The sequence below is a fragment of the Melopsittacus undulatus genome, chromosome 1 (genome assembly GCF_012275295.1).
Source record: "Melopsittacus undulatus isolate bMelUnd1 chromosome 1, bMelUnd1.mat.Z, whole genome shotgun sequence".
NCBI lineage: Eukaryota > Metazoa > Chordata > Aves > Psittaciformes > Psittaculidae > Melopsittacus > Melopsittacus undulatus.
In genome coordinates this window covers 85,523,636-85,656,112 of record NC_047527.1, presented here as the reverse complement: position 1 = coordinate 85,656,112, position 132,477 = coordinate 85,523,636, and the positions used below count along the sequence as shown (strand labels likewise).

General features: G+C 40.0%; 1 long non-coding RNA gene across 1 annotated transcript; it reads right to left on the bottom strand.

Annotated features, from left to right (window-relative positions):
- Nucleotides 1-30,989: 30,989 nt before the first annotated feature.
- LOC115946638 (uncharacterized) lies at nt 30,990-91,926 on the bottom strand. The gene is made up of 3 exons (XR_004080687.2): nt 91,817-91,926; nt 43,813-43,975; nt 30,990-33,462 (listed from the first exon to the last, which is right to left on the bottom strand). It is a non-coding gene; the product is annotated as an uncharacterized lncRNA (long non-coding RNA).
- Nucleotides 91,927-132,477: the final 40,551 nt, after the last annotated feature.

The window sequence follows — 132,477 nt, the reverse complement described above, 5'->3', positions numbered from 1 at the left end:
AGGTTCCTTCCACAAGGAGAGATTGCCAAAACACTAACCCCTTCCTGTGCTGAGAGCCTTCCCTGGTTATGGTTGCTCCCTAATATCCCAGTACTTCTTGCTCTATGTTTTTTTCTAACTTATCTGAAGATCTCAGATCTGTTTGTAGTGACTACTCTTCCCCTGCTCAGTTCAAGCACTTGCCTTCAGTAATGGTTGATAGCCTCCACTGAATGAGTTCGGTCAGTCCACCACAACCACTTACATCTACTCCTATGTACTCTACGGCTCAGATCCATCCAGAATTACACCCACCGTAATACTGTGAGTTGGGTGAAAGCCACCAACAAATAACTGATGGTGGTCTATGCTTTTGTGGAGCACAGCCACTAGTGCTCCACAAAACAGATGTTGGAAATGATGTGATAAATCATTCTTTATGTCTGGAACCTAGTTTATTTATTGCCCCTTATCTTGAATGGGTGATAATATTAAATTTAGTAAAAATTACTAACTTGCATGTCATCCATCAATATACAAGAGACAGGATTTTCGTATCTTTTAGATGAAAGGTTTAATTATTAGCCTATTTCTAAATGCCATAATGTTTATTCTTTAATTACCTGAATTAAATCTGCAAGATTTTTAATGTATTCCTAAAAGTATATATCCTGTACATGCTCATAAAACTTATGCAAGGATTTTCTGACTTGTCCAAAAAAATGGGCTTTTAAAATACCCCTCCTCCTGTTTTTTAAAGTGTCAGTGCTGACTTTTTTTTATGACTGGTAAGGAATATTTAAAAACCATGATGGGCTCACAGCACAGAAGAATGCATGTGCTTTTGTTGTACGGTGTGGCAAAGCATGGCCAAATCTTATCCTCTGTATGTACTGCATTCAATGACATTAGCTGAGACTGGTGCAAGTACAGGCCAGAATGTTATCTGATGTGAAGCACAATAGTGAATTTTTAACCCATGAGATGCTTCCCTTTCTCTGACTGGCTTGGAGATTTTTTCTCCTCAAAAAAAATGTTCAGAGGAGACACAAATAAAGTACAGATATTTGTGGGGGGTTTGTGCCTTTCTAGATCAGCTAGTACACTTCCAGTTCCCCTGCAGCTTGTGCAAACATAAACAGTCCTAAAAGAGGAAAGGGAGAGAAAAGAAGAAACAGAAGTTCAAGCTAAGCTTTGTTTTGCTCTCAATACCTGACTTCCACATGTGGGAAGTGAGTAAGCTGCATCATTTCTTCTTTAGCCTGTAAGTCCCCTACCAGTTACACAGCAGAATGAAATAACATGATGGAAAACACCAAACAGCATCAGAAATTAGAGGCAGTACAAACCATTTTCTCTTCAGGGAACTCTAGCACTTGGATCACTAGGGAAGGGCACCCAGAATCCATAACCTGCTAAGGCACAGAGGGACTGAGGGTCATTTCATGCTTTGCAACTGTAAAGGACCAGTTGTTTGCCAATGATGAAAGTGCACAGTCTGTCCAAATTTTCTGCCGCCTTCACTGAAGATGGTTCTTTCTTTAATGACTCTGGACAGCCCTTTTGCGCTCTGCAGCTGGTAGGACTGAGACTTTTCTTGCATACAGGAGTGTACCTCATTGCTACTTGCTAGACCAAGATAAAGGAATGTAAATGGAAGAAAGCAGAGTTTAGGATGGGTAATTCAGTAAGATGGGAGACATTTTAATGGAGGGGGTGGGTTTGGGGCTTTTTCATTATTTAGGATTTCTCTCCTGCTCCTTAAAGCAGAGCGTATCTGGGATATGACGCTCTGTGCTAAGTGCTCCATCCAGCTGCAATATAAACAGAGCTTTTCTTTGCACATTCTAAAGCTGTAACATTAAGGAGAATAATGGACGATGCCTTTTGATATCTTTGTGTAAACGAAGAATTTTATTACAGTGAATTACCATGTTAATTTATGAAAAGTAAACAAAACCAAGTGCAAAACTGATTCAGTGTATAACCTAACTTTCCTGGTGCCTAATGAGGTGACAGTGATTGAATCAAAACAAATATCTTTATGTTTCATAAATGTAAGGAAAAATACTTCTGTGTTTAATCACTGCCTGAGTCACTGACAATGCTAGCACAACAACACCACAGGTTTAAAAGTAAATAAAAGTCACTTTGTCTAGTGGCCAAGGATACAGGCAAACTCACTGTGGACCACCATGACTTGTAAGATAACAAGGATGGAGGGAAACAGCAGATAAGGCTCAGAAACATTTGCACCAGTCTACACTTAGGTAACATATCTTACCCTATCATTATTTCCCCATTCATCTATAAACTACTGCAGAAACAAAAGAGTGCAAAATACTTCATATTGAGCATCTTGCTTTGGCCCAAACTTTCCTTTGGCTAAAAATTTCCATTAGCTTGCAGGGTATTTTTTTCTGGAAGAAGGCATTGAAACCTGGGCCTGTGAATGACAAAGTGCTATCACTACCCCTGAGACATTATTCCTCTTGATTTGGCAAATTTCTTCCCTTGATGGTATGAACTATGTGCAGGTTCCCCAATATGTAAGTCTTTGTCCTGTGTTCAGCAGTAGCATTCATTTTTTTCTCCTTCTTAGTAGCTGGTGCAGTGCTGCGGTTTTGACTTTCAGCTTGGGAACAGCACAGATAACACCTATGTTTTTAGTTACTGCTTAGTGGTGTTTACTCTGACCAAGGACTTTCTGAATCTCATGCTATGCCAAGGAGGAGGGGAAGCCAGGAGGAAGCAGAGACAGGACACCTGACCCAGACTAACCAAAGAGGTATTCCATATCACAGCACATCGTGCGCAGTATATAAACTGGGGACAGTTACCCTGAAGGGCTAGATCACTGCTTGGGTCAAGCTGGGTATCAGTCGCCGGGTGGTGAGCGGTTGTATTCTCTTCCCTTGTTATTTCCCTTATCATTATTATTATCAGTTTTGTGTTATACCTTAGTTACTGGACTGTTCTTATCTCATCCCTTGGCAGTTATGTTCTTGCGATTCTCCTCCCCATCCCTCTGGGAGCAGGGGGGGAAAGAGGGGAAGTGAGAGAGAGACTGTGTGATTCTGATTGATTCTGATTTACGGCTGGGCTTAAACCATAACAGTCTTCCAGAAAACTATGTGATTACAAGAAAGCTTCTAACCCAGGATTAATCTTTGAACATTGTCCAGACTTATCTGGGACAATTTGGATGGATCCCTGCCCATGGCAGGGGGGTTGGACTAGATGATAGTTTCCTTTCCAACCCAAATCATTCTATGACTATGATCTGTTGCTCTTCACGTGTATTCTTTCAGACACACAAGAGGAGTATGCATATTTGCTGTTTACATAGAGTTGGGGTTTAAATGTCTGCAATAGTGTAATTGACAGGTTATTCCATGCTGGTGTATCCCCTGTTAGAGGGCCAGAGGAGTATTTTTCACCACAACTGCATGCTCAAGAGTGATTCTGTGTACAGGTAGGAACTGGCAAATTCAGTTCTGCCCTGTCGGTGCCAGTCAAGTCACACATATGCAGTGCAGGAGGAAGAGTAAGATCATACCAATTGATAAACTACTGCTGACTGAGTTTATTATGGGTCTGAGAGACATGACATGAAGTTGGTTTAGTTTTTGTGTCTGTGGATTGGACCTTTACGTTCTTCAAAACTGTCTAGAGATCATTTTTGTCCCCTACCTCTAATGAGCTCGTCCTGGGATAAAGGACAGAAGGCACAGTATCCATTAGAAATTCTCTTTTTATCTTTCTTATTCACAATAGAAACAATTGCAGTGAAAGTAAGTAACATTTTTTTATATGGAAACATAAGAGAGAAGCTTGGGGATCCCTGGCAGATTCAAAGGGGTATAGCAATTCAAATAGCCCTCTAGATGGTCAAAGATAAATAATGTACTGAAAGCTGTCAATTGACAACAATGATGAAGTTAAGGCTGGGAAAGAGTCCACTTGTCACTGTCCATACATTTCTTAAACTGATTAGGAATTCAGGATGTTGGCTAGATGCTAATAAACAGTCAGGCCCTTGGACTTGACCTCTTCTGGTGCTGCCAATTCATAATCACTCTAACATGCTGGACAGCCTAACCCTGCTTCCTCTTTAATAAGCTCCCATTTAGGAAACCATTTATAGATATATATATAAAAAAGGAAAAAAAGGAAAATTATTGTGCTCATTTCGTGTTTCTGAAGAAGTTAAAAGCAAAGTAAATTAAGTCCAATTTGCATGGACTTCTTAACATGCACAGATCTGGATATAAGCTATGGAGCAGACATAGAATTTTCTAGCTTTTATAGTCAATATTTTATTAAATTTTTCCTTGTAAATTTTGCTGTGTCTTTATTGCATTCATTCAATAATAGGACAGCTTTCCTGTAGCTAATTCTATGCCTTGAAATTTCCCTTCTTGTTAACCTGTGGCGGCAGTCTGATGGATAGAGTGTCTGCCATGCAATACAATAAGGATAGATTCAAGTACCAAGGTGACTGTATTTTTTATTAAAATACCCTTTTATATGCTCAGTTTCAAACTGATGACTGCATTTGCAGCACCTAATTGCCACCACTATCCACAAATATTTTGCATTTAATGACAATATCAAACCAAGTTCCTCCGGTTGAAGCAGCAGGTTGTATTACGCAGTGTAAAATCCCATTTTATGAAATGTCATAGAAATACAGATATAACTTTTCACTCTCCCTTCTTGCTTGAACTTTACGCTCTTTATATTGCAGGGCTTTATTAATTTTTTTTTCATTGTAAGTCTCAAAATATTTCTGTTGCATCAGGGAACTAAGCAGCCCCATTGTGGCTAATTTAACACCTGTAAATTGCCATGGCTACCAACAAAACACTTCCTAGCTTTATAAGGTAGTGCATCCATTTCATATTTAAAAAAAGTGGTGGGTTTAGTTCCTGTGGTTGTATCTTATATTAAAAATTCTATTCACTTTATTCATCAACACCATCAGGGAGCACACAATTTCTCACACTTTTTAAGGCCAGGAGGGAATCACCTCAGCCAGCCAAGACAGACCTTCAAACTGTACTGCATAGATCCTCACCTAATAATGGCTGAATTGGATTTTTTTAAAGATCCAAGACACCTTTGCTGCTTACAAGAGTAAATAAGAAAAAATAGTTGTGCTATTTGAAGACTTGGTTAAAACAAGTTGCAGAAAGAAACGCGTCATCTTTGGTTCTGCCCTTCACTTTTGTCAGAGCACAGATTTTTGGTAAAAGCCAACAAGGACCTGAAGGTCATCTTATGTGCAGTCTCATCCTCTACTGCTCATCTATGCTGCTAATGAAGCCTTCTCTGCATCAGGTATGATAGATTTTAGCTTGCATTATAGAGCAAAATCAAATATTAACAACACAATACATAGCAATAAAAATTGAAGATCATAATTCTTCATACTCAAAGGACAGGCAGATGCCATAAACCCAGATTTTTTAGTGGCCAAAGATATCCTTTATATCTGTGATGTGTTGTAAGTGATGTTTGGGATAAGAACCTACCCACGTTACAGGGATCAAGCTGGAACTTACCAGCTGGGAGACCTGGCAGAGAGAACCCAAAAGGTTACAGCTTCGTCCTTATTCAGTACAAATTATACCGCAATAAGACTATAAAGCTCCATAACTTGCAGGAGCTGAGAGTCTGCCTCCATCTCTTAAGCAAACAATTAAGAAACTAAAGTTAAGAAAGAAATTGGGTAATGTTGGTGCTGTGGTTCTAAAACCATTAGAAGTTTCATATGAATTAAAAACCAGAGATTTTGCAAATAGCCCACTAGGAGAAGGTTGTAACATAGCCAGATATGTTCACTTCACCCTGCTGATTTAGTGGGAATTGGTCAGAAAGGTCTCATGAAAAATATACAACACTTTGAGACTGGAAATAAAAAAGGAAAAGAGCTTGGAATACATTGAAAGCAGAAATAAGAATGTGGGAATACAACTGCACTGTGCTCTTTGATCATGAATCCAGTAGGAATGTTACTTATCTTTGTACTTGTGACAAGATTGTGGGATTTCCTTTTCAGCAAGTCTTTCCAAAAGCGAAGGGAGACTGCAACAGTGCAAATTCAGATGAGGAAGGCTTCAGCATATGTACTGCATGTATCTTGGCAATCCTGAATGGAAATAAAGAAATGGAATGGGGAGATGCTATTTGCAGGACACACAGCATGCAAGTCCACCGTTATTCCTCTGGCTTTAGTTTAGTCCTACAGCTTTTCTGTGTTAAAACCCAAACTAAAAGACCTAATTCTCCTTTCATTTATACACACATCATGCAAGTTTTATGGCAAATATACTGAAACTAGTGAATGCAAGATTAAACCCAAGCATTAAATGCACAAGATATATTCAAGTCCCAGCTATCAAAGCAGGACTGGATCTACAAGCACTTGTATATCACCACTCTACATCACCAAGTGTAAATCACTCCTGACAGACAAAAAAAGAACAGAATTAATTTGGGGTTATTTTTTATTTTTGCTCAGAATACCTCCTTAGAACAAATCTTGGTATCAAGGAGCATTAATCGTCTCACTTCATTCTACCTGGTGCTCTGCCTCCTCCTTTTCATGGGAACCAATTGTCTGTCTGATTTAAGGAACTTGCAGTGATTTGGACTTCTTAAAAATCAGTTTCTTTCTTTTGACAAATTTCCACTGAGAGATTTCCTTTGTGTGCATCAAAAGACCAAACTCAATATGTGTAGGAAAATCAAAAAAAGCTTTTGTTTTGGAGAGTCAAAAAGGTCAGGTGTTCTGAAAAGGAACCAATACTTGGTTTGGCTGTTTTCAAAGAGAACCTGAAGGAAGGCTGTGATGGAGTTTATGTAATAGGAACTCTTAAGAACAGACATGTAATTACACATGACACAGTTTAGAGATGCTATTTTTTTTTTTTTAGTTTTAATTCTTTTTCTTTGCATAGATAGAAACTATTTTTAATTATTTTTTAAAGCATTAAAATAAAATTAATGAATGCCTTCCATTAGGACAACAAGAAGCTGCGCGAGCATTCCAAGCCGTCTTTCTGGAAGCGGAAGCCCGATATCTAGATTGCGTTAAGGTGATGGAGGGAGAGAAGCAGGAGGGAGGCGAGTGCGCCGCCCTTACCGCCAGGGGGCAGGCGAGGCCTCTCCAAAAGGCCGCCGTCGGGTTGGCTCCGCGGCCCAACGCACGGTGAGGGACACCGGGCTGGCCGGAGCGGCTCTCGTAACCCGTTTGAAAACTTTGTAAGCGTTTCTGACACAGTCAAGGGGCACGAACGCATCCTTTCGATTCCCTCTCGCATTCATGTGGCAATTAATGAGCTGAGCATATCCACTCACCATGGTTTCAGTTTGTGCTCAGCATAATCACAACCTGATGCAAAAAGCTCTGCAAGTTTTGCTTTCTATCTCCAAACACCCAAGAGAGATGCATTTCAGGCTATTTCTTTGGGATGAGTGGGGACTGAAGCAAACCCACCAGCCAGTCAGAAACTTTATTGTGTGAGTAATGTGTCTCTGACAAAAAAAAGCCCCAAACTTCGGAAAATTATGGATATCCAGAAATTATGCATACAGTGGGTCCAAAACTTTATCCAGTGGAACCAGGCAACAGATCTGAGCCTCTTTTAATTCAGTTCACATTCAGCTCACTTTGTTTCAGATCAAATGCTTCAGTGAACTAAAACTAAAAAAGAAACACAGCTAGCCAAACAGCCCGAGATCACAACCCTACAATAACAACCCAGGACACTCACACAATAGAAAAGAAAAGCTTCTACAGCAGCAAGGAAACAGACTTCAGCCTTAAGCTTCCAGGGGGGTTAAAACAACAGTGAGTTAAACGTGCAACTTTGCATAATATGAAAATATCTTGGTCTTGCATTCACTGAGTGAGGAACTGCAGAATTGGAATACAGAAATTGTGTATTGTAATTGAACCTGCATTACGAACCTTGGGTTTCTTTGCATGTGGAGACAAGATTTCTCCAATGCTAATTCAAGGAGAGGATCTGAAATTGGGAAGAATGCTTATGCACACACACCAGAACCCAGGAAAGTCCCTGAGACCGTAAAAAATAAACCTGCATGTATTCAAACACTCCTGAACCAGGGCCAGTGTTTGTGGTAATAATTAGAACACGTTAATAATCAGGATATTTTCATTAATATCCAGCTGGTTTTCTTTTTCATGTAAAGAAAATATATGCTTATAAACATAGCCCCGCATGTATTTTTTATGCCTTACATAAACAACTTTTTTAAGGAGAGATTTCTCTCCTAACGAGGTTTTCTTTTATCGGAACAATGAATACAGTAATATGGTTAATGCTGGTGATAGTGCAGCAAATTGGAAAAATAAATCAAATGCAACAACAACAACAAAAAGATTTTTCTAATTTTCTGACCAGCCCTAGGATTGCTTGCCTTTGGACAAAACAATTTTCTTGCACATTTTACTGTAAGTTAGAACATTTATATATTCCCTCCTGCTGCGATACAAACTGTTCTTCTTATTAAATACAACAGCACTCAAATATAATAAGACATTTGTAATATAATGAACTTTTCCACATTCAACCATTTTTCCTGCTCTCAGTTATAACTGCTTCCTCTGAAGGTAACATTACTCGCTATACAGCCTGTTTGCACAGGATGAAGCAATATCATATCTATCTAAAACATAGTTATGCTTTATTCTGTCTCAATTAGAAAGCCAGTCATATAATTTTTGCAGAACTATTTAATTCAATGTTGGAGATAACAAAAGATGACCTCCAGAAGTTTTGTCTTTGTTTGTGAGAACTCATAAAATGGCTGCAATTCAGAAATGTTTTTGCCTCTTCCCCAGGAGCAATGGTTGTGATCTAAGCTCTATTTAGCCCATGCTATTTCCAGTATTGCTCAACATGCAGAAGACTGGAGAAAAATTCAGAGCCATAGTTCTATCAACATAGCAATCGCCAATATGAAGATAGGGTTGGTTTGATCAGACACTCACCTGCCGAAATTGGGCATAGATTTAAAGGTAATGACACTAAGTAGATTAAAGAGTGGAGTGATACTACTTGTTAAAGTTACATCCAGCTCACTGTAATATTTTCAAACTCAAACTTCAACAGCCCTTCCCTGTTTGATGTGTCTATATATGTATACATGTGGATGTTTACGTACTACATGGCTACAGAAGGCAGTAAATACCTTCTTCTTGAAATGCGGAAGAACCAGGCATTTAGGTTTCTTGACCCCTGAAGAAAATTTGAGCATCACATGCCCTAGCAGGCAAGACTTTGAAACACTGCTCCATGTCTCTAATATCCTTAGAGCACTGCTGCAAATCTTTGATTCTAGGAGCAACTGTGAGGAACTAAGTTCTATGTTGTATTTTCCACAAAGAGGCTAAGCCAGTTCAGTGGAGCTGTGCTGATTAATACTAGCACGTGGGTTGGCTCAAATATGTTACCAATCATACTGGTATTTTTTATACAGCCATAGCCTTTTTCCATCAAAGGCAACGGACAAGACCAGAATACTTTTAGAAGGATGTGTTTCATGGGAAGTTTGAAAACTTTATTGGGAATCACTGTTTGCATAAGAAATTGCTCAAAATTGAGGAACTTTTCAAATAAAATTAAGCAGACTTTATATTTTGGAGGACTGGAGCCAGAGTAGAAACTTGTGTCAGAGCGAGATTTCAACAAGGCTGCTGCTCACAGGGCTTGTAACAGGGCTCAGAGGCAGCTGAATGGTTGAAGATGGAAGTTTGTTTTTCTTATTTTAACTGCTTGGTCACAGCAGCACTGCGAGGGCAGAGCACGTCCTATCTGCTGCCTGCCATGTGCCGGTATTCCAAACACGGTACAAGACATGTCAGTTGTTACTGGCAAACATTATGAGAGTTTTCTTCTACTGGAGAAGTCAGCTGGCTCTTCACACTGCTCTGCTTCCAGCTCCCTTGCACCTTCCCTCTCAGACCTCAGCTTCCTTAACTCTTTGTTCCACACCTAGCACTGTTCCTTGTAATATTCTCCTGCTGTTACAGCTTGTTGTACACAGGAGATGGAAAGGAAAAAGAGGCTGCAAATGCACCTCTGCAGCTTTCAGAGAGAAAAATCCAGTCAACGTCTGAAGTGGAAAATTTCAGCCGATTCTATTCTCTTTTGTTTTGCTCAAGGCAACAGTACAGGTGACCCAAAGCCTTCAGGAGGCCAGAGAAGTGCACAGTTAGCTGCCAGCAATGCATGCACACACAAATATATAATACAAAATACATATATAATATATATATATATAAATGTGTAATATAAAATACATTCATACATGTGCATGTATTTGAAAAAGACTGCTGGCTTATTCCCCTTCCTTCCTTTGCTGCTGTCAGTGCTCCTATCTGCACTCCTTGGACAAGCCCTCTTTCAGATTAACCTCTGCTTCCCAGTATCCCAACAAATAAACCCTCCCTCTGTGGCTGCTTGAGGCTGGGGTAAGGAGCTCTGCCTTTGTCCAGGCAACTTAGACACCAGGGCACTGGTGTTTGAATAGGCCATTGATAGGAGCAAAGCATAAGTTCCTACCAAAGAGGACACTGTAGCATGTATGTGGTGACTGCACGTGTGTTTTTTGCATTACAGCTGCTGTCCAAGAATCCTGATGAGAGATCTGTGCTCCTACGGAGAACTAGAAAATGACCAAGAGCTAAGCTATGAGGATCAAAGACAAACAGCATCCATGTGAGCGTAGTTGCTCAGACAGACCAAGAATAGCAAAGCTGTGCTGCTACTGGAGCATGAAGAAACTCCAAGGGATTTAACAGCTGTCAGTGCAGCAGGCTAGGAGGTTCTGCCAGGCAGCCAGATGTTGTTGGAGAAACATAACCCATACAGCTCAGAATTTGGGACCCATGATTACCACTGAAATGGAGGAAAGCACTGGGATATGGCGGACAAAAGGCTTTCAGAGCTGTACCCCACTCTTTTTTAAACTAATTGAGAAACATTCTTGGAAAGCTGGGGTGCTAGAAAGGGCAAGTCTTAAAACACAACTGAAGAATAACTTAAGTATGTTATTTATATATTTACAAAACATGTGTCTCTTATTAAGGCTTTTTATTCTTACTTCTTATGAGACCATTGTTTGAGAGCTGGGAAATATATACTGAAATTAAACCATTCACTAATATTTATAATATATTTATAGTATGATGTATACATGTATGTGTGAGTTTTCCTATTGGTGATAAGTCCATGCCTGAACCTGCTCCCTGTTAAATCCAGGCAAAACTCCCACTGACTTTAATAGGAGAAGAATCTGGCCTGGTTAGGGTCACTAAGACTTCCCCTGAGCTCAGCAGGCCCTGAGTCAAGTCCAAAGAATGACTGGGCTCATGGAAGCTCATTCAAATCCACTTTGCCTGAATATGCTGATAAAACACTTGCTATCCTAAGTTAGCTTCAGGGAAACTTGTATTCTCTCATGCTTATTTGTGCCCAGCTGAAATCAGAGATGGTGTTGGTATGTTAGAAGTGGAATTTGCTAGATTTCTTTTTTCCAGTTTCTGTTCTATACATTAAAGACAGGAGCTTTCAGAAATGCCAGCTTTTTTTTTTTTCTTTTTTTTGGGGGGGAGGATGTTCTGGAAAATATACAACTTTCAAAAGCATTCTGTTTGCTGTTCTTATTGAATCTTCCTGCAAGGAGGAGTGCTGAGCAGCTCTAAAAGGCTCTCAGGCTCAAACTGACGAACAAAGTGGGAAGCATGTGCGTGCTTCTCTTATTAGGAGGAACCAACACAAACAAAAACATAGCAAACAACAACCTGATTCAGACAAAGTCCATAACCACGCCTTCAATCTTAATAATCCCTCCCTGTTCACGCAAGTGCTTCGACACATTCTGAAGAGTTTTGTTGGGAATTGGATGTGCCTAATGCTAAGTACATCTCATGGTGCTTTGGAGATGGATGCTCAAGCTGAGCTCCCAGAAAGTGGAGCCCATCTCTCCAAGGCAGGAGAGTATCATGTCTAGCTTCCCAGCCTCAGTCTCTGAATGATGTTGCAAAGACCACTAAACTAGCAAATGGGCTTTCCAGCTTTTCACCCTGAATTTATAGGGAACTATATGAACCCAGACAATCTTAAACTGTACCAAAATGCCCTCTTGTCCTCAGATTTGCATTTTGAATAGCTATCTGTGATAGTGCCAAAACCATTATTAACAGAAACATGAATGAATGCTGCTGTGCTGGCATTTCCGATGCTTTCCTACAGGTAGGTCATTATGGCACAGTGTGCAAAAGCTTGTGTCAACAGCAACAAACACAGATCTGCTGGGGAAAAGGAAAAGGGAAGGAGGAAAAAAACCTCTGCCCTGTTTAAGTGGAGCCAGCCAGAGCAAAGTTCACACCATATGATGCAGTTGCCTGCCCAGCCCCTGTAACAATGGGAAACCAGAGACTGCAAGTGCCACTGCTAGGAGTTCTGAAGCACAGGAATGGAGCAGCAAGTTTTTTTGCCCTGCAACAGTTTAATCTTGTATTAACCTCAACAAAATAGGGCTTTATGTAAAATTAAATAAATTAAGACTATGTGAGGGTAGAAAAAAGTCAGGGGTTTATTTTAATTTTACCCAGGACAGCTTGGATTAATTCAAACAGCTTGGTTCTTTATTGAGAGCTGAAATGATATTGGGCATCAAAGGGTTAATATCTTAAACAGGAAACGGGAAAAAAAGCACTAAAGTGTTGACTAAGATATTTGCCATGAATATTGAGACAGTCAGCAGGTCATAGACCATGGACAGCTAGAAATTTTTGCTGGTAGAAATAGAGAACACTTAGTCCTGCTGTCCTTGAAATTTTGTTATAGCCCCTGCATGGCTGGGTTTTTAAGAAGCACCATGGGTTCCAAGAGGTATTCTAGGATAAAACATTGGTATTTCATGAAGAGAAGCCCTTAATGCTAAGGTTGGACTAGAAACTACCACATAGGATGCATATTTAGTCTGTACTGCTCTGGGCATGGTGGAGTCTGAGATGCATACTCCTTTACAACTGCAACTAGAGACACGTACAGTCTAATCATAATTATAAATAATAATAATAATAATTTAAAACCCCAATAATATGTTCCACTCATTATTACAACATTTTTCTTAAACTGGCACATTGAAAACTCCGTCTCATATCTTACTGAAGCTAGCAGTATGCTTTATGTGGCCATGCTTCCAGATCCTATGATTACACTTCCAGACTCTCAAAAATTACTCTTCTGAGTCATATCAGTGTCAAGGAAAGCCTGAGTGGCAAGAAGAAGGAATTTTAAATAGTGTCCTTTAGTGACATTCAAATATTTTAGAACTATAAAAAAGGGCAGTTTCTTCTTCCAAGTTATGCCTCTCAACCTTGATACATTTCAGCCCCTCAGATGGTTTCTACACAAACTTTATCAAGATTACAAATTATTAGAATCTGAATTGAGAGCAACTTTAAAGTGTAGTGTGTAATAGGCTCAGTAAAGTAGGTTAGCCTTCTTTTTTTAACCCAGAATATTTTGGCCTCAATAAACTGTGCTTGGAAAACATTTTGGGCAAGACACAGTTGGCTCCCTCCATAGCCACGTATCACAGAAGCAGACATCACACTTACAAGCCAGCCGTGTATAACCAGAACTCGTAATAGTCTTCAGCTTTCAAAACACTAACCTCAACCCAGGGACCAAAAGGAACCACCTTCCTTTCATAGAAGGAACCTAACATAAACACTCAGGAATAGCTTTGATACTTTCCAGTTTATGGACACTTAACAGCACAGATGAAAAATTGCACAACGGACCTCTGATTCTGGGATCCTTTTTGATGAGGATAGGAGGCAGTATATGTATTTTTGCTTTGCTTTTTGGGAAAGGAGAATCAACAATAAAGTCCAATTTTTTTAAAATGGGGGAATAGCACTCTTGCTCTGTAGGAGTGCTGCTTAGGTTATAACCTCATGATGTTTAAATTCCAACATAGGCTTATTTTTTGACCCATAGTCATTCAGAGGAAACCCTGAGTATGTATATTATTAACTGAGTATCTGGCCTTGGATTACACCTACACCTTCCATCAGCTGAGGATATATATGAGGACAAGCAAAAGAAATACTGCTTTTAATTCCTATTTTCAAACACTTGCAAGGGGTCCAAACACACAACAACAGGATCATAGAGGCACCAGGATGAATGCATGAGGGGACAGACTAAAACAAACCATAAAACCGGGCAATGCTTTCAGGACAAGCTTTGTTCATGTGGGCGGTAGTCCTTATTCCAGAGGTTTTGTTTAAGAAGCAACATAAGCAAAGCAATGGAGTTGGTATAGCACTTTCTATTTTGAAGTATCACAGAACATCCTCCAAAATAAGCAGCCCTTGGACTGCTGACAGGTAACTCAACAGAGTATGACAGCCAGTTCTGACCAAAGGCAGAAAGGTTAGACCTGTTACAGAAAACAGCCACTGCTTAAAGATTAGCCCATCAGAAACTCTCACTGTTGACCTAATTCTGCTTCCACTGAAGCCTTTGGGAGTCTTTGGTGGGCTTCAAAGTCGCTAGAATAAAGCTAAACATAATTTTATGCTCTGGAAATACCATTCATTGTGACCACATTTCACAAACAGGATTTTGCTCTTTATGCCGAGGCATCTGCACAGAGCTTAGGGAATCCAATACTGGACAAGCTGAAACACATTTATTTTATTTATATTACATCTACTACACAACATCTGGGCTTAATGTAAGAGTACATCATAGCAGGATGAAACACTGCAATCACAAAACGGCCCCTAATCTAACCTAGCACCTTCGCTACACAGAAAGAAATTCACAAAAAGGCCAGGTTGGAGGAATGAGTGCAAATGTCCTAGGTTGCATTTCTCAAGCTGAAGCTTTTCAAGGCTCTGAAAACTTGCGGCCAGAAGGCAATAGGATGATCATCCACAGTGCCTTCCTGAAAAGCACCAACCCTAGGATTTCACTCCACAGTTTTTGTAGGAAATGCAGTATCTTGCACTGTTAGAATCATAGAATATGTCAAAAATAATATTTGTTTGTCTTGAAACGAAGCTGTAAAGCATCACTGATTACGAAGAATCTTAATGGTCTCTTCTTTTTTCAACATGAAACTTGTGTTAAATATTGACCAGGTCAGAAAGTGACAAATAACACACCTGCTGTACCAGATAATATTGAAAGATCTCTCTGAAAGATGTACAAACTGTTTCTACCCGCTCTTCTTCAATGTTCGTATTTGAAAGGAAAAAACAAACTGGAAAATAGCTTGCCATTCTACTTCTCATTTCAAAAATGTCCTGTCTCCAAGATATTTTGGAGAGAAATTAATTTTCCTGTACATTTTCTCTGACAGAAAAATAACATCTGATTAATATATTCCACAGATGTTAAACTCCGATTCCTAATATGGTTAACTGTAAAATTACAGATTGTGATAGAATCCTTTTATGCGAAAGACATTGGCATTGAACTGATTTAGAGTAAAAAAAACCAAAACAAATCAAAACCAACAACCAACCAAAATAACTAAACAAAGCAACAACCACCAAAAAACCAGACAAACCAGCCAACAACCCAAACCCCCCTCTGCTGTGCTTTTCTGAACTGATGTGCCTGTTTTGGGGTTGTGGGTTTTTTTTTAACAAATTAATAGAAACAACAAATAAGTTTAAATAAACAAATAGAATTAGTATACATATAATGGAAATTTACACACTGAGTCAAAGCTGGCAGGTTTGTCTTCAGAGATAACTTGGATACCCATGATTTCAAACAGATTTCAAGACTGAATTCCATAGAACTGACATTTTTGGTGATAAGGCCCAGAATTTCACTTACTTTTATTCCCTTGTAAATTGCTACAACTGATTAAAGTATATTTTGAGCCTCCCAAAACTTTCCATTATTGTTTTCATGAAGGGCTATTTAAGGGAATGCCAAACCTCAAACTATACAGTGAATCAGCTGGATCAAGCAGCTTTTTAACATTTCTTTGGGCTCAGGTCTGTGAAGTCCTCAGCATTTATCTCACTCGGAAGCTTCGTTAACCACTTGTTAGGGGCACCAAAAGATTAAACAGTCAAACCCATGTTTCTGGTACAGCAGTGGAACAGAAGGCAAGCTTTAAACAGCAAATGGTGAAAACATGTTTTGGGAAGCTACAAGACTATTTTGGGCAAAAGGATGAGGAAATTCTGTAACACCAGCACAATTTTACAAAGTCCCATTGGACCGTGCAACCTTTTTGGCTTCTAAGAACAAACATCCAGAAAAGAATATCAATTATCTTCAGATGCATACAAGCAACTCACTGGTTCCAGTAAGTAGCAAGCCTGGGCATGTGCTTTTGAGTACAGTATTTATTAATATACTACCAGACTAAGATGCTGGCAGATTTACATGCTGGATACAGTTCTACCTTTTAGTAGGAGGTGAAGATGAGCATCTCCCATCTTGGAAACAGCAGCTATTTTGTAAGCACAGGAACAGCTTTTCTCAAGATGCATTTTGGACAATAAAAGGAAACCTCAGATCCACAACACTCCTGGTTTTCTATTATAAGACATGCATTCATTGCAACCTGTAAATCAATGGCACGACAGCTATGCTTTGCTTGAATGGCGAAAGAAGATATTTCTAAATTAAGTGTTATAGTGAAATTGCTATAGGCTTTCTTGAGCCTTTAATTTATTTCTAAACTGAGATCTTAAAGACATACTGGTAATGCCAGGAAAAAATTATAGAGAAACTTAAAAATAATTTCAATATTTTATCATTCCAGCTCATGGAATATTAAATTTGATTCTTTGTTATTACTTAAACGTTTGGAAAATACTAATAAAATATCTAATATTGAATAAAAGATAGCAAGAACTTAACAATGAAACTGTGACAAAAATTACATTGTGTGGTTGAAGAGAAAAGGATGTTAATCATTGTTTTACATTAACTCTGGCTCATTTTCCCCAGATTTCTTGTCTGCTGGCATGATGCAGAGGGATTTTAAAAACCTAAAGAAATCAGGTAAGTAAGAGGGTTTTCTACTACAGTAAAATTTTAAAATGGGAAAAACTTCTTCATGCTGGATTCTAAGGCAGTGTCCAGACTGCTAAATAAATCAGGTTCAAAGATTATTCCTGGTCTGGAGGCCAGTCTGACTCTATCTACAGTATTTGGTCTTGGTCATTCCCACCACCCCACCTTTATCCTTTACAATTGCGATGGGGGCCCTAAGACATAGTTACAGTTTTGGTGTGTTTCTTCAGTTCAGTGTGCCTGAAGTAATGTGTGCGTCCACCAGAATGATACTTACATCTTATGAGTCTGACATGTATTGTACAAGGACACATTGTGTTGACAGGTACAAAGCCTGAGGTCTGTCCTGGCAAGAGGCTTCTAAACTTGGCTCAGTCTTACCTATATGCCCTACCAGAAATAGTTTCTGCTTCATGCTTTCACTGAGCCAAGCCTAGGCATTGCCTTAGAGATCAGCACTTGGCAAAGGCTAAACCAGCCATGGAACATACTCAAAATTAAGCAGCAAAGATGCTCAGCAATTTGTGCTCAAACACACTCCTTAGGCCAGTTCTATTCAGCAACAGATACACAGCCCAAATGGGTAAAGGAGCTTTACCACACTCACAAGAATGAAGGTCGAAATACCATTTATAGACTGCAATTTTGTTAATGTTATGGCCCACCTCCAAGGAAGACACAATCAGTTGTGTGTGAAGGAGGCCACATGCTCAGGGACAACAGGATGGAAAGGTGCTTTCCACCCTGCCCCGATCTGTGCCTACCTTACACAGCTTTTGCTACAATTCCTCCACCTGTACATGCAGGTGATGATTCTCTCTAAAGAGATTGGAGAAAGGGTTAGGACTGTTTCATTGAAAAATAACATGATAAAAAAGGAAGCTCTAGCAGTTTTAACATTAAAATGGCATTTGCTGTCAGGGATTAAATTAAAATGCTAATTTGCTTTCCACAAGCACTGTAGTTAGGAGTCTTGCCTTTTGCATTCATGTACGAAGCAGCCTTACATCTCTTGAGGAAGGCACACCTTCTAGTGATGCTATTTTGTATGTACATATCTCTCTTGTAACATTCAAACCTTACCTCTTTTTTTGTATGCCTGGTAAGCCAGTATTGCTTCACCTAAAAAGTCATTCTTTGCTTTCTGTAATACCCCTTCAAAGTTAAAATGCCTGCTTAGTCACCACTTAGTGTTTAAGTGTTAAGAGAAAAGTTTGAGAGCTGAGGTGGGAAGAGAAACCAATAGAAGAAAATGACCCAGGGCTATCCTCAAGTTTGATTCTGACTGTGCAACTTGAAACATGCCACACTGGTTAAAAGCTTTGAAAGGTATTTAAACACCATTTTCTTCTGAATGTGGACTGGATAACACCTCCACTCTACCTTCACCTTTGTGTGCCTGGAGTGGTTTGTCCACCAGATTTTCTGGGATTCCAAATGCCAGACTTCCTGATATTCTCCAATGGAAGCAGTAATGGAGGCACCATAAATATTTCACAACACACATTCTGGGAACTTTCACCACAAGGCACCCTGTTAGAGGGATTCAGACACATCTCTCCACTTCTGATCACTGAGTGGGCAGGACAGTGAAGACCTGTGGAGTCAGAACAAGCTGCTGCAGGTAGACCTTTTCCCTCTTTTTACCTGAATGTTCTGCATTTTCTAGGAGAATCTTTCTGACCACCACAGGAGCTGGAGCGTGAGACAGAGTGGCCTCTTTGGGCACTGTCAGTGCTGTGTTTAGTGTTTGTGGGACCACAAACCTGCCTGTCCTTGGGTTGCCCCTTGGTGCAGTTTGGGCACATTCTGCCAACTTACAGGCTAGTGGGGGCTTCCATACACAGGACACTAATGATGTATGTCATGCTTTAGCCCCAGCTGATGAGGGCTTTCGCAGTGAGCCTCACTCATCACCTTCTTCCCAGCTACCCGGTGGTGGAACAGCCCCTCCCTCCACCAGATTTATCCGTAATGATCATGGGCTTCCTTCAAAGAAATTGTTGCTTTTCCACCATCTGAGCAGCTCAACAGATAATGTCTGACTCATAACTTACCCAACCCATTTATTTTGCTTTTAAGTGGTGTGACCAGCCCTAAGAGTACAACCAATCTGTCTCTAAATTCAATGGGAAGACGGTTTATTAGGGCTGCATTTTATTTTAAAGAACAACAGAGAGTCTTCCAACAGTTCAAACATCTTGCCTTTCAAGCCTGTGAATTGTTCTCTGATTCTGCTGTTGCGAATGACCAAACAGGGGCACTAGATTTAATTTCTTTCTACCTCTTGTTGTTTCATATAACTTCAACTGCTCCCTTCTTAAATGGAGAGATAATCGTTTCACTATCCCTTCTCATGGGAAAGGTAAGTTAGATCTCAGAATATTTTGGCAGTATCAGGGGTTGCCCACATACAGAAGTCCTGAGGAGAGATGTGGTGGAACATGTTCTGCAATAGAGTGGGGAATTTTTGCTACTGTGCTGAGCTAAACCAGAAAAAGATAAATAAACCCCTCATTCATAGCTGTGTATCACAGGACAGCTGTTCCAAAATCTGGTGTCCTTTAACATTCTGTTTTATTCTGGGATAACATCCATATTTAGTTAAATCCTACTTCTCATTTGCATCTTCATCATCTTAAGGTACAAGATATTCCTTTGTTGACATGCAGCTTACTTATGGCATTATGATAGTGAGGGTATTCCTTTTGTGGCAGATTTCTTTAATCCTTAGACAAAAGCTAGTAATTAAAATACATACTGTCTTCCCACTCTGGTAAATTGAAAATAAACAAATCATTCACGTTTACACGTCTGACTTTTTATAACCATATTTAAAATAGCAGTGTTGGTTCCTTTAATTTCAGCATAAATTTCTACATGTTTCCCTGTGTAACTAAAATTCTGATCAAGAGAACCAAACCTTTAATATAGGCATTCAGTAACATTCCTGAGTAGCCAAGGCTGTTAGTTTAGGCACTTTTTAAAAGGATATATTCCAAGGAATGACCAACGATGAAGAATTACATGCAGAAAAAACATGCTGCATTTCGTGTTTCCTTAATTTCAGAGTTTTACTCTAGTTCCTGGTTCTGCATGTTACTAAATTTACAATAGTGATAATAATATTAAAAAACATTTTTAAACTCCCTAGATACATCTCACGCAGAGGAAGCATTTTCTTTTGGACTGGTAAACATCTGAATGTAAGCTGGTTTTTAGAGACAGCACTTCAAAAGAAAAAAAACAACATATGTTGTGGCTGGCCTTTGTTATCCAGTTAATGAAGAAACTAATTCATTGTTTGGATAGGCCATTGAGTGAAAAGTGGCTGGATTTTTTGGGGGAAGATCAAGTACTTAATACAACACATGATTTGTATCAGCTTTGATTTGTAGGAAACATAGTGAATCCAAAATAATTTCAAAGTAAATATATTAGGAAGCTTATGGAGATTGTCAGAAGAGATTTTTGAAATAGATTGCATAGCTACTGTTGCTCCCAAACATTACATGAAATATTTTGCTACTTCAAGCACACAAAATGTTGAAAGTAAGAATGTTCTTTATGGAAGAAAGCGTAGTAAATTCTATAAAGACCTAGAGACTGTGAAATTGAGTACAGAGGTTGAAGTTTTATTGTTCGTTTGCACAGAACTGTGTTTTATTTAAGACAAAGTTCAACTGTGTAGTGAGTCAGAAATAAAAAAGCAACCCATTTAACATGTACACGTGTATGAGAAAAGATGGAAGCCTAGGTTCAGCAAAGAGGACTGGTACTGGGTAGTGAGATGCACAGCATGGGGGGAGACTGCATTGTACCTAGGGAAGGGTTGTGGGACTGTGCCAGCTTTTGCTTCAAGGAGCTGGCTTAGACTGGCCTCTGTTAAGAATGAATCCCAGATTCACGCTCAGAAACCTCTCCTAGCTTTGCCAGGGGGCTTGTGCCTCCCATGCTCTTTGGGTTAGACTTCCCAACCTAGGGAAGAGGCGAGTATGGTGGTGCCTTCAATTCTCAGCCCAGCCACTCCTCTGGGCTGGAATTGTAATGTTTACCTTCTGTTGGACCTCTAGCTATTGTGAGTGGAGGCTTAGCACCCTCAGACAGTTCTCAGCCCCTCCAGCAAGCACCACCAGGACTCATAGGGACAGAGAACATAAAAAAGTAGCCTTGCTTGGTAGGCTAGTGACCAGGATAGGAGTGGATTTTGTCCCAGCACATTTAACAAGTCTCAGCAAAAAAAAAAAAACAAAACAAAACAATGTGCAGAAAACAATGATCAGTAATTTCTTTATAAGTAGTAAAGCAAACTATGAAGATGCATTTTTGGAAAATAAGAAGCATTGCTAATTTGTGAAAGCAGCATAAGCAGTGACAGGAAATAAATGCACACAAAATCTTCAGTTTTGGATAGCTGGGTGTCAGAAGCCAGAGATGACAGAAAACAGTTTAAATTCTAAAATAGTAATTTCTTTTCAGAAATAATACTTTTGGGGGCCATAACTGGTTAACCTCCAAAGCAACAGTGGTGCTTATAATTTCCAAAGCAAAAAAACTACTTGCAGATCATCAGCAAATGAGTAACCAATTGCTCCAATATAGGCATCACAATTCCTGAAAATGACATTTGTACCATGAAACCAAAAAAAAAAAAATCGACAAATTCAAAACACATTTTCTGTACCCATTTACAGGAATTCACCGAGAAAGTCAAAGACATGTACAACCTTTATTTTTCTCCATCAGAATTTGGGAACGCTGGTGGAATTGGGGCTGGTGCCCTGCTTCATAACTGGAAAAGAAATGTTCCCAAACAACAATATCCACCAGAGAGCATGGAATTCCCCAGGCAGAGCTGCTACCAGCCAGATTAGCTGACCTATGCTGTAGAGGGAAATCTGAATCAGCTTTCCAGGATATCTAAGTTTATAAAGGAACTAGGAAATTACTTTAATTGACATGTGGCAAAATTGAAGCTCAAACTCAAAAAAAAACATACCAACCAGCCCAAGAAGAACCAAGGAAAAGAATAGCAGAAAAGCTATTGCACAAGGCATAGAAGCAGTAATTTAAAATACAAACTAACAAATCCGAGTTACTACAGTCAGATTCACCACCAGTAGTCAATATTGGTATGTCACAGCTCTTGACAGCATTGTGTGTTTGGCTAAAACTGTAATTGTTCTCAGATGAGGAAACCTAAAGTGAGGATGAATGAGACTATGAAATCTGCAGAATGCTTTCAAGAGATGCCAAACAGATCAATGTCATAAAGAGAGATTGATTTAGACAACAAGATTAACACCCAGAATTATGAAGCACTATATCTCATATCCAAATAAAGAAATGAAAGATTTAGTAAAACAAATAACTAGAGAAATCGGCACTTACTGACCAAGTTAATGTATACAAGCAAAGATAATTGATATAAGCAAAGTTTTATACCAAGATTCAATTTACCAATTAAAGAAATGTAGCACAGACCCTATTGTCAAACTAGGATGCCTTCTCTCATTGCTCTTGTTCAGCTTTGCCATCAATGTCACTATAAAGACAAAGTGCAGATGAACACAACACACATGCCACACGATTCGACAATATTACGCCAGGAGACACACAGAAGTAGTGAGTGTAATAATACATTGCTCATGTACTTGACAACTTGGTGTACATGCATGTACAAAGATTCTGGACAGGGGTGCAAAAAAGAATCAAACATTTTTTTGGAAAATAAATTTTCTGCTATAATCTCCACATCCCCCACCCCAAAATAATCTAACAAGAACCTTAGCAGACCTCAACTCCAGCCTATGTGAGAATTTTGAATGGATGAATCTTGAAGTATGGAACATATCTCTATATGGAATGAAATTTAATGACACAAAAGGTAACAACTGAGTTTACCACAGTAAACTAGATTTGTTCATCATAAGTCTGTACCTTAAAAAATAAGCTACAGATTTTCAGCTTGGTTGTTATTTCTTTGTGATATATGAATGTGAAAGCTGGAAATGCAGTGAGAAAAAGAGGTGTACTGTGCTTCTGGAAACAAAAGGTAGGCATCTAGTGGAACAAACCTCTGGCAAGTGTCAGGATGAATCTGATAGCTTCACAACCAAAAGCCATCCAGAAAAGCAGGAGGACTTTTCTGGGGTATGTGTTAAGAATGAGGACAGAGCATCTGCTGTGATAGGGATATGTAGAGGAGCAAGGACAAAACCCACTACTCAGCACAAGAAAAATGCATGGGATTTCTTAACACAGAGAACAAGCAGGGAGCAGCCAGAAAGAGATGGGAATGGCAGGGGACTTGCTCAAGCCTGTAGCCCATCTAATAGGAATGGTTTACCTGTGATGTAGGCTGAGCTGAACTCTGACTGGACTGAAATCTAGTGCTCTGCTGACACATTTGCTTCTAATGGAAGGAAAAGGTAAAAGGGAGATAATGAGACTGTGTCTGTAATTGAAGCCCTTATGACTTTACTGACAAGTGTTGCTAATTTCTTCTTCTACCTTAACTCGTAACCAGGGGTAACTCTGGATTCCAAAGTCTCCATTCACTGAGAACTTCATCTCTTGCATATATCCAGCCCTTCATCTGCAGCTCTTGCTGTCTCTACCTGAGTCACACATACGCAAACCTGGGAACAGGCAGTGGGAAACTTCCTCTTCACTACCATCCTCAGAGGGAGTAGAGAGACATATGAATGAGTAATAAGCCAAACAGCTGTATCACTCATTAACTATACTGTTTGTTAGCAATAGCCCCTCCCAGTGCATCATTTTACTTGCATGCAAATTGTCACTGGCTAACAAGAAGACATTTCCAAGCAAAAATGATTAACGCAATCTGACCACCCTTGGCAGTTATTCTTGCAGGACCTTTCTGGTGAAGCAGGAAGGAAAAGTATGTTTGTTTGCAATCCTCTTTGGTAAAGCAGCTCCAGCTCTACTTCCTCATAGCATAATGGAAGGAGCAAACTCTCATAGACTTATTGCCTCCCAGGCTGTGCTTCATGCACTGACTACTGCTGCCCAGGAGCGTCCTACATTTGTGACTCTTGACTTCAGCTTCATTCTAACCATCTATCATAATACACTGGTGCGATTACATAAAACATACCCTGGAGTTCCCCAAGGCAACAGAGATGACAAACCTCCTCTATTCTACCTATCTGAAAGAGAGTGATTGCAACAGATGAAGCAATTAGATGTTTCAGCTAATCTCTAAAATTATGCCTAGAGATTGTATTTTTGTTTGAGTGACTACTCCCTCATTTACATGAAAATTCAGGACAACTAAAAGCAAATGAGATTTTAAAACATACTAACAGCTCATCACTATGAGAGTACCTTGCCAATATCATTGCAAAAGAATAAACTGCCATAATTTGTCCTTCAAGGATCTACACCCTTGTTCTGGTTATGGTCTGAAAACTAAGATAACCAAGACAAAACTAATGCATGGATTGTCTGTCAGTTTGAAAGGATACCCTCCTCCCCTCAATGTAATAGAGAAAGTCTCTCCCCATGGGTACTTTGTAGATTCATACCCATGTTCTTTACATGTTAAACTGGGATTATTGCTTCCACACTCATATATTGAGGGACCAAGTAAATCCCTCACGATCTTATTTTTACCGGGGCTGACCTCCAAACAGAACAGGAAATCTCTTTGTAAGCAAATTCCCATAGCCAGTCCCCTTGCTGTTTAGTCTGCATTGGATTAAGCAGTGACTTTCTTGCTTCTTTGATTGGCAACTATAGTACTATAAAAACAAATGTACAGAGCAAGTCTCACCAGAAAAACCTCCCAATCTGCGGACTCTTTCAGCTTTATTTGGACTGAAACTTGATGATAGCTCCACTAGACAGGAAACACTCACCCCTCCTTTCTAATATGGCACTACCAGGAAGACACATTTTCTCACAGACCAAGTAGCAGAGCGGTGACGGGGAGGGAGAGAGCAGGAACACCAGAGACCTTCTGTAATACATGTCTTGAATTCAAACTTTTGTAAGAGGCAGAAGCTGACAACACTATTTATTTATCCTAAAGTTAATTCTTTGATTGAGAAAAAAACATGGCTTATACCATTCTTGAAACTGGGTGATATATGGAAAAAGCAGAGCATCCAGGATATTTTAAGCCCACTATACTGTAGAATCTGGAAGGACTGGACACTTAAGCAGTGAAGTATTTTGCTTGTATTCTTACTGGATACAGCACACTATTTGTGAATGACCCTTTCCAACACTGTAGCGCCAGGAAGCCCTCCAGGTGGTTAGTGCTTTGCCTTTGCAGGTGCTGTAGGAATTCACAGACATGCAGAAGGGTCTGTACAGCATCCACCACTAGCAGAAAATCTCAAGCTAAGCATACAAGAGACAGAAAAGGAGTCAGATGCATTATCCTGCTGTTTAGCAGCACAGCTGTTAAGAGCTGATAGCCATGTTAGGGGACCACAGTCTGAAAAGTTAATAAAAATTAAATGTTTCTTTTGAGACCAAGTCAGAAACTTCACCCAGTTGTGCCAGCATTAAACAAAGGAGCCACCAGCAGACACCTTCCTTACACTTGCATCTTGTGCATATGGCACTGCTGTCTAGCTTAAATCTCATTGGTGATGGCAGACAATTGCCCTGGCTGCTTACCCAAACATCATCTCTGCTACATACTTGATATTGGACTACCCATTGGGAAAGGATGGATTCACCTCCTATTGCTGCTGTTCAATTAGGGAACTATAAACTATACAGGCAACTACTTATATGTGCACAATTCGTCCAAGACTAGTTGGAAATAGGCAATATTTCTCCCTCTGTTTTGTCACCAAGGTAAAAGATGGATCAATAATAGGTTTAAAACTGTGCAACCACCTACCTGTGTGCAACCTGTCCCCAAAGAGCCATTTGAGAGCGGGGAATGTCAGCTCCATCTGTGAGTCAGCGAGGCGTTTGCACTTCACCTGGGCACGCTAAATGGTGGTGCCCAGGACAGATAAGGTTCAAACTGAGATCTTCACCCTAAAAGCTCAATATGAAGGACATAGATAAAACTTCTGTGAGATTCTCAGGACTTTTTAACTAGGGAAGTGTAGGTGGCCACTTACTGCAAAGCAGTAGGGTGTTGAATCCAGGAAGCACCTGGAGAGCCATCAAAACTCCCTTCTCCCTCCCAGCCCTAGCTGTGCTGACTCCATCTCGCTTTTCTTCTCCTGGGTGTTTACCTATTGTTGATCTCCAAGATTTCATTTGACAAGTGAAAGGCAAGAAGGAGAAAATGCCTTCATCACATTCACATGATTCATATTACTCTGAAGCACAATTGCCACACCTGCTTTCGTACAAGTCACCTGAAGGCATTTAAAGATTCTAGAAGTACCTTGCTGGCAAATAGATTAGCTGTCTCATGTTGACCTACACCTTTCTTTGGTGCAGGGTACCTCTGTTAGCCCCTTCTCACAAACATCAGCTTCTGTGTAAGATAATCACAGACTGGTTTTGCAGATCTACTGAACTGCTTCTGTGAAAAATAAAGAAGAAGAAGTCAGATTTCTTACTTTCTTGGGATGTCTGAAGAAGACCTTTGATGGAGTTGGTAGCAGCTGATTGCCACTAGCAAGGCTGCTCCCACCACTTTCTCCCAACAAGTTCTAAGGGTGGCTGGATCCCTTCAGAGGATGACATAACTCATAAACCTGCAGAAAGCTATACCTACCAACAGCTTTCTGACATTTTAGGAAGTTCAGTTGCCTTGGCAGAGGCCAGCAATGCCAGAACTGCCACAAGAGTGGGCAGGGCTCATGACTGTGGGGTGAAGGAGCAGAGCTTCCCCTTTTTGGCAGCAGAGAGGGACTGTGCTGCTTTGGCTGCCCCTGGAAGCATAGCCTGAACCTCGTGCCAAATGCCTGGATTACCAGGTAGGAGGCAGGCAGGGCTTTGTTGCTCCCAGGCCCTCCCTGTTGAAGCTGGTGCTGTGCCTGGCATCCCAGGGTGTTCCACAGGGCAGTGCACAGGGACATTCTCCAACTGGGGCAGAGCTCCAGGCATGTCTGCTCACCCTCACCCATCTAAGGGAGGCAGCTCTACAGCCTGCAACGGAGCCTTGTCTGGGGAGCCCTCATGATGCCCTGGACTAGATGAAGATCCTTTCCTTCAGCTTGGAGCACAGCAATGAGGAGGGATGTACATTCTCTGACAGGCAGAGGACCTGAAGCTGGGGCTTCTGAAAGGAAGTGCCTCACAGCTCTCATTCATGGATGCCATCAGGGGTTAAATATGAGCGGGGTGTCTACTTACTGAGGTCAGGAAGAGAAGAGTGAAAAAAAAGGCAGAAAGAAAAACCAGAGGCAGTCCCAGGCATGCCCAGGAGCAGACCTTTGGGCACCTCAGGAATTTCACTGGCAGGAATGTAGGCACTTGCAGACTTCAGACGCCTCCAGGGTTAGGCAGTAGCTGAAGAGGGGTTTTGAGGATCTAAATATTGGCCGCAAATGCCTATGAGGCAGTTAGGCAGAGCTTACATGCCTAAACCTTTTTTGTGGCTCTAGCCCTAAACTAATATTATGGAAAATACCAGCAATTATTAGGGACTTCTTATCAGATTGGATACATATTCCTTTTGCATAACTTTACCATGGCCTCATTCATGTGGTGCTTAGAGAGGATGAATACCTGTTCTGCATGAGTAATTATGCCAAAGGCTCATGTGAGGGAGGTAGTTTATGACAGCTGAATAAGGCCAGCTATGTTTACCTACACAGCTTCATCATTTAAAGTAAAAATTAGTCTTGCTGCTAAATCTCCCTTGCCGCTTCGTTTGCCTGATTGCAAACAGATCCCAGAATAAGCAGTTGCACTAAGATGATTGATGCCAAGATGCTGCACTGAAAAGGAAATATTCTTTTAAGTGTTATCACGTACACAAGCATAAGCAAAGTCATGTCACGTGATGAAATGTAAATAGAGCATTTCTTAGAAAAGTCATTTATTTGCCTCCGTGATTTATTATTCAGTGACATGTTGGCTATTTTTTCTTTGTTACTGGCACTCATGTTCATAATAACAAGGTACTTGACTTGAAGGTATTTGGCCAATCTTTCCAAAGTGCTATGTAAGCAGTAATCAGAGAGAGCTGGGTTCGTGAGTCAACAAATTGCTCTCCCATGCTGATCAAACAGTCTTGGCATCTCTATAAAAAATACAAAACCAGATTTTGGACTAGCCTCCCCAGTTCTCTCTCTAAAATTATTTTTTATATTTGCATTTGGGAGAGTACAGGCTTAAAATAACCAAAGGTGCCAGTTGTTTTATTAATAAAATCTCACATGTGACTTTCATTTATGTTTAGAAGGATAAATGAGACAGCCGGTTAGCCTCCAAAAGTTTTGTTGTCATAAACTGGGTTTCATTTGCTCAACCTAGGGACAAATACTTTTGTTTTACACCATACCTCCACAGCTTGCAGTAGAAAGCAGTCTAATACTTGGGTCAAAGCTCGTCAGGTCAGTAGAGCTGAAGTTTATTGTGGAAAGCTTTCATTGTAACCCACACCGAGTTGTTACTATTAAAGCAAGTAAAAATCAGAAACACTGCACAAGCTGCTGGATTTACCAGTAGGAGGAAATCAAATCTAAATGAGATTTGTACTCAGTTTCTATCATCATGCCCTTTGTATCTGCTCACAAATCCAGGCCCTGAATCTGAAACATATATTCCCATGCTTTGTCTCACTACTCCACTGTGTAAGTGAATGCCTTAAAGTGGAATATATGTAGTGGTGTATCATCTTACTGCTGCTGTGTGCAAAGTGAGTAGGGCTGTATGAATAATTGCGTTTATTTTCAGCATGACTGTTAAATTGCAAATATTTTGGAAGCTTGGAATAAACTGATGTAACACACCCCCCTTTTTTTTACATTAAATGAAAAAAGATAAAACCTCGTTTTGCATTGAAAAGCTCCTTCTGACCCCCGAAATTAAAAACTTAATTTCTCTACATGTAGTAAAAACATAGGAAATGAAAAAGCTAGATTTCACACAGCAAGGAGTGTTATTCTCCCCCTTTTTATTCAGTAGCCAGGATGCAAGAGATAAATCCTTTGTCTTCCTGAGGTGTTTGAAGCCACTCTCTCTTCTCCCTGGGGATCCCCAATCACCACCATCCCTTGTGTTAAGGCAGACAACCAGATGACGGCTTTCCATGCAGCCCACCAGCTGTGCAGCTTTCCTCCATGCTTCCTGTTTTGTGCTGTCCCAAACATGGTAGCGATGCGTAAGAAAATGAGCTGAGGTGAGAGCCCAGAGCCTAAACCAGCTGCCTTCAAAGTAGCACATTATTCTGCCACAGGCGAGATGCTCTGCTGAGGTAACAGTGCTGGGTGTGGAAGTGCTTCCAAGCACCCTTCTGTTGGTCCTATTTTGGATTGTCTATATAATTAGATGTTCCCTGAACCTAGGGGTTGCTTATTCTTAGGGAGGGATCCTTCCCGCCAGGCTACAAAGTTATGCTGCTTTTTAACCAAAGGGTTACTTCAGCATTTGGTTTCTACCAAAGGGCTGTTAAAATAGTTTCAGTTATTGCAGGACCACAAACATCTGTTAATTATGCGTCCAGGGTTTATTTATTTATTTATATATTTTAATAGCTAGGTCTTATTGACCTTCACTTAAGCACTTTTGAATATTTTACCCCACATAAAGACCGCTGTGTTGAAAAGTGCTAACAATTGCCATCATGGGAGTCTTGAATTCAAGGACAGTTTGCAGACCTCATTAAGCCAACGAGCTTGCCAAGTCCACTCTTTTCAGTTCAGTGGAAGCAACTCTTAAGTTCCTTCATATAGCAAAATAGCTGCTAGTAATGGAAGCTGCCATACATGGGCAGAGAGATCTAAACTCACCCAGAAGGACTTGTCTGTTTGAGTACCAGAGGATAGTAGCTCACACTGGAAACAAAGGGAGCTATGAGAAGACTCACAAAAAGCACAAGGACAAGCTGGGGTTTTTTTTTGACATAGGACTGATCAGTGAACCAGAGTCAACTTCTCCAAGCTAGAAAAAAAGTCTCCTAGTTGTCTTGTGTCCCAGGAAACATGACTTCTGTATAGTCTCTGTCAAGAAAAATATTGCAGTGATAAATTTTGACCCATGCAAAGCAAGACTGGCAAGGTCTTCCAAGTCAGCTAGCAATGGGATAGCATACTAGAAAGTCTGTGTTATACCATTTAGAAGTCTTGTCTTGTATGTAGGGAAAAGAGGATTTTGAGAAGTATCAAGAAAGTAAGATAGCAGAACCAACTCTTCAAAGAGTGGTAAGATGTTCTAGGCTTTCAACAGATTCAAAAGTCAGGCTACATATTTGCAATCAAAATATCAAAATATGGAGGTAGGAAAATGCCTCAGGTTAGACAACAGTGCGTCTACAAACGCAACACTTTTCATCTGGTTGTGTGAAGTTTACACTACAGGCACCCAACTACATTATTTTGAGCAGAGCAGATCAGTCTTACATTGTCACAGAAGTATGCCCAAACCAAGAGTGGTTTAGAACCTTTCAGTCTAAAGCTGGACACATGGATCATAATGGTGGCATTGGTATTTTATCAGGGAACTGAAAAATAAGAAGGCATCATACAGATTCACAAAACAGTCGAGGCTACTGAATTGAGCACTATTTAGGTACTCTTTATCTCTGAGGGAAAGAAAAAGCTGTGAAAATTCATGACAGGTATACTGATTCCCAGGCCAGTGCTGTCCATAAAGTCCATTCTTCCTCTCAGTTGTATTATCTTCAGCACAGGATGTTTTCAAATGAGTATTTTCAATGGGCAAGTCCCCTTTCTACTCGCAGTAAAGTTACAAAGATGACCTTCATGTTAACTCAGGGTTTGTTTAGCCAAAACCACTTTATTATATTTTGGATTCTCCCTACATTTGTATGCAACCATACAACCTTGCAAGCACTAATCCAATATAAAATCCAGAAGTTGCCCAAACACAATCCCTAAGAAGTGCGACGTTAAGTGAATACCTCACTGTGGTATGGCCATTAATAATGGTTATAGAAAAAAAGAAAATGAAACAAGATTTGCTCTGGAACACAAATGCATGATATAATCCCTTAGTAAACACTTTTGGGACATTGTTTTTACATTTAATTTACAGTTTCCAAGTATTTATCTTTTCAGGTGGGATTTTACATATTGACTATAGGTAGAACACACCCCATTTTATAATTACCTTATCTTACTTAAATAGGAGACAGATAGTGACTTCTATACATGCTTACACCTTGCTAATAGGAAACACTGATGTATTGAAAATTTCCTTATCACCTTCAGATCCCACACAGGTGTTCTTGGTGATAAACTAGTGAATGATATAAACAGTGATTTCAGGTGAAAAAGTAACAATTGGTCATTAGGAAAGAAACAACAAGCACAAATTAAACCACATTTCCTGAGTAGTATTTGGAACTGAAAGTACTTGAATATGGGAGCATAAGTGTGAATTTTGTCACTGTGAAGTACAGTCACAAGGACTTCTCTTTAGTAACGCTGGCTCTCACCTCTCACAACCTACAGGCATCTTCTCTTGCATTTTGAGATCTGGATTGTGATGGGAGACTCACAGATATGATGAGTAACTGTACGATATTCAGATATGATGAGTAACTGAATTATATTCCCCCTGGTTTTAGCCAACAATATGGAAATAGAAAAAAAATAGTCATCTGTCCAGTGGCAGGTTTACCTCTGGGGTATTATCTTAGTACAGCTGTTCTGCAGCTATTGCTGAACAACTGTCCTGACCAAGTGGCAGGAGAGTGATTCTGGAATAAGAAAAATTTGTTCTGAGTTACCTCTATCCATTTTCAGACAAACTGTTAGTTTTCCTGTGGTGGTTCTTTGAGATGTAATAGGGAGCTTTTAAACATATTTTAACCTGCTTGCCTATGTTGCTGCCATTGTGTAATGAGTATATCAAATCACCTCAGAAATGCAGAAAATTGTAAGAATTTATGTTCTACATTGCCTTTGAGTATTTTGATTTTTGTATTCTGAGGAAATTTTGTATTCTTTAGCTGTTACTAATTTCTTCCAAACAGACCACTAGAGGTCTTAAAACCCCCCAAATGCACACCTGCTGTTGTAAAAGTACATGGCCAAGTCTCTGCTCCTGCAAAGGCAACAGCTTTCTGGACAGTGTCTTTAGGGACAAAACCAGAAATCCCAGCATGTGATGATGCTTGTGAAACTCCAGCCTCTGGCAATTTTCCACCATCTGCATTTATTATCTAATAATGGGATCAACTAAGATTAGTAATACATAAAATCTTTTGTGAAATGTAGGGAAATGGGTATCACTTTAACAGTAGCAGGAATTCATGCATACATTTAATTTCACAAGAAACACTCTGAGATTGTCTCTAGAGCTTTTTCTGAAAGAACACAGCCTTGTGCTCCCTACCAGGACAGGGCTCGCTTTGAATTTATTCATGTGGCACTAAGAGGCTTCAGTGGCTGCACTCAGCCAGTCAGGCATTACCATAACTGGACAAGAGTACCAAATTCCTTAATCTAAAGGACAGTACTGCCATTCTCTTATCAATTCCCTGTAAAGCTTCTGCCAACTTGTCAGGAATAAAAGGTACTTCCAAAAACTGGTCATTTTGCTTGGGGGAAAAAGGAGGTATTTTTGTCCCTTCAATAGTTTATAGGTTATTTCTCTAGAACTAGCTGGTAATTGACTCCTATTGAGTAGGGAAATCCATCTTTCTTTAATTTTGGAGGATCTTTTTGTGTTTAAAAACTTTAACAATATCCACCCTCTCATACAAGGTTCTTCACTCAAGATGGATGGGAGTAGAAGTTTAGGCCAAGAGCACCCTTGGCAGAACAGCTATTCCAAGTGCAACTGTAGAGAGTACTAAATATCTTTCAGTTATCCCAAGCTTTCTCTATAAACATCAGATATGCTTAACACTTCTCAGGAAATCTTTTCATAGGTACAGACCCCACATGTATAATTTAACATGCATTAGCCAAAACAGAATCAAGCTCTTGAAGTGTCTTTGCATTCTTGAGATCAATTGCATTATTTTCATTTGGCGTAGCCACAAGCAACCATGCAAGTATTTTTATTCTTGCTGTGGTTCTTGTACCATGAGTGCTAGCTGTGGATTATGTCTTGCGCTCCAGCAGCACCAGTACTGTCTCACATCATTGGCTCTTTGCTCAGTCAGGGTCCAGTTGGATGCCACCATCTGGCAGAGTCCACAAGGAGGCACAGGATTTCAGAGTGGATTCTCATGAGAAAGACAGCAATGTGAACAGGAAATGTCCCATCAGGAATCCTTTCTTTGGACAGGCTCCTGTGGAAAAGAACAAACCCTCATTGTCATTATTGCAGTTTTAACTTTATATTCTTGTGCTCATCCTTTGATTCATTCTCTCTCCCCCCACTCTATTCCCATCCAACGGGTGGGAAACAGGATATTTTGTGAAATTCTTTCCTTCCTGTGTGGGTCTACATGACATCTTTAATTAGCAACTCTCTGCAATGGAAGTGAAGAAATAAAAAGCACAACTGTCCTGCTGGGGAGATCATAATAAAGTTGCTTTTTGAACAGGTATTTAAGGAATCACTTTCTGTCAGTTACAAAGATCATTGATGTTGATATTTAAAAATAGCACACACATACAGACATTTAGAACACTTCCCTGCAAAAGGGGTGGTCGGGAAGAGCTTTACAAACATTGTCCCTCTTTCTACCCCACTGGAGAAGCTGGGATGCAAAAGAGTGATGGGAGGGAGACCTCTGCCTGTTTCCTGGGGCAGAGCTCCAGACAGCTGCTACCTGCCACTTCACCTGGAATGAGTGTGAACACTTGTTTCATAAATAACTTCTGCCTGGGAACTGATCAGAAAGGGGTAGCCTTCTACAGACAACCACAGTGGTTGCAGGGACTTTTCTGAGGGTGGGATTTGATACTATGGTGCTGCCTTGGAAGGAGATCAAAGAAGAGACAAGCCTGGCAAGCTCAAGAGAACCTGGACCTGATCCTGATCCTTGATTTGCTTTGAAGGATGGCAGGTGTAAAATGTCATTAAGTCTTATCTGGCAGGACTGTCCTTAAACACCAGCAGTCCAAGTGATAGCCCTCGACTTCTGGATGTCCTGCAGGCAGGCCAAGCCTGTTCTCCTCTCCCAGACCCACTGAGCTGAAATTTCCTTTTCCTGCTGGTATGGATGTACATCCCCAGAGGACATTAAGATGATCCTCCTTTCTCATTTTCATTCTTCTTTTTTAGTAGTTTGATTCTCTGATGTTTTACCCAGCACCTGGGAAAACTCATTTGCAGCACTACAGAGCAGCATGCACTCATTCTGTGAAAACAAACAGTAACCACACAAGAAGCTAGATAGCAGGAAAAACAGATTATCTGTGCTAGTATGGCATTCCTTCAGTGCTGAAAATGCAAGGCTATGAAGTGAGAAAGCTGCAGGACAAAGTACAGGGTTGTGCTATCAACAAAATATCTGTCATATCCCAAAGGTGTGTCATATCCCAAAGGTGTCTGAAGGCTGGTGTGCAAAACCATCTAGGATCTCACCAGGCTGTATGTCATGTCTGAGTCTCACAGAAAGAAATAAAAGGGACTTTTCATTAGGGACTGTAGTGCTAGGACAAGGGGTAATGGGTTCAAACCTAAACAGGAGAAGTTCAGGTTGGATATAAGGAAGAAGTTCCTTACTGTGAGGGTGGTGAGGCACTGGAGTTGGTTGCCCAAAAAGGTAGTAAATGCTCCATCCCTGGCAGTGTTCAAGGCCAGCTTGGACAGAGCCTCGGATCACATGGTCTAGGGTAAGGCATCCCTACCTATGGCAGGGGAGTTGGAAATAGATGATCTTAAGGTCCTTTCCAACTCAAACTATTCTATGATTAGATGACATTATTTTTCATACTAAGCTTGTGCACAAAATCTCTTAACTGCTATCTGACATTATTACAGCAACAGGTTTGTCCACAGCTACTTCATAATATAAAGCAACTGGAGGCACTGCCTCCTAATTTTCATACAGATCTAATCATGAAACAAGAATGTGCCTGGTCATAATTGTACTGGGACTGCATGTCCAAAGTGAAGTTTGCACACCCCGATATATTGGCTTAACAGCAGAAAATAGAAACTGCTGCTGGTAATGACTGAACTTGTAACTCTGTGCAAAGATTACTACTACTGTGTGAATATAGCTAATGGCATTAATTGTCTTTATCACATCTTGTAAAGTGTTATCAATCAAACTACAGGTGTTAAGCAGGTAAAAGCTATAGCTTGAAGCAACAGATAAGAACTTTTGCCTTGCATTTTAAACACTGTTCCCTACTAGAGCTTTCCTTAAAGAAAGTGTCAGGATATCAAAGGGGAAAAGAAAGATACTTTTCTTAGGCCCTGGGGCAGAAGACGGAGGGGATTTTGTAGACAGTTTTAGGAGAAGCATTATAAACCTTTCAGAATGACTTCCAACACCAATCTCCTCCCCAGTCACAACCAGGTGTTGCTTATATTTACAAAAGAATCTGCCTTTTTTTTTTTTTTTTTTTTAGCAAGAATTTGCTGGTATTATTTAGAGTTGTGGCTTGTGACCTTGTGAAATATATGTGGAAAGAGGAGCTTACCATATACCATAAACACACAAAATAAATGGGTGACAACATTACACTGAGACTTGTTTGCAGTACTGGATCTAATGCACATCACTTGGCTTGCTCTAGCCCTGTACTGCAGCAAGTGTTATGCATATTTAATATATAGAAGGTAAAGAAATTACTTTCAAGGCTATAATTGAAAGCCACTATAAAATTCCACTATTACTGCTGTTCTGTAAATTACATATATTACTGATTCCTCCGTCATCTTTTACAAGTGAAGTGACTTGGTGAGCTGGGGCCTCAGCCTTTTATCTGCATTCAGACCCTTCCTGACAAATCTGATGGCCTTACCCTAAGCCTCCATTTGGGGATGTTATAACCCCCCAGCATGCTCAAGGCTTCTGCAAAAGTGGGCTCTGCAGAGAGGACTGAGGTACCTCCACAGAGCCACACAAAGAAATTCTCATAATGGGGCCCATGCTATCTTCTAAAAAGCATATAATCTCTGAAAGGGCAGAAACAGCAAGGAAAAAGAAGACACCTACTCCTGGCTCTAGTATGAACCACGACTTTGTATTTTGGAGAGCTGAAAATCTGTAATTCAGAAGATCCAGTTTGGTGTTTGGTTTTCTTTTAATTTTTTTTTTCTTAAACAATTTCAAACTTGCTTGTTACTCCAAGAAAGAGAGGGTAACTGAGAGGGTAACTTTTCCAAAAGGAAAGATTGGCATAAGAAGTACAGGTCATAAACAGCTTAAAAATGGGAAAAGTAAAAAGCCCTTTTCCCTTCTGTAGTCAGTCAAAAGCTTCAACTCATTTTTAAGACAGAAAAATGCTTTGACAGTGGTTTCACAGTCTGGGAAGAGAGGCAGGGACATACCCAGGGACCTTATTTGAGGCAGGCACCGGAAAGCAGGAGCCAGAAACTTGTCCCCACATTTCCAGTCCTGAGTTCCACCTACTGAACCTGAACCCTAAACCATGGGAACTGCAAGCCAAAACCAATCATGAAAAGGGGAAAAATACGCTTTGCTAGGAAAAAGCTCTGTGTAATTCTGTACATACAAACTGGTATCAGAAGTATCCTCTTCCTAATACAAACCATTGCAGGTGAAAGAAAGCCAAGCTCCTTGTACACGGGTGCATTTTTAAATGAGCTGATCTTGTCAGGATTTCAGTCAGCACCTGAGTGTACTGCAGATTCAGTCAAAACATTTTTAATAGCTACCTCCTATCACCGCGAACATCTCGTATGGTCCCTCAGCTATCACAATGAGTGTTATGGTAATTGTTTATCTAATGGCATAACTCTACTCTCAAAGGCAATGCCCCTGGAAAGAATTCTTTTGTGCCCAGACTACAGTGGGTCAAAACTCCAATCCTGACCCTGATCGCTTTGGACGCTGGAGATGATAGCCCTGGACTTGTGAATCCAGACTATAGCTATGCATGTTGTGGTCTAGACATAGAGGTGCTAGCCTTCCAGTTGCTTAGCCACAGCATTAAGTAATACATGCCAGTTAATTTACCCCATTTACTACCCTAATCTAATAGTAGTAGATCAACCCCTGATCTGAAAAGCCCAATCTCAGTTACCAAGATTAACTGATTGGAATAATCAAAGTGATCTTACTTAATGTTTGCCTTAAATGATCTGGCAGGCTGATTCAGATAAGATTTCAAACAGTCTCTGTGCTTTTGATCTCAAATTAACTTCAGGATTAACTCAAGCTTGGTGCAGACACAGTGAAAAATCCCTCAAGTATATATCCTGTGCTGTAACCATGCTCAAGTCCCCTCCTGATTCCACCAGCCTAATGAAATCTCATCTCAACCCAGTACATCTGTATTGAAAAGTTGTGGTAGGGGTGGTCTGAACTGTAGGAAAGTTCTGGAAAACTTTGGGGAACAGCAAGACAGCTCTTTCAAAAACTCTTGCGGCTGAAAAGTGGAGACAGGAAGGAGAGACTCCTCTTAGCCTCTTTCTTTTAAATGCTGTAAAATTTGATGGATGCTTTCTTGTCTCTCTGGTACCCAAAGTGCCCGTGAGCAGTTAGATCAAGAGCCAACATGTCCTTTCAGCACAAGTGACACTAAATTAATTTATACAAGACACCAGTCAAAAAACATTTCTATGGCTGAAAGCTCAAAGAGAGCCTGAGCCTTTAAGGAGCTTTCCTTCTTGCCTCCTGTTCACTTCACAGGACTGCTTCAGACAGAAAAGCTTCTAACATTCTGAAGGCACACTAAACAAGACATACGTTTTCTTTTAACATAAAAAGACCTGGTTTGTTATGAGCATTTGCTTTTAACAGCTCCATTCCTTTGTGCATTCCTTTCCCAGGTACAGTACAGGTGCTTCAGGGCAACTCTAAAGACAATTTTCAACAGTGACTTAGGAGCCTAACTTGTAAGTGGGGAGTGCTTAGCACACTGGTTTTCTAAACAACATGCCAGCCAAGCAGACAGACAGATGCCTCTTAAGACAGTTCAAGTCACTTCTGTAACTAACCTCATATAAAATAAACTTTTCCAGGCTGTTTATTTACAACCCAAGGTAACAATATACCTTTGAAAATTGTTTTCTAAAGGTGTTCTGGCTCACATTGCTCTGTTCATGCTTAGGCTTTGTGGTGTTAATTCCCATTTTTAAAAGTGAGGGAGGTGCTGAAGCTCAAGCTTTTAGAAGTACATAGGTGTAAATAGCTGCAGATGTGCACTCAGGTACCACAAGCTTACCAAAATCCATACCAATAATCTGCAGCTCTTTTTATCATTTACCCTTTGCTAACATTGAAAGGAGCAACGCATAAACACTTTGAAAAAACTGCTCCAGCAAAGTACTTCAGAAGGTGAGTTTGAGGTTCTTAATTCCCTTTAGAAATGCTCCACTTATTTTTACCTCAGGTCTGCAGAAGTGTTTGTGTATCACTTAAAACCACAAAGCCTGATTTTGATTAGGCTGTGGGTACCACTGGTAGTTACTACTCTAAGACAGCACCGTGGAAAAACTTCAGTTATAACTTAATTAATTTAAAAACTATCATTACTTTAGAATGGAAACATTTTATCCAAGCAAAGGATCACACCTGAATGATTCTATTTGCACTGCAGAATAACAACAGCTCTAGGGTTCAGCTAAAGTCTGCAATCAAAGTTATTGTATTAACACTTATGTTATACTGCTGCCTACAGGTCCATATTTAAAATTAAGGTGTTATGCTAACTTATATTTAAATGACTATCCCAAAACTTAGAAAACAAGCAAGATAACAAAAGGTATGAGAGAAGTTTAACTTTCCATGGCTATATTTGTGCATGTAATTGAATGCATTTCTTCCACCGCATTAAAGCCACTACAGGCCTGGTTTTGCAGTAGAGCTACATATAGAAAAGTAACTTAAAAGGAAGAAAGGGATAACAGTGAAGTACCTTGAAAGGCAGCCCTCCACACAATAGGCAGGTAGGTATCTGTTGATATTTGCTATGGCATTTTCATAAACTGTGATATGTACTTGCAGACAACTGCAAACAAAGATGTATTTTGAGGTTGTGCAGAGAATATATGGACTATCTTTTTCTAATTCATAGTTTATAGGTCCCTTACAAGTAGCATATGAATCCCAAGGGCTTCTCATGTTGCATCTCACTATTATATTGGAAAAAACCCTCAACAGTGACACATGACACACATTTCATCAAAAATAGAAACATCATTCTTGCAGAGAATGAAGTGGAGAGAGGTAGTTTTCCTCTGCAGTTTTTCTGTACCTAGTTTTTCTTGTGGTAACTGACTCTAATTGCTGCAAACATATTTTGGATTCAAAAGCATTTTCTGAATATGGGAAGAAGAGATTCCAACTTAGTGCCTGTAGAAGAGCCAGGCACTTCTGCAGGCTCTTCCTCTCCTCCATACAGAACTGATTGATTTTGGCAATCCAGGACACTGCTGATTTCAGCTAAACCTAACAGCAGCTGAAATGGTGTTCTGCCATGCACCACAAACCAGTCTTTCTTCTTTCTTTTTTTTTCTTTTCAAAAAGAGATTCTTTTATTTGAGCAATTAGCAAACTGCCATACTCTAACAGCATGTAAATGAATAGAAATATTAGTATTTAGCACTCAACATCCTCTGCACCCAAAAGGCTGGATAAGGTATTGATAATCTATAATTAAAGTTGTCTGGGGCTAGGCAGTCCCCAGTGACTGCCACAATACAGTTTTCTATGTAATAATTGGTCAATTTGTTGCAGAATTGCTGAACTATTAGTTATAACTGCAGAGTCAATAGCAGTGTCACAGCAAGGGTAAGTAAACACTACAAATTATGAGGGATGGGAATACCTTTCTAACAGTTACATCGTATTAGTAATATAGAGACCACCCACTGTTAACAGCTAGGCACAATGATAAATTCTTACTTTGAGAAGGTGGAGTTGGATATTTTCTCATCAGTGGACCTCCATCACCTTGGTGACATCCCCTGTAAGCCCCTCTCTGGTTTCTGCCTACCAGCTCCAGAGCATGTGTGTTAGGCGGTTTAAACTAGGTAAAAACTATACAACCTGTCAGACTAAATTTTACAGCCACCACTGTCAAACTGTTTGCACAGACCATCCCCAGGGATGCACCTTTCAATGGTCTACAAGAGGAATCTCCCAAAGGTCTGCAGCCCACTTTCTTATGGCACTTGAGTCACTACAAGTCCCATTTTCAGAAGTAGTCTGAGGGATCAGGAACCCACCCTCTCATAGCCTGTCAGACACAGACAGACACCAATGCTTTGTTCTCCAAGGGCTACCTCTTCAAGCGGTATTTATAGATATTTGATTCCTGATATGGTTGGAAGGTTATGAACTCTTGGAGAATTCAGCCCTTATGTATTTCTGAGAATGTCAATGCAAGGTCCTTTATAGAAAAGAGTCTCCAGATCAAGTCTAGGACCTCCAGGGAATCCAAGGAAAAATACATTTCTGAGAAGGTATTTCAGGTTTTACTCTAAGATCAAGGTGTATTGGGAAATGGCCTAAGGGTTCAGTGAGCAGAGACATGACCAATAAAGTTCAGCATATACTGCAAGAAGCAAAGTCTAATTAGGGGAGTTGGTCAGGCTTTTAGCTTATCTACCTAATTTCCAGTCATGGCCTCAAAGGTTGAAAATGTGACTCCATTTGTTTAAACCAAGAAAAAGATCATTAAAATTCAGGCTATACAACTAACATTGCACCCATTTAACAAAACAAGAGTTCAAAACAAAAGAAATTTAACTCCACATCAGAGACATTTCTAGAAACCGCAGACTTAACAACCTACCTTCCCTCCACGGGTTTTAAATGAAACAGGCACGGAGACTTTCTTTGGCACAGCCTAACCCTGCTCAACTGGGTGTGGGTTTCAATTAAGTCACCCCTGTGCAGGAATTTGAAGTCAAACGTTTATAAACCCTTTTGGTTGTGCTTTTGTGACAGCCACAGTGGGTCACACAGTCGAAACCAGCGAGGACAGCTGCAATAGAAACCCAGAGCTAACAAGCCGAGCCACAGCTCTGGCTGGGCACACGCTTGTGGTCTGCTCTGACTGCCCATAGCTTGCTTCAGCAGAACAGTGGAAGTGACAGGTGACTTCTGAGGAAAAAAGCTGCAGCTGTAGCCTTACACCCTTTTCTGGAAATCTGGCACAGCATTTGTGCGAGAGAAAGCCTCAATCAGTGCTGGCTGGGTGACAGGGAATAAATCCCTTCCAAAGCTGTGCAGGTTTTCCAAGGTTGGTTCGGTATTTTCTGTATGGTCTTGAAATGAAAACAGAAACTTTTCAAATGGAAGGGTGTGGAATTGTGTTGAAACATCTATTTCTGAGTTAGCGAGATCAAGCTTTCAATCAGGCTTTCAGATCAGACATAACCAGAGACCTCATCCTGGGATACAAAAAACTCCCCATTCATCAACACCAGCTCCTCTGCAAAATGTTTTTGGTGTCCAAGCAGCAGCATATTTTAGTTACAATATATTTCATCAAACATGTTCTGACCAATTCCAATCTTGAGATAACATTGTGTCACCAGTTCATGGAAAGATCAGTATTTAAAAAAAATTCATAAAAATAGAGGACTGGAAACTGGGGAATAGCCAGTCACTCAAAAGACATTCGTCAGCAAAATTAAATAGAAGTTCAGGCATATTCTGTTTCATCACATACTGTTCCTTTTAGGGGTGAGGCACTTAGAGTCATTTCTCTATTTTGGAATGAGACTGCAAGACAAACTGTTTATCTTCAGCTTGGCAAAAGAAAGTTACATTAATGTCTATCAAGATGAAAATGGCGTGAAATAGAATATTTTATAATTTAAATAATGACTCTTTTCTTCAGCTGTGTGTAAAAACTATTCTTCTCACAGGATGCAATCAAATGTTGGTGTCTTAACACAAAGGTTCCCAGGAATCTGGAAAACACAAACCCATGTACTTTATACACACACACATATACTTAATATACAGTACCTATATATATGTTTGTGTGTACACACACAGACACAAACCACATCTGGAGTTCCATTAAAATATTTCTCCTGCCTCCTCAGTAACCACAGTTGCAGTAATCAGTTTCCCTAGAAGGAACAGAGTGGGTCTAAGGGCAGCAGTCCTTGATCACCAGTGTTTGTACAAAGCGATCTTATGTTTCATTTGCACTAGGGGTGAATATCATTAGAATTTTTCCTCATGAGAATTTGTACCAAAAATAATGATTTGGAAGGTTGAAAGATTTTCCCAGAGGAACATTCAGGGAATAAATGGGAGCTTATTTATCTTTTGCAAGATTTTTGCAAGTTGGAAAGCAGGTAGAAAATTATTAACCTTGCTTCTCACATCATTGTGTAATCACATGCACAAGAAAGTCCATATTGTATTCCTTCTGATGAAGTTTAAATTGTAACAAAAAAATCAGAGAAAGCATAGTATGTAAAACCCCCTTTTCAGTAAAATCATTCTCATTTTTCATTTTAAGAGTCATACCATCTTTTCATGAAGAAGATGAACTGAAACGTGATGTACATTTTTCATCGGTTTTGAAACAATATTTTAAATGCATCTGCCTTTCCATGAGAGTTCATGGCTTTTTTTGTTGTTGTTGTTGTTGTTTATTTTTTCACAAATAAATAACATGGTTTTATTGAAACAGATTTCAGCTGATTGTAGTTTGCATTTTGGATTCTCTCAAAACTCAAATTCAAAACTTCAAAGCAAGCCATCTCCACAACCATTACTTTTGTAGGATTTTGATCAAAGCCATGGAAATTCCTGGTTCCACCCCGGAATAATGAACTGGTCCAGGTTTCATTTGAAATCCAGCTCTGAGGAGCTGACTTACCTATCTGGCTTGTAAGAATCTCACTGTCTTCACCTGACCCAAGAGAATCCCCTCATAGCAAAGCTCTCCTCCAACTGGAACGCATCCATGCAACACAGTCCCCACCACTTCTATGGGGGGGGGCACCAACATTTTGCTGTCAACCTCCAGTTTACCAACATTCTCCAAGTTCAGAAAGCTCCTTCTTTCTGTGTCTTGAAGATCAAGGTTTTTTAGCAACTCACTAGATAGCTGTGTTTGCCTAAAGAGACCCTCCCACTGCTCTTCTATCCTCTGAAGGCGGGCCAATTTTCAGCTACAGCCTGATGGTTGCCTGGGTTAACCTCTGCCTTGTTTCATGAGGCTTAGAAACCCCAATACACCTTTCAAACAGCGTGTCTGATCACACTCCCTTGGCAGATAAGCAGAAAATTGGAATGAGCTTCTCCAGGTAAGTGCCAGGATGAAGCTGTTGTCATCTTCCAGGGGGGAATCCCCTGCAGGCAAGCAGGCAAGCGGGCAGGGTAGGATACAATGGGGACACAGAAAAGGCAGCTCTGTAATAGCACGGTTTCAATGCATCTGCAAGGCAAGGCTGTGGCATTGCATAAATGCAACTTTTCCTTCTACAAGGACTTTGAGACAAACATTTTGACAGCCCATTTTAGCCTTTAAATACTGTAAGACATTTAGTTGGTTATTCAAAATGAAGACACCCCTACCTTGTTCTACATAGCTTATATTCAAGTGTTCTAGGTTTGAATCTTCACGTTTCAGTTCAAGGTCTTTTGTCCTGCGGGTCGTCCTCTTATTTGTAGTGTCTTTTTCCACCATGCTGGTAGCCTTCTCCTCCTCTCATACCAACAGTGACCACATGCTGAAGCCCTGTGTAACATGAGCAACAAAACGTGATTTAATTTAACTTATTTTTCGGTTTCCAGCCTTCCTGTTTGTCCAGGTCCAAATGCAAACTTCACTGCACAGGAAAATTCAGGTCTCCCAGCTTGTCCAGACTATAATCAACAGCTAGATTGTCCTTCAGTGAGTGGTTGTAACCTGCAGCAACCATCTGAGGTCCTCAAGCTGACTCAGTCAGTCTTCTGGACACTCAGCATTCTTGAGGCACAAGTTATCCTTCCTAAACCTGAATGTGTCCAGAACATCTGATTCAGTGTTTTAAGTGATTTCTTTTTTTAATTAAGAAAACACAGGAGTTCAGAATTCACCACCAAATCCCCACCCCTTAGGACCCCATTCTCTCCCGTGCTTTTCACCGCTTTCCCTCAAACCCCAAGCATACATTTAACCATCCCCTGATGAGGTCAATCAGATTTAGGCAGATTCATGCCCCCGCCACATGCAGAAACCCAGCTCCCCTGCACTGACAGCACCTCAGCTGTTCGGATTTGTTCCACAGCACAGCCTACAAAAGAAATTGTTTCAAGGTGTGCAAAGGATTTGCTGCCTGCTGCTGCTGGCAGAGTAAGAGTACTGAGGAACTGTTGCCAGGGCAAGGAAAAAACAGAATCTCCGGGGGGGAAAAGGAACACACAGGAAGAGAAGGAGGAGCAGGGTGGGAGGTGTGCAGTCCCCCCTCTGACCCAGCCCTCATTTTGATATAAGCTGCGCTCACTGTGGGCATGGGGTTTGGCAGAGCTTGCTGATCCCTCTGTGTACACACGTACATCCCTGTACATGGATGGCTCTCACACTCTGAGGGTTGTTCCTTGCTGTTTTGAGCCTGTGGTGTGAGACATTGCAAAGGTCTTTTACGAGCAGTGGCTCTTACTCCCTGGCAACTAGCTGCCCAATGGCATGTCAAGAGAGGCCACCCAAAGCCCTTCAGCCTTCAGAAACACATGTGCAGAAGCACAGCCCTCCTGCAGACACCTGCATGTCTAGGGGAAGAGGCAGAGGTGTGCCCCCCATTCCTAACTTGAAAAGCACTCAAGTGCTTTCTCACCCACATTGATTTGTTGATATCCATTTATGGTGCAAGAAATTGGACTACAGACCTTGAGGCAGTAATGTTAAAATCCCTAACAGCCCCCCACCCTATGCAGCCAATGCAGCCTGGAGGGCACTGCAACAGTTGTGAAAGGGAAGGAAGCCAGGCAGGGGTAGCAAGCTGTGAGATGGAGACCAAAAGCTACTGGAAAGGCCTAGAGCCTGATAATCCTTCCCTCGATCCTGAGTCTCAAATTTTGTGTTGTATTATACTGCTTCTCCAGAACCGTTTTCTCTGGTTGACACAGCAGGTATACTCATGCTTTCAGATTACAGTAACAGGAATCAAATCACAATCCAAATACAAGAGCATTAAAAACTAAAGCAATAAAATGGCTAGATACACAATCCTATTTATCTTCATTAATTTTGGGGTCATGCATATATGAAACTTCCTCTTCGATAACTTTTTTCATAGTCTCCAATGGAGCCGTCCTCCAGATAACCTCAGCAGTAACAAAACAACGTTGTCCTTCCTGAATGACAGCATCAATTTTTGTCACTCCTTGGAGTGGGGTGCCTGTAACTGGCACTTTGTCTCTCAATTAATCTTTTTCTCATCACTCTCTGAAAACACATTGCATCTTCTGAAGAATGGGACTGAGCATCAAAAAGATATTCCCTAACAGAAGATTTTACAATTCATTTCATTATACCATGAATTAAAAAAAAACAAAACAAAACATAGTTTTTCTTATGCACCTTATCACACAAAATTTTTCAAACTATTTCAATGAACAGGGCAGCTGTTAGATCCAAATCTAAGTTTTATGCAATAAAGTTCACTAGAAGACAGGAAAACAAATTACATTAAGGGTTGGTTGGTTTACACACTAGGCATATTTTCCAATTTAGCTCTCTTTCATCCATTAATGTAATGGTTTGTTTCGAAGCAAGTTCTCCTACTACTCCTCAAAGTATGTTCCCCAGTGTCACAGAGAGCATATTTTTCAAATATGAATTCACAGCATTTATTTTACAGAGGTTGAAAGGAAGTTCAGATAAAGTTGCTGCATTGTGGCAATATATGAAATGAATTGTTTTAATAGGGAAGAGGTTTGAGATAATCTCTCAGCCTTGTTTCCTTTACTGGTTAAACCCCTTTGGTCACATCTGTGAGAGCAATGGGGCCACTTTTGTTTATTTTTCTTTAATTGAGAATTTTTAACCCTGGAAGTGAAGTTGAAAATGAAGAAGCTAGTCCAAGGGGCATCATGCTACACCAGTGTCTGTCCTTTTCCAATTGCAGGTGCCTCAGTAAGCAAGTGAAGTGAAGATTTTTGCTTAACTCCCTGAATTTCTTTGTTCTATTTGTCATAGCCACCATCTGCAAAGAACAGCTTGGTATTGCCATGTGTCAACTCCCAATATGACAGGGAGCTGCATTACAAGTGGATCTAACTGTAGCACACCAGGAAAACTGTAAAGGTGGTGGAGCTAGGACAGGCTCTGAGAAGCAAAGAGGAACTCCTTAGAGGTGTCTTATTGTCAGGTAGAAAACTAGATGTGAAGAAATACAGCGCAAGTACAATACTAACTTCATAAACCATGACATAAAGCTTAGGGTTTTGATGGTGAAGTCTGAGCAGAGGTCTGAAATCCAGAGGCTGCTCTCAAGAAACATTTCTGTAGCCTATGAACTTATGCAGACAAGAAGAGATTTCCCATTCCTGGCTGACTGCCAAAATCATCCCTCTGCTCTGGTTTCTTTTTTTTCCAGCAGAGTGGGCTAGACAATTAGATATATAGTTACTTATGAATTTTTTCAAATAACTGAAATTATGAGGGGGCTAGGCAGACAAAACAAAGTCTCTACTGCTCCCTTATCTAACAGACCCTGGACTGGTAGAAATCAGGGACTATTTCCAGCAGTGTTGCTTATGTTTGTCGAGATCTTACCTGTCTCAGGTCCAGTATAAAGGCCTTGACCAAAGGTCCCCTTGTACCACACAAGTGCTCTACCAAACAAGGCAGACAAGTCTGAGAACAAGCCTTGCTAATGCAGAAGCACTGCATATGCGGCCTGAGGAAGCCAGATCAGCAGGCTTGGAGCTCACCCAGGTGCTTCTAGGTCAATGCTTGGTGCAGACATGTTACCAGTATGCCCTACATCCACCTCTACAGAAAGGTTCTAGTAACATGTGCACAACTGTGCCCAGTTACAATGGGTCACCCCCTGATTCATTTGAGATTCGTGCCTAGCATAAGGACTTCCACAGGCACTTAGACCATGTATGGGCCAACACCTCTCTTCAGAGGCTATCTCAGGCAGCAAAACATTATTAGCTCAGCTGCAGGTCGACAAACCTGACTCAAAGGCTTTCTGCCAGTTTGCCTGCAATTGGCAGCCTCTGCCAGACCACTCACAAAGACATCCATCAACCACAAAGTGTACAAGTTATGCTGCACTTGAGCATAGCAGAGGTGTTACAACGCGGATTTAGTTATGTCCATCAGACTCACAAGGAACACTTTGAGACTTCAATGGTCTCTTAAAGCTTTACAGTAATACAAAGCAACAAACAAAAAAACCACAGCTCCATTTCCCAGTATCAAAGGGAGAATTTGCCAAGAGCACAGGAGCAAGCCACTCAACTGACAGTGAGGAAACAAGCTTATTTCTGCACAGCTTGTATCTTGGATGACTTTTGTGCAGGTGCTTAACTTTGATCATTGATAAATTAAAATGTTGGCTGGTAGTTTCTTTTTATGCTGCTTCTGGAAATCCTGCACATTGAAAATTTCATGAGCTGACCTGTTTTATAAATGTTGACATTTAGTTCACTGTTACTGTTCTTATATAACCCAAGTTATTTTTCTTAAGACCACAGTCATGTCCATCCAGTTCTGTAACAGAATTTACTTTAACATAAGACATTATGGTGTTAAGATAGGACCGTGAACTAGATGCTCTCGTTTGCCAAGCAAAAGGACACTTTATGTGTCCAAACCTGAGAGTGGCTGTTCTATGGTGCCTTGTCCTCAAAATACATAAGTGTGAAAGAAGATACCTCAATTGTGTTAGCCTGCATAGAAAGGCAGCTGCCAGGGATGCACAATACCTATGCTGCATTAGTTCATTCATTAGCACCTTCCCAGCTCATTTCTGAGAGCACTGTAGAAACAAAGCAAGGCAGACAGACTTTCCATGCCAAAGGATACTTCTGTGAAGGTACAACTTCCACAACTTCCTTGTTCAGATTATCTGAGCAGTGGCAGGTGGGTGGATCCCCTTAATAATTTGCTTTTCTCTGTTATTACTGAAATGAAATGTCTATAATATCTAAAGGTGTTGGAAGGGAGGTCACTCTTATTGCATTCCTTTGCAGGCAGCGTTGCTCTTGCAGGGACACCTGTCTGCACAAAACTCTGTAAACGCTTTTTAACAGGTCCCCAGGTAGCAGAAAGAACACAGCTGCTAAAGAGCGTTAATGGCAGGACAGCTGCTTGGCTGACAGAATTGGAACCAGCATGGTGCATGTGCTGGGACTGTAAACAGGAATGAATTTTCCTAAAAGCTTTATAAGTAAAAATGTTTATTTTTGGAATATTAGCAAAATAAAAGGAGTTACAGTGTTCCTTTAATTTTAAGTCAAAACATAACGACATGCAGCTTTTAAGAAGGTTTATTTTATAGCAAAATCTCAAATTGAAACAAGGTGGCTTAGAAACAACTTCAGAAATATCAGGGGTTTCTTCTAGATGCATATATAAAACACACTTGGGCATTTTCTTGCCCTTAATGTGTAGTAAAATTGGTCATGAAATCCTTCTTTCCATAAACCACACATCAGGTACTGGGGAATGCTTTTTTGGCTGCCAAGCCTGCCATTGATGGCAAATGCTTGGTGTGTGATGCACAAAAGTATTACAGGATAAGCAGAACAGGTTATTCACATGCTAAAAGAGATGAGACCTTATGCTTCAAGGACAGGCACTGGAATGAAGACACCCGATTCCTAGCCTTTACTCAGTCACACTGAACTTCACTTCCTAAGTCAGAGCGAGTGACAGGAAAGTGCCCCGTGTTGGTGGACACAACCCCAACACAGGCTTACATCTGGAATTTTGAACCCGGATGAATACCAGTATTAGGCTGGTTGTAAACAACTGTCATCTTTTTGGGGCTATTGGTAAAGAACCATATTCTTTTTTAACAGTTCACCTCAGGATAGCAAAACACAAACCCTTTGCTACTTCTCTTGCAGCTCTCCAGCATGGATGACATGAGCAGTACTTGCCTTATCCTCTTGAAATGCCATCACTACCTGTTTGGGATCTACAGAGACCTTTTAAAATCTACCAAAACTTCACAATGTTTCTCAAAGTCTCTCAAAGGTATTTTCCACCATCCTAACTACACCACCACGAAACAATCAGTGTGCCGCATCAAGGGCTGAAAACAGCAGGCCTATTACCTGTACATAGCTCTTCACAGCTTCTCATCCTGAGCCTGAAGCTGGGCTTGGTTTAAAGATATTAATTGCCTTTTTCACAGCTGGCACCAGCAGCCTTGCATGTTGACTCAAAGTGTGATGTGATAATTAGGCAGGGTGAGGAATCTTTGCTAAGTTTTGTTCTTTGGCAGTATTTTGCCTTTGATCTTCCCTGCTCTCCTTTCCAGGAGAGTTACAGCATTCCAGCAGAAGCCAAGGGTGGGCCTTTCATCAACCTGGGGGGAAAGCTTCATCCTGTGCCCCACGGCACTCCACTCTCAGTCTTAAACTTCCTATGCAGCTGTGTGCTAGCTGGAGTGCCTATGAGGTGCCTATAGTCAGAAAAGCACACACAGTGCATCTTCCACCAAAACAGATCAAATCAACACATTAAAAGAGAAGCAGGTACAAAGTTCAGCAACAAAATAAGCAGGCTTCTAATAGTGCCTTTTCTGCATTCACTTGATTTAAACCTTGTATTTTGTGCTGCAGGTTAGGAAGACTGGTGGCACAATAAATACAACATCCTGCAGAAACCTATGGCCATTTCTCACTTGGGTTCCAAAGCTGCCCGTATTCCAGAGTCATGCAGGCAGTTAACTTACTCATTCTGCTGATATTTATTGGCAAATTACAAACCACTTAACAGATGGTGTAGAAATAGTTTTATAAACTAAGGAATAAGTCCTACAGCATTTATATTTTTATGAATGAATTGTTTTCCCAAAGTGTTCCTTCTTGGGCTTTTGTCACTTACCACTCCTTCCAGATCTGGCCTTTCTGTTTGTCACACTCTATCCAGACCTGGGCCAACATGAAATGTAGAGAGACAGCATGCAGGTCTGAATCTCATGAATTGTGTCCCTGCTGTATTGTTCACTACACTTGGCTTTTAGCAACACAGCAATGCAAGCCAAAGAAAAGTATCTGCCCCAGGAGGCCTAATTGGTGGGAGTTTTGCAATATGCACAGAGTAAACGAGTTAAAGAAGACTTTAAGTAGCTATTTTCTTTTTCCACCCTGGGAAGGAAATAGAGTTTTATGCTGATTAAGAAATGAAACATCAAGATATGATTGCTTGTTACACTGTGATGTGTGTTGAAGTAAACCCCAGAGCTGCTTTGGTACTAGAAATTAGGCATGGATGAGATGCCTGCAAGACTGGTATGTAACTATTCACATGACAATTAAGTTAATGTCAAAGTGTATGTATGGGAAGAAATGAACAACTGTAATGATGTGTCATACATAAGGAGTAATTCTTTAAAGCTGCATTCCCCAAGCTACTGTCCTTAAAATCTCTTATCCTTCCAAACCATGGAGACTGTGAATATGACAGCCTGTTAGCAGGTTTTGCTTGCTGCCACAGCTGTTTTAACTGTGGTAATCAACAAAGCGTGTGCACATCATCTTCAGTTCCTTCTGTGCAAATGTGCAAAAATTCCAGTAGATTTCATGTGATTGCTCGGAGGCTGATGCTGGTGCGGGAACAGATATCTGGCTGCTCGATCTCTTATCTGATGGCTAGCATGTTGCTGCTCTTACTTCAGAGGTAGCTCAAAAGAGTTATTCCATTTATGGTATGAGATATCCCTTTCACACACAACAGGCTGAGCAATGGCACTTTCTGCCCTCTCATACCAGTGTGCCTTCCACCACTTCCCACTTCCATGCTGTGCTCCTAGCTGTAGCCCGCCAGGGCTGAATCTCAGCAGCAGGGACTCAAAGCGGCATCTCAGCAGCAACTCACAGATTGTTGTTAAACAGCCACAGCAACAGAAACATAGGTGGGAAAGAAGCAAAGAAAATCCCTTTCTTCTCCTCAGTGCCTAAGGATTATGCAGGATACACAATCTACAGGGCATTTATTCTGTAGATTGGATCAAAGAGGTAGCCCAGTCCCAAGATGCAAAGAAGGCAACATGGTGCTACATCACAGAAATATTGGACTGTCCACAGACTGTAGCAAGTCAGTACTTCCTGTCCCTTCCTGGATTAAACTTTGCAGGAACTTTTAAATTTGACATACACATCTAAGGATGCTTCTTACAGCGTCCCACACGGGGACAGGAAGCTGTCATGGAAGTGGGAGAGGCAATAAACTGGACTAGGTAAGATCCATCTCCACTCTGTGATGACCACATATATAGTTTCCCGGTGAGGTTACACACATTATCCTAACATGTGCCCCAGTTGTAGCTGAAAGAGCATATATCCTAGCTAACTGCACAGCTTGCTGGCTCGTCACTGTCAACTCTTTATATGACACCTCCAAATTACTTCTACTCTACAGGTACCATCAGTGGTTGGACTGATTTCCATACCTTCAATGAGTGGAGATTAAATTAACCCTTTTGCTACTAGGGCTTTTGTCTTCACACTTTCAGTTTTCTGAGGGTCTGTGTAGGCTTCTCTCAAACTCCTGTTATGAGCAGCCAGATGGGACTAGATATAGAATAAAGGGTTCATCTATTCCTGTCCCAATTTAAGCACCTAATGTTCACTGGGCTTCAAGTGCTATACATACAAAAGAGATAAGACAATTTGCTGGTGGGAACATAGCACACCCAGGAGCTCCACTAGAGCTGAACGTCTCTGAGATTATGCCGGATAAAGCATAAAATCTTGTTTGAGTCTGAGAGGAAAAAGTAACCAGCATATCTTCTTGTTTCTGAGAACAGTGGGTTCTGAAGCAGCTGGTAGATTTTTACAGTCTTTAATCAATCCAGACAGAAAGAAGAAAATGTGGAATCACATTACAAAAATATGAAGCCTGCTATACTCCAGGGGGAAAATAAAATATGAGAGATGGAAGTTCATGAATAAAGACTACAAATAAAAGACAAATAAAAAAGCATCTTGTCTGCAGCTAACCCCAGGCTGCAAAGCCTTACAATTTTTGGGAAAGTTAAAACTGGATGGTGCATGAGAGAGTCATATATGCCTGAAGCAGAGTTCCAAGGAGAACACATAAACAGACCCTGACAATATACTTGGATTTATCCAAATAAGGGAACCCAGTGGACCTACCTGAGAAAATACAGAGATGACAAAAGACTGGGGATAGAAGGCAGTTTCAGCTGGAACCCAGAAAGAGATGGCCTTGTAACTTGTGACACTGTGCTAGCTAACATTTACCACACTCATGCTCAACAAGTCCAGGCAGATACAGCACTTCATATGACAGTATTCCCTCAAACTGCTTTTGGGTTAATTTCAGGGCACTAGAGCTGCATCAGAGCATGTAATGGATTAGTGCGCCGAGATCTACAATAGGCACTAAATTCTACAGAGGCAACATTTTCTGACTATGGGAAAACCAGTGGAAGAGCATGATTAGAGCCTTGGGGACACTCTAATAAAAACAACAGAGCTGCTGTGCTAGAGCTAGGTTGACGAGAAAAAGTCTGCATAAGGGGGAAAAAGCATCTCTGGGAGAAAAAAAAGGCAACACAGCAAGGAATATTTCAGTTGAGTTCTGCTCCTCACAGACAAAGGAAACATGAAAATACTGCTCAGAATAACAAAATACATATTGGGAAGTTTGTAGCTTACTGATCTAATGCAACAGGGACAGTGTAAAAAGTTGGAGTACTGGAAGAATTAAAGATGTCCGGGAACTGCTTATGTATCAGAAAGAATAACATTTAATTTATCCCCAAAAAATACCAGTTCAGGTTCTGACAGCAAAACACACTCAAAATTGACAGCTGATGGCTTGAGACATCAGGAGGTCTAGCAGTGAAAAAGGACAGCTGTAACTTTAAGCCATAGGTTGAAAAGTTTTGATATCTTTATTGATAGAAGTCTTATCAACTTCACATTGACTGTAAACACTTTACTGGCTTTGGTAGATAGGGCCTGGCAAAAAATCTGAAAAAGTGCAATTGTAGCTATTTTCTCAGCTACCAAATATACGACCTTCAAGGCAAATTTAAGTGGGGCTCATGGTGCAGGCATATGCATTTCAGCCTTCAAGGAAAGTCTAGGATAACAAACTAAATTTGATAGGAGCCAATCTAATTTGAAAGCCTTGGCTAAATGAAATACTGACCATGAAATATGTTCTTGCTGAAACAACTGCTCAGGATGTGACCCCGCGGAGAGAGTGTAACAATCTGTAGTTTGTGCTATAGCTATTGGGTTGCTGGGTTTTTAGGTGCTATTTCTTCACTGAATAGAAATTACGGTACTGAGAACTATGTCTTAAAGGCTTAAGCTACTCAGACAGATTCTGGGGCTGGGTCACTCTGAAGTTGAAGGTCAATGGCTTTGATTTTTCCAGATGTGAAGTCCACTAAGTGCAAAAAGTGGCTGACTACAGTAAGTTATAGAATAGTTAGGGTTGGAAAGGACCTTAAGATCATCTAGTTCCAGCACTCATGCAATGGGCAGGGACACCTCAGACTAAAGCATGTCACCCAAGGCTCTGTTCAACCTGGCCTTGAACACCACCAGGAATGGAGCATTCACAGCTCCCCTGGGTAACCCATTCCAGTGCCTCATCACCTTATGGATCAGGATTTAGATAAAATCTGTATTACTGAGTAGTGAAATTAAAGTTTTTTAAACAGTTCTCTAATGTGTAACTATTCTAAATCAGGAAGCCTGTAGAAGAGCCATTTGGGAATTTCTTGATGCAACTTTCCCAGTCAGAAAACACTATTTGTCAAAACTAAATGAGTTTTTCTTTTTGCAGGGAGCAATCACTTTAGATAAACTTCACAATCTGAAAAATATGAATGAAAAAGTTTCCAGAACAACAAAATATTTCATTTGCTTTAAAAAAAAGTTCACAGAGGTACCAATTTCAGTTCAATATTATTTTTGTTTGAAAAAATTTTCCTAGGTAGCCAGCAGTTACAATGGAAAAAGAAATCCACAGTCCAAGGGGAAAGTTTCCAACTAACTGCAATTGGAATGAAAGCCACAATTTCAAACACCAAACCATGGGATGGAAAAGCTGTTTCTTGTACAGTTCCAGGAATGGCAATATCAAGCACCCTGCTACTCAAGCACAGAAGCACCAGCTTTGACAACCTGCTGTGATCTGAAAGGGCAGCAGTATTCATGTTGGGAAACTGAAGATGCATGTTGAGCACCTCTGGCATTGCACAGATAAGCCAGGGTAAGTGCTTATTCTCATAAAGAATCTGCTTGTGAGGTAAGGAAAAAGAAGGAAAGCAGAAAATTTAGAAATCATGAACTCATAACTGCTTTCTGAATTGATTCCTTTTTTAAGAGTTTGAATGGGACAAAGGAAGGAAAGTTACATACTGCTGTGGGTAACAAAGCCAGCAGGAAACATGGCTTAACAGTCAAAAGAACACACACGATAACTGCTACCCAAGTTCACACACAAGAACAATATTTATCTCCTCTTTCCACCACTGTCAGAAAAACGTAAGCCCAATAAAGAGCATCTGTATAACCAAAGTGCTCAGATAGGAAGGGATTAGCAAAAGTAGGGCAGGAAATAAAAACCTGAAGGAGCAGAGGCATGTGGTACCATGATTCAAGAAGAGAAGAAAGCGAACTTCAGATGAAAAAGAGAGACCTACCTTGTAGCAGTCAAATAGAGAGGGTTACGAGCCTCAACATCAAAATCCGTGTTTCTGATACCTACAATGAACTACAGGCTCCATACAGCAGTTATAAAGGCAGAGGTAAGGTACATACGCATTGTGTTTGAGGGCAGCATATCTGTATCTAAGTACAAGCAGCCTCTGAGCCCTGGTTTCAAGAAGATGCTCTCCTGTGTCATTTTTCTAAGGTACTACAATGCTTCAAAATTCTGGTGTACTCTTAGATTTGTTTTCAGGTGAACAGTATGCTCTCACTGCATGGAAAATATATTGTAGATATTGATTTCAAACAGCATCGAAGTTTCAAAATATTTAGGGGCAGAGATCTCACTTGGACCCATGTATATTAAATGAAGAGGAGCCATGGGTTAAGAGTGGCCTGCTTGAGTCATTATTTATATCATAGATTGTCTGAAACCCCAAATGCTCTTTTTTTTATATAAAAAAATCTGCATATCATATTTCTATTAAGCCAGTCCCTGTAAGTCTGCAATTAGGTTTCAGTCTCTTTCCCTTTTAAAATTATTATCCTTGAACTTCCTGCTTATGACTGGATGAAGAAATGCTAAAATAGCATGAAAAATTACTTTTTCCAAAATATTTCCAACCCAGCCAAAAGCTGTCGGTATGAGAAATCTTGCAAGAAAATCTGTTCTCATCTTATTTCCAGCTGGGCTATATCCAGTACACACTTGCTGATGGTGTGAGAAAAGTGCCTGGGTATGGACATTTATGTGATTCAAGCCTCTGAATATCGGATTGTGACTACAACCAGCACTAGAAATACCAGACAGATGTGTTAAGAAGCCACACCGAGGACAATATCAGAAAGGAGAGTTGAATTGAGATAGCTTCCTCTCCTGAGGAAAGGCCATCCAGTCTCAGTGGTCCTGCTGTAACTGCCATTACTGCTTCACAGATGCTTTTGTCCACTTCCCACTCTTGCTCTTCCCTCACCTCCATTCTCCTCTTGGCTATCAAAGGCAGCAGCTCGTAACACCAGCCTTTTCTACCAGCTTTCTAGGTGTTTCACACACCTTTCTTTTCCTCATCATGTTGTAAGAAATATCTGTCAGTGCCAGCAGAGATATCCTCTATATTCTTAAAAATGCCTCTTAAAGCTCTCCTCTGCCATCACACCTAGAAAAACCTGAGAAGCTCCTGCAGTGCCGATGCACAGCCTGATGTGCTGATCAGTGTAGCCCTAGTGTTTTCCCATGTTCCCTCATCTCTCAGCAAGCACTTACTTGGCAAGCCTGAAGGCGGCTGTTTTCTTTCTGTTTATACAACACTAAGGTTCTTATCTGTGGCTGGGTCTCCTTGATCCTATCATCACATAAATAACAACAGGTAGTGATTTAAATAAAAGCAAAGCGAAATCTTAAGGCTCAGTTATTTGAATTGCTTTCACACAGTGCTGAAAAAGTCATTATTTGAGGGCAGCAGAAGTGACTGAATCATGGGGGGTTTGGGGGGGTTTTATTTTGTTTGGGGTTTTTTTAATTGCTGTGTTGTTCCAGGGGTTTTGTCAACAGTCATTGTCAGTTCTAATTCTCCAAACAGACAAAAATCTGGGTGGAAATCCTGGCTCCACTGAAGTCAAGTGCCAGATTTCCATTGGTTTCAACGGGCCTGGAATTCACCAGGTCACAACCTAGAGGAAGAATATTTGTAGTAGCAAACCAAATAAATATATCCGTGTTTTTCTATGAAAAATCAATTTGAGACCCCTTTTTCCTGGCAAGAGTTACACACAGCGATATAATTTGAGATACTGCAGTACTTGGAACAGGAAATGACTACGGACACATTATCAGGGCAGTGCTGTTATGCCAATGGCTGAAGCAGAGAAAACCCCCAAGAACTTGTTAAAATGCTGCAGGAAATAAAATAAAACAAAATAAAAAACAAATCCTGAAATAGGGTGCACAATGAAAATACCACTGTTTAAATTTCTGTAAGGTTGAGAGGAAAACAGAGGGCAAAACTGTATTGAAATAAATAATAGTACTGCATGTTGCTTGCCAATAAGGTGCCAGATGTTGCCCTTTGCAAGAGAGAGAAAGCATCTTGACAGACATTTTCAAAAACTACAGTAGCAACACAGTAGTGTACCTTATCAAACAGCAACCCTTCCAAAGATGTCGATGTGGAAACTGGGTGTGAGGTGGAACAGTTTTGTTAGGCATCCAAAGAGTGATTTTCCTATTCAATGGAATTAATATTAGCTGAATATTAGCATGTGTACTCCACAGATCATGTGAAACAGAAAAGGACTCTTTCATGGATTATTAAATACATGTGTGCTGTTTAAACAGGAGAAACAAGCCTTAAAGGCTAGGATGCCTATGCCCGAAACGCTAGAAGCAGAACATCACTATGAATTGAAGAACATAAAAGATGTTTCCTACATCAGATATCAATAATACTTTCAGATATTCAATAATTTTGCTTAAAGTAACAATTACTCGTTACATGAATACAGCAGTGGATATAGTTAATCTATGAAGTGAGAAATAGCCCAGGAATGTAAAACATCTGGTGTCTGGGTATGACTAGAGGCAACCCCGCGCATCTCAACAGACACACCAATTCCACATTTTTGGGGAGGTGACCAATCTCTTTCCTGCTCACTGATAATTTCATTAAACTCTTTCTCTCACTTTTTTTTTTTTAATTAGAAGATTAATATCTTTTTCCCACTGAAAATGTAAACTTTTGCTGCAGTTCTGGTGCCACACAGAAAAAATATTTCAGGTGAATAATTTCATATTTACATGAGAGAATCACTACTGGAACATCAAGTTCCAAAGGAAATGGTGAATTCCCATGACAATTTAAGGTCATTGGAACATGGGACACATTTTTGGAACACGAATTACAGCAATGCATAGTTGATATCATATCATAGAGGATATTTTTATACACCATAAGAACATCATCAGAATCAAGTGTTTCATCTAAAGTGTAACTGGCAAAGCTCCAAATCACATCAAAACTGATGATCATTTATGTCATATCAGTCACGTTCTGCTTGTAACATGCTTCTTTACTACAGTTCATGTTGCACAACTCAAAATGTTCCTCATTCCAACATATTGTATAATGTACTTTCATTTTTTAAGTTTCCCTTACTTCTTCTGGATGAGGTACTACTGGACAGTTTCTGTATATATATAGTATACATAATCAGATTTTTTTTGGGGGGGTGCATTTGATATGAACACTCTAGCAAAAAGCTTTTTCTGCAGAAACTGTATCTCTAGTCAATGGGCAGAAGTGTATGCACACAGACTAGACCATCAGGGAAGCAAGCACTCCATGCACCCATAACAGGCCACAACATCAGCCCAAAATGGACTTGAAAGGCAAATGGATGTGCCGCATATAGGAACCAGAAGAATATATTTTTTAGCACAACTGCAATCCTTTCCCTAAAGTTTTCCTCCATTTCTTAAGCTGTAGCTCATACACCTAGATCTTTATAGCTCTTTGAGCTCCAGTAGATGCAAGTTTTCTTGCTATCCAAAGAAGGGTTTTTATTTTCTTTAGGTTTTGAATTATAGTTTGATATAAGAATATCTTTTTCTTCGAAATATTTTATAACAACACTAAAGAGATCATGAAATTGGGTCACTTCTGACTCACAGATCCAGGACAATAGCTGCAATACACTATCATGGTATGAGACCTTGTCTTTGTTTCCTTTCTTATTCATGGGAACTCTCCTCTGCAGCTCCCTCTCACAGTCCCCAGCTCTCCATACTCTATAAAGAGATGGCTAGACCTTACAACAGCGTGCATACGTAATTTCCACATACTATATGGATGTGCACTTCCCATTTCATCCCAGTTCTTTAAGTAATATTTCTAATTTTATTTTCCAACTATTTTCTTTTTCTCCTCTCTTTAACCAGATTAAAGGGAGAAAAACCAAAACAAAACAATGCTGACATATTTTATTTTAATATTAGGAAAAATAATTTAAAATTAAATAGAAGAATTATATAAGAGTTTGTAGAAACCATTTCCCTTTCCTCCTTCCTTTCAGTTCTTTTTATCTTCACACCATAATTTTCCTTGACTCAGACTAGCATGATATGACAAGCTTAACTGATATCCTGGTAGCAACAAGGTTTATGAAGAGGTACAACCAATGTCAAAGATAAATGTGCTATTGCCTTTGTGATACAGAGGCAGCTTTATTTGCAAACTGGGGGGGTACTGCCTTCTTTTAATTTATGAAAGGAAACAGGAACAAGAATAAATGATACAAATAAAAATGCCACTTTGCTACTATGTACTGTAGTCATATCAGAAGGAAAAGCTCCTTTGTCAATGAACTTTCCAGAGTTAGTTCACGCCAGTCAAGGCAGGAAGGTGACCTAAGACAGCAAATGTAATTTCTTTTTATTAAGTGCACCCATTGCTCATTTCCTATATAAAAATTTAGTGCTGTACATTAGTTACAGTGCTAGCAGTAAGAGGAGGGCTGTAATCAAGAATTAGTACCACATTCAAAAATTTTAAACACATGCTCCCATCTTCTAGATTACTATCACACCACAGATGAAATGGGTGGTTACTTTATCATCTAAAGCAACACAGCTGAAGTGTGCTCTAACAGCAATGATCTGTATAACATTCATTGAGCATGCAAGACCAGCACAGTTCTTATTGAAATGGAGACAGACAGAAGAACACTTTTGAGTTGCAAGACCAAACCAACATAGGCCGAAGTGAGCTAATTCCACAACAATAAACCTCATGATATTGATATACTTTATCACTTTCTGAATTTGGTGTAAAACTGGCAGAGGGCATGAGGAAGCTATTTAAGGAATTTTGCCAGATATGTGATAGGAACAGGACATACGTCAAAATAGCAATGTTGGAGCAAACAATGCACATTGTACAAGCATACAAAGGCAGATGAGATTGTGCAGGTCTATAACTCAACAAAGGAACTGACAATAGTAGATACAGGGATTAGAAACCAGATGTCTCACAGGCGAAAGCCTTTGTTTCAGTTGAAGGAAAGATAAGTATGAAAGTATTTTCAGTTTGAAGGACTTAAGTACACAACATCATGGACACTCAGCTACAGAAATAAACAATTTCAGTGAGCATAATGGAGGGGCAAACATAAATGAAGTGTGAGCAAACGGGAAATAGCTGAATTCAAAAAACCAACAGTTTAAAAAGAAAAAAAAAAGCCCCTGCAATATCATTTCTGTCCCTTTCTCTTTCACTATTATTGTATTTTACCCTCAGTTTAGTTGTTTTCTTTTCCTCTATTATTCCTTAGGGAGCAATGAAAGCATATTGAGGGTTTTTTAAGGATAAATAGATGGGTAAATTTCTTTACTTAGGCAGTCCTAAACACCCTTTGTGTGGGCTTTCTCAGATACTGTTCATAAGAAATTGTATTTACAACAGAGGCAAATTCCCAACTGACAAGAAAATAAAGACTCTCCTATGCTACCAGTCTGTATGCTGAAGTCCCGCAGCCTTACGTACACCATCGAAACAATAGTCATCTCTATGTGAATTTACATACTGGCTATTTAATCTCACATATCAGTGAAAGAGAAGAGAGGAAGAGAGTTGTAAAACACAGCAAATCGGCACCTCTTCCACATGGCAAGAGCAGTATTGGAATAGGTCTAGCGAAGCCTGACCATGTATGAAGTCTGTTCTACAGAGTGTGAAAGAAATTATCTCAAACTAACATGCCATTCTTGAATGGAGCTCAAGAAATGTGTTAAGAATATACCCACCAGTTTTCTGTGAGAAAAAGGGCCTCTGCAAATTCAGGAATGCTGAGTAGTTTTCAACAATAACTATCCTGTGATTGCACGCAAAGAATACAACAACATAATACATGAGTACATGAATCTCTAACATTCAAAAAAAACACACACACACCCCAACAAAACAACAAAAAAACCCAGAGGACTATAGACCAAACAATGTTTTGAGAACGTATTTTGATATCAGATATAATAATGATAGGCAAGCTAACAATATATGAAGATCAGTAATGTCTTAGAAGCACCAATATTTTATTAAGCTCTAGATTAGATAAAGCTTGTTCTCAACTTGTTTGTTAGCAAAACCTGTTTTGCCCCAGTATCACTGCCTGCAAGCCATGTCAGAGGGAGCATGAAGACCTTGTAAAGAACTTGGTTACTCAAATATATCCATTTATTCCATTCCAAATATTGCTCCTCTCCAAACAGTACTCACTTGTCCTGTCAGTTTGGTTTCTTTTTTTCCTCTTTTTTTTTATATGGTTGATAAAAATACCACACAGCAACATGGCTATGATAATGCTTTTAAGAGATGGAAGTCCTTTGTGCAAGAACTTTAGCAGAGAGGGTCACCTGGTAACGCATTCCAATTTCTGATTAGATTCAAGGTCATTCCTTACCTTTAGAATGCTGAGAAGAAGACAAAAGAGAGTGAAAGTGGAAGCAGAAATAAGAGAAGATCTCTTATTAAATATGTTGAATGGGAATCCACAAGCTAACACAAATCAATGCCTAAGTCCCAACTATAGCTGTTATTTTTCATAGGCACAATAGAAACCCACCTCATCCATAGACATGGAAAGAGAACAAATGCTAGCTTTCTAAGTAAAAAGGGGAAAGTAGCCCAAACCCCTCACTTTTCTCCTCATTCTACACACTACAGAGCTACAAATGCCCCTGTGTCATCCTGTCAGTACTGCTGTCAGTGTGTACACAAACGCATCTGTCTATTTATTCAGTCATCAAAATTTCAAGTCTTCATGCTAGTCATAATTACGCCTTCCAAAGAGGCAGGCACCTGCCATTTACTCTACCTTTTTCAATTATATCTAATTGAAGACTTGAGCTCAAACAGAGGAAGGGAGACAAGAGTTCTTCAAACTGTCTAAACACTTTCTGTTTAATAGAAAGAGAGGTTTTCTACCACAGCTCAGAAACGCCCTCCCGCACGATTGGCATAATAAAGAATTGTAACATGAGAGGCATTTCCTTCCTGTAAACACACTACACCATGAGGATGTTTTTAGATGGATGATCCTCACAGACAGAAGAAAACACCTTCTCCTCATCCTCCCCATTACTGCTGAAGCTAAGCTGAGTGCATTTCTTCAGTATGAGAACTTGTCTAGAGTAACTTATGGTAACTTCCTTCTTTCAAGAACACACACGTGATGGAGGGCATTATGTCAGAAATGGCAAAAAAAGCAGTCCTCAACCAAACAAGTTGACCTGTGATCATATGATGAGATGACTGATAGTAGATTACCCTCTCCATGCACAGATGTAAACTCCTTGGCAACAGTAATCTGATAGGCACTGAGCTAGAGTAACCTTCTAGGAATTGAAGAAGCTGGAAAAAAAAACCCAGCTGGCTCCACTTATATAAGGAATTAGTAATTAGGCCTAAAAGAGAGGATGATTTCAGTCTGTGTGATCTGCATTAAGAATAAGTCCCTGAAAGCATGTTTTGAGAAGCTACTTCTGGTACTTGTGTGAGTGTGCACATATGTATTGGGATTTTCCCTTTTCCTTGGACAGTGTTGCAGAAGTTTTCATCAAGTGGTAGTAGGAGGGTATCATTTGGAGAGAAGATGGTAAGAGTAGAAGAAAGGAACCTTTTTATTAAGTGATGTGATGGGAGAAGTTGACCACATAGGTTGGTCTCTGAAATTCACATGCAAGAAACAAGAGCCAATATATCGTTAGCAAATTAGACTAATTATGATAAAACCAAAATGACCAAATGGAAAATGCCTCACATTGGTTAAGGGAGAAGCAATTGTTGTGTAACATATGCATAGGAAAAACAGAGTAGTTAAAAATATAGAAAACCATCATCACATTAGTGATACATCTACAAAGATGCATAAGTATAATCCTTCAGTTCCTTTATAATCAAAAGCTAAAGTGATATTTGTAATCTTGATCAGAGGATACTACTACATCAGCACTTCTTAGCCCCATTATTATCTTTCTAACAGCAGAGGAAAGCTGTAATGATTATAGATCTAATTTTAAGATAATGGATGATGAGAGACATTAAACTACTGAGAACTTTCTACATAAAAATCTAAGCTAGAGGAATTAAATATAGATGCTATAATGGAGTTGTCCTGGCTATTTGAAAGCCTAAAGGATTTAATGTTTTTGAGTGAAAGCAAGGAAAAACTCAGCTATTTTTCATCATCTACATTGTCAGCTGGAAAATGTAAACAATTGTATCAAAAGCAGAAGAATGTAAGGTTCCTTTTCACTGCCTTCCCACCCTTTTTTTGCTTTCTATAGAGAAATGTAGGCTCGCCATCAAAGAGGTCAGCAAAGCCAAGATGATTCTTACAGATTTTCCTGGACATTCCTTAATACCATTTGTCAGTGGTATTTGTGGAGAATGCAATGGCATAGGTGGGAACCTCACTGGGGAACACACTGCACTATGAATATCAGAAACTAGCTAAGCTGTGTGCATCTGCTCTTTCTACCTTCTGTTTTGAGGGGCAAGAAACTATAGAACAGTTTATTTCCTAGCCAGATCCTGCAGTAGAAGAGGTATCTGCCAGGACACAAGAGCATAGTAAGAAAACAAGAGAGATTCTGTGAATTGTAATAAATACATACTTTTTATGCTATTACGTCTGCTTTTTTGTAATACATACATATAAAGATTATGAGAACTTTATTTTTCAGACTCTATCACTTGAACAGCTCTCCTTATGTTCATCTGTTTACATCATTTTGTAGCACTGTATGTTTCTGATTGTTGTTTATTCTTTCTTATTCTCTCATTTTTTCAGTAGTATTTCCAATCAGTTCCGGAGCAGGTGATATTGCCTCTCAGACAAGAAGGGATGATACTCATTTTTTTTCATACATGGATACATGTTGGCAGTGATGGGGGGTGCCGGATCTGATGACGTAAAAATTGCAGAAGTACGTGAAGAATCACACTGAATTCCTTAGGATTACTTACATGCTTAACCAGAAGCAGAAGACCTGATCTTGGTTTTTATAAATACAATAGAAGGAAGAAGTCTTTTCAGAGATCATTTCACTGACCAAAAAACTGCAGAAATGGTGCCCTTGATGGAATGACTTGAAAGATTTATTTGACTTACTAGTTTCCTTTTTCTCTCTTTCTTTCTTCCTTCCTTTCTTCTCTTTCTGTCTGCAATGTACATGAGAAACTGCAGTATGATTTCACTAAATATGTGTCATGGTTTGTGTGCAGGTGTAAGGAGATATATGCAAGCAATACACATGCACATTATTCTTTCCTTTACGTTGGTAGCATCATCTTCCTTTTCCATTGCAGTTTATAAGCCTGACAGGAATAATAAAGGCACTTACTTAACTTCTCTTTCACTGACACGAGCAAAAAACCTTGTTTGACAGTGCAGATTAACCGTATTCATAACGATCTCCGAGACTGAGAGACTATATACAAGTCTTCCTCACTTCACCCAAGGTCTGAGCACCAATACAATTTAAGAATAGAAGGGGGGAGAAGCAAAAAAAACCCAAAAAGTGTGCTTAGGTAGATGATAAGTGATCCAGACGAGGAAATCAAGACAAAGTGGCACATAACTAGTGCACTGGCTGAGAAATACAGGATTACAGTAGGGTTTGGGGCTCTATAGGAGTATTTCTCTCATGACAGTGAAAACACATTTCAGAACTGTATGCACAAATGCTTGAATTCATACAAAGCAACTTGTTAACGTTTGCAATGAGAAACACTGAACGTAATCTACCTGTTAGGATTATGCCTAGTATTTCATCCTGTTTAATCCATGCACAGTTAATGTAATGCCCAGCAACACACAGTGAGCAGTAGTGGAATCTAGAACTATCTTTATACCTTTTGTATTAATATATTGAACTCTGTTACTTACTATACCCTACCCCAAACTGGCATTCATTGCTTCACTTTTCCTTTTGTTTCATAGTCACTGTAATTTCAGTGTCCACATTTCTTGTTCACGTGTTTCAATTAGGATAATGAACAACACTTGCTATTTGCCTTCTATACCACTTAACTTTTTCATTGGTTATTCCCAAGACGGCTACACTGTTCATTCTTTTTATACCTATATGATTGATAGCTCCGATTTTCTTCAACATAAAACAATTAACAGCTTATTTAAAAGGCCCAGCAGCCTCATAGACTTTCTAAATGGAGAGGCTGTGAGTGAGATGACATTTACTACGGTGCAAGAAGGATAAATAAAAGGCAGCCAGGGTAAATTGAACTTTAGCCTCCAAATCATGTTTGTACTCCCAGATCAGCACAATCCCCTTTCATACATAAGACAGGGGGAAAGGAAAACAGTAATAGTTCCTCAGTGCAGCATGAGGCTTCCCCAGATCTTGGTGGGGATCCCTGCTAAGGACTGCCCTTGGAAAGAGCTGGGAGCCAGAGGGCACCTGCTTCCCCTGGACATGAAAGCCTGGTCTCACTGGCAGCCTGCACGTGTCCCTGCCCATCAAAAATAACCACGAGGCATTGAAGCATCTAAAAGAAAGGTAACCGCAGTGCAAGGACCACAACAGACAGACAGAACTGCTCTGATGATGCTAAGCTGTGCTGCCACTGAGCTCTGACAAGCAAGCACTAGTGGCACAGAGGCAGTTTAAGAAGTTACTTAATGTAGCTTCCTCCAACTGTACAGTGCTGCTTAGGAATACTAATGTGTTGGCTCTGTGCAGCATTGAACTATGTTGACATAACCTTAGTTTTCCCTTGCTAGATGGATTCTCTCTTCCCTCTTTAGCCCATCCTTGCATTGCTTCACACTTAGTTTGGTTCCTGTGCATTTAAGAGTTGCATGAAATGGGGTGTCACACACTTTCCCAAGCCAGTATTGACATTCCAAGTATGGTGAAATGGAGCAATATGTAAGAGAAAAGACTGCAGATACTCACTACAGCAAAAGGTAGGTTTGTTTTTTCTAGAAATGTTTCATTTGTTCTAGCAGGTGTGTCTGATACCTTTTGCATAATGATAAACCCACACACATTCTTCATGCAAATAGTGACCCAACAGTTGCTCTTAGTTGCTTCAAGTAGTAAGTACATGTAACAACCTGCACTTACATACACACGTATGTTTACTGAACATTCATACAGTGCAAGGTAAACAGAGCCCATTGTGCCAAGGGAGGGACACACAGTGGTGCTAGTACAGAGGTGCTGTACTGTGGCCAACACAGTCAGAATCAGCTGAAATCATTAGAAGTGGTCTTCAGACATACTGGAAGCCTCTGATAAATTTTATCTTTCTTTTGTCTGGAATAAGATAATACTTTCTTTCAATTGCGCTATTTAAAATGTCTCACCTATCTCAACTATTCCTTTTCTACAAAGGGTTTGAGAGCAGTGTATGGGAGCAATTGCTGAGGCTCACCAATTTGGACCCAATGGGCTGTGACCACTGTTCACTTGGGCACCTACATGTGCTTCGTTTACCTACCTTGGAAACTAAGGCTTGGCCAGAAGAAAGTTTCTCTCATCCTACATCACATCTTTTGCTAGCTTTCTCTGTTGTTAAATCTTCCAAGCATTGTGCCTCAAAGGTCAGCAGAGCATTTCTCATATCAGCCCTCACTGTTAGTTAGGTCAGAGCATCATTAAGAGCTTCTTTATTCTTATTAGTGATTTCACTTCACATATGAACCCAGTCTTGATATATTGATGAGGAATTTCTTCATAGGAAAGATAAATATTTGTCAAAATTGTTTTGGCAAATATAACTGTGAACTAACTCGTGCATTTCTGTGTCAAGCACACCTAAATCTGCTATATTAACACAGAATTACTACTCAAGGATATAATGCGTTCATGTATCAGCAGGTCAAATCAGCACCCATGTTTGATGCAGGACACTCACAACATTGAAACACCTGCCTCTGAGCTCAGAGGTTGTGAATTACAACAGTGAGAGGTAGACATATTCTTGTATCTCTGTTGTACCTGCTGGTGTGGGCATTCTCAGGTGTCAACAAACTGTTTGGCACTAAGTAGTTTAATTTCACTCATTTGATCTTGCACTGAAATAGACTAAAGTGCTGACACCATTCACAGCTGACTGTTAATTGGAGCTGTAACCACCTGAGGACCAAGAGTGTGATATGCTTTTCAGACCTCACGGCCCACCTGAGTGTTTTCATGCTCTTAGTCAACTACATAGCTTTAAACAGTGAAAGCCACACACAGCAGCAGTTTAAGTTTACAGGTTTGACTTTGCACAGGAATACAATGGGAGTGCTCATTCGGCAGAAATGTGTTTGCAGAGCCTGGCACCTATGCACAAAGACACAACGCCTGTTTGAGCACCCAGCTGCAGTAACAGCCTTGGTCCTCCCTGCCTATGGTATGCTCTGCTCCTATGCTGCCAGGATCCAGAGAGAATATGGGGAACAGGCTATAACTGCAGTATTTCAGGAGACTGTAAATGGAAGGCGTGGGATATTGTCCCTTGGGAGTTTGACTTCAGCAGGGTCAAGATTTCATCTCATAATACATTTACCACTCTAAAACCTGCAAAATCTCAGACACGGATGACCAGATGACTAATTCTGGTTCATGCAAAGAGATCCTGTGCAACATTTGACTCTCTGCAAGGCAGTAAATGTATTTTATGAACACTCAGGTAAAACTACTACATGCTATAGTAAATATGATGAATAAAACAAGAAAATTCAGACAGGTTGCCTGAGGTAGCTTCTCACCTCCACATCTTAACCTCTCAAAAGTACTGTGAGTACAGTCTTCCCCTGTAAGTAGTTTCATTCATTTCACAGCATTCCATTTCAGAAAAAGCACTAGAATCTCTCTCAATGTGACTAAGAAAATAGCTAATAATTGTCATCATACTTATCTGATTGGCATTTTAGCTTGAGTTCCTACTAATAAAGAACTATTTGAGATTTTAACAGAAATGTAAATGTTGAAGTTTCACAGGTCATTGAGTTTTATAATATTGAGTCATTGGGCTATTATACATTGATCAAGCAAATAGCAAATGGTGTGACTTGCCAACGAGCATTATTCAAATATTGACCAGGAATTGATGACAGTCGGCTACTCTCCAAGGACTACAAAAGTTAACAGGAAATTTTCAGTCAGGGCAATTGCAGGCTTCTGCCTTAAGACAGACAGTTTTGTTGGTTCCTTTTCCTTACCATCTTTTTAATTTTCCTCTGCTAAATCCAAGCAATTTTATCATAAACAGAAATGTATTTGGTGTAAATCCTTCCATTTATGCCAGTTTGTTAGCTTAACTATCAATCATCTCTTAATTCCAACAATCTGTATTATTCTCTTTAATTAACCATATATATTAAACAAACAGGAATGCAAATAGATGGAGCATACTGCTCCATTTTAAAATGTGGTTTGTATACAGTACAATATATTTTATCTTGAATAAAGATTGTTAAACTACAAGCTTCTAGCATGGCCCTTCTTGATTTTACTTCTCAAAGCCACAGATTTGATCCCAAACACAGGATTTCAGCTCAGAAAGGAGAAAAAGACACTCCTGTCACACTGCCCTCTCAGAGTAATTCCTAGAGCAAAGGTCTTTTCTGATCTGAAGTTGTCCAAACATATTTTTATCACAGACTAGGGCTTTCACAGAACAGAAACTGCTGTTGAGAAGACCTTGTCTTAAATCCTGCCTTTTCCTAGAACACAGGGCACCCTGCAGGGGTTTCCAAACCCAGAGCTGTAGTCAGACTCCAGTACAGTTGGAGGAAGGAGCACACAGGTTTTCTCAGTGCACAGCTGGAGGAGGCTATCCCTGGTTTGTCCACCTGGCTCAGAACCAGACCCCTCACTCACATCCACAGAGGAATGGACTTCATTCCCCTCCTCACAACAGAAGAATGTGAACAAATTCTTCCGAAGAGCCTGTGAGGAAGTTTGGGATCAATGTCCTTCTTTTCTGTGAAAGCTATTCCACACTACTTGGAATAACCAGATATTTTCATGGCCAGAGACAGTACGTAGGCTCTTGGATATTCAGCGGGATGGAGGAAAGCAGAGTGTTAGTCCTTTTTATACCACTTATTTCATACTTTGGTGCTGTATTTTTAATAAAACAGTAACTGACATCAAAGTATCTTCTCTCCCATGTGAGTGGTTAAGATGAGGTCACATAATCACACTCAATCTTCGTCCTCCTTTTAATCTCCTTCCTTTTTAATCTAACAGATGTTGAACTAGTCCCTAAAATTCAGCCCAATTTCATCAGGAGAACAACAAATCATGTCCTACCACTGCCAACTGAAGGACATGCAACTTCAATGTCCCCTGTGGCAGTGGAGGAACCTGAGCCCAAACATCCACTTCCAGACCATGGGTCCCTGTACTAAACACATCCATGTTAAATGACCCTGCCACACAAAGCTGTGTGCAGACCATGCCCCATGAGGCATTTTGATGGCAAACCACAGGATTGGATCCCGCAGACAGTGAGATGCAGAGAGCAGCTTATTCAAGAAACCACAGACAGCTTAACCATAAGGCAAGTACCAAGCTGCTAGCTACTCTGACTATACTGGGGGCCTTTGTCAAAGCCAGCCCAATCCACAGCTGCATAGCTCCATTTTCATAGCCACATTACAGCTGAAGGTACCAAGGCAGCACAACACATCTACTCAGCCTGCTTTCAGCAAGCTTGTACAGGAATTGGCAGCAGTCGTGATGGAATAGTACAGTCTTCAGCACAGCCTAGTAACTGAGCTAAGCTTCTGGACTTCCCATGAGACTAAAAGAGGGCAGCCAAGCCATGCTAGGGTCCATCCTGCCACTCTTCCCAGCTACAGTTACACCATCAGGTAAACAAAAGAAGCACCTCCAGAGCCAGCTTTGCCAACATACCTCGAGAGAAGCCTTCAGTCACCACCTAGCACACAGAGTCACAGAGCAATTGCAAATAAATACCTGTCAACACCAGAGCTGTGAATACTACAGTGCTGTCCTTTGTGTAATACGCAAAGAGTTTTTCTTTGTACTTCTAGAGGTTTGCATTCACATTATTATTTTCCAACCTTCCTTACAGTTCTAAGTCACCAGATAGAAGGGAGATTATATTCCACTTCTGGTTTAGGAGCAGAAGTGTCTCAGGAACAGCTTTTGCAGTTTTCTGCCAGCAGAGGATACCCAGGACCAAACCTTCCACTAGCCTTGAATGCAGACTCTGCTTTACGGCTACAAGCGCTCACTTCAGCTGTCTGCATAGCAGAAGCAGACAAAATCTGACACCTCACTGCAGTCACCTCTATGATTTGGGGAAAACACATAAAGCTCCTTTTGAAACTCTACCATTTCCACTCAGGCTTGCGACGTTTTCCAGCAGCAGGAACCTTTGCACTGCCAGTCTGTGAGCAGCATGGTTTTAAGACCTACTCCACCTTGCCAAGAACATTTCTCATGACAAAGGCTCCTGATGGATAGATCAATAGCTTCTTGAATCCTCATATCCTTTTCAAATTACTACCCCAGATATATACCTGAGTAGGCCCATCTTATCTGATAACTTAAGCAAGCAACCTGTCTACACCTTAATTGTTATTGAGGATTAATGTTGTTTATAAAATGAAATCAATACAATCTCTATTGCTTATTAACTGAAACATTCTAGGCTCTGCTCTGTTTGCTTTGCTTTTCAATTAGTTTCTATTATTTTCCCTATTAGCTTTTAACAAATAGCTGTAGAAATAAACTTAATGGTTGTGAAACTGTTATCAGAGTCAACAAAGCCCCTTAATGGAAAGTCTTGTATATTTAAATGTAAAAAAGAATCCACTGTTTAATCATTTGACATTATGAGATAAGTTTATTACTATACATCTGTTCAGTGCTGGGCCTTGGTTTGCTTTTTTTAAACTGAGCAATTAAGAGTTCTTAAGGGGTCCCTAAAGTTCAGATGTCAGAACTGTTAAGTTGTTCGCTACATTTAAGATGAACAAACACCATGGTCTAATACCCTTTGTTAAAAAAATAGGAAAACTGAGAATGGGCAGAAAACAATGGGATTGCTAGGAACCTAATAAATATCATCCAGTTACACTGTAAAAGTATTATCAAGACTATGCAGCAAGTAAGTATCTGAAACATCTTACAGACACTGCCCATGTTTTCTCTGTGATCCCGACACCCATCAGTCAGGTGAACCCCTGCTGTTGCAAGGGTTTGTTCCTCCCTGACAGAACAAGAAGCATTAAAGGATGATTTCTCAACTTGAGCTGTTCTCTTTTTTCTGAAGTAAGATCCAGGAGGTGAGCAGGTGATTGTCAAGGAGGGTGGTCAGATGGAATAGCTTAGAGGGTACCAAGAGGCAGCTATGTAAATGACAATTCTCAATATATAGTGTGGCAGTAGCATATCACACTCCAGCCAGCATAGTACAAAGCTGTTTTCACAGTCATTCCTGTTAGCTCTTTGAATGACAAAAACTTTTCTTCCACATTACTTACTGTGTAGGTGAAAGAAGTGTGTGTATTGACAGGCTTTTAAGCGAAAACTCTCTATGGGAATACAGCTCTACCATCCTCACTGCAAGCTGTACCTTTTTGTACCTTTTCTGCACTGCGTCTTTACATGTCACTACTCAAAGCCAGAGAGGCCTGCAGCCCTAACTCTCTTGGCACACTGTTTGTGATCTCTTAGTAATTTAGCTGGACTTGGTCATGAAGCAAGCAAATTTAGAATAGACAGTTATATAACGAAGTGACGAGTTCACACAGGCAAACAGCTTTGCCTGCTGCCGCTCAAACCACAGGCACCAAAAACAAGTGGTGCAATTCCTGCACTTCTGTACAAAATGATCCTGCTTTGGCAGTGTCACCTCCACTTTGTGTCCACTGACCTAAGCAGAGAACTTGTAAAAATGCAAGACACAGTTGAATCAGGCCCAGGAAACAGAGAACATTTTGGATGCAAGTGTATAATCCCCACACAGACTCCCATTTTGCTTCTGTGAACGTATTCAGAACCTCTCATAAGGAAATAGTTCTAAAAGCTACTACAAACAGCATGTGAGCTAGCTGGTGCAGCCTATCTCGGGAAACCTCCGTACTCACCTGGGTTCAAATAATTCTGTTTGCAATCCCAGAACCGTTCCTAACCTTCACAGTGCTGATGCATTCCAGGGTAGGGTGAGGCAAAAGGTTATGAAACTTACTCAGGTGTCATTTATTTCATGAAAGTTTGCTGGTTATTATAATCAAATGGCAATTGTCTGTAATTGCGGTATGCAATGGAAAATCCCTACTTAGGACATGTTCTGCCACTTGCTGGTGAAGTACGCTAACCCTCAACAGTGAAGCAATGCTGTAAAAATAGTTTTGACATGCAAGCAGGTCCAGGAGTATAATTAACATATGTTTATTTTGATTATTTTTTTTTCTTATGGCTTTGCTGTAAGGAAACCATCCTATATTTTGAAAGAAAGGTTTAATGCAAAATTAAAGAATTCTTCCTACTCAGTTCTTTTAAAAATCTAATTACTAATAACACCTTTTGCTTTCATGGCCTCTGTCTTGACTTACCTTCACAAGCAGAGATGAACCCTGTGGTATCTTGCAATACACAAATGTACTGGTGGCTTGAGGGTAAGGCATAGATTGTAGAGCACCACTTGAGTTCACCCCAGCTGCTGTTTTAAGACAATATTCTCTTGATAGGGAGCTAGCATTCAGAACCTCAAAATTAGGTAATAACTACTGTAATCCAGAGGTAGTTATTGTTCTACTTCAGAAAACAGGAATAAAATTTGGTGAAAGGGCTCTGACTGACTGGGTGTTGGGCTGTGTGGGGCAGGGAAGACCACTCAGTAATCTTTTCTTCTTTCCTTTTAAATGAAGCAAGTTAATGGATTCAATATATAGGTAATAACCATATTATTCTGGGGAGGGTTACAGAAGTGGCTTGACAATGTTAAAAATGATGAAAAGAGCTTGTAAAGAAAAAAATTCCAGTAGCAGACATTTTTTAGCATAGCAAGCTGTGGAAAATAAAAGCATAATGACATCTTATATTTTGAAGCTGAGGATAAAGAAACTTAGATCAGAATCTAACCTCTGGGTCAGCTTATACATGGATGCATCAGACTTGCCTTCTCAAAAGATGATACAGTTCAAACAGTTACTCTGAGCTTGAGGCAGACATCACACTGTGTGGTTCTACGGCATGTTCAATGCTTATGGGAAAACACATAGATATGACCTTATCTACCCTTAAAATCTTGGGATCTTGTGTTAATAGTAGTCAAGCAGTCACAGCAGTTTATGAGAAGATGTACTTGAAAAAATAAGAGACGAAAGAGTAATTTCAGCAGGGATTCCATTAACATGCCAAGTTGATCGAGAATTCCTCATTACTGTTTGTATTCTCCTTGTGTTTTGGCTTCGTTTTTTGTTTTGGGGTTTGTTTTTTTTGTTCGTTGGTTGGGGGTTTTTTTTATATAGCTGGCCTAGTCTACACAAATATATGCAAAAAAATGTGTAAAGCTTCCTTGAGTCTGTGCCTGAAAAATTCTTACACCCGAAATTATCTGTACCGATTTTAACTGACACAAATATGATAAATACCCAGATTTTATACTGGCTTCTGGAAAAGCCACATTAGGTGGATCCGTAACATTCACTCCAGTGATCACATCATCACTTCTAAACACATACACTGCCACTTTCCATAAAAAGAAGTTACATGAATATAACATCCAGTGGGAATTCTAATTTTTTCTCAACAACTGACTACATGCTTTCACAGGTATATACAGTAAAGAATGGAAATTATAGAACAAACCTGAATAAAGGCTCTCTTAAAGAAAATGTATATGAGTATGAACCTATATAAAACTATAATTATATATGCTGGCCATTTTGAGAAACCACCTATTTTGCAAAATGACTTAATTCTGGATAATCAGATTATTAGCAAAAAAAAAAGGACTGAATATTGTCTATATCAGTATGAGAATATATTTATTTGTATTTGCTTGTGGAACAACAATAATATAAACACTATTCCAAGAGTTAACATTTTCACAGCTTGAACTATCATGATTTTAGCTGTTATATTACAACTTTCCCCTTTACCATCTGTATTTATTAATTTCTTTGGACTCCTGTGACTTCATTTTAAATAATCTTGACTTTCATTAAATGACTTGGTTAAGGCTGATTTAGGGGCACAACTTTATTCGTATTAATATGCATGCCTGTAGGAAAATTGGAGAAATGCTTTGCAAAACCAGCATTCAATTTAGTAGAAAGAAGAACAAAGTATTATGGGTTTGGCACAAATATACAACTCTACAGTCATAGGATGGAGAATAATTGGTTAGCAGCTCTTCAAAAAAAGGATCTCAGAGTTGTAAACTGCAAGCTGAACTTGAAATAACAGTGCTGGAGCTCCAAGCAAGATTAAACACAGGCTGCATTTTTCAAACACATTTCAAGAAAGTGTCTTGTAACGAGACATTTTAATACACAGAACATAGAACTGGTTGAAGTTCAGCATCCAATTGGCAAACTGCAAATTGTTTTCAGAGGATATGAATGGCTACAATTAATAGTTAAATATATAGGAATAACCCCAAGAATATACCCCTAAGTAAATATACCCCTAGAATATACCCCTAAGTAAAGAGAGAGAGACATTAAGTGACCAGAAACATTTGGTACAGCACCAAACCTACAGGCAAAATTTATTCTGCTACAAAATGACCCAAATTTTTGAGATAGGAACACATGTATTCACATGCACAGAACTATAAGGCTTCTGTCTTTGTTGGCATCCTTGCAGGACAGACACCTGCCTCTCTCATCAGCTTGCTTGGTCTTTGAAAACACCAAGAGCTCACTATAGTCATAAAACTGAAGAGGAGAGGTGCAAACCACAGCAACTTCAGGGACCATAAAAAGCAGAAAGTATCACTGAGATGTCTAGAGAAGATGCAGAGTGGAGCAAATATGAACATTATTGGTTTCTTCTCTTCAATGGTTTGTGCCTCTATGCTTAAAATAGGTTATGCTATTGCAATTATTTTTTATATCATGTGAATAGTTACCTATTACATATATATATTAATGTAAAAAGAAGTCAAAAAAGTTTAGAAAAAGATCAGTTAGCCCATGTTTAGACTGACAACCCAAATTTCACATGCTCCATCTGTGTCCAAGTTTGCTCCAAACGACATTGCCAGTATTGTTTTATTTGTTCTTATTTGATTTCTATCCCATTCCCCTAAAGAAAAACAAGTGTGATGCCACAACACACGCACACAGACATCAAGATTAGTTGTATTAAGTCAGCATCCATCCCTTTGAAATTATCCAAAGAGCCTGCTAATAGTTAACCAAAAAAGTCACATAAAATACCAGTATGCATAATTAAAAGCTCTCCCTAATTTTGGCAAACAGTGGCCATTTCTCACAAAAAGCTATAAATAGAAGCAATATTGGGAAAAAAAAAACCAAAACAAAACAACCCTACCAGAGGGTCTTTTTAAATGCCTAATTCTTATATAAAGCTTTATTTATTTATTTGAAACAGTAGGATACAAAATATACATTATAAAGCTGATTAAACTTCACCTTGGTTCACATACCCAGCTGAAGGGGGGTTTTTTTGCCTCCCAGATCAGTTCATGTGAATACTACTTTGTAATAACAACTCTGGAAATGATCTAGCAATACCTGGGAGCCAAAGAGCCCTGAAGCAAGAATGGAAACAGTAATATCCTCTCCAAGCAGACCCAAGGATTGTCTGGCAAGATGCCAGTATACTGGTGGAAAGTACCCGCATTTTTCTGGATTGGCCTTTATCTCCAACCCCTTCTCTCTTCCTCCCCTCTGGCTGAGCAACCCACCTTCTCCCTGGTCCTCCCTTCACAATACTGCCTGTGTCAGCATGACTTCAGAGCCTCCTGAGGAGCATTTTGGCTGTGATCTCAGAGGCTCAGCTTGAGCTGTGAAGAAAGCAGCATGGGAGCAACTTTTTGAGGAGTGACTATGCCATGCTCAGCCCTATCAGGGCACCTCAAGGTCTGCTCTGAAGGGGAGAACTGTCTACTGCGTGGGAACAGCACAGAGTCGGTGCCCTGCTCCCAACCCTCAAGCTCCATGATCACTGACTAGTCACGGCCAACCCTGATATACCAGACAGTGGAAGACCTGCACAGGTATTTGGTTTCACCATCTGAACAGCTCTATAGAAACCAACACAACTTCTTCCTACAGCATGCTTCTTCCTCAGCAGCTTTGCCCTCCTGAATGCTGTTGAGGACACCACAGGACTGAATCCTAGAAGAGTATGGATGCAATTTATGACCTAGCAGAGGAAATAACCTATATATTATATGTATTTTTGACACTAGTCTGGAATGAACACTTTAAGAGAGAAGACTCGTTGAAGAAGACAGTGAGAGCACTGGGAAGCTACAATATGCTTAAAGAGGAATGACAAGCAGCAACAGTAATAGAGAACTTAGAGCGAGAAAAGACAACAAATAACGTGCTTTTGTGATGTGGTGGGACTTGAAGGAAGGAAAGCAACCAAAGATAGCCCAGTACAGTTTTATGGTGTGCATAATGAAACATTACAGAACAGACACCAAACAGCCTGGGCAAAAGACAATATTGCTTGAGTATTGCACTTACCCAGGAATTGCCACCTTGGAAAAAGTGTGGACAGACAGATAGAAGTTAAAAGGACCCAACCTGATATAGGTCTGCCTGACACACAATTTAAAAACTGAATCCAAAGTCTGATATGGGGACCTGCCTTGCTCCAAAATCAGCCAAAGTACATACAATGTAAGCTCACTTTCAAGTGCATCTCTCATCTCACTGAGACTTATCGTATCATTGAGGTCAAATATGCATTGCTGTGCTGTGGGACAGGGCCTGAAACACCAAGAAAAGACAAGGAAGCTTTCTGAAGATATGTATGAAACCATGACTGTGACTGAAGAAATTCTTTCCATCCCCTGGATTTCTTTTCCAATGCCTCCAGCTAAATTAAAAGCAGAAAGCAGATAAATTTTCATCAGCTCTTTCAGCACATTATAATTAAAGCACATTTCGTCATGTTAAACATCCTTTAGTCAAATAAAGGCTGATTTGATCTGCAGCATCACAACAGCAACGAACTGAATTTATATACCAATTCTCATGCACTTTGCTTCTAGTTAATACTGTGTGCATTTCCATGACCAGGGCCAAGGCTATGATTGAGAAGCTCAGACTGCCAACCCAGCACCTACAGTGCTGCTGGCTGGGTCACCATGCTACCCACAGGTTTTGCGTATTCACATTCTCACACTTCTGTACCAAGTAAGTCCCACATAAGTTTCTGAGTGCTGAAAATGAATTACAATAACTCCTCCTTAACTACTTTTTTTTTTCTTTTTAAATTCTATTTGATACTCTCTAATGTTTGCTTAGTAAGCTATTAAAGGTACATTCTTTGAATTTGCTGACGTAGTATGCAACCTACATATACCAAGATCAGAGCTAACATTCCCCAGCTTTCAGGTCCCTCCATATTGTATGCTTTTAAAATAAACTTGGATAGAGAAACCCTTGCTGCCTTTCTGTAGAGAATCATTATTGCACTGAGGAACACACTGGTACAATTGCTAGCTTGGTAGACTGTTTATGTCAAACCTGATCCTGTAAAGGGTTTATACAACAAACTTTTCCTGAATACTTTGAAAGTTCACGTAGAGAACTCCTGTAGTATTGGAGCTATTCTAGGTTGTCCCTCTTTATATAGCTCTACCATACTTTGTGTGTATGACAGGAACAAAATAGTACCATATGAGTGGAGAAGAGCAAACATTATTTTGATAGCTAAGAAAAGCAAAACGAGGAATTTGATGGCTGTTACAGACCTGCAACTCTCACTATTGTTGCATGTGAACACATGAAAGGTAGATAGAAAACAGCATAAATTGCAGGTTGGGTTGATTAACAAAGAGGCCACAACAGACTGACTGCCAATCTTTCTCTGAAAACTGATTTCTTGACTTTGGAAATATGACAGATTTGTGTCAAGTCCTCTAAGGCATTTAATAGCATATGGGAGCTTAATGTTTTAAACTAGAGAAGAAGAGGGGGTGGGGGGAGGGAAGAAAGCTGGATTTAGTTGCATGTATACCTACACCATGAGCCACTATAGTTGCTCATCGTCTGCTGCTCTCTTCTGGCCTATGCATCTAGATTTCCACTCCAAAGAAACAAGTACAGGACACTGTAGGTGTGAAAGGATGTGAATTTGGGTGTCTCTGGACATAAAAGCAGAACTTGTGTTTGGAGAAAATAGCTGAGAAGCATGTTGCTTCACTTTATATTTACGTATGCAGAACGGTGGTGAGCTGCCAGCATGCATGACCACATATGCCACTGCCAGAATATGAATATACGAACTTCTGGTCAATCTGCTCCAAAACTGTTTATTGTCTTCACAGTAATTTGCATTTTTAATTCCAACTAGAAATAACATATGTGAAAGCCTGTTGTTCCAGAGATCAAAGTGAATTGGAAACACCCTGGATTTTCAACTGTATGTTGTAAGGAATGGTCTTAGAACGGGTTCCAAAGATAGTGCTGGTTTCAAATTGCTGCTGCAGCAATCCACCAAGCACCCCGCTCCAGGCAGACCTTACAGGGCTTCACACTGGCTCCTTGCAAACTGCTTACTAGGGCTCACATGTCCATTTCAATGGACGTTTTGGGGCCAGCTGTAACACTGAACTTCAGGATTCTCTACGTAAGTAGCTGTTGCACAAACAAACTGAGATTACTGGAGCATTTGCTGCCACACAGGTTACCTGTACATACAACTGTGAGGTGTTGTGCCAGTACTACTGGCATGTGTATTTGGCTATGTAAGTGTAGAAATTTTATGGGTTTCATCTAAACATAGACATCTCTGTTTGCCAAGTCCTAGAAAAGCTGTACAGGTTAGTACAGTGCAACCCTTGATGGGAACAGGACTATTCGTTTCCGTCCACTGATTGAACAACTGCATCTTTGCTTAATATAGGAATAACTAAATACAGTGAGAAAAGAAAAAATACAAAAAGAGAAAATGTGAGACTGCATAAAATGTCCTAATCTAAATCTTCCCAAGCTCATCTCTGATGAGTATCTACACATTGGCCACATGCCAGAATGGGCTACATTGTGAAAGACATACATACTTTACATTGCAGTGCTACATATGGAAAACAAGTTTCCTGACCTGACTGCTGGAGTCCAGGAAAACCATTTTTTTTTTCTTAAAAATTCATCAAACTTAAGAAAACTTATCCTGATTCATAGTGAGAGGAAAAAAAAACAAACAACCTCAACTATTTTCTGGATTGATAAGCCAAAGGGAAAAATATCAGGAAGAAGAAGAAAGCACACACACCCCCCAAAAAAAAAAAAAGAAAGAAAAATTGAACACCAACATCCCCAATTCAAGTCAATCAAAGTATTTGTAATTCCTCATTTCAGTTTTGAATTTTTTGGTTTGTTGTTGGTTTAGGTAGGAGGGAGGTCAATTTAAATTCACAATTAAATTATTTCCTGGATATATTCTAATGGGTCATTTTTACAACCTCAGAACTTTTCAAAAACATTCTTTGAATAAGAAATAAATCAAACATGAAGATTTCACAAAGGTTGTTCTGTTTTTGACAAACCAGAGCTTGTCTGTTCCCTCTTACCTCAGAGAAGAGGCAGTTTGTTGAAGGAATTCCAGCCCACATTATCAATTATGTGCTTTTGCAATACCCATCTCTGTAGCCTGCATCTAGGTGGAGAATGACTACTGACATGCAATCTTGACCTAATGATCTTGTCTCCATAGGAAACTTTACGTCCAACTACACGTGTAAACATCACTTCAGTCTAATAATACAATCTAAAACATTTCATTGGATAAATTAAATAAATTGCCGTCATTATCTTTTTGCCTGAAACCTTCTTCTAAAACCAAAATGAAATTACTGAATAAAACATATCCAATTACTTTTTTTTCTCTCTCCTAATCTGTCTCTCCATGATTAAGCTAACGCTTGCCTACAAAGGTTAGCCTTGGGCTCTGTTGTACAGTCACCTCTTCTTTGTTTCAACATGTTAAATGTTTTTTTAAAAACTGGGGGAAAAAAATATTGAAGTAGATGAAGTTACTAGGGTTACAGTTTCTTGGCTACCATTGATATAAAAGTAAAAAGATAGATTGTAGTTTGTTAGGGTAAAACTATTCAGAGTAACAGAGGGTAGAGGCTGTGGATGAGCCTAGCTAATCCTCCCTCTGTATGACAGTTAGACTTTATCACTGAGGTACAGTGCTGGGCTTATCCTGAGTGTGTAATGGGAACTAATTGTTCCAACTAAAGTAACAAAAAAAAGGTGACTTAAGCATGCCAGAGCAAATTGCTACTAGGACTGTACATACAACAACACACATTCCTTGGAAAATTAAAAAAAAAAAATAATAAAATAAATAATAATAGTCTAGCTGATGGTCAGCATCAGAAAGGCTTTTTCAAAAATCAAAACTATAGAAGAACTTTTGAGTATCTTTGACCTTTACATTATTTTTCCATTTCCTCTTTTTCCTTTTCCTCCAGTCCTTTCTCTTTTACGTCCTTTAATTCCTCTTGAGTCTCTTGCTCCTTCCTAGTTTTCTAATATGGATCTTTCCATGCCCTCTACAGTGAAAGCTTGATTTCTTTCAAAAAATTAACAATTTGGTTATTAATGAATCCTGGAGCTTCAAAATTTCTTGAAATGGTGGCTGGGCAATACCTCAAGCAGTATTCATTAGCAGGATATTATTCTGAAGACTGAAAACTAGACATCCTTCTAGAATTTGGTGGGGGGGGGGGGGGGGTTGGGGGCTTTTTTATATTTGGGTTTCTTGGGTTTTTTTTTGGTTGGGTTTGGGGGGGTTTTGCTGGTGTTCTGCTGTGGTTTTTTTAGTTTGGTTTTCTGGGGTGGCTTTTTGGTGTAATTTTTGAGAAAAGGCAGAAAGAATTAGGTCACATGGTCAAAACTGTTAAATTACATAAAGTGGGTGCCTCACCTCATCCTAGCTAACTATAAAGTGGTGCCCTTAGTAAAAATGCCAGGTCAGGAATTCACTAATATTAGCCATTGGCAGTAGCTTGTGAATGTTTTCCAATTATCTGTGATAGTTTTGAACCACTTCTCTTAATACATTCAGTGGCCTGATGAGCCATGCAAAAGTTTCCCTGGGAAGAAACCAAGTCAATCTTCAGCATTGAATGCAATGAAGCAGCAGTTTTCAAAAGTGTGTTTTTTCATAGGTTTTAAGTGGCTGGGTTTAAGTCATGTTAATGAACATACAGGAAAAGAAGGCCAAGGCTAGCCTGGATTGGGGATATTTTATCTTTATCAGAATCAGGTGATGGAATTATAATCCTGTTCAGTGAGAGCCAAAAGCACAGCCCTGAGCCACTTCTGCCCCTCTTAGTTGGCACCTTTAATCTGTCTTTTATCATCTACTTAAATCAGCTTCTGGAGAGCAGCATCTAACATGCATTCCAATCAATATAGATAGAGAAACTTGAATATTATGGGTACTTAAAAGTCCTTAAATAAATGGTAACCCCTTAAAGGTGCAGAGCAAAACTAATGTAATTGATTGCATCAGGAGCAGTGGATTTTAAACTGCAGTTCTTGGGGTTTTATTTCTTTCCACAAACTAATCACAGTGTTCTCAGCACTGTGTTGTGTATACTTTCTCCATTTAAAAAAGCTCCCTTAGCACTGTTACAGTAAGTTTCTGCCACTGTTCACATCTCTCATGATTTTTAGAAAACCCTGTGCTGGGTACTGCTTCTTGTGTAGCTTTACTAAACCCAACAATTTGGAGTTTTGAGCACCTCTGTGTTTATGGTGCCATTTATTAGCACAGAATGGAGACTCCCATGGAAATGAAAATCAAGCACAGACCCTCCCGTTTTCAGTGCGCTTCATGCTGACTCTTCCAAAAATGCTGATAGCTGTGACTTCTTACCCCTTTACTATCAGGAGTAAGAGACCATTCTCTATATGCATTCAATAGGAACTATTGCAAAGATCTCGTAATAGAGGAGATTATATATAGTCCAGGTCGATGTTGGCTTTGTATTCAGTTTTTGCATGCCCCTTCCACCAGAGATGTAATATGTAGTTGTTTGACTCCATTGGGTCTTGCAAAGGCCAAGAGTTAAGAAACTCTACCTTTGAGACTTTGCTGGAAGTTGTAAAGATTTGAAAACACGCTTTATGCTAAAAAGACAAAATAAATGTACAAGTCAAACAGATTTGTTAAAAAGTAAAACCAGTTATGTCTGTCACTAGCAGACTGGTACAATGCAAATGTTCTCAGTGATATGACACAGTAGCAGCTAGCAGCTGTGCATCTATTCCCTCTACAGCATAGATGCTTGATGGCGTAGACAAGAAAGCAAGACTCCGCTACCCAGGGAAGCAGTTGCATTTTGCCAGAAGGACACAACCTGCTCATATATATCCTACAGGAAAGGAGGAGTTTGCAGGCAAGGGGAAACACTATACAACTTCACCAGGTTTTGCCTATGAGAGTGCTCATTTCATGCTCAGTTCATGCATCCACTTGCAGAAAGCCAACAAATGCTAACATCTCAAGGAAAGAGTAAAGGGGTGCTTTTGCAGCCCGGTTAGGAAGAATGACCAAGCAGTCCAAAGAAGTTAAATCATTGCTGGCCACTTCCATGTACCCAGGACCACTCTGCAGAGGGAAGCATTTCTTCAGCTTTTAGCATGTGTTTCAGTAGAAACTCATCTGATTTTGTCATTCACAGCTCCATAATGTATAAGGGACAGGATGAATGTGCCAAATATCCTGGCCACATTCATACTGATTCTCCTAGTTGCTGGTTAATACATAATTATATTTAGATGTGTACATGCAATAAGCAAGCATGCACCATGGTCAGAATAAGTGCTGACAAAATATCCTTACTCCAGTCCAATCCACCAGACTTCCCTCTGTATCTGGTTCCTTGTGTGGCTACCTTTTTAGTAAAAATACTCTGGGGAACAAGAACTTTCTTTACTTTTGGCAAATAATTTTGTAGTAATATTTCACTAATGTTAATAGTTTCTTAAATAACTATAATAGCTGTGGCAGGTATTTTAACTAATTCAATCTGCTTTTAAATGTCAGCAGTGATCGCACATTTGAAGTTCTGTGAGGCAACTGATTCTATAACCCCCAGCAATAATTAACCTGCAGTCACAGTAAAACAAGAAATCTACCAAGGTAGATTATAATATATGATTAGAAATGCAAAGCAAAAAACTAACGGTGGCTAGCAACAGTCACTCAAGACCTCAACACTAAAAAACTTGCAAAATGAATAGAAACCGACCAGTTCCACTACAACTTTGTTCACTGATGTTTGGTTTTCACAAAACGGAATGTGTTGGAAGGGACACTTGGGCTCACCATGAGCTTAGAAGCAGGAGCCAGACCTCAGAATTTTGCTAGCAGGATTTTGAAACCAAAAACAGCAACAGGCAGAAACCAAGAATTTCAACTCTGTTGCCCTCAATGGACAAAAATGTTCCTTTGCTGTTTATGTTTTTAAGCCAGGAGAAAGGAAAAAGAAAAAAGGGGGGAGGGGGAAGGGGCAGAATAAAAAAAAAAAACAACCAACAAACCAGCCACAATGTTCTAGAGATAATCTTCAGTTGCTATTTGCAATTTAGGAGGAGGCTGGAGGGAGGGAAAAGAGAAGCAGCAATTTTCACGTGACTTTTACGGGTTCACTAAAGAACAATTAATTCAAAAAGGAAAGAAGCAGGGGGAGGAGAGGGAGGAAAACAAAAAGAATCACGGTTTATAATAAACACACACTTCTGTGTGCTTGGGAATAGTGTATATGAACAATTTCAAATTCAGAAAGCAGAGAATGGGAACAAGAAATTTTCAAAGATGACATAAGAATCTGGCAAGTTTACCTGTGCTCAACTCCCTCCAGAGATTAACATGTGGCATTTTTCCATCAAAGGAGGGGAATTTTGTCTCTTTGAGTTCTCTCCTTTATATCCTGCTGCTGTAATGAAATGTCACATTTTCAAGCTCTATGACACACCTGATAGTGCTTCCAGTTGTGAATGGGTAGCATTTTCATAGAATTTCAGCTGTCACAATACTTGATTAGTACAACGTGTATCTGTTGAAGGGAGCCAGCTGGAAAGCATAGAAGTTTTCAGCTAAAATACAGAGCAAAAAACCTTCACCAAAACTGGTTTAGATTGGTGTCCATTTTTATTACAATGACATATATTTATTCCATTTCATGTATCTAATTTCATCTTCAACTGGAAAACTTCAAAAGAGATAATATTTTTGTGCAAGTTTTTATTTATAAGTAATGCCCAATTTCACCGATTTCAAAAAGGGACAAAAATTTACCAAGTTATTACATTAATTGTTACAAAGTGCCAAACCCTGTGATAAAGCTATATAGCATCCTAAATTCTATTTAGACACCTCACGATCAATGAAATCTACAGGTATGAAGCCCTGTTACACTCATGCCTTTCAAAAGAGCTGAATAGTACAGGTTAGATTCCATAATGTTCCCTTGGCTGCAATACAACCCTGCCAGTACACAAATGCCAAGAGGTTTTTTTACCTTTTTAAAGAACAGGGACTTGTGATTCCTATGGCTTGGTGAGTCAGAGACTAGAATGGAAGATCAAACTCAAATTTTACACCTAAAAGTTTAGCTAAACAGTAGTTCTGATTTAAAGGCTCTTATAGGACTGTAAATTATTGTATCACCTGCAGTAAATCCTCAGGTGACATTTTACTTTATGGTGGAGCTCAGACTAGAAAGTCACAAAGTTCCCTTCTGGCCTCCCTATATACAGTAATCTGTGAATCCAGGGCTGGCCCTATTCACTAAGCTTTGCTTATTATTTCCTGTTGAATCAGGCTTCCAAAATTGGCTTGCAAACCACTCCTGCTAGATCTTCTCCCTACACCTGCAGCAGACAGCCCAGATATAGAAATGAATGTTTTCACTTAGATTTCTTTCAAGGAGGATTAGTTTACAAGAACTGACTGTGAAAAAGACAGTTGCTGTTCTAGCTTATCATAACAGTGTGTCACAAGGCTGTATATTGTTGGGTCAGGGATTACCAGTTTAAACTGAGATTATTTTTTCTAAAGGTTGGCCTTGGCATGATTACCTGCCTTGCAAGGTTTTAGTTTTGATAAGTGGCTTGTGATCATCACTGGCACAAGTTTCTCAGGGGACTGACATTTCAGCAATGCTCATGGAGAACTCATACAAACACTTGATAAGCTAGAGAGGCATGTGGTAAGAAGAAGACAAAGGATGCAAAACAATTCAGAAATACAACATGATTTGGAAATGGAGGAGCGGGGAGAATTAAGAAGTCCATTTATCTAATCATGATATGCACCAACACACCCATCTGTTTTCTCTTTGCTTTCGTCCAACCTTTCACTTTCCTCTTATAAACAAGATAATAGTACCACTATCATCTTCTCTAAAACACTTCATCATAGTCCTATATATTTTAATAGACACATAAATGTAGAAAGAATCATTGTGTAGGCAGAATTCATGTGATGTTTCCATACCTGCTTCTGCATGAACTTTTTTCTGCATGATCTGCTTCCTTCTGATATGAAGGTTTCTTGCACAGCAATGTCTTCCTTTAGAAATATAACCCTGTTTGTAGACATTCTTTGTCATCCTTTTTCTGAAGTTACCTCTCTCATAGTCAAGCTCTGCAAAATATTTCTTCCTTTTGGGCTTTGTATTTATTTATCCCTTCTCAGAGGTAGCAATTACTTCATCATTCCTGAATGCAAGACACAAGGCACATGTAGACATGAGAGCTATGCTGTTTCTTATGAGAAAGTATTTCCAGCTTGCTGACTTTGTCTCATGGTCCTCTCTAGTAGAGGTTCATGCAGCCAATAAGCTAAAATCATAGTGATTTTTCAACAGTTCTCATCTTATTTGAATTCTCCTGAAAGATATATTCCTAAACTAAAGTAACAAAATAGTCCCAAAGATGAAGGACAGAATTTTCCTCTCCCCCAGATTCTATCACATCATTCAGAAGGAGCATTCCTGCTACTGCAGATGTTTCATGTTTTAATATAAAATAACACTTCTTAAAATAAAGAACCTTCTCCTCATACTTCGACTTCTATGAACCTCAAACAAGACGCCTTCTATAAGAATCAACCAAACTTTACAGGCCCCACTATCAGGAGAGTAATGCAACATCGTGGGAAGATGGACTTAGATTTGCAAGACCAGCTCATGTCACTCAAGCAAGTCCAGCAGGGATCAGCCTTTGCCTTTCCCTCTCTGCTGTCTGTAAATTTCCCAAGCCCAGTCATCAAGTCAGGCTTTATTTTCTTAATGATATAGAGCTGTTACAGCAGCCAGAAGGCTCTTCCCACATTGAGGTACTTATTTGTCTTTTACTGTATTTTAATAACAAGCCAAGAAAGGAAGGGAACTGAGAATCTAAATGTGAAACAAACAAACAAAACTATAGAAACCAGCTACCCCTATGGCAAGGTGACAAAATACTCAGGACTGTACATCACATGTTTCTCACTTCTCTGTGCCTGCTCTTGAACTCTGAAATATCAATAAGATTAGATAAAATTGATTTAAAACCAAACAAAAATAACCAAACACAACTTTGTATTCACAGTTTAACAAAAGTCAACCTTAAATCACTTTTGTTTTCTAGCCTGTACCAATCACACAGGAGAATAACTAATCTCCAGAGGGTTGGAAAAATGGCTGCTTTAGTTTTTGGCATGTTTTAGCACTACTTTCATCTGAGGGGGAGCTGTTGGGGAATTAATTTTTCAGATATTGACCCATAGCAGGCGTGGGGGTTGGCTCAGGAAGGGGGAACAGGGAGTGAAATCTGAAGAGTCTGATTCCACTTCACTGTCCAGATTATGGTTTCCATACACTGCTGGAAGACTATGCAGCTACAGAGAATAAAAACCACTCTTCTAGAGTTCAGTTCACTGCTGCAGATCTCAGCCATGAACACTACATAACAAGCAATGCTAAATGCAATCAGGGTGCAATATGCCCACCCTCTTAATTGCAGCAAAAATCGGAGGATGCTCCACCCACATGCTGCCACAGATATTAACCAGATGTAACATGCTGAATTGCAAGTTTAAATTGGGGTATCTGGAGAGAAGTCTGGATGGCTCTTCCATGTTGGCTAAATAGTTCAGGAATAGAGAGTTAGGCTACATTTCCTCTGGGAAATTATGCTTTGTGATACCCTCCTACACAGTAGCCTAACCTGATGCTGGTTAAAGAAAGCCAGCCCTATGGAGCAGAATTTCAGATCTCATCAAATGCTTCTGGCAACTACTTGCCAACTATGTTGCACATGGAAAACCTCATTAAATGCTATCAAGCAGCCTTGCAGGTGCAACCAGGGCAGAGACCTCTTCTACTGGGATTTGTACTGCATATGCCTTCAGTCAAGCCTAGGATTTGGGCTGAATAGCTTTCATAAGCTGCTTACGCACACACCACAAGATGCAACAGACCAAGTCATGACTTCTAACACTATTTTTTTTTTTTAAGAAAGCTCACCTGATGGGCACTGCTCTTCCCAATAAAGTCACACCTTGAAGGTGTGCTGACTTTTGTAGGCCTAGAAAAGCAGAGCTGAGTGGAAACCCAAACCAAGCAGCAGAAAGAAACCGCTACTCAACATCCAATGCCAATGAGTAGGCATAGCTGCCTTTAAATGTGCTCACCTAGACACATTAGCATTCTACAATTGCTTCTTAATGCAAAGGATAAAGCCTTTTACCTCCTTTTAGCCTTTTCCCATGGCCAACATTACTGTTGTGTAATAACTCATCTCTGAGTAACAAAGTAAACAACATTACAAAATAATTTCTGAAGCCAAATATCTGATAAAGATGATTAATGCCTCATGAAATACCCAAGTTGTATTTGCAATAATTGCAATATTTGAGATGGATAAGAGGAGAGAATTATAGGATTTGCTGTAAGGCTGAATTATCTACAGGAAGTTCATATGAATGTCACGTTACCATCTTACATGCTGGTACCTGCCAGGCACACTCCTTAACAGTTGGTTTATTTGTTTTCTATATTTCAGAAGTACAACATTTACAGTTGAGATAGATTTTGTAAAGTTACCTTCAAAAATACCTTCATTCTTGAGGGAAACTATAGGAACTCAGAAACTACTGCACAAATATAGGAATATCTCCCTTGCAAACAGAGTTTTGGGGTATTCTTGAATTGTTGCCCAAACCAAAATTTCACAATGTTTGTTCAAGACAAGGTTTGTCAACAAGTATAGCTTTCTTCCAAAGAAAAATGACACATTTTTTACTCCAAATAAGGTAAGTGGGTATGCTCTGTAGTTTCTCAACACAGAAAAACCTAAATGCTTGGCACATGGTTTGGGAGAAAGAAGACTGAAAGGCACCATCTTAGAAGGTTTCAACCATTTTCCATTATATAGTCTACTGACTACAAAGAGAATTATGGATTACTTCCTTTTTTCCTACAATAGGATAAAGAAGCTCTTCTGTTTACAATCATAGACTGTCTTGGTAGGTAGCTAACATGCAATGCGATAACATTTGATGAAAAGAGAATAGGAAAGAAAAGTTATTATTGTTGGCAGCCACCTACTCCGGAGTTCTCATATTTATTCAAGTAAAATTATCTATTACATCATTTTGTTAATAATGACTGAATGCTTTGTAAGGATTGTTAAGCGCTAAATTCACAACTGGAGTTGTTCTGACTGGACACAACTTAACTGTTTTGTTTTGCTTTCACAATGCCTTAAGGTTCTCTCTTATGATCAGTCACTTCTCTGGTGCTAATGAAAAGTCTTGCTGCAAATACTTCAACTTAATTATTATTCTATGACCACTCCTATACCCCCCAGCCCCAAATTGCACCAACACGAACACTGGTGGCAAACAAGCACAAACAGGGCATGGAAAAGGTCAAAGAAAATTTGTTTTCAACTTTAAATGAGTATCCCTGTAAAAATCTTTTCAGCACCTGCTGAGTCCTTATAGCCCCTAGAGTTTTCTGAACTTGTGCGAACTGCTTGCTCCACAAGGAGAGACAAGAAAGAAACATATGGAAGAGGAAAGCTGGAAACAAGGAAGATCCTTTTCTAGCCACTTGCACTGATCGCAAGAAACTCTAGGCTCATCTGAATAGTCAGAGTGTAATGGGGGAAAAATATGGGTAGACTTTTCCTTCCATTTCTAGTGCAAACAAGCTGAAGCAGGAAAACAAGCCTCACAGGTCTCACAGAGCTCTGATGGCTGGGTAGGGGATATGGCTGAGACACCACATATCATTTTGCACAAGTTAGTCCTTTATAGCAGGCTTCACAGTTGCCTTTTTCCTAAGATGTGCTGCAACATCCAGAGTCACTTGTAGCTATCACCAAAGAGGCCGGCGTTTAACACATTCAGACTTTTATCCAGACTTTTCTTACCCACCAGAAGACTCAGTAATTAACAGAGACACTCCCACCTGAGTCCTTTCTCAGTGATTACAAAATCCTGGAGCAGGTGATGGAGCACACCTTGCACCAAAGGCTGAAGACTGAGGGCAAAACAGCTGCCAGTGCCCGTGCCTAGACACCAAAGCAAATTCTGTGGCAGGAGACACTGATGGAAGTGGCATGACCTTCATCTGCTCCTCTGGTGTTCCTCTCTGATTCTCTGAAATGTCCTTGAATAAAACCCCCTTCCTCCCTTGTTAGCAAAGAGGGAAGCTTGTCTGAAATCAGTTTAGCCATGATCACCAGTGCAATTACACAGTGCTTGTTGAACTGAGGGAATCCTTTGTTACCCACACCCAATCTGATATTATACTACCCGTCTCTATAGCTACATACATTTTTGGAAGTACTTATCAAGAGTGACAATTTTGCTAACAAACTCTAGAACACAACATCAGGAAACAAGCAAGCACAAAAAAATTGTACTAAATGAAAGACTTTGGCAATTATAATTTCTTTTGTTTTCAAGGAACAGAAACCTCATGTGTGTCAGGAATAAATGGAAATCAGACTCTAGCCTTCACAAATCCAAAATCATGTGTAGAAAACAGTGGTTTTGTTAAAAATAAAGTTGTAATGTGCAGTCAACCAAGGAACAAAAACTATTTCTTCTATAGCTAATCTAATGAGGCTTTTTAAACTGGCATATTCTGATCTCATCTGTTTCCCCATGGGCAGAGAAGCAAATCTTGAGCTTTCCTGTTGCAGATCAAAGTGACAGCTACAAATGTTAGTAAAACAAAGTTTTCCCTAGTGTTAGGCAAAACAGGATAAAAAGCAAACAAGTGAGAAATTCAACACAAGAATGTAAGACAAAATGGGAGAGTACTTCTGCTATCCCAAGAGAGCTGAACCTCTCTACTAAATCTTAGATTTCAATAAATACAATATTATTATGGTAGGAGACTGATTACTATATATGCATCAGCTCTCTGGGGAATCCAATTTTTATTTTCCTTCCTGTCCAAGGACAGTGTTCATATATTTATTTGCATTGCCATAACGTGGAGATGCAGGCTGTGATCTGAGGTCCATTGTGTAAGGTGCTGTACACACAGTTTATCAAAACAGCCTCCGCTTCAGAGAGCCTCCAGTCTAAACAGGGAAATTCTAGAAGTCCCAAGGGGAAACAAATGCTTGTACAGCTTCCAAGAGAGAACCAAAAAATCTTTGGAAAAGCATCTTTGGGTGGCATTTCAGACTAAACGGAAATCTTGATGTTCTCATTTCAGTGATATATTTCCTTGGGTTTGTGTCATTAAGAGTCTTCGCTGGATTTTCTCTGCAATTACATTGAAACAGTTTCAGATAATTAAAACTTACCTGAGGCTTAAGGTTGTGCCCATAGCAAAATTTAACCAGAGTCCTTTTCTACCAGAGAATTTGTTGTTTGATTAATCCTCACAATTGTTCCTCAAATGTCAGGTGCCAGAAATTCCTTGGTTACTCCTCATCTCCAAACAATACAAACTCTAACTCCTACCACTGCTTCTTCCTTCTTTCTTGAAGATTAATGGAACTTCAAAAAATAGAGGCCACATAAGCAACTGTTATATGGTAGAGAGTAAAAAAAAACATTCTGAAGGCATGTCCATTGGAGTATTTTCAAAATTAAGGCCTGAAATATCTTGAGAAGGACACCTTGAACAACCCCTTCAAGAAAATTATGCTCAGCTGTATTCATGAAATAAAAATGAGCAATATAACAAAACCAGGTGCAGTTTTACACATATTATCTTACATTCATTCAGACACAAAATGGCTACATATAAGGCACAATAAAATGTCACCCTCTAAACATAAATGTGCACTGGAGAGAGGGATGTGAGCATTTTAAGAAGAAAATAAGTAAATGGTGGACAGGATAAGGAGTACAGGAAAAATTGCATTACTAGAAGTGCCAATACTTGAGGACATATTCCTCCTCCTCTCTTCTAGAAAACATAAGAACCAAAACGGGAACACAAAAACTCAGCGATAACACCAAGATGATGCTTACCTTTACCTTCATGCAGAATCAACATCACCTTGAAGCCCTTTGTCTTTGAACATCTTAACTCTTTACTCAGCAGAGGGATGATCCCTTTGGTCTCTGCATAGACTTCAGGATTCTCCAGGAGTCTGTAAAAAAACCCAAAAACATGCTTATTCTTGAGCTGTGTGGTTGGTGGAGTTTTGTCATTTAAATGTGTTAAAAAGTGCTAAAGTTACTGTAAATGTTATCTTTCTGCCTTACATATTAATAGATTGTTGAAGAATTCACGGGCAGTATTTCACTGATAGAACATGTAAAGCAAATGCTAGCCATTCTAACATTTATGTAGTTGTTAGGTTCTGACCTCATGTTCCAATAATCCAACATAGTAAAATTACTTCACTGAAGTCAGATTGCAAAAGTGTTGTTTTTCTTTTAAGTGAGTAACAGCACAATCTACTTTTGCATTGATAGCAGTTAATAACACCACAAAGAATTTCTTTTCTCATACACCATCTTCCAAGTTGCAAGAAATGTTAATCCCTGCTAGATCTCAACATGCTAATTTTGTAAAAAGCAGAACATGCCTCATTTAGTAAAGAGATTTCTGTTCTGAATCAAGTCTCCTGTTCACCTTCCTGTCAATCACTAAAGTGAATCAACCTTTTAGTGGAAGCAGCTTCATCTGGTTCAGCACTATGGTAGCCCAACATGATGTGTTGCAGACAGGAGATCCTAAAATCGTTACTTAGCAAATAACCCTAAAAAATACATGTAAATGAAGAGCAATGGGAAAAAACTCCCCAAAGGTATTTGAAGGAAACTACAAGTCAAGGACTGAATAACAGGGAGGCTGACAATACAATCTGGCCAAATTAATCACTATCAGCTACTGGTAGCCTTCCACTTCTAAGAAATGAGAAGACTGCTAAATTATTGGACAAAATCTGCTATGCAGGTGTTACTGTAAATTTTGCCAACAACAAAATCCTATGCTGTAAGAGTTTTACTTTACATGGATGCAATATTCCTTCAAACCAGTTGCTGAGTTGGGTTGGGCTTTTTTAACTTGAACTCTGAATAGCAGATTAAAATTCTAAAACATCATGCTGAGGGCTTAAGCTATTTCCATTAAAGTGGGGGTAGATGTTTGTCTACAGATTTGATCTGGAGCAACAAATTACTGAAATTCTTAAAATCATTGGAAAACCAACTGACATTTCAACTGAAATTTAAAAAAGCACTGAAGAGATGGAAACTTGGAATTTCTTAGTTGCAGTCTCTACTGAAGTGGCACTTCACCCCTTTTCCTCTGACCTTGTTATTTCTCCCTGTAGCTTTAATTGGATCTACTATAAAATCTATACAGTAGAGAGAGGTTTCTATGCTTTGGATCATGTATTTTAATCTAGGACATTTTTTTCTCTCTAGTGAAGTTTTAAAGCTTTGAGGAACATACAAGCCTTTTTTATGACTCACACAGGAATAAACTTCAACTCTAAATTCACTAAATTAAACCTGTTACTGCCAAGGACCACAATGAAGAGAGATATTTGTTCAATATGCTTTCTACCAAGGTCAAGGACTAAGGTCGTGGCTTATGGTTGTTTCTTATGTAATGAACATCAAAAGAAAGATGTAAAAGGATTCCATTTTAAGACAGTTAAAATGAGCTATTTAATATACTAAAAGCTAGTGTGTTCTGTACTGCAAGTCCACAACATTCTACTATGTCAGTTGCTGCCTATGCCATTAAAGAAATTACATGGATTGAGTTTCCAAAATAACCTGCAAGCTATTGAGAAATTATTTCTGCAGCCCCTGAAGATGAGCTGCCTGTTATAGCTAACTGGCAGATACGGTTAGCGTGAAACTCTCCCTTGGTTGTATGCTGTATGGAAATGAGTACCTCGAGCCTTCCAGCCTAGGTATGAGGTTCTCATGAGCTTGAGCCACTAAGTGAAGCTCTGCACTTCCTCCAGCTTCACACAAAGACCACATAATACCACAATTTTACATTCTCTGAGTACCCACAAGTCATATTGGCTGCAAACCTAGCCTGCCTAAGTTTATGCAAAAGATGCATGAATATTGCAGACAAGTTAAGACTGCTCACAGCTTTTAGTCTGCATGGAAATAAACCATTATCTGCCCAGCTACAGATGATGGTAAAAATTTCCCACCTGCACATTTCCTGCATATTTTCTTCTTGTTCTGGTATTTCTTGGCCTATTATGTGGTAATCAATTACCACCACCAGGGAGATAGAACAGCTCAGACAGCTCTTTCCTGGCACATACAGGAGAATTGCAGGGATAATTAATTAATGTTATAATATGCAAATAGAAGATATTGGTTTACAGCTGGGATTTTTCATAGCATTGTATAATTATACAAAGACTTAATCTCTGGTTCACGAAGTCTCACAACCACAAAACACAGGAGGCTGAGAGAGAATGACTACTTCCCCTTGCCCTATCCATACACTCTTTCCCAAGACACCCACATTTAATGCCTTTGGAGGCAGGTTTCAAAGCTAAAAGAACCTTTAGTATGGCTTGGTACAGCTGGTCTTTTGTGTAAGAAAGTGTAACTTCAGAAGGACATTTTTATACTACTTATTTTCTTCAAATCTCCTGTTAGATTGCTCTTCCATTAGGTGTACAACATGAAAGTGGCATCAGGGCTAGAGGAAATTCATCTGAACAGGGAGCTCAATCCCATCAGGTGATATGCAGCCAAGATCTGTTACTCTAGTAGATTAATTCAGCTCCAGGAAAAAATGACAGCATGGATATTGAGACAAAAAACAGCCCTAAGATCCCATCATGAGGTCAAAAATGAAGAAACCTATAATAGTATATGTGATAAGGAAAACTGCACACTGTCCTAGTCTTGAGATTATTTTTTTATATATCTATAATTACCTCCTCTACATAAAAGTTTCAGGCATTTTAGAATAACAGCTGTGTCAGAGACAACAGATAATGCTCTGTGGTGGAACACGCAAAGATAGAAAAGTACTGCTTGTCTGCTTTGCCTCCTCCCCAGAGTGTCCTGCTTTGGCTGTTCCCTGGAAAGTCCAGCTTTGGTTCCTACCCAGAAAGTTCTGCTTTTAGAACTCTCCTGAAAAGTCTCAAGCTTTGGAGACTTTTCTAGGTATTTCTAGTCACTTCTTCCAACGTATGCTGGCCCCCTGCATTGGAATGAGTGTGCATTTTTGTCAGTATAAAAGCCTGAGCCTCTCATACCACGCAGGTCAATATTGCCTCCGCAGGGACGCCTGCTAAGGTTGAGCCTGCCACCTCACACTGTGATGATGATTCTCAGAGGTGGTTTGCTGATCATCTTCACAGTGTCCTTGGGGTTGTTAAGATAACCAGACATCAGAAATATCCTTCACTATATCCTTTACTATCTCTATATTTTCCTATATTAATAAACTAGTTGAGAGTTTCCTATTTGTCTCTTGTTTTCTCTCAGCAGGAATCTTCCAACTTTGGAACAACCCACCTAGAAAAAGAGATGCTTGATAATCAATTTCTGGGTAAACTGTTCTCTGAGAGGAGTCAGGTCTTTAAATAGATGACTAGTTCTTCTAGTGGGTCATCTTTTCTTCTCCATCAGTTGCCACTGTCACTCCACCTACTGGCTTGGTGTCTGTATTTTTCTGTAAGTATCAGTTCCTGCAATTTCTACCATTTCACATAAGCAAGTCTTTGCCGAACATCTAGTTAAAGTAAACAAACAAACAAACATGCTTCTGGAGAACTGGAAAAATATTCCTCAATTTTAAGACAAATAATGGTATCTTTCTAATCTTCTTTGCTTTGATAAAAATTTTAAATTGCTTCTCTATTAAATAGCAAGAAAAACAAAGCCAAAACAAAACCAAATCCAAACAAAACAAAAACAACAATACCAAACCTAAATAAAGAAGTCTGGAAAACTAAACTACAGATTCTCTTCCATGTTTATTACAGACGCCTAACAAAAGAAGAGCTTGAGATACAACTTTTCACTGCAACAAGCTTATTTTCTCTTTTGGACATTTATCTTAGGAATTTATTATCTTTGAAAACTCCTTCACCAAATTCAATTAAAATAAACCAATGAGTTTAAAAGTTCCCAGGAGGGTTGTTCAAATGGACAGGCACATGCAGATATACAAACACACAGGCAGTAATTTTGCCTCATTTCTCTAGGAAATTCAGAAAGAGAAGAAATCCATGCTCAAAGATGGGTTGAGAGTCCTCTGCTAAATTGACCTGACAACATTAAATGGTCAGGCCATTACAGAAGAGGTGGCACAAGGTTTACGCAACCGAGCCATGTAATGGCATTTGACCTACTGCTTAGCTGAGCACCAGCTCTATTGCCAGCAGGAGCAACAACCAGGAAACAAGCAGGTGGGAGGAAACAAAAGGAAAGAAAAAAAAAAAAAGGCTTTGCTAGCTGATCTGGCTGATTGATGTGATTAATTACCACCCACACAGGTAGGTGTTGCTACTGTTTATTTAGCACTCTGCCAGCAACAAATGGTTGGGATTCCTTCTGGTTGCTCCATAGACTTTTGTCTACCAGGAAGTCAAAACCAGTTGTATCTTATGCATCACCACTGAGTAAACAAAGCATCAGAAGGGTAAGATAAACAATCCTAAACAACTGGATGGTAGGGGCACTACATGCTCTCCCCACTTGCCAGGGAGCCATGGGTGGTGGGATCCAGAAAGCCCTCCTTACGAAGTTCCTTGTCTTCTGCTATACCTCCTTCCTCAGAAAGATGCTAGTATAGCATGAAGAGACTCATAGCTCTTGAAATCTTGTGGGCTTGAAGATTTAAAAGCATCTGCTCCATGTGCTGTTATGGTTGACAAAGGCAAAGTGGGGTGGGGGGACAAATGGCAAAAAATTACGTGTCAGGACTGTTTTCCACTGGGGAAGGAAACTGAAATTCAAGAACATATAGATTGTGCAAAAGATGCTTGAAGCAGGAACTGCTTGATTTTGTTTTTTGGTTCTCTACTTACACATCCTGTCTGTACTGAGTTTAATAGGAACTTACAAATAATAATTAAAAAGGAAGACTGTAAAATATTCTAACTTAGAATAAACACACACATTTTCACTCCGCAAATCTAGATTTTGATAAACCTTTTCCAACTTTAGTCATGTCTGAGAAGTATATGTTGAATACATCTGTGCAAGTGTGCAAAGGTTGAATGACTGTTCTCTTTTACCCACTGGCATGTGTAAAGATAATTTACTGTTCCTCTGTCAGTTACAGCAGTTAGCATTTCAAGTATGAGTAATCTTTCTAGCAATCTGATTTATTCTCACCAGTTTCCACATATTAAACATAGCAACAGTATGCACCAAGGAAACAATAATAGCTAGAGACATGTCAAACATTTTTCTAAGGTTTCATTTTCAGTCTAGCTAGCAACATCTTGTCACCATGTCAGGACTTCTCGGCTTCTCACTAAGTCTGTGAACACACACAGTTCCATGTCTGTTCTCAAGCAATACGTGCATGCATACTCGTCTGGTGTAAAAGAAAAAATCTAGACTATAGGAAAACATACTTTCTTAGAACTCTTAGAAGAGAGAAGACATGGGAGAAAAAGAGGTAAGTTGATCAGATCTGTTAAAAAAGAAAAGCTATAGATGGAGCTTGGAGCACTTTGTGTCATGCTGCTTCAGTGCTTTATCTTGGCCAGGGAACATACTGAGTATGGCTTTCCCAGCTGAAAATAGGTATCTATTGTTTTCACTTTTGGTAAGAAGCCAATTAGTTGTCAAACAGGGTCATCACAAAATCGTTGCTGTGTATGGCAAAGCAAAAAATATTTTACTTACATGTTCACTTTGTCAGAAACAATTATAGTGCAAGAATTTCCAGTGAGGCTGGGGCGAGGGGTATATCTTTGTTCACAGGGTGATCAAGATGTAAGCCTTCCTGTTAAGCTAGGCTTGAGGTGATGAGGAAAATGGGTGAGGGTTTTATCGAAGATTAGTCTCTAACACCTAGAACACGAATTACACAGAATGTTTATAATACTACAGGACAACTCCTCTTCCATAATTACACCTCCTCTTTCTAAGACACATAGCACCTGGGATCCAGTATATACAGTCAGATGCTGAGATCTTTTTGTTGTCAGTCATATTTTCAGAGAACATGAAGAAAACCGCATTGTCAAAGATACCTGAAGCCAAAGCTGCACAGCATCAGAAAGGATAAATCTGCATTATCACTGACCAGCAACAACAGATTTGAGATATCTCACATGGCTGTTTCCATCTAATAGTATTGTGGCACTCCTTTGGTATGCAATTAGCATTTCTCACCTGTCTTAGCCAATATCTCTCTGCTTAATATGTGACATTAAAACTAATCACCCGGGCATCACAAATGCCACACTTCCAGTTCAGGGATACACACTGCCCAGCCACCGTGTCCTTCATACCAACCAAAATGATCATCAGCAGAACAGTTTTCAGTAAGAACACTCTCAGCACCTCCAAGCCTAATGAGAGGCTTTTTTGGACAGGGGTTTCTAGGTTGCCCTTGGAGTCCAGCTGAGCAAGCTCAGGTGTGGTTGTGTCCAGCCTGCCAAGATCTATCATGCCTGGAGCCTCCAAGACTGGTCACTGCTTGTCTATGGTGAAGGATGATGAACAGCTGATGCATGGCTGACCTTCCTTAATATTGCCTAAATTTTTAATCACTTGCTTTGCCTGGCCACAGCAAAGCTAACCATTAGCACCAGAGACAATGGCTACTCCAGGCACAGGAGCTCTGGGCTACCTATGTAAATAGATCTTCAAAGGTCAGGAAAGGCCAGTGAACACTGTGGTCTACCAGCTTGTCATGGTTTAAGCGTGGTAGGCAGCTCAGCTCCACACAGCCACAGTGGAATGGGGAAGAGCATTGGAAGGGTAAAAGGGCAAGAACTCATGGGTTGAGATAGAGACAGATTAATAGGTAAAGGAAAAGCCGCATGCACAAGCAAAGCAAAATAAGGAGTTAATTCACTACTTCCCATCAGTCATCTCCAGAAAACAGAGTACTATCACACACCAGTTACCTGGGAAGACAAATGCTATAACTCTGAATATCCCCCCTACCTTCCTCCCTTCCCACAGGTTTTACTGTTGGGCATGGTGTCATATAGTATGGGGTATCCCTTTGGTCAGTTGGGGTCAGTTGTCCCAGCTGTGTCCCCTCCCAGCTTCTTGTGCACGCTCAGCCTCCTCGCTTGGGGGGGGCAGTATGCAAAGCAGAAAAGACCTGGATACTGTGTAAGACCTGCTCAGCAATAAATTAAGCACCTCTGTGTTATGGAGACTTTTTTCATCACAAACCCAAAATAGAATACCATGCAAGCTACTATGAGCAAAATTACCTCTATGCCAGCCAAAACCAGTAAGTACATAGCTAAAGAACAGAGTTCGGGAAGACTATGTAATTTGCACATGATGAACAGATAAATCCATTGCTACATCAAACTGAGATCTGATTCTTCCATATATATCATATGTATCACACCATGGATAAACAACTCTTACATTTACAGCATCAACTTTTGTTCCTAGCCAGACTTCCATTTCCTAAGACTGCCATGTCTGTACAAGGCTATACCTGCCCTACTAAACACTTGGTAGGCCCAAACTCCTTCTCTGTTCCCTGAGCTGTTTTGCCTGCTGGTCAGGCAGCTTGCCTTGGATGAGACAAATCTGCTTCAGATTTTGTATTCCACCACAAAACCTTGGGCACTGCTGAATGAGGCCTTTCTACCAAGCCAAAAACAAATCCCCGTGAATGCTGATGGAAGGAAGAACTAGCACAGTAGGTGCCTGTTCTTACTACAGGTACTTGAACACGAAAGTAGGATGAGGGATACTCTACCTCTTAGCCAGATTTGGCTGGAGATACCCAAACAGAATGATCTTTTCCTCATATACATCTCTTTTATGTTTACCACAAGCATATGTGACACATACATTTACATTCTCTTTAGAGTGGTAGGTACCATGTCTAATGCTCCGTTCCCACCATGCGCACAGCTGAATGTGTATAATACACAAGGCATGCCATCCAAGTTTATTTTCAGTTACTTAAGAGAATGTTTCTCCCTGAGGTGCAGTTTCTGTTTAGCTTGTTTAAATGCCACAAATCCAAATCCTTGGGGGGAGGGGGGAGGTGGAGAGAGAGGAAGAAAAAGAAAAAAAAAGATATAGTTGAGGAGCATAAAAAAAATGCTGTGAAAGGCAGCCCTGCGAGGGAGCAGATGCACCGTAATTTTAAAAATTAAAACTCCTGCAACCAGTTTGCCAGTTCTTTTGATGATGAAAGCAAATTTCATTAAAGTGACAGCAGTCGATTTCCTGCAACTGCACCAATGTCTTCCTGTAAAGCAAGGTTAATAAATAAGTATATATTTAAAGGCAAACGGAATTGACATTGCGATACGGCATTAAGAAAGGCACCAGGATCCTCTGCCTCCCCTTCCACAAACATTCTTATGTCAAGGCTTCCTTCCTGCAGCAGGCTCACCTTCACTAATATCCTCCTGCCTTTGCTTTTCTCCCAACAGCAGGTCAGAGGAAGGGACAGTCTCCTCCAGTGTGGTGGGTTACTTGCTCTCATGTACCAAAATAGTAACTTGTTCAATTGACACAAAAGAAAGAAAACATCCTTGCATCCTGTCCTGCTGCCAGCTTTCAAAAGGTAATTAAACATCCCCCTTTTTCAAAGAGCAGAGTTCTCCAGGATCATGGTGTTTGAGCTCTGATGTTGTCAAACAACAGGGGGTTGCTTAAGCTTTGATTGACCTTTCTAAAGACCTACAAGCAATTTAATGGGAGCCCTCCTCAGCAGTGACAGGAACCTCCCATTATCTGCTTCCTATTTTCTGGATTACTTGGGGTAATGGGGAACTTGTATTCTTGTGGTCATGAGGCAAAACCAGATTACTTCAGGTAACTCACAGATATTTACAGTGCAAATAAAAGTTTTTCTATGCAAAACTTAGTGATGTCTTGATCACGTAAGTCTTCTTTCCACCCATTCTATTCTCTTTGGCTGCTTTTTCTTTCTCATGCTCAAGAAATTGTAATAATTAAATGCTACAAAGATCCACTCCTACACTAGGATGTCATATTCTGCATGTTTCCCAAGGTTATCCATCCATCTCAGAGCTGCTGACAGGTAGGAATGGCTCTGAAAGACCTCAATGGCAGCCAAGCTTTGTTGGTACCCAGCTCACAATATACCAGTTGCACCTATCTCTTCCCTATGTTAGATACAAGATGCTGCAGAGGTGGAGGTAGAAGGGGAGTCAGGTATGCTGGTTGAGAACTCCTTACACCAGAAAAATTTCCTTCTTCCTTTGCAACCCACTAGAAAATCAAAAAACACCAGGGAGCAGAATTCAGCTCAAAATTCACCGTTTGTTTTCTTTTTCTTTCCATTTCTCCTTCAAACAGAAAATAAGAGTCAAAAACCAAGTGCTAGATCAAATTTCTGTGGGCTGCAAAGCAGTAAACAGCTCACTTATTCCAGGGGAGATCTGCTCAATTAAGGACCATTAAGTCTAGCTCTGTTTCATGATTTTATTGTTTGCTGAAAAGTCCCTGGAAGGCAGCCTCTCAGAGAATCAAACCTCTGCAGCCAACACGAGATGAAGAAGTTATACTTTTGCTGTTCCTGGACTAACTCAGGCAAGACCCTTTAAACCATAAAGTGGAAACCAGGCCCTTGCCATACCATCCAATGTGCAGCCACTTGCTTTGTCTCAAATGGAAGGGGAGAAGTTCAGCAGGCTGCTTTTCAGCTGGAGAGAGTCCTGTAGCAGGCCAGCTAAGGGGCCAGCTGGCTCCAAGCAAGGCTCTGGCTTCTGCATTTTGTCTTTTCCTCTGTGAAATAATTTTCTGTGCTGTCTTCCCTTTTCTCTAGTTTTCCTCTGCTTCGCCTATGTAAAATAACTACTGGCAGGAAACCTGTCTCAGTTTTCTTCCCCTCTTCCCCATATATCTGAGAGGAAACAAGGTTCTGGGGCAATCGAGGAGTCTGGGGAATTAAAAAATAAAAAGAAAGAAATAAATCACTGTGTTTAGCTCCTTCCATATCACAGTCATTATACAAGCATCCCTCTTCGATCCTCCTGCAAGGTGAGATTGAAGACATGGGGATACAAAAGCAGGGGCAGGATACAGTCATACTAAGCAACATAAATTTTCTAAGCCTTTTCAAGATATCCATGGTGTGGTGAGTACTAGTGACTGTTTTGACTCAGCCCAAGTAATAAAGGGAGATGCTTAAGGCAGCAAAATCCCTGCTGCTGCCTATGCCAGAGCCTGGGAAAGCCAAGCTTACTGTTGTGGGCAGGAAGAGAAGGTGCAAAGGGGTATGAACATCATGCAGGGCTGATGGAAGGAAAGAGCAGCCCTCCCAAAACAGCTGTTACTTTCCCCAGATTTCTCATCACACAAAAGGAATGGCAGCCAGCCCAGGTTTTCTTTAGGGCACTTCCCAGCTTGGTGGCAGGAGCAGACAGGCATTAGCTCTTTTACCTTAGGCCAGCAAGTTTAATTCTGCCAGACCTGCCAAAAAGATGCCTGAACTGGCCATGATCAAACACAGGTCAGGGTCATCCCTTGGGAGCTTTGACAATATCATAGCAGCCATAATGGCCACAACAAATTAAAGCAATGCGTCAAACAGTTGCCAGCATTTCTGGAAAGTACCTTTGGATTATGCTTCTAGCAAAACACATCCTCACCAAAAACAAAGTTCTGCAGTTGCACAGGGTGAAGGGCTGTTGGGTCTGGTTTATTCATTTGGGGTCTTTTTGTTTGTGGGTTTTTATTTTACACCAGCTGTTGTAAATTTGGAAAGGAAAATGGTGAGATAATCTAAAAATTTGTGAACTAAAGATACATTTTTTCTTATTACCAGCTCAGAGCGGTCAAGTAGAGGGCTGCTTCATAAGTTACCTGAGTGCATCCAAATATAACACCAACTCTGAAAGTGATGTATGAACTCATCAATGATTTATGGATGTGGCCCCAAACTGGGCTGTCACCAGTGCTCCCATCACGCTGAGGTAACTCCACCAAGCTTCGTATCGGCCCTAGGATAAAGAAAGAGCACTGGGACAATCCCCTTCCCTGGAACCCCCTGTTTACTTTTGATGACAAGTGCAGGGTATGCCTTTGTTTTCTACTTCTCTAGAAGAAAGAAGGATTACCTGGATTCTTGGTATGCCTTATGAACTCCTCCTTTTCACCTATCATTGTGAGTAATGCCACCCTTGCTGCCACAGAGCCCCAGGATAACACAGCTAAAGACAGCCCAAGTTACGTGATCTCCTTTGGACCATGGTATGAACCTCTGCAGCATGTACTCATTTGCCTGGCTTCCTTCTTCCCTCTATCCCTGCATCCTGGATTATGAGATCCATTGTGAGAGATGACTCTTTCACAAGGGAGAGTTGTTGAGTCCAGTTAAGACGGCAAAGCTTTTCTGGTGCACTTTTTCTCTAATTAGCATGGGCAAACAACAAGATGAAGAAAAAACCAATCTCTTCTACAACCCTAAAGCATCTTCCTCTGAAACAGGAAAAGAACTCAAAGTTTCCACAAGCCTCACAATGAAAGTGTCAAGATCTGACACTTAGAGGATTTCAAGCCTCTTACATTTTTTAAATGTGTCTGAAAAATTTGGCTGGTGCTTCCATTAAGATAGAGGTAATGCAGAACATAGAAACTGTGAGATGCAACTCCCACAAATACAAATTAAATCAACTGAGCAGAGCTTATTTGGGTAATACTGATTCAGCACAGGGCGAAAGCGCAACCCAACATAGATAACTACTTCCTTGCATGCGAGTCTCACAGAAGTTATTCATACATCATTTTGGTCAATCAATATCTTTAACATCATGCAAACAGTAGCTCTGAACAGTTGATTTCTCTGTCATCCAGTATTCATCATTGTCATGCATTGGCTTAGCTTATAATAATCCTCCTTTGTATCTCTGAAATCTCTGCTTACCCGCTCATCTTGATTTCTTATTGTGGGATTTCTTTTTTAATTTATCATTGTGAAAAGTAATTCATTAAACAAAGCCAGAATCTGGCAGCCAACCTGTTGGGGTTTTGTTTTGGTTTTGGCTTGTTTGTTTGGTTTTTGTTTTCTTTTCTGTTTTTTGAGGTGTGAGGAGGGGGAAGAGTTAAAAAAATGAATTAATTACGGGAAACATCAGATTTTTAACCCTTCTCACCTGATATATGATACGATTTTGTACATCCAACTGGTTTTGACTAAAACTGTTAATGTTTGTAAGACAGGCTCTATCACTATTCTCGTGACCTACAGTCTACAGTGCAAAAAGTTTAATACACTCTAGAAAACTAGACCTACTTTTCTCTACCCTGACCTATTTTTAATAGCTGTAGCAGGAGGAGTTCAAAGAAAAGTTGCTCTGCCTGAAGCTGCACCTTCCCAACATGATTGCATCACCAACAGCCACAAGAACTCAACAGTTAAAGTAGCAAACTCTCATATGAGCTGTGAAATATATTCTCACACTCAAATTCATAAGCAACAATGTTAGCAGGCCAGACTTTGTAGATGGGGTGAAGTGATAAACAACCCCCTCCTTTCCCTATTGAGAAGAGTCAGATTTCTTCACCACACCTACTGAAGGCAAAAAAACCCTCTTACTTAGAGGTGTGAAAGTGGTACAACCAGAGGGGAAAAAAGCCTCTGCTTAAATGAATATGAACACTAAGCCAAGTTGCTCACTCCCATTGCACCTTTACATCCAAAATCTCTGTCATCTTTCATTTGCTCTTGTGGATGCCCTTCTGTTGGAAGTCAAAATCTTGAGCTGATAAATACATGAAAATGGCATTATCCTACAACAAGAAATGAAAACACATGAAAACGGCATTATCCTACAACAAGAGCACTCTGTCTTGTTCAGATGGGAAAGGAGAGACTGTGGCAAGCACATGAGAGGAAAAGGCAAGTACAATCAGCACAGCTGAGCAAAGGCAGGACTGCTATTTCCAAGAAGCTGACACAGGAGATACCACAGACCAACTTTTCAATCCGTGCAAGTCAGATGAGCTCCAGCAAAATCAGTTGAGTGTCTGCATCAGATCAACTGATGAAGAATGGCTGCACAATCTGACATGCACACTGCCATCCAGACTTGCCTCTGAAATAACTAGCTAATGTTACTACTGAAATTAATTGCTTCTGTGTTGCCACATCTTGTGTATTTTAAGCAGGTGGAGAATGCCCTTATTTCTAAAACATGTTCTCCCCATTCCAGTAAATCCACTCAAAGCATAGTAGTTTAAACTCCAAGCTCCAGAAAGACAGACTCAAAGGAACTTTCGAGTGTTTTGAGTAAAACCCACAGGCAAAATTCTCTGCAGGGACAAACAGGTGAGATCCCATTAAAGTCCACACCACAAGTCAATCCAAGAAGAAGCACAGTGATGAGCATGCATGCAGTGACTGGGACACCTCTAAATGTAAAGCATGCTGCAAATATGTTTGGTTATGAAAAGCATGCTGCTGTAGGAAGATTCCAGATAACGATATCCTGTTTGGGTCAAGACAGAGAGCCAATTTTGTCTTGTCAAGTGAGCTCCATTTTTTTTTAAATTTCTCCTGAGGTGCTTGCTTACTTCCAAAGGCTCAGCAATCTTTAATATATTCTCTGCCTTCAAGATGTATTTTTGTGAAAGTCATGCGAGTGTACAGTACCACTCCCACTTTTTCCAAGATTGCTTTTGGTGTTATTTTGATGCCTCAGGAGTCTCATTTCAGCCTTATAATAACCCACTTACATATGAACAACTCGTAGTTGTCACTGAGTGATGTTTCATATCTCCAGGCTTCCCATACCAAAAAAGCTTAAAGCTTATTCTCTGTTTATGTTTCTCTGATGTGGAGCAGTGATGCTTTCCCATATACCGCTTAAAACTTTCCTTCCTAGTAAATTGAATTTGACAGGTCCTTGCAGTTGTGTATGTGTTGCATCATGGGAAAAATTCAGACTTATAGGTGACTCAGTGATTTGAGAGGAGTGCTAGCTGGATCAAAGCCTACTGTACATACAAATCCTGTGACCCCAGGAGCCCCCTTGTGCAAAAGATACTGCAGTGATGCTGTGGTATCAAGAAGCACAGTTTGCAAGCACAAGCATGCCTGCATGGCATGGGAGGAAAGGAGCTCTTGGCGGCAATGGAGCATCTCCAGGCCCTCTCACATGGTACACATCCATGCTGTGGGAAAAGAAGGTCATTTTTTGGATAACCAGAATGAGCTTAAGATCCCTGGGCAGAGCTCTGTTATCAGCCCTGGCTTTTGTAAGGGGTTGGGAGAGTCGATCTTGCCACTAACCCTTCTTTGGACTGCTACTAAATTAGAATACATCTGTCATTGCAAAGAATTCACCCTGCTGCTTGATAGATGTTATTTATCTAATACTACACCTCTTCTTTCAAATTGCTTGAATAACTGGGAACTTACTAGACAGTACAAGACACTACAAGGAAAGATTTTTACTCATATTACCTTGGATCCAGTCAAACAACAAAGAAACTACACAGATTTTAAGCAGGAATGTAGGTAATACTATCTAATCTTTTACTTCCCAACCTGTATTCTGCCCAAGACCTACAAGATTTTGCTCACAGTTGCACAGCCGTTATGTTTAAAAAAGCTTCCAGATTACAACTTTTGACCTCCAGTATCTCATAGAATCATCATATTTCATACTATTATTAAATGAAAAGTTTGCATGGAGAGGGACTCTTCATTAGGGACTGTAGTGATAGGACAAGGGGTAATGGGTTAAAACTTAAACAGGGGAAGTTTAGATTGGATATAAGGAAGAAGTTCTTTCCTGTGAGGGTGGTGAGGTACTGGAATGGGTTGCCCAGGGAGATTGTGAATGCTCCATCCCTGGCAATGCTCCAATCTGGAAGTGTTCAAGGCCAGGCTGGACAGAGCCTTGGGTGACATGGTTTAGTGTGAGGTTTCCCTGCCCATGGCAGGGGGGGTTGGAACTTGATGATCTTAAGATCCTTTCCAACCCTAACTATACTATGATTCTTTGATTCTACGATTTGTTCCAGAAGGGCTCCTGATTTAAATTCAAAGGAATCAAGAATTGACCATTGTGCCTCCAGTTTATTCCAAGGTTTAATCCACCACCTCAAACTGAAATATTTTCTCCTTTGTATATTAAAAGTACATGGATACAATTTTCAGACAGTAACAGCTGCTAGGCTAGTGATTCTTCCAGAGAAAAACTAAACCTAATAAGCAATTTCTTGTTATTTAAAAGTCATTTATCCACTGTATTATTACCTCCTACTCACTTAGTAGGTTGTTACTGGAAGTTCTTCCAATTCTCCTCTCATTTACTTAGAAAATGAGGAATAGCTTAAAATCAGTGGCATTAAATTTGGCATGAAAAGAGGGATAACTGAGTTCCAGAAGTTTGACTGTTCAATGTTTAGAAAAGATGCTGTGTTCTACTCAGACTGATTTATTCAAGTTCTTCTTCTTCTTCTCCACCACAGATGTTCTGCTGACAGAAAAACATTCAGGTTTTAAAGTAAACTGCTGTGGAGAAGTCTCACATACCAGCTGTTGCTTAACAAGCCCAGCTTTGCCAACACTCACAACTAACCTGAAAAGTCAGAGAGGTTTTGGCATATTCTTGCACAACTGATGTGAAAGAGATGCTCTCTTGCTTTCTCACCCGAGGGAGAACATAGCTTTCACAGGACCCGCTCTGCAGTGAAAGCAGGCAAGAGGGAGGCATCTCTTCTGGCTGACAGCAGCACCCGTTGCAAGAAGGATTCTAGATCACACTGGAGGAGTGAGTAACACCAACTACAGGGTACAGAGGTGATAGAACATTTTCCCCTCATCTCCTTGGGGCCACACTAGACCCAAATACAGTGAAGTGCCTGTGCACATGGGCATGCTCATGCAGAGCACACTGGCCTTTGGAAGGGCAGAAAGAAATTTCCCAGCTTCCCCCTGTAACAAGTGAAATTGCAAGTGAGGGAAGAGGGTAGGAGGGACAAAAGACATCTGAGAGGAAAGGGGATGCATGCACAAGCACAGGAGTGAGAATCACTTGGGTTTTTATTCTGAGCTGTTGAACTGGAAAACACAGCTTCTTGCACCACTTCCCTGCTCCCCTCCTCATTCCCATCTCCTCAGTTTGTGTTTTGAAACAATTAAATAAAATACATTGGCAAAGGAATCCTGCTGATGGAAAGAGGTGCACATAGCTGATCACCTCCTTCATACCCGTCTAATAATTCCCAATCAGTTGATACACCTCTGTTAACAACAACTGATATAAACCTTGCACTCAGCCATAGCAGTCCAGCTTTACCAGGTTTGATGAAATTCTGTAGGTATACCTGCTCATCATAGCCCTTCATATTAAGAAAAACACACAGATGCTTACAAGCTCATTGCATGTTACCTTCAGAATAGCAAAGAGTTCAGTGATTTACCATTCCTGCTTTCCTATTTTTCTGTCTAACCCTGCTGTCCAAGTAACATAAACTACAGATATTACACAGGCTCCAACAACCCACCCTCCACTCCCTTCAAGATTTCTAAACAACCTTCTGATGCACTGACTGGAGTGCACATACCAAAGTGGGGTTTGCTCACATGCCCAGTTCCTCAGCAAAATGCTTTGGCTCTCTCAAACAACTTGTATGGTAATAAATACTCCCTTATGTTTGCCGTGGCACTCACAGATGAATGTCTGGGTCTCTCTGCTCAGAGACAAATGCAGCAGCTCTCACTGTAATCATGAGGGCTTGATGTGCTCGCAGTTCATATGACCATGTGGTCAAGCTGGCATACTGAAATCTGCTGCCAGTGGCACTGGGAAACAAAATGTTTTGGAGTAGCCCAATATACACAGATGTGAGATCCTGAACAGGTATGAAGAGGAGCATATTCCAGAAGCCAACACCCCTTTGCTCAAAAAAGAAAAAACAATGCCTCCAGTCACAGGCAGATCTCAAGGCCCGCAATCCTAATTCATGTTCTTTCAGGGACCCTTTCTACCAGTCACTTTGCCTTCCAAATGTGCCCCGCAGCTCTCCACCCTGGCAAAACTGAGCAGCAACCCAAGAACAACCAATAAACTGTGACCTCTTTTACTCCATCCACTTAATACATAACAGACCTTGCATTCTTGTAAGGCTGTCTGTGGAGTTATTTGGTTTGGTTTGTGTCTACAAGGGTCTGCATATAGCTTAGCTCAAAAAGTCATAGATATACGGCTTTCTTTATGTAGGCTGAGCACGCATATATATGTTCATATAATATATAAGCTTGTATTCACAGATTTTTAGCTCTCAAATAAACTAGGCTATTTATATACACGTGAATATGTAGGCAATTCTCACAAAGGAAATTTCCAACTGCAGGGTGGTGAATCTAACAAAGAACTGACCTTTTTGACCCCTAGCATACCTGTCTTTTGTAGGAGGGGGCTGTTTATTTAAGGAGATGTGTTGCAGGTGATTGTATCTTTGGGAAACAAAACTACGCACACATGCAGGCTGCTGCTTTGAGCAGGCTAAAATGCAAAAGCAAAGAGAATTTTGGGGAGTTAAAAAGATACTTGTTCTAACAGAAAGCCAATACACTTCATTATGCTCTACCAGCCTCACAGGTATACTTTCAAAGCACAGCTTTTCAAAGGAGCTAGGGAGGAGAAGGGAAAAAAAAGTGTGCATACAACTTTTGTGTAAACTTCCTTTAAGAACCTCCTAAATCCTGTAAAGGAGTTTACAGATGTTGGAGGACACAGGAAAGCACCTGTCCACCGGCACTCTCTCATTCGATTAGAGGCTTTGTTACCCCCTGGTCACCACAGAGCAGGTGCTTTTCCATCGCCAGAGATCAGATACACTCATTTGACCCAACCTGATGAACTACACAACCACCCAAGAGTTAACAAAAGGAGACTCCACTCCAAGGAAAAGCTGCCATGTGACTTCATCTTCCTATCTGATTTGTCCCTCAGTAGATCATCTATCAACTTTCAAAGAACCATCTGTAAAAGAAAGATCACCATTGTCCCTACCTGCCTGAGTTAGACAAACATATTGGACCCCTTTTCATTCAAAAGCAGCAATTAAGGGGAAGATTTCCCAGGCAGTCCCTCAAAAATTAAAAACAAGCCTTTTTCACTATGTCTTTATATATAGTCTTAAAGATCTCATTGAGGGAGTTTAGGTTTTGGATTTGTAACTTTATGAACATCAGCGCATTGGTGTTTTTAACGTGCTCACAGCAATCTTAAGTCACTTCACAGAACCTAGCAAATACCAGTATTCCCTTCAGCAGACACAAAAATCTAGAGGTGCACTGAGAATGTAAGATGGTTCAACATCCTGCAGTGTGAATGTTCAATGTATTCAATATATTTTATAGTATTCCAATTTTTTTGAATGATAAACATCATGAAAAGCTTTTGCATGAAAATCTGCAAAGCCACTGCTACTCTCTGAAAGAGATGTCCTTCGAAACGTGCTTTTTGCAGTAGTTTCATTCAGAGATCAGGCATTTATTCATAATGGGAACATTCAACAAGCTAAAAAATGCTGTAACAGTTTATGGAAAACATAAAAAAGAAACAGGAAGAAAAGAACACAAGCACTCTTGTCTTGCCTTAGGGCTCATTGTTTATCCAACCTGAATTTAACTATCCCATGTAACAATCAGCCCAGCCCAGACTATCTCTCTAAAGACAATACTCTTTAGCACTAATGCCAGTCAGCGTGATTGCAATCACTAACCTGGATTCAGACCCAGTTTATGGAAATGGCAAACTGAATTTTACCAGAAGCAGAATGAGCTAACACAAACACTATCGTGAAGCCCTGCCCTTTGTCAACACTTCACTCCTGTCTCCAATTCTGTGTGATGGATTTGTTATACGTGTTCCCACATAAATTCTAAGTGTGCTAAAGAAATTACCACTTCATTGCATCATACCAGCACTAAAATGCCAGAGAAAAAGAACTGCAGTTTGACTGTTAGAATGGAAAAGAAAGACATTAGACTCTAGGTATTATACAGGATTTGTACAGAAACCAAGACTGGAAGATTCTGTGTGTGAATGTTGCATGTAACTGTGGCCAACTAACAGAAGGAGTTTGAATGAAAAGTCAGGCAACCTCGAAGGCAGGTTGCAATAAATAATAAAGGATTTACTCAGTGTGCAATTAACACTGCAGTTTTTATAATTATTGATGGAATTGTTAATGTGAAACATTAGTGAACTTGTTTTCCTTACGTATTTGTATTAGCCCATTGTCCCAGGAAAATCAGATTAAAAGATAAGTTCTGCCATGAATACAAAAAAAGCTAGCCACCTCTGTTAATTCAGTACTGCTGAAAGAATAAACTGACTCACAGATAGAATTGCATTGAGTAAAGGAAAATGCAGCATTGGTTATATGATGATATTTGTCGTTCGAGCCAAAGATTGTTGAAGGTTTTCTGTCCAACCTTAACAAAAAAGTGGATTTCTGACCCCCACCCCTTAAAGTCTTTTCTGTATTTAAAAAGCTAAAGAAACAGTAGATAAGATATAAGACTTATCTTCTGCCTTAAGGGAACTATCACACACATACACGCACAAAAAAAAAAAAATTCAGGGTATTTTTTTTTCCCTTGATGGAGAATGGTGTTGGAAAGTTTTAGGAAATTGTAAGAAATGTGGAAAAAAGCTTTTTCTCCTCTCAAATTCTTTTGCTACATTAAAAAAAAAACAACATTATAAACATGTCTCAGAAAGGAGGAAAAAAAGGTATTAAATTCACAAATTTTCTTCCACAGAAAAAAAAACCCCAAACCTCAAAATGCCCCTTTTTCATATTTATTTTTTTTCATCATAAATAAAATTTGACACTGTTGGAGTTATATTTTTTTCATTCTTTTTAAAAAGTAAATGTTCCCTCACACCTAACCAACACTTCTAAAGTTTGCTGCGATGGCCTCAGTTTGCACACACCAATTCCCTCCTCCTCACCCCAGGGAGAGCAAAGCGATGGTTGCATACTTGACACCTCACAGTACTGTACATGAGGAGGAGGAGAGAAGAGAGGGCCATTCACAGTAGCACCTTGGAAATCCTGCTTTAATCTCTCTTCCTATCAACTCCTGCTTGTCAAGCTCCTGTCTGCACAGCTAACATCCCTACTTCTCAGATGGAGCAAACACTGGCCTGATTCTGCAACCAGGTCTCCACCAGACTGCAAGCTCACCTGCATGGATTATATGTCTTGCAGGATTTAGGGCCACTAGCGCTGCTTTTCATGGCCTTTGTTGGGCTACATGTCAGTACTATCTCTGAAAGCAGCAGCATTCAGATGAGTGTGGTGCTATTCACCGAGATGAAAAGACCTAAAGACCAGCCTGGAGTTATATGCAATTGGTACATCTGAGCTCCCACTTTATATACAGAGTGCTGCTACATACTTCCCCCTTCTTTTTCTTTTCCCTAATTTGACTAAGGTCCTGGTTCAAAGGCATTACAAATCTGATCTAATCCTGCCGACATCAACCCAAATTGACAGTAACACCTATTTCATGAAGGGGAAAATGATTTGACCTAAATTCTGCTGGAAAACTGGAAGGAAATAAGATGGCGCCTCTGAAGCTGGCATGCCTCCAAAGGGGCAATAACTGAGCTTTACTCTTTCAGTTATTCCCATTAAAAAAATAAAATTATCAGAAATGTTTATTCAACAGTGAATAAAATGCTCGAATCAGATAGGCTTTATCTGATAGCAAGGTAATGACTGACTACCAAATCACATGGCAGCAAAACATTTTTCATGGATGTGGTAATGTGCCCTTACCTGAAAACCTCTGATTAAACAACAGGGGGGTGTGGGGAGACCACAGATAAGAATAGAAAAGTCACGCAACATAGCAATAATCGCAACACCGAGCAAGTCTCTCAGGGAGGAAGGAAGCAGGAGGGAAATTTAGGCATCCACCTACAAACAGAATTCTGCCTGTTCTACCCTGTGGTCCTATTACCTTTCAATGAATTTCCCCCAGACTCTGTCAACCCGGATAGCTGAATATGATCAGGCATTTCTATATTTCATTTTTGTGGCTCCTATTGCAGGTTATGATAGCTTCTGCAAGACTTCTACTATTTACATGAAGTTCATAAATAACAAACCTGTTTGTTGCCTTATATAACTAGTGTTGTGTAATTTATCTAGAATTTTCTGTTTAGCTCCCAGAAAAAGAAAACAAACAAACCCAACAAAACCCACTTCTAGGTTCTCAGGGGACATTCTTAAAAAAGTGTTAGATAATTACACAGCAGTAAAGTTTACGAGAAGCAATTTACTTTCTCTAAATTCAATATACACTAAGTTGCTGGCAATTTTCAATCCTATTGTATCACAGCTGCCTTAATGCTCTGTGGAAGGAGCAATTTCATTGCTAACCATTAATCTTCAAACATTTTTAGAAGCTCATAAGAGTAAGCCTGGAAAAACCACAGTATCAGAGAGCGCAGGGATGAAATAAACCCCAAAAGGTCATCTAAGCAGGATCATCAATGCCTAAACCATTCTTGGCAGATGTTTGTCTAGCCTGTTCCTTAGAAGCTGCAGTCATGAAGGGAAAAACATACAGCAAATTACTAAGAGATCAAAGACCTCAAATTGAGAAATATTTCAAAACATACTTTCCTCATATGGATAAATTTCCCTGTTAACCTCACCGAAAGGGTGATCAAGCACTGGAACAGGCTGCCTAGGGAAGTGGTTGGGTCACCGTCCCTGGAGGTATTTAGAAGACTTGAAGACATGGGTTTAGTGGCAGACTTGACAGTGTTAGGTTAATAGCTGGACTTGATGATCTTAAGGGTCTTTTCAAACTTCAGTGATTCAATTATTAGGTAAACCATCGATACTCCACTATAACTCAAATACATCTGCAGACATTGCTCTCTTAAAGGCAATAGTTATGTCAAGATAAAGCATTTACATCAGGAAAAAAAAATCACTATGAGGGTGCTGAGGCACTGGCAGAGGTTGCCCAGAGAAGTTGTGGCTGCCCCATCCCTGGCAGTGTTCAAGGCCATGTTGGATGGAGCTTGCAACAACCTGGTCTAGTGGAAGGTGTCCCTGTTCATGGCAGGGGGTTGGAACTGGATGATCTTTAAGGTCTCTTCCAAACCAAATCATTCTGTGATATTCAACACCACATGTTGGTGACTTCTGACACACCTTTGTCACACATCATTCCTCATAATGCTTATCCATATGGAAGAGACAACTCTTTAACAGTGGTTTCAGGCAAGATACATTACTATTAGATGGAAAACACTAGCTCAACATCCAAATAAAGGTTGCCTTGTATAGTGTGCATACAGCCTTGTTCTAGCCCCACCTTACCGATGCCCAGCCTGCTTCTATATCCACAGGAAATACTGAAGAGCTCTTCAGGAAGACCCCTCTTCCCTAACTTCTGAGCACTTTACATGCTATCTGAGCTTGTGACCCTGAGGAAGGGCAGGCTGCATATCTCCCACTGCATTGGAGCACAGAGCCAGCAACAGCCCTACAGACTACAAGGCAGGTCCCCAAAATGGGGCTCTGGCCTATGTGGCTGCAGGGGCTGATGTAGCTTCTCTGAGACCTTCCACTTCAGGGCATCTTTTGAGAAGGCCCTTGCAATGACCCAGAGATGCATCACATAGATCAAATTTTGCAATTGTAAGATTATTTCCACCCAATTAATAATAAACCTTAATGTTGTTGCTGCCATCTTCACCACTAGTCTCCTAATCCCTCAGGTTCACTAAGGTGAAGCTGTGAAGAGGGATTCTATTTTACTTTTCAAATAACCAATCCAAAGACAAGCTGGATATTATTACAGTTACACATTGAACAAATCTCTGTTCCAGTGCAAAATGCAATTCATGTTACATAAATGCATTAGCAGTATTGCAGTTACATAATATGGCAGCAAAGAAAATGAAGAGTGACCCTAGCAAGGAATATATAAATCAGCTTGCCCTATCAAGCAAGCAAATTTAAAACACATTATAGCAGCCTACAGATGCCTTTTAGTCAACCAAGAACTGCTCATCAGAACACAAATAACTGACATTTGAGTCAGAAATTTCAGTGATATGGACATTTTAACATTTTAATATTAAGATTTAAAGAGGCTGAGGACGTTTCTGTATTTTTATTAAGGAAAAGTGAACAGTTGGAATTTGAGAAAGAAAATTCCAGCAATTAACTTGTCCTCTGCTTAAGTGAAAGATTTCTTTTTTGGAAGTACATTGTGTTCTCATCCCCAACTGGTTTCACACACTGCTCCAAATGCTAAATATCTATAGAACAGCTCCAGCTTTGAACTATGCTAATGACCAGACATCAAGCAATTTTCTCTGGGTATGAAAACAATTTCACTCTTGGATTGAGTTATCTAAAGAAGACGTTTTGTATGCAAAAAAAAGATTGCTGTGCTTGCTATCTGGAACAGTTCAATGCAGAACTAGAGGAGTTCAATGAAAATCATTTTGGCAAAACCTACACGGCTTATGGTAGACTGCTTTCTCTTTGAGCTGGCCTTAGATTTCAAACCTTTGCAGTAGACTGAAGTATGCCTGTTCGGTGCAGTGAGGATTAACCTCCTGCTTTGTATGTTCATCCAATGAAGTACACAATAAAAAGAAATCACTTGTATAAGTGACCCATAAAAATCTGAGCACAATTTGGGAAAGTCAAGGATTGCAGCACACAAGGCTCACTTGCATATTATACTTAGTAATGCAAACATAGACAGCATGATGTCTGTTAAAGATATGCTAAATATATTCTCACAAGCACAGAAGAAAACGTAATGCCCTTAGTGGTTAAAATTCTTATTAGCTTGTAGGGGACACCAAACGCTTAAGGAAAGGAAGTCCAGTGATATTTTCTGGATTCTCCACACTAACACCATCAGGTTTCAATACCACAGACTCTGTTTCATGGGTAGTTTCCCAGGCAATAGTGTTTCCTTATTGCATGTGGATTAGTGTAACACTTCTAACATAAACTCAGGGGGGGGGAAAGTGCTTTCCACAAAGCTTGATTCTATTCCAAAGAAGAGAGAAAGAAAAACACACACTGGCCTACTTGAGTATTGAAATAGGTTCTTAGCAACTGCAGCCAATGTGACCTGGAGTTTGTCAGTGCTGTAAGCAAGCATGCAAGTGCCAGTGGGCTTACATGCTTGCCATTCCTCTTGCACCTAGGAACAGATTTTGGCCCTCTCACTTAAACCCTTACCACATAGCTTGTCTATGGATTCCAGGCACTGAAACTTTAACGGCATTTTAGAAATAGAGGTTTAACTTGGTTTGACTTGGCCTGGCCTGAATTTTACTTACTTGCCTGCCATGCTGTTTGATAACAGATCTCTGCTCAGCATTCAGCAGGAGCTCCTAGCCCCTAACACTTCTGGTACTGAGAATTCAGCTGAGTGCCCGGACTGATGATTACTGCCTGTGAGAAAATTTTTCAATATAGTAGATAAGCAGAATATTCAGATGGCTGATCTGCAAGGAAATGAAACACAGCTTCTCTAAATCAAATTATTAGCACAAACTGCTTAACCACAACATTAAACATGCTGACAAGGCATGGGCTGAAGTTAGTGCCATTTGTTTTTTGCACAGCTAGAATATAGGAGTGACCTGCCAAACCAGAGGATGGAATTAACAATTACAGTGTCACTTGGCTTCGCTGTTCAATACGCATGCATGAAGAGGCACGACAGCAGATCCAGACGGATAAAATGAGGAAACAGTTGGTACATGGTAGGATCAGTATGTTGTGCAATTTAAACAAACATAGTGTCTAATATCAAGTAGGATGAGTCATAAGCGTGCATAAAATTTCCAAGGTTTTTCAGTGAGTAGATAGAGATCCCCTTGCTTCTTCCCCTTGCACAAGTGTGCAAACAATATCTTTAAATGAAAAATTCCTCCATTTTTTTTGTCACGTTGAACACACCAAATACAGCCCTTCATGGTATTAGGCACTCTGTGATAGCATTTTACTTTCTGCAGTGTTGTCAGAAACAGAGCAGATCTTGCATTGTGGCATTTTGCCAGAAAGTGCAACCAGTCAGTATTGCAGAACAGCAGTATTTCCACTGCTAGTTCGATGTGTGAAATTACGGGGTAGACAGAAACACAGGATAGATAGGAAACTAATGCAAATGACAGCTAATAACTGTTCCTTCCTATTGATTTAATCCCTACAAATTACATCTTTGTGGATGATGATATGCAATTCTCACTAACTCGAGCCAGAGGGAAGACTTGTTAACACTTACTATAGTTCAGAATGAGAGTCTGAATTCCCAGAAGATTTCACACCCCTGAACAAAGAGCAACCTCGTCTAGTGGGAAGTGTCCCTGCCCAGGGCAGAGGGATTGGAATGATGATCTTGCACATGGATTTACCCCTTAATGTACAAAGATCCTTTGCTTGTACCCAAGTACCATGCAAGAGCTTAAAAAGAGAAAATCACGTAATTGACAAAGAGAGGTAGACATCTAAATCCCAAAATTTGCTGCCTGAAATGTCCTTGCTTAACCATCTATAGTGTGCCTCATGTTGTATCAGTGTTTCAAAGTACACACCACAGGACAGTCTAGAGCAACTGCTTCTCTTCAGCCTAAGAATATGAACTGTTTCCATTCAATATTCAATATTTCATTCAAATTCTGTCCACAGAATACTTCACCATTCATAGAAAGACAAATATTATCGTTGGCTGCTCTAGCAGGAAAGCCATCTTCTGATTTTTGGTAGCAGAGATTTTAAAGGCATTGTTAAAACTTAAAATCTTTATGCAAACTGGTAGACTATTTGTAAATTCATCTAGGAGAGAATTGTTCATAATCTGCCTTAAAGAGCTGAAAAAAGACAATGGGTTTTTGTGTGGCATGAATTCTATGCTTCATAGCTTTCCAAGCTCTACAACACAAGCTCCTAGGCTTTCACAGTCCGGCACTGTTTTATTTGGTCAGCTATGATATATGCAGAAGGATTAACATCAATCTGTGGTACATGGATACCTAATCGCCCATGGGCTACTTCAGAGATGCACTGCACCAACTACCAAGAAGGAGAAAAATAACTGCTACACCTGAACCCAGGACAACAGCTCATACAAGCGGCTGCTCTAGCCATGGTACACCACAGCTCTCTGTGACAACAGAAAGACTGCTGGAAAACTGGAGTAAAGGCATTGGGCATGGCAGGCTAGTAGTTCAAAACTACAAATTCTGATTAAGATTTAGTCCAAAGACTGGATTTGCAACCTAGACACCATAGAGAAAGTAAGATTGGTAAGAAGGTAGAAAAGGTAAGAGAGAGGTGGAGGGAGGAAATAAACAAAGCACACATGCATAAATTATACATAAACATGCATTTATTCTATAACTGCCTAAAAGACCAACTGCCTAGAAGCTACATATGATGCTGCACTTCTTTCTAACAGCAAGTGAGCAGGTGGAAGCTCAGGACTGGGTTCTGTCTTTGGTAGGAATCCCACTCTCCTAGACAGCACATCAAACACTGCATGTTTTGTGACCCTGAAACTTCACCATAACCTTTACCTTCTTAACTCTGGACTTCCAAAACCACAAACTCTTCCTCAGGGGTTGCTCTGATACCATTACCAGAATCCTTGGGTTAAACTCTGCCCAATGCCCCTAAAAATTCTCCTATATTCCCCACACTGGGAAACAGAAGACAAGTTGTGGTCTTGAATTTTTTAGCAGTTTCTTTGCTGCTTTTAATACTACAAGGCCAGTAACAAGTGTCCATGGGCATCTGAAGCCTGGGCATTCTCTCTTTTTGATCTGTAATAAATGTATAATCACATGAAAAGAGAGGGAGAAATTCAGATTAGGTTTTACCTCCTAGACTATACGCCCTGTTCAGACAGGACATGTGAACAGTTTGCTGTGACTACCTGGTATCTGTAGTTTCAGCTACATATACAGGTCACCTGGAATACCATGCTTCTCTTCCCTGATGAATTAACTCCTAGAAGTTGGCTTCTGGTGGGAATACTCATGGTTCTGCTTTCGTCAACTGTGTTAAACACTCACAGCTTTCTTTCTTAAACATTCCTGCCAGTAAACACTCACTGGAGAGCTGGAACACAAAGAAAGAATTTGCCGAAATTTTTTAATGAGTTTTTGAAAGAGGGAAAGTCATTTGCTTCATGTTTATGATTAGCACACTGAGTTCCTGACCTGGTCAGACCTTAAGGTGGTACCACAGAGTAGATGTTAATTTGCAACAAATAATACATTAAAAAACAGGTCTAGTTTGACTCACCCAAATGCCACAAGAAAGGGCTGGTACTGAGGCTCTTCTCCAAGGTAGCAAGCCAAGAAACCCTATGCTGTGCCACTTTTATCCACATTTCCCTCTGCATCTTCAGTCTGGCTACACTCTTAATGAACGCACTTCCCCATAAATCTTTGTGAAGATTTCGCACAATCTTTATTCTGTAGTCCTGATCAATCTTCCTGATCAGACTAGGTCTTGGATGTGGAGGTAACACTCTGTGTAATGGTAAAAATGGCCTAAATAAGTGCCTGGTCCATTCAAGATAACAAGAACATGCATCTCCCACCTACAAATGGCCAATGGGCAATCATCTTCACAAGAAGTACTAAATCATCTTCTCAACAGTTCTAAAATAATTAAATAAAACACAGAATATCTTTCGTGGGATGGGAGGGAGGGGGGGAGGGTGATGACACCCAGCAGTTTTCTATAAACTAACACTTCCAAACAGAAAATCAATCGTACTACAGCAAACCTAAGTGTGCCTTTTATCCAGCATTGCTATAGAGTGATAGCACTTTCAGCCTGCTTCTCCTTAGAGTCCCAGGAGGAGGAAAACAGAGATTTTTGCCAAGTTGCCTGTTTCTATTTTTTATCCTGAGTGTTGGCTTTCATCATTACAGAATGGGAATTCTGCCACTGATTTCAAAGACTCCATGATCATAATTGTAACTTTAACTTTATATTAATGTACATGTGTTTAATTTAATTGCTTTGTTTAAAGATAAAAGGAAAAAATGGATTTCAAATCTCTCAACCGATTTCACTGCACATATTCATAGTTCTGTAGTAAAAACCTGATGCAGCTTTTTCCTCTCCCCACGGGGAAACAGCACGGTAAGAACCACACCTGTCTGTGTAATGACAGTAGCTATTAAATATTTACATTTTCTCCATTGAAATGGAAATTTCAAACTGTTCTAGTGTAAAACTGATTTCTCAAGTCCTTATAATCTAATATTTTAAGGGTAATTTTATGTAAAGCTGTCTGAAGCATAGGCTAGAGGCTTCACCATCTAAAAAAAAAGAGAAAAGAATTTAAAAAAAAGAATGCTTTAAGGCCATAGCACTGTAGGCATAAATCAGTGCAGTTCTGTTACTGAAGTTGCATTAATTTACACTTGCATAATTTGTTTCAGAGACGTAGTCATTCTGAAGCAGTATGTGGCAATCTGTAATCAATTTTATAAGAGAAAGTAGTATGCTTCAGATAAACATAGATTGAAAGTAGGTGGGCAGATCATGCTCATGTGTGCAAAGCAGCATTTGCCTCTGAACTTGGTCCATGTAGGGAAGATTTCTCTCAACAGCAGTCCTCTTCAGATTAGGAGAGATACACAGAAACTTTCACTTCTTAAAGCAGCTGTAAACAAGTGGTGCTGTGCAGCAGTAAGCATGGTCCCCACCCTGGCTGGTAGCCAGGAGAACAAGAATCGATCTGGAAAAATTCACACCCAGCTTCCTCTACAAGACAAAAAGGTGATTTTATTTCCTGTAGGTAGTAGACTTTTGCAGTGGGGCCAGAGAAGAGGATTCATTTTCTGGAGCTTTTTGTTTGTTTTGGGTTGGGTTTTTTTGTTTTGTTTTTTTAATCCTAATTCAGTGTTAAAGATTTGAGAATTTTGTCTAAAAAGCTGCAGTGATCTCCATGAGTTTATGCAGCCTAATGCCTTGTTTCTAAACCTCAAGACTGAGACCTAAAAGATGTTTAATAAATGTTGTTCTTTTAATCACCACACATCCATGTGGGCTTTCCTGGAGAGTTTGGGGGGGGGGGGGGGGGGAGGGGCGGTGTAGACTGTTTTTAGTGTGAATAGCTAGCTTTTTGGTTTACTTTGGTTTTAATTCATTTTTGCATTCAACAGAAATCAGAGATAAATTCATGGCAGTTCCATTACTCTTACCTTGAAGCATTCTCTTTAACTTGGATTTAATAGATTGATCAACTGGAAAGATATGTATGTGAGAACAACTGCTCTGTACTTTGATGGTAGCAGCCATGAATGCTAACCTGAACCCAGATACAACAGGTGAAGGAAGTTTGACAAAGTCCACAACACTGCCTAACTGTAAGAGGGTTTCTGCATATGTGCTCCTACATATATATATTAAAAAAAAAAATCCCAAAACAGATTTTGTGAGTTTGTTTCTTTCCACTCACATAGCATATTAACAGAGAAAGCATTATTTGGTATATGATAAAATACACTGCTAATGGAACAAATGCGGCCGAAAGATCAAGAGAAACTAATTATTCTAGTCACATCATTAACTGTGTATTAAAATAATTGTTGGTATTTAGTTTATTATGTATTTATTATTTTTAAAAGGTTTCTTATTGCCAGAGTGAGTCAGAATACAAACAGGCTGCAAACAGGACTTAATGTAGTTACACCAGAAAAGGATGAAGTAATTCCAAGAACAGAACTGCCTGTTTTCTATGTACTCTATTCTCAACTGAAGGGTTATTGCAAACCATCATGACTGCAATTTCACATTATTTTAAGCAAGTATCAAGGTAGAGCGGTTTTATACAGTTGGAAGTCAAATGTTCATGTCAAAACTACCTTGAATCAACACTGCTGTAAATGGTTTACCCTCATGCTCAAGAATCAAAGGTAGCCTGTGCTCATCATGACCACAGTGCTTCATTTGGCTCCTTTGTCTACTGAAAATCATAAACCCTATGTACCTGTGGACTGCTTACACCCAGGTGAACCTGTGATTCTTTTCTCCCAGCCTCTGGTGACCTTCTGAGAAAAATCTGCCGTCTGCAAACAGTGGAAATAACACATCAACACCTCAGCCAGCTATTATCCAGAAATTGTTTTAAAAGCTAAAGGTTCCAGATATTTCTGAAAACAGCTGTTCTTGTGCTAGCACACAGGTGCCTAGTATGTCATTACCTGGTGCAACACAAGAATATTTCTATGGATGGATGTGAAGCATTTCAGAATGATAGAAGTGTGTTGCAGAGTCTGGAGACATTCAGAACCCATTTGGACGTGTTCCTGTGTAACCTGCTCTAGGTGGCCCTGCCTTGGCAGGCAGGTTGAACTAGATGATCTCCAGAGGTCCCTTCCAACCCTAATGATTCCGTGAAGTATCCCCACTGACCACCAACCAGCAAGTGAAATTACCTTTGGAATAATATTATCTTTTGCCTCATCTCTGAGCTAAATCATATTCAGTCATCTGCTCTTCTGTGATATTTAAAAGAAGACTTACAGGAAATAGCTTTCTTTCTACTTTCTTTTGAATTAAGTGGAAATCTTGGAGCAAATCGCTACTCTGCTGGACAGACACTTTCTTTGAAAAGAGGGGAGAATACCAAAATTTCCTGGCCACTCTGCCTCCCTAGGTACACCCTGAATTTAAAAGTCACAAAGCCAAAAGTAACACTAGCTGTGTCCAAGTTTCCACAGTTAATGTTACCCAGACCTCTCACCCTTTATGGATGCCAATAAAAGTCTGGGTCAGCCGAGGGGAATCCCGTGCCAAGAGTCACACACAGGACTCCCTCCTGGACCAGTGTATACTAAGCAGAAGGAAAACATTCAGTGCTATGCTGTTGTCTGGGCAGATGATCCTTCTCCAGTGGTCATCCCTCCTGCTTTCTGACCTCATGCCAGACACAACCTAAAGGCAAAGAAAATGTAGGGCATTGGGCTGTTAATACACACTCTGTGGGTGCTATAGAGGGGCTGCAGGAGGTACAGACAAACGAGGCACATCCTGTGATTAAGGCTGAGTTGGCAGCTCTGTTTACAGGGAAAATGACAGAAGAAAGTTATTAATACAATGTAGCCTGAAGCCATTCTGCACTGCAGAATCTTTTTCCTGTAAAACAGGGAATGATTTCAGGGCTGCTATAGTCAGAAGCAGCAAGAACAGAAACCACTTGGAGACTATTCTCACTTCATAGCAGATGCAAGAGTGCTTTTAAATCGTGGTGACTGTAACTGACATCCACTGTACTGATCACAAATCTCCACTCTTAACAGATCAAAACCTGCTTGGACTCAAAGCAAAAAAGGGAGTTAACATAGTGTGATTGACAAGCCAAGAAGTCAGAATACATTAGTCTAAGTGGTTGCACCTAATCACCTTCACTTACACATCCTCTCCCTGGTTATTCAGCAAGAGAGTTCTGTTGAAAGAGTTATTACCTATATCTGAATTCATAACCTCTACTTACACATAAAGAGATTTTATTGTACCTGTCTCTTAACAATAAGCTCAACATTTTTCTTAATGTTTATTTCTTGAGGGCCATAAACGTCATTACCTGAGCAGTCTTCATAATTTAGCTAACAAAATTACAAGAGTTAAAATTATCAGTGTGAGGAAGAGTCTAAAAGTGATGGACCCTAACAGAAAGGATGATTTCTTGACCCAGCCCTGTTATGAGAACTTCATTTAATTGCACGGCGATACCTTTCAATGCAGTCATACAACAGGCAACAAGTACAGACACAAGGTCATACACTGTTCAATGTTCAAATTCTTTTTGGTCATCAGGGCATGGGTAAGATGTAAGCTCGGTGAGGCAGTTCACTTTGTGGTACTTGTGCTCAGGTAGTTAAGCATGCTATAAGACAACCCGCCTTCCTGCTAAACACCAGCACATTCTCAGACAACTCGTCATCCTGAAAAGCAGCTGAAACAAATAAACAGCCTGACCGAAACACAGAAAACTGTTTATGGGTCAGATAGCAATAGGTGTTTCCGTCTCTCTGTGTACTGAAAGCTGTGGAGTCTTCTGCTTCCTAGGATTTTGCAAACTACTTTAAAGGAGAAACTGAGCTCTGTCATTCATATGCTTTGTGCACTCATGCTAGCCATTTCAGTTCCACATGCCTATGTTTCTACACCTGTAGGGTGTGGTGGAAAATCCTTACCATTTTTCCTCATGAATTGTTAATGCAATGCAATAGTGAGCTATTACCAGTAACTAATCAGCTTCCACTTATGTGTCCCAAGGAGAGCTTTAGCCCAAACAGATTTCTCTATTTTAAACTCAAAAGGGGACCTAAGAAACACTAACTGGATTCTCAAGCAATGCAGCAAGAAACCATCATTAGGCACTGCACCATACCTTTATAGACACTCAATTTCTTGTGGATTGCAGAGGAAAAGACAAAGGCTTCCCCAGTCTATCCATGCCACCCCTTCAGATGTTGAAAGTCCACATGGAAAGGACAGCCTTTCCTTCAGAAATGTAACCTTCAGAAGGATTCAGCTCAGGGCATAGGCAATGGAAGAATATTCCTTCCCTCTAAGTAATTCTTCCATATGTATCCTATATTGGTAGAATACTTACCTCTTAGGGTCTGGTAGCTCTTTCATATACATGTGTGTCCTGGTTTCAGGTGGGATAGAGTTAATTTTCCTCCTAGCAGCTGGTACAGTGCTGTGGTTTAGATTTAGTCTGAAAATAATGTTGACAACATACTGATGTTTTAGTTTTTAAGTAGGCTTACTCTAAATCAAGGACTTTTCAGTCTCTCATATTCTGCCAGTGAGAAGGGGCACAAGAAGCACAGAGGGAGCACAGCCAGGGCAACTGAACTGAACTAGCCAAAGGAGCATTCCATACCATAGCACATCATGCTTAGTATATACACTGGGAGGAGTTGGCCAGGAATAACCAATGGCTGCTCACGTAGGGCTGGACATCAGTTAGCAGGTGGTGAGCAATTGTGTTGTGCATCACTTGTGTTTTCTGAATTTTTATTTATCCCTTTTTTTCCCCCTCTTATTATTATCATTATTTCTGTTATTACTTATATTATTATCATCATTTACTTCATTTCAATTATTAATCTAATTCTTATCTCAACCTGCAGGTTTTACTTTCTTCCGATTCTCCTTCCCATCCCACCCAGGGGGAAGAGGTGGAGTGAGCAAGCAGCTGAGTGGTATTTAGGTGCCAGCTGGGGTTAAACCACAACAATGGGACAAAGCCAAATTTCTTGTTTAGCCTGAACATACTGATGGTTTCTTAGCATCTATGAATTACAGGCCAGGTTTTGAACAGAATATTTTGGAAGTCTGCTGCTACTCAGTGTGCTTGTCTCCCAGCACCTCATATTTAGTCTTACTTAACTCTGCTGGTATGTGCCCATGTCTTACAGTCATTGCTTTTAGTTTCAGTTTTCCAAAAGATTTCAAAGTCACATCCTGCCTCTCATATAAGGTTTCATCAGTGGTGCTACTTCCAGACTGTTACGTTAGGTACACACTTCCTCACATGGATCACTTCCAGGAAACACTCGCTTCTTTCCGTCATCTGCTTGGTCAGCTACATGGCACCTACAAGCCTTGCTGAATGAGCTTGCCTTAGAGAGCACATTTTGTTGCACAGACTGTATATTTGGGAGGAAAAGGGGGCTAACTGCTAAGGCTGGATGGATTGATTACCCATATCCACTACTACTCTTTCCACATGATACTGAGAAATTAGGAAGAATTTTATTTCCTCAGTGCACTGACAGCTCTGCAAAAACCTGTGATGTTACTGATACTTCATGTACTTCCCTGGTTAGGTGTGTTTGGATTTGTTGTACACAGAGGAAAGAAAAGCATATGACATTCAGCTACTATCTTCTACCTGATAGCATAGGATATCAGAGTGCTGCATCTCATAGCCAGTGGCAGTTATTTGTGAAAGTATGTAAGAATTAGGCAAACATACAGCAACACATATCCTACTTGTTATCCTTCCAGATTTCGGAAATCTGCAGCTTAGAAATTTTGTGAACCCAGGGGCTGCATGTTGTCTTTTGGGTAGAAGTCTCTGACTACTTCTTCAAGATCTGAGATAAGTTAAGAAATACAAAACAGGTAAACAAAGTAAAATCTTTCCAAATTCATTGAAGTTCATAAGTGAAGCTAATTAGACATCAAACTTAAATCAGCAGTTCAGCAAAGTGATACATTGTATACTGTATCTGGTTGTATTTTTCTAAGGCTAAATCCTCATTTCTGAGCTCTTGCAAAAAGTAAACCAGTGCCAACACTGCTCCATGTGTCCAGTTTCACCTTCTGACAGGTTTATTCATTTTATTCAGAACACCATGCTGAGATTTTTGTGCTTCACAATTCAATCATGGCCATAGCACACCTCGTTTTGTTTTACCTATACCCCTACAGCCTCCCAAGCCAAACCTTCATCACCTACATTTTTTGTGGCCAAGCCTACCTTTGTTGTTATCTCAGCCTGTGCTCCACATAGTCAAAACAGTTGCCTAGGGCTGTTACCCAGCTCTGCCTGTGCCATTCCTCTGCTCACCTAAGCACTCCTCAATCTGTCACACACAACCTTCTTGCATTGGCTCCTAACTTGAAGAGTCCCTGACAAATGAACCTTTTGCTGTCTGCTCTATGAAAACCTTTTTGTACGCTTCTAATAAATATTCTTCTCCTACCACCCCCTTGTCACTTTCTTCCAAGTACTGATATGCATGATGGCTCTATACAACTCATTCTAGGAAATCCCTAAGTCTACTGCTTCCTCTTCCTTCAGAGCTTAGTACATGGCAAATGGGTAGGGCAGATGGTAAGCTAGGGTTTCAGCTAATAATCTGCTGTCATTTTTGTGTCTTCATGTACGTGATGTGAACATCACTAGTTCAGTAGAATATATTCCCATGTCACCATTGATGGATTAATTCCAAACACATCAAAGACCTTCTGTATCAGAATAACAACAACTGAACTGCCCTGTGACAGCCAGGAACAAAAACCAACCATAAACTATGCAAGAGCTGTACATGAATTTTCTTAAGGGGAATGTGAGCAATAGGGACAGTGTTCTAGAGATGATTAGACAGTTCTTGAGCCTAATAATTTCTACAGATCCCCATAAAGCCACTATTTTGAGAGATCCTGTTCATCTTACTCAATTTGCTATTTGGTCAGAACAACTTAGGGCTAACAGGAATCATTAAACTATCTCAAATAGACCTCAGTGTAGACTGTGACACTGATATCAGTTATATATAGGGCATATTGACATACAGTCTCCATGATCAGCAGAATAAAAATTGAAGAAAAATTGGTAATAACTATGAGTAGCACCCTATCCTCTTCTGCACCCCAATTATTCTTGCTTCTTCATCTAAACCACCTATTACCTCCTGTGGCATGCTGAACTCAAGACTTCACAAAGAGAGGGCATGAATTTATCTTTAAATGTTTAGTTCTACCATCTGCCCCAAAATGCCTCAAAGAGCAGAACTTTTACACATTCCTGTAGGATATCTGCAGTAGGCCACAAGTAGTACAAGAAAGCATCTCTGAGTTTTGTCCTATAGAGTTTTTGGGTTAAGGTTGTTCAGCTACTATAAATGCTCCTGTAAGTAAATAAATAGCAAGGTCAAGAATTCTCACAGCAAATAAACACCAAAATTCTGCCTGCAATTTGTAGGTTAACCCATGCAGGGTTTCTTGAAGTTCTGTGTAATGAAGTTCTGTGTAATTCCTAATAAACACTTTTCAAGACACCATTTTAGAGAATCTCAGATCTAAACATCTCCCAGGCTTTGAAGCAAATTGAAATATGTATGATGCATAAATAAATGAGATCACTGGAAACCATTACTGTATTACCTTTAAAGTGGCTTAAAAAGAACAAATACTATGTGATAGATAACTAACTGCCCTGGAAGAGAGGACAAAGTTTGTATTGACATTACCTTCCAATAACACTTCTTGGCCTACATTCAATAAAACTAGGGCAAGGAGGAAGACAGAGCAGAAGCTAGGCAGAGAGATCTAAGAGTAGCTAAAAGTGGAAATAAGTCTTGATGTAGAGTTTGGTATTTCTAATTTTGTCAACAAAACTCCTGCCTCAGGAATCGGGCAGGTTTGATCTTGCTGGGTGTATGGGCAACATTTTTGTGCCCATAAAAAAAAGGTCACCTGCACACAGTTGGGATGGACTTGTTTGGCAAATACAAAAACTGTCCACATTTTTTACATGTAATTTCATCTGAATTGCTTCAGCAACAAAAGACTTATTTTTTCCCCTTTTCCACACCGTGAAAATACCTGCCTCTGGACAGGATGAAATGCAAAATGCTAAAACCAGATAAATAGAGAGATAGGGTAGAGCTGTCCCCTTCTCCCACCACCCATCCATTCCCTCTTATGAGTAGCCATTTCATAATCAGGAAACATGTGAACATGGAGCAGGGACAACAAACAAGATCTTGTAAGATTGCAAGCTTTTTCCAAAGGCTTAAGTACACTTCAGATAAGAGTCTAAAGAGACAGGAGAGCTCCAGAGGTCTTTACCCTTCACTAGTTTCTGATTCAACTGTTTTAGGTGCTGTCTTCAAAAAGAGGAAGAGAATGCACCCAAGTGGACAATTCAATTCCATTATGTGCCATGTTTCAGCTTGGAAACCTTTTTCTTTCCTTGCTGCAGAACGTCCCATTCGGCATTTCCCTGCTTCACAAGTCTAATTAAAACCACCTAAGCCAACTCAACTATGTGGGTTTAGGTTGTTGTTTTTTTTTTTTAGTATTATTATTTTTCCTCTGAATTGACATTTACATACTTAATTATTCCATAGTAACAAAATCTTCTAACTCTTTTTAGTGAGTCAGATCCTTCTGCCCTTATTGCAGCAAAACTTTCCTTTATTCCATGGAGCCCTGGAAGAACATTGATTAAAAACCTTTTCAGAAGCCATCCATTTATATCTCTATCCAACCAGCTTGAGCTACACTTTTTATACTCACACCCCTTGAGTGTCAGGTGCTGAGAGTTATTAACACAATTCCCACACCAAACATACTAACATGTGTTAACATTTGATTCTCCCATTTGCCTCCTGCCTGGCAATCCAAGTAACACAGTAATTAGTATCCTCCTTGCAGTATCAGGAAGAAGTAGTATTTAGGGGCTACAACAGCCAAGTATACAAGAGCAGATGCAAAGACACAGAACGAGAGAGATTTTCCACAAGAGAATTTGCTGAGTAACAAATCAGCTTGAAAAGGAGCAAACCATTTGGAGACCACGTGAGATGCATTACCCACCCCTTCTGCCTCACATTTCATGCTTGTACCGCCTGAGTAAGGTGCTCATTAATCCCAGGATCCCGAGTTTGGCAATTTTAGCTGATGGGTGAATTGTCATAAAGTCTCCTGTCAGCTGCTATTTGTAGTGATTGCGCTATGAGCTTGACATGCATTGCATTGTTCAGGCTGGTTTTGTTCTTTTATTTTGCTTGGGCTGGCTGCCTCCTGGAACCTCTACTCTGCCTACTTCCTGAGGATTAAAGCATGTCTTCTGGGCAACAAGACGCAGGGACCACCTGCAGATTCTGTTTATACATCCAGCCTTGTAGCCTGATTGATCTCACAATAGGACTGCATAACGTAAACACTTCATTATTCCACTAAAGGATATGTGCTGTACCACCTAAGGTTCCCCCAACCAAGAGTCAGTTTTAGATGGTTAAAATCTGCTAAGCCACACCAAAAGAAGCTAAACAAAGGAAAATCTATCCTAGTGACATTTTAAAGTCTCTAAGTTAAACTAATTAAATGCTATTAAGTTGGAAACTTTACCCTACTCCTTTACTCCAGGATTTTGCCATCAAGCCTCAGCAGTGCTCGGGACCATTGCTTCCGATGCCCTGTTTCAGTGTGCCTAGTAACAACCAAAATCCATATTATCAATAGGATTTATTCCTGCTCTGGAACTGACACACATTCAGCCTTGGGAACTTCTTTCTTGAAGGTGAGATATAAAAACCAGGTTTTGGCTCTGTTTAGGATCAACCTAGAGAAATGGGAGCCAGAAGACAACCTCTCCTTAGCTGTTTTCAACATGGCACCTATTAATTGTGCTGCCTCCCAACCCTGCACAGCAGAGGAGCAAGGGAAGAAGGGATGGGGAGGGGGGAGAATGTGCACCTCTTTGTTCATCCCAAAACACAGAAGTGAGGAGCATCAATGCTTCTAAGTATTTCCTACCAGAATTTTGTGTTGGTATTTCCTTTTGCCAGATGAGAAACTGAGAAAAGGAGGCCAATGCCCACCCCCAGATTTGGGAGGGCAGTCATGGTCTGTACCTGAAACAGCACTGAGCAGCTCTTGCTGCTTCCTTCAGTGAGCCTTTTATCACCTTTCCCCCTTCTCTCAGGAACTCCTTCTAGAGCAAAAGGACAAGTCAAGGGCAGAGTCATGGCCGTAACACTGCATCTCCTGGGACTCAGGATTTAGCTCTTATGAATATTTCAACATCATTCTTGTGGTTTATTTCCCTTCAGGATTTGTTTGTTGGTTGCTTTGTTTATTTAACATCGTTAATTAAAAACTAAAGGCACACCCAGCTAAAGCGAGAAGCGTTAATCTGAGGAACTGCCTGAGTTCCTCAAGAGGGAGGAGAAGTTTACCCTGCATTTATCTAAGTAGCTATAAATAATAAAAGGACAGAAAAATATGGAGTACGTCAATGTCTGTAACGCACTCTGCACACATCTCAGACTGCTTCTGAAAGCATAAACCAAAACAATAGAATTTAATTCAGCTTTAAATAAAACAGCTCATTTTGATTAGTAAACAAGGCATGAACATGCACAGATTGCCAGTGTATCTGTTGAACTGGGCATTCACAGCTTCAGTACAAAAACCAACCATAAGATCTTGATTGAATAAAAGGCATAAGCAAGGCATGTAAGCACTTACTAAGGTCAATGACACTTAAAACACATACGTACTTACATGCTTCGCAGAATCTGAGCTTAATTGTTCAGCAAATTGCAATAGTTTGCTGTTTACACCAAGCAAATTATCAGATGAAATACATTAAGGAAAAAAAAAACAACCAACACCCACAACTTTTCTGCTTTGGATCACACTGTACGCCTTCAACAAGACAATCTGTAAAACTTCACAGTGCTTGAGTCTGTCTGAAAAGTGGATGTCATTACCCTGCTGACCTTCACATTTTAGGATGAGCATCTAAATTTAATTCTCTAAATTCTCATATAGATTAGTAAATAGGAATAGTTTAAACTCCAAGAAGTCTCTGAATCTCTGCAATCATACTAAGATCATTCTAGTACTTAAATTAGGTTCAAGTTCTTCCATTCTAGACTCCCAAGAATAAAAGGACACTTTGGAATTGGGGCAAAAGACAAGCTCAGAATCTATGCCAAAAAAAACCCTATATGTTAGAAAAAAAAAAAAAAACTATTTACTTTTGACAGAGGACAGATACAGCCAAGAGTTTACACATGGCAGCAGCGCTGGCCTACAAAGAATTTCTACCTACAGGCTTTGATAGATAAAGCAGCTTTGAAAAACACCCTGGACTAGAATTTTCACCAAATTTTTCTTTGTAAACTTCATCCTTGGAGGTTTCTTTTTATATAGAAAATTATACAGTTTATCCTACCTTTACCAGCAACTCATTGGAAGAACCGTGTCTTACTGAGTAAATTGTTCCATGATTTTATTCAAAAGAAATTTCTTATTCTAAGAAAGGAAATTGAAACTGACTCTGAATTCCTATATGCATTGCTCTGCCTCTCCCTCATTTAAATCAATGGAAGTTAAAAACTGCTTAAATGAAGGATCAATTCACCAAAATTGAAATCCCAACTTCTTCACAGCTGAATTCCTCACTAGGCCAGGTCTGCTCCCATTACCGCATGTAACTACTAATGCACCCAGTTGTTACTTACCCCTATTGCTGTAGGAGCAAGGTGTTTTCCTGTGAACCCTGCTAGCACTGTTCAAAATAGTGCCAAGACAGCAGCTCTCTTTGAAAACTTTGCTAGCACTATCCCTAAACAACAGAACACACTTTACACTTGAAGAGGTACATGTGTTGCCTGCAAAGAGCAGCACTGGTGCACAGAGACATGACAATAATCTGCAGGAATAGGTTTTTCCTCCTGCACCAAGGCTCAGAGGATGAACCTCATAAAGCCATTTTTGCTCTCCAGGCCTTGGCTTCTTCCTCTGACAGCTAATGGGTAAATACCTGAGCACCATAGAGGAGACTGACAAGACTATGCTTTATAGTACTCCTAAGACAAAACCAAAATCTCCTTCACAATAGAAACTCCTTTAAGGGAATAGATCTGTAGTGCTTAATAGAGATTTATTTATTTTTAAGAGTTGCATAGCTGTAATTCAATTCATTCTGACTAATGTGTCCAGACTTGCTCTTC